The sequence below is a fragment of the Bos javanicus genome, chromosome 21, assembly GCF_032452875.1.
Source record: "Bos javanicus breed banteng chromosome 21, ARS-OSU_banteng_1.0, whole genome shotgun sequence".
Taxonomy (NCBI): domain Eukaryota; kingdom Metazoa; phylum Chordata; class Mammalia; order Artiodactyla; family Bovidae; genus Bos; species Bos javanicus.
This window is the reverse complement of record NC_083888.1, coordinates 57,281,016-57,424,784: the sequence shown is the minus strand read 5'-3', so window position 1 is coordinate 57,424,784 and position 143,769 is coordinate 57,281,016. Positions and strand designations below refer to the sequence as shown.

Sequence of the window (143,769 nt, the reverse complement as noted above, 5' to 3'; positions counted from 1 at the left end):
GAAGAAAAATAAATAAAAGGAATCCAGATCAGAAAAGAAGAAGTAAAGCTCTCACTGTTTGCAGATGACATGATACTCTACATAGAAAACCCTAAAGATAGTATCAGAAAATTACTAGAGCTAATCAGTGAATTTAGAAAAGTGGAGGATACAAAACCAATACTCATAAATCACTTGCATTTCTATATACTAACAATGAAAAATCAGAAAGAGAAATTAAAGAATCAATCCCATTCACCATTGCAACAAAAAGAATTAAATATCTAGGAATAAATTCACCTAAGGAGACAAAAGAACTGTACACAGAAAATTCTAAGACACTAATGAAAGAAATCAAAGATTATGTAAACAGATTGGAGAGATATTCCATGTTCCTGGGAAGGAAGAATCAATATTGTGAAAATGACTATAATAGCAAATGCAATCTACAGATTCGATGCAATCCCTACCAAATTACCAACTGCATTTTTCACAGAACTAGAACAAAAAATTTCACAATTCATATGGAAACACAAAAGACCCCTAATAGCCAAAGAAGTCTTGAGAAAGAAGAATGGAGCTGAAGGAATCAACCTTCCTGACTCCAGATTATACTACAAAGCTACAGTCATCAAGACAGTATGGTACTGGCACAAAAACAGAAATATAGACAGAAAGCTATCTGAAACAAGACAGACAGCTCAGAAATAAGCCCACGCACCTATGGGTACCTTATTTTTGACAAAAGAGGCAAGAATATACAATGGGGCAAGGACAGGCTCTTCAATAAATGGTACTGGGAAAACTGGACAGCTACATGTAAAAGAATGAAATTAGAACACTTCCTAACACCATACACAAAGATAAACTCAAAATGGATTAAAGACCGAAATTTAGGAAAACATAGGCAGAACACTCGATGAAATAAATCAAAATAAGATCCTCTATGACCCACCTTCTAGCGTAATGGAAATAAAAACAAAAGTGGGATCTGATTAAACTTAAAAGCTTTTGCACAGCAAAGGAAACTAGAAGGAAGGTGAAAAGACAACCCTCAGAATTGGAGAAAATAATAGCAAATGAAACAACTGACAAAGAATTAATTTTCAAAATATACAAGCAGTTCATAAAAGTCAATATCAGAAAAACAAGCAACCCAATCAAAAAGTGGGGGGAAGACCTAAACATTTTTCCAAAGAAGACATACAGATGGCTAACAAACACATGAAAAGATGCTCAACTTCGCTCATTATTAGAGAAATGCAAATCAAAACTACAATGAGATATCACCTCACACCAGTCAGAATGGCCATCATCAAAAAGTCTATGAACAATAAATGCTGGAGAGAGTGTGGAGAAAAGGGAATGCTCTTGCACTGTTGGTGGGAATGTAAATTGATACAGCCACTATGGAGTATGGAGACAGTATGGAGATTCCTTTAAAAACTAGGAATAAAACCACCATATGACCCAGCCATCCCACTCCTAGGCATATACCCTGAGGAAAACAAAATTGAAAAAGGCAGATGTATTCCAATGTTCATTGCAGCACTGTTTATAATAGCTAGAACATGGAAGCAACCTACATGTCCATTGATAGATGAATGGATAAAGAAGCTGTGGTACATATACACAATGGAATATTGCTCAGCCATAAAAAGGAATGCATCTGAGTCAGTCCTGATAAGGTGGATGAACCTAGAACACATTATAGAATGAACTGAGTCAGAAAGATAAATATTGTTGGAAGGACTGATGCTAAAGCTGAAATTCCAATACTTTGACCACCTCATGTGAAGAGTTGACTCATTGGAAAAGACTCTGGGAGGGATTGAGGGCAGGAGGAGAAGGGGACGACAGAGGATGAGATGGCTGGATGGCATCACCAACTCAATAGACATGAGTTTGGTGAGCTCCGAGGGTTGGTGATGGACAGGGAAGCCGGGCGTGCTGCAATTCATGGGGTCACAATGAATCAGACACGACTGAGTGACTGAACTGAACTGAACTGAACACATATATATGGAATCTAGAATGGTACTTAAGATCTTATTTACAGGGCAACAATGGAGAAACAGACATAGAGAATAGACTTATGGACATGGGGAGAGGGGAGCAGAGGGTGAGATGTATGGAAAGAGTAATCTGGAAACTTACATTACCATATGTAAAATAGATAGCCAACAGGAATTTTTTTTTTTTTTTTTTTGGTATGGCTCAGGAAACTTAATCAGGGGTTCTGTATCAACCTAGAGGGGTGGGATGGGGAAGGGGATGGGAGGGAGGTTCTAAAGGGAGGGGATATATGTATACCTATGGCTGATTCATGGAGAAGGCAATGGCACCCCACTCCAGTACTCTTGCCTGGAAAATCCCATGGACAGAGGAGCCTGGCGGGCTGCAGTCCATGGGGTCGCTAAGAGTCAGACACGACTGAGCGACTTCACTTTCACTTTTCACTTTCATGCATTGGAGAAGGAAATGGCAACCCACTCCAGTGTTCTTGCTTGGAGAATCCCAGGGACAGGGGAGCCTGGTGGGCTGCCGTCTATAGGGTCACATAGAGTCAGACACGACTGAAGCGACTTAGCAGCAGCATGGCTGATTCATGTTGAGGTTTGACAGAAAACAGCAAAATTCTGTAAAGCAATCATCCTTCAAAAAAATAAATAAACAGAGAAAAAAATTACAGAAAACCTGTTTCTTCATGGGAAAAAGAACCTATACAAGACTGTCCTCACTTCTGACACATTTGCAAGTTCAGAGGCCTCCCAAAACCACTTATAGCCCCAATGATTCATGAAGAAGGCTCACAGAACTCACCAAAAGCTACTATACTCATTGTTGTGGTTTACTAGTTAAGGGCTTCCCTGGTGGTTCAGACAGTAAAGAATCTGCCTGCAATGCAGGAGACCTGGGTTCAGGAAGATCCCCTGGAGAAGGGAATGGCTACCCACTCCAGTATTCTTGTCTGGAGAATTCCATGGACAGAGGAACCTGACAGGTTACAGTCCATGGGGTCACAAAGAGTCTGACGGGACTGAAGGACTAACACTTTTCACTTTTTCATTATAGCTAAAGGATACAGATTAAAATCAGTCGAGGGAAAAAGTGCACGAAACAGATGCCAGGAAGGCTCCAAATACAGACCTTCCAGTTGACCTTTACCCCATAGAGTTGGGACAGCATTACTCTCCTGGAATTGGTGTGTAACAATATACACAGAAGACTGCCAACCAGGAAAGTTCACGCAAGCCTCCATGTTCATAGTTTTTATTATGGTCCTATCACATAGGTATAATTGATTGCTCACATCTCAGTGTCCAGTCCCCAGCCTGAGAGGTGAGCATACTATATGAGCCAAAGCTCCTACCATAAATCACGTATTATCTAGTGTGTGGCCAGCCCCCACCCTAATCACATTAACTATCTAATGGGATCCAAGGGCACCATGTGAAAAGACATTCCTATTAGGCACAACTTTCTAAAGACTGAGATCTTTCTAAGCTGAGGACAAAGGTAAAGTTAAATTCTTTACTATACATCCTCCAATATATTTGAACATTTCTAAAAAGTCTTCATGCAGTGTAGCTTTTGAAACGGGCTAACATCCTTTGGGTTAAGGCATCTTGTGCTGTGATTTACTAATCACTTCTCCTCCTTCCTCCACTTCACCTCTAGCAATCTCCTCTTTACTAGGAGGTGAGATCATAGAAATAGCAAGTACACTAACAGTGCTATAGTAGGCAGTTCTCTAAACAGATATTTCCTACTTCTCTTGTGGCTGCATCTAAGCACCTCTAAACAAAGAATTGATGCATATACCTGTCAAAACTTTCAATGAGATCTTAATTCTGCTTAGAGGATAGACAGCTCCATTGAATCAGTCTTTGTTTCAGAATCCCTTGTTTACAGTATTCAGTAAGGTATGCTACTGTATAGTTTTGTCTTAAGCTTATGGATTTTATAATTTAATATGGCATTCTTTCTCTACATTTTCATGTTTATAATTTTCAGTGACTTGCAAAGAAGAGAGATTTTTTTTTTCCATCATCTTCTGCATGAGGTCCATCATTTGTTTTCAATTTGTGGGGGAGTGTATCTCCAGGAATATAGGTGAATTTAAAAACCTGAATACAAACGAGATGCCAGTCCAGGTTCAATGCACGATACTGGATGCTTGGGGCCAGTGCACTGGGACAACCCAGAGGGATGGTATGGGGAGGGAGGAGGGAGGAGGGTTCAGGATGGGGAACACATGTATACCTGTGGCGGATTCATTTTGATATTTGGCAAAACTAATACAATTATGTAAAGTTTAAAAATAAAATAAAATTTAAAAAAATAAAATAAAATAAAAACCTGAATACTCTAATAGAAGAATTTGATTCATTAAAATTCTGAATTGGTGAGTAAAATAAAATACAAATGTCTCAGTGTATCAGAAACATATATCCTTGAGCAAAATGCAGATATAAATTATAAATAAAGAGATATGTAGATATAATGAAAAGGTAATATCTAACCCATTTTATGATTTCAAAATGAGCAAAACTAGATGAAGGGGCCTAAAGTGGTTCCAGGGTGGGTGGTAGAGTAGAGTCACTCTGAGAACATATTAAACAAAAACAAAGGAAGCTGTTCGGATTTCACACAAAAACAGAAATCCAAACCTGTGTCACAGGAATGCTGTGTATCTATTGCTTTTCACATTGACTCCACTCAGGGTGTTAGGGGCCAGAGTGAGGCATTCGGCCCATGGCAAAGGTCATGAGGAAGGAGGCTCAACATACGCAAAGGTGGGATCGAGCCTCAGGAGTCCCCCTGGAAATCCTCGAGCATCTACCCCCACAACCAGAGCCTGCCTACTTTACTACTTTGTGCTCTCACCTACACCTCTGACTTTATGGGGGTCTGTCCCCTACCACCTCTTTGGGAGAAGGAGTTAACTTAGAGCTCCAGTTAATAAAAACTCCTGGGCGTGACAAGAGTATTTTAACCTACAAACTCTTCTGAAGGTTCTCTAGCCTGCCTGACAGGCTTGTCCGGCCACATGTGATTGCTCACAGCCTCCCAACCGTGAGAGGCACGAGATGATTTAAACCTTCTAAAAACAGGTTCCTTAGAAAAGTTAGAAAACCATTAGTATAAATATAATGGGCTGATTAGAAATTGTATTGGTGAAGGGTTTTTCATTTGTTGAGCCAATGTTTGTCGCTAAGTCTCCACATCCCCTGCCCTTACACATATTAATGAATATATAGAAGAAATAAGTATTAACCTTTGATATTAATCACGTTAGACCTTAGGCTAAGTAAATTCTTTCCTTAACTAAAACCCACTACACCCTCACCCTATAGGAATATAACTTTATTTGGGTGGCATCTGTTTTAAGAATAATCACCCCTGGAGAAATAAGTGTCCTGGTTGACTGACCACTGTCACAAGGAGAGGGTCATAAATTGTCAGCAGGCCCCCTGGCCAGAAGATGATGTAACACCCTTAAGACCTCTGTATACATTTGTATGAAGCACCTGACTTTTAAAGTCAGGACTGCTGACCCCACGTGACTTTTGCATAACATCTCAGTGTATAAAAGTAGACCATGAAAAATAAAGAATTGGGATCAGTTTCTCAAAATACTGGTCTCCCCATGTCGCTCTCTCTCTTACACTCTGGCTGAGTCTCCGTCTGGAACGCGGAACCCACCAAGCTTACTAATTTTGCCTGGGCTTCTAAGATCCAACCGGGGAGGCCTCAGTGTCTCCTCTCCTTCCGGAGAACGGAAGGACGCCTGCAGCCTATGTAAGTGGTGCAAGCTTCTTGTCTTGAAGTTTTATTGGTCTCCCGCGTAAACCAAGCTACTCAGCCTCTTTTCTCTACTGATTTTTCCTACTGAGCTATCCTCATTCTATTACTCTTTACATCTTTAATTAATATCTAATTGAAGCTATTGTATCCTGATCCTCGCCGACGCCGTCCCCGCTTCGAGCTCCCTGGATCAGCCGGGGCTGGACCCTGGCATCAGGGCATAGCAATCATGAAGCTACTGGGTTGGTATTAAGTTCTTTAGTTATTCCCATCTGTAGGATAAATCATGGACAAGAAAAAAGGCAAATGGTCACATTTCTGCTGCCCCAAGTAAGAGCTGACCAGGGCAAATTGTGCAGCCTGTTACTTAGATTGGTCTGCCTACCCTTCCCACTGCCCAGGACAGCCAAGTTTACCCAGACAAGGGACTAACACAGGGAGTCAACACATTTACTGTAATTAATAATATTTTTAAACTTATTTCTGCCCTCTTATGTCATGTTTCCAATTTGTCATTCTTAAGTGTTGTTTTCTCTTTCCTACCTTTGCTGTGATGTGCTTAGTCGCTCAGTCATGTTCAATTCTTTGCGACCCCATGGACTGTAGCCCTGACAGGCTCCTCTGTCCATGGGGATTCTCCAGGCAAGAATATTGGAGTGGGTTGCCATGCCCTCCTCCAGGGGATCTTCCCAACCCAGGGACTGAACCCAGGTCTCCTGCATTGCAGGCGGATTCTTTACCATCTGAGCCACCAGGGAAACCCATGAATACTGGAGTGGGTAGCCTATCCCTTCTCCAGGGGAACTTCCCAACCCAGGAATTGAACTGGGGTTTCCTACACTGCAAGCAGATTCTTTTCCAGCTGAGTTATCGGGGAATTCAGACACATTTGCTTTTCCATTTTATCCTCGAGAAGTTTGGAAAATATATAACCTATTCTTCTTACAATTACCCTTAAATTTTGAAAGAATAAACTTTCATTTAAATATTACCACCATGGCCAATAAAATTCTCCATCAGTTTCAGTATCCTGGGCCTTCCCTGCTGGTCACCATCCACCTAAGATACCGTAGCACCTGAGGCAGTCATCTGAGGGTCCAGTTCCAGATTATTAAATTGTTTTGTTTTACCCATTAAAAATTACATAGACTTAACTATTTTGTGTGGCCTTTTTCCTATTTCATTGACCCATCTCTTTCTTTTCCCTGGAATAAAGCTTCTAATAACTATTTACTAGGAGAAAGGTGAAGGAAATGGCAACCCACTCCAGTATTCTTGCCTGGAGAATCCCAGACAGAGGAGCCTGGCAGGTTATGGTCCGTTGGCTTGCAAGAGTCAGACATGACTTAGTGACTAAACCAGCACCAGGAGAAAGGTGGAGAAATGGATTTAAGATAGTGTTCGAACCACAATCAGTATGAAAGTCACCTAGTTAAGAATCAGGGATGAGGGCGATAAGAAAAAAGGAGATTTTTATGAAACAAGAGGCTCAGGAATTCTGGACACCAGCTGGAGAGAAGCCCAAACCAGGAGCAGCAAGATGGGGATCAGCCTTCCTGTCACTGTCCTCTCTTCCAAGGGCCTATGGGGACTACAGCGGGTAGGGGGCAGGTAGCAGAGTTTGGGGATGGAGGAAGACATTCAGCTTGGGTATTCCCCCTCCTCCGAATAAGCCTCTGATCACTCAAAAACAAAAACAAAAGTTGCTTTCTCTTCACAGAGGAAGATGCATCCTTGGTAATGCTGTCTTTTATGTAAGAATGAAAAGTGATGAGTATTTGTTTCCCCTATTGGAAGCACATACATAAGTTGTATCTGGTGATCTCAGTCCCAAGTATAAATGGACATAAGCAAAAGCAAGATTTGGGTTTTCCCAGATCCAAGAGTACCTTTTTTCTTCCTGGACATCATCTCCATCAGCTACACATTCCACTAAGAATCTGAGGGCCATGAAAAGATGCACTAAGATATGCTGCATCTGATGTGCTTTATGCCATCACTTCATTTCCCCTTCATGGAGCACAGCCTTGTGGTGACGGGGCTTGTGTACCTCAATGAAGCTATAAGCCATGCTGTGGAGGGCCACCCAAAACAGATGGGTGAAGAGTTCTGACAAAACATGAGCCACTGGAGAAGCAAATAGCAACCCACTCCACTACTCTTGCCTGGAGAACCCCATGGACAGTATGAAAAGGCAAAAAAAGATACGACATCGGAAGATGAGCCCCCTAGGTTGGAAAGTGTCCAATATGCTGCTGGGGAGAGGCAGAGGATAATTACTAATAGCTTAAGAAAGAATGAAATGGATAGGCCAAAGCAGAAATAATGCTCAGCTGTGGGTGCGTCTGGTGGGGAAAGTCCAATGCTGTAAAGAACAATATTGCATAGAATGTTAGGTCCATGAATCAAGGTACATTGGACATGGTCAAGCATGAGACGGCAAGAGTGAACATCGACATTTTAGGAACTGGTGAACTAAAATGGATAGGAATAGGTGAATTTAATTCAGATGAACATTATATCTACTACTGTGGGCAAGAATCCCTAGGAAGAAATGGAGTAACCCTCAAATTCAAAGAGAGTCTGAAATACAGTACCCAAGTACAATATCAAAAATGACAGAATGATCTCAGTTCGTTTCCAAGGCAAGCCACTCAACATCACAGTAATCCAAGTTTATGCCCTTACTATTGATATCAAAGAAGCTGAAGTTGACCAGTTCTATGAAGACATACAACACCTTCTAGAACTAACACCAAAAAGAAGATGTCCTTTTCATCACAGAGGATTGGAATGCAAAATATGAAGTCAAGAGATACCTGGAATAACAGGAAAGTTTTGCCTTGGAGTACAAAATGAAGCAGGGCAAAGGTTAACAGAGTTTTGTCAAGAGACACACTGGTCATAGCACACACCCTTTTCCAACAACCCAAGAGACAACTCTACACATAGACATCACCTGATGGTCATTATCCAATTCAGACTCATTATGTTCTTTGCAGCCAAAGATGGAAAATCTCTATACAGTCAGCAAAAACACAACCTGGAGCTGACTATGGCTCAGATTATGAGCTCCTTATTGCAAAATTCAGGCTTAAATGGAAAAAAAGTAGGGAAAACCACTAGGTCATTCAGGTATGACCTAAATCAAATCACTTATGATTATACAGTAGAAGTGACAAATAGATTCAAGGGATTAGATCTGGTAGACAGAGTGCTTGAAGAACTTTGGATGGAGATTCACAACATTGTACAGGAGGTAGTGACTAAAACCATCTCAAAGAAAAAGAAATGCAAGAAGGCAAAGTGGTTGTCTGTGGAGGCTTTGCAAATAACTGAGGAAAGAAAAGAAGCAAAAGGCAAGGGAGAAAGGGAAAGATATACCCAACTGAATGCAAAATTCCAGAGATCAGCAAAGAGAGACAAGAAGGTCTTCTTAAAAGAACAATGGAAAGAAATAAACAATAGAACAGGAAAGACTAGAGATCTCTTCAAAAAGACTGGAGATATAAAGGGAACATTTAATGCAAGGATGTGTAAGAAAAAGGCCAGAAATGGTAAGGACCTAAGAGAAACAGAAGAGATTAAGAAGAGGTGGTGGGACTTACCTGGCTCCAGTGGCTAAGTCTTGTGCTCCGAATCCAGGAGGACCAGGTTTGATCCCTGGTCCAGGAACTAGATCCCACATGCTGCAACTAAAGATCCTAGTGTAGCCAAATTAATTAATTAAAAAAATATATAAGAAGAGATGGAAAGAATACACAGAAGAACTATACAAAAAAGATCTTTATGACCTGGATAACCATTATGGTGTGGTTGCTTACCTAGAGCCAGACATCCAGGAACATGAAGTCAAGTGGGCTTTACCATTACTACAAACAAAGCTAGTGGAGGTGATGGAATTCCAGCTGAGCTATTTCAAATCCTGAAAGATGATGCTGTAAAAGTGCTGCACTCAATATGCCAGCAAATTTGGAAAACTCAGCAGTGGCCACAGGACCGGAAAAGATCAGTTTTCATTCCAATCTCAAAGAAAGAAAATGCCAAAGAATATTCAAACTACCGCAGAATTGCACTCATTTCACATGCTAGCAAGGTGATGTTCAAAATCCTTCAAGCTAGGTGTCAGCAGTATGTGAACCTAGAACTTCCAGATATACAAGCTGGACTTAGAAAAGGCAGAAGAACCACAGATCAAATTGCCAACATCTGCTGGATCACAGAGAAAACAAGGGAATTTCAGAAAAACATCTGCTTCATTGACTCTGCTAAAGCCTTTGACTGTGTGGATTACAACAAACTGTGGCAAATTCTTCAAGAGATGGGAATACCAGACCACCTTACCTGTCTCCTGAGAAATCTGTATGCAGGTCAAGAAAGCAACAGTTAGAACAGGACATGGAACAACCGACTGTTTCAAGACTGAGAAAGGAGAACATCAAAGCTGTACATTGGCACCCTGTTTATTTAACTTATATGCAGAGTACATCATGCAAAGTGCCTGGCTGGATGACTCAAAAGCTGGAATCAAGACTGCCAGAAGAAATATCAACAACTTCGGATATGCAGATTTCATCACTCTAATGGAAGAAAGTGAAGAGGACCTAAAGAGCCTCCTGATGAAGGTGAAAGCGCAGACTGAAAAAGCTGCCTTAAAATTCAACATTCAACTCAGATCATGGCATCCAGTCACATCACTTTATGTCAAATAGATGGGGGAAAAGTGCAAACAGTGACAGATTTATTTTTGGGGGCTCCAAAATCCAGTGGACAGTGACCGAAGCCATAAAATTAAAAGACACTTGCTCCTTGGAAGAAAAACTAAGACAAACTTGCTAAGTCACTTCAGTCATGTCCGACTCTTTGCCATCCTGTGGACTGTAGCCCTCCAGGCCCCTCTGCCCATGGGATTCTCCAGTCAAGAATATTGATGTGGGTTGCCATGCTCTTCTCCAGGGTATCTTTCCAACCCAGGGATCAAATCCATATCTCTATGTCTCCTCCATTGGCAGGCGGTTCCTTTACCACTAGCGCCACTTGGAAAGCCCATGACAAACCTCGACAGTGTATTAAAAAGCAGAGACATTACCTTGCGGACAAATGTCTGTCTAGTCAAAGCTATGGTTTCCAATAGTGATGTATACATGTGAGACTTGGACCATAATGAAGGCTGAGTGCCAATGAATTGATGCTTTCAAACTGCAGTGCTGGAGAAGACTCTTGAGAGTCCCTTGGACAGCGAGGAGATCAAGCCAGTCAATCCTAAAGGAAATCAACCCTGAATATTCACTGGAAGGACTGATGCTGAAGCTGAAGCTGCAATACTTTGGTCACCTGATGCAAAGAGCTGATTCACTGGGAAGACCCTGATGCTGGGAAAGACTGGGGACGAGAGGAGAAGGGGGCAATAGAGGATGAGGTGGTTAGATGACATCACAGGCTCAATGGACATGAGTCTGAGCAAACTCCAGGAGATAGTGAAGGACAGGGAAGCCTGGCACATTGCAATCCATGGGATTGCAAAGAGTTGGACATGACAGTGACTGAACAACAAAGAAAAACAAGGATTATTTCCCACAAACCACCTGAAATACCCCAAATGGTAAACTTCGAGGCCTTGTTCATCTAAAAATTATTTTTTTCACTTCCACTGAAATGCTTCTTTGGCTAGGTATAGTATTCTTATCAGTTAAAGAAAATCATTGTCCCTCCTATCTTTGAAAGTGTTGCTTCACTGCCTTTAAAATTGTATTACAGTGAGAGATCTGATTATTTCTTTGTAGATAACATTTTTTTTTTCTGTATGAAAGAAATTTCTCATTATCCTTTGTCTTCTCAGATTTCACCACAATGTATGTATGTATGAGTCAGTGAAGTCGCTCAGTCGTGTCCAACTCTTTGCGACCCCATGGACTGTAGCCCACCAGGCTTCTCTGTCCATGGGATCCTCCAGGCAAGAATCCTGGAGTGGGTTGCCATTTTCTTCTCCAGGGGATCTTCCTGACTCAGGGAATGAACCCGGGTCTCCTGTATTGAAGGCAGACACTTTAACCTCTGAGCCACCAGGGAAGCCCTATGTAGGTATAGGCCTTTTATAATTTATTCTGTTATTGATTTATTTAGTGTTTGAGTTTTTCTCTAGATTTACTTTCAAGTGTACTCGCCCACCTTCTTTATCTAATCTCATCCCACACACAATAAACCTATTCAGATAAATCCTAAGTTACAATATGGATATATCTCACACACATAACATCATTAAGACTGACGTAATAATACATCCTGTACTATTCTATTTGTGTAAAGTTTCAACATACAAAACTAATCTATGCTGTTAGAAGTCAGAATAGGGGTTATCTTTAGGGGTTAATGACTAGAAGCGGGTACAAGAAGGGCTTCTTGGATCTTGGTAATATTCTGTTTCTTGGTCTGGGTGTCGGTTACATAGTTGTATTAACTTTGTTTGTATTAACTTTGTGAAATTAATTTGTATTAACTTACACACCTTTATGTATGTGGTACTTCAATCAAAAGTTTTTTTAAGGGGCTTCCCTAGTGGTTAAGAGTTAAAGAGACCATCTTGCAATGCAGGGACACTGGTTCGATCCCTGCTTCAGGAAGATCCCACATGCCACACAGCAACTAAGCCTATGCGCCACAGGTACTGAACCTATGCTCTAGAGCCCCCAAGCCGCCACTACTGCAGCCTGAGTACCTACAACCCATGCTCCACAACAAAGAGGTCACAACAGTGAGAAGCTCACACACAGCAACTAGAGTAGCCCCAACTCCCCACAACTAGAGAAAGCCTGCACATAGCAACGAAGACCCAGCACAGCCAAAAATAACAAACTAAATAAATAATTTTTAAAGTTTTTTTTAAACAACTGGAGATTATTTTGAATTCTCTATTCTTCTTACATAGAGGTAACTTTTCATTTATTTTAATATAATTTAAAAACAGATTAGTATGTAAAAATCTGGAAAATTAGATTATATATTTATATACTGCAAAGTATACTCTAGGGACTTTCACCTCTAGAACCAGCAGAACAGCTAAGTCAGACTAGTATTTCTGACAAGCAACTAGACCAGTAGAACAAAATTAAAAAAAAAAAAAAAACTGTTTTAAGGTATAAACAGACATTGAAGAATTACCAGGCCAGAAACTGATAAATATAGAGATTAAGAGAGGTAAGTCCTGCATTTGCCAATTCTGGAAGAAGTGGTTGAGAAGTGATTTTGACAGCCTCTCAGAGGCAGGGGGATAGGGGCTGAAGTGCAGAGTCAACTAAGGTAGGGAATGCAGAGGGAGGAAAGCAATCAGACAAGTGGTTGAATCTCCCTTGACTTGCTTTGGGACCTCAAAAGACTGCAATCTAGAAGTAAGACCGAACCAGAAGTAGATAGGTTTATCAAGAGACCATATCTATTTTAAGAGTAAGCTGAGGAGGTCATAAGAACATGAAGGCTACACAGGTTTCCCAAAGGACACATTAAATCTGAGACTTGAGAAAGAAATAGAAGTGAGTAAAAATTTTCCAAGCCAAAATGGAAATTGGAGAAGCAAAGAGTACAAGAGGGAAAGCATTCCAGAGAGAGTCCATGCAAAGGCTGGAGGCATTCTGAAGATTCATATATTCATGTGATAGGGATATGAAAATATGAGCAGTTGAATATAACTAGAGCACAGCTAAGATAAGTTAAGAGGTGAAGCTGCAGTTGGTAAAATGTACAATCGGTAAGACTTTTTAAGATTAGAACTACAGTAAAGAAAAAGACTGTTAAGGAGGGTTCCTATGGTTATTTATGGTATAGGCAGCTGATACACCATGGTATCTTACTTTTCAGATTCAAGGCAAACATGATTCACTTGTTACATTTACTTTCGTAAGCCTAAATTACTTGCATTATCTTCCTAAAACCAGAGTCTATCACTTTCCTGTCCAAAACTCTTTAATAGCTTTCCTGTACATATAATGGACTTCCCAGGTGGTGCTAGTGGTAAAGAACCCGTCTGCCAATGCAGGAGACAAATGAGATGCAGGTTCGATCCCTGGGTCAGGAAGGTTACCTAGAGGAGGGCATGGCAACCCACTGCAGTATTCTTGCCTGGAGAATCCCATGGACATTAGAGCCTGGTGGGCTCCATAGCGCTGCACAGAGTTGGACACGACTGAGGGGACCTTAGGACGCACACATGTACGTATAATAAAAAAAATTTAATTCAAACATGGACTATATGCCATCTATGATTTGGTTCCCACCTACTCTCTCATCATCTTCACACAACACTTTGTCTCACTCCCAGCATTTTAAGCTACATAGTTTTCCTCAGTTCTATAAAATATTAAGATCTTGGTCTCCTGAGGGTCTCATACATGATGTTTCTTCTGATATTTTCATCCCCTTCCCCACTCTTCACTTCACCTTTTTGTCTTTAGGTCTCAACTTAAATATCATTCTAGCAAACATACCTTCAATTACTCCCCTCCCCCCAGCTTAAGTTAGGTTCCCTGGTTCATATCTCCCTCCCTTCGTATCTTATTTGTGATTATGTATTTCCTCCTCTAGACTGTTAGGACAGTGACTTCGTTTCTCTTGTATATATCCAGTACCTAACACAGTGTACTGTGATATACAGGAGGTGCTCAAACACTGAATGAATAAATGCACACAGGATGAATAGCAGATTTGAAAGGAGAAAGATTTCAGGATTGGGTATTTTTAATCTGAAGTGTCTACACATTATCAAAGAGGAAATACTAGGCAGACAAAAACAGCTACCTGAATTTTAGAAGAAAGATCTAGGACAAAAAGACAGATTTGGGAGTAATCAACAGGTACCTGAAGCCATCCAAAGATGAGAACACACAGAGAAGGAATTTTAAGCAGAAGGGGAAGGAGGCTAAGACTAAGAAAAAACAAACTGATGGGAGAAAAATAAGTCTGTGATAAGTGTAATACCACTGAAGAGATTATTTCAAAAACAGAGTAAATAAATGGCAAATACTCAAAGTTGAAAGGACTAAAATCTATCTACTAGATTTAGTGCCAAAGCTACTGATGACCTTGGGTAGCAATATCAATGGAATGATGAGTAGAAATAAATGTTCAGTTAATTGTTAACTCAATCAGTGGAGCAGAAGTTGAGAAAGCTACCAAAAACTTGGATGCTTATGTTAAAGAAGGTAGAAGGGCTTTTTCCCCTTCTTAAAGAATGAAAGTTGGGGATATTTAAATTACCATGAGATAGAATCAGTAAAGAGAAATCTAAGTTAGACAACTGCTAGAGCCTAATTATAGGGTAGGAAACATGTAGGACCCAGAGCAGAGGATAGCGAATCAGCCTTAGAATGGCAATTGTCCCACTGCAATTACAGGAAAGATGGGTTGGATTCAGTTACACTTGTAGAAAGGCAGGCAAAAACTGGGCTTCCCTGGTGACTCAGAGGATAAAGAATCTGCCTGCAATGCAGGAGCCCCGGGTTCAGTCCCTAGATTGGGAAAATCCCCTGGTGAAGGGAATGGCAATCCACTTCAGTATTCTTGCCTAGAGAATTCTATGGACAGAGGAGCTGGTGGTCTACAATCCATGAGATCACAAAGAGTCAGACAGGACTGAGCGATTACACTTTCACTTTCAGGCAAAAATTAAGGATTCATTTCAACTTCTCTGTGAAGCCGGCGATGAGGTAGTCCACTGAGATTAAGTAGGAGGCTAATGTGCTAAATGGAGATAACATGAGATTTAATTTTTTTAAAGGATACACATTTATTTAGGCTGTACCTAGTCTCAATTGCAGCATGTGAGATCTTTAGTTGCAGCATGCAAACTCTAAGCTTTGGCATGTGGGATCTAGTTCCCTGACCAGGGATGGAACCTGGGCCCCCTGCACTGGGAATGTGGAGTCTCAGCTACTAGACCAGGGAAGTAGGTGGTATAGCATCTCACCAACTTGAAGTTTAAAAATGGCCACTATCATAAAAAGTAAAGAAAAAGAGAAAGGAATTTCAAGAAGCACTGCAGGCTTTTAAGTCTGGAGACAGTGAATTTCTAATAGCAGTAATAGTGCAACTCTTTGATTCCCTTGCAGCTCTTGCCCAAGCCAAAATCAGGGAACTAAGACTGATACAGGATTTGTATTTTGGAGGGCAAAAGAACAAAAAGATAGAAGGGCAAAGTTAAAGGTATTGGCAATAGAACACTTAAATCAGAGTGGGTAAGGTAGAAAGGCTGGATAAGTAAAAAAGGAAAAACAGCAGGTTCCTCACAGAAGAGAATGGAGTAGAAATCCAAATGAGGCCAGGTAAAAGTGTGGTGAGAACAATGAAGTAAGAAAGCTGAGAAAAGTGTAGACTGACTAAATGAGTATGACATTATAGAAGTGATTTTCCCCATGATGGGCCTACTCAAGCATCGTATTGAATGTACATGTTTATGCATATGTGCATAAATTATACACAGGATAAATTTTAATCAATACTTGATTTATAAAGTTTAATTCTGAATAACCTTAGGTTACTGTTCAAAAAAAATTTTAACGCCTTGCTTACACAGCAGGCCAGAGAATCTTTCAATGACGACATATTAATTTGAATAAAGCAAAAAGTTAAAAATCACTGGTCTAGGTCAACCTGTTCATTCTTCAGAAAAGGAAACAGCCTTCCAGAAGTAAAACGATTTACCCAAATTCAGCAACTTGCCATAGCAACAGAACTTTAAAAATAAATGGAACTCTGCAGAAAATGGTTTTTCTGTATTGAAAAATGGCTTACCTCAATCTTTCAGAATAAAAGTATTTCATAATTATCAACCTTTCTTGTAAAAATCTTTGATACAAATATTTGCCACAAATATTGTATTTACCATGCTTACAAATATTGTGTTCATCATGCTTATAAACGTTACAAATGATTTATAAGTCCCTGTCTAAAGACCTGAACTTATAATTTCTATAAATTTGCCAAAACCTATCAAGGAAAAACTGACAAGCTTAGTCAATATAAATGCTACATTTTACTTATACTGTTGACTAAAATTATTCCATTTCTTCTATAATCTTCCTCAACACAGAATTACACACAGCCACTACTAGAAAAGGTTGAATTTGGCAAAAGAGATGAACCCTATTTGTCTTATCAGCAGTTTAACCATTCAACAGATACATTTAAAACAAAAAAAGAGCTCAGAACATGTGCCAGGCATTGAGCTGAATGTTAGAAAAACACTAAGAACTGCTTTCCTATCTACAGACCACATGCTCACCAAATGCTTGTGTATTGAAGGACCAATTTAAGTCTTTTGATCAAAGAGTAAATATTTTTATTTATCCACTATGCCACATCTAAGGATTAAAAAATTGTCATACCTCACACTTCCTCGAGAAATTTTAAATCTGGCTATGGAGATGAAATAGATAGGCATTGTATCTATATGCTGATGATTAGCTATTTTATCAAATACCAGAACTTTATACCTACTAGATGTTAGCCAATAAAGTACTCATCTAAGAAACAGTGAGAGTTCTATTGATATAGATAAAATTGTATTGATAAAGTTCAATGATATCACTGTCAAATATGTTACAACTAACTGGCTGTCTCACCAAGAAAATCATTCGTTTATCGGCAAATTTCACTTTTAAATCAAGTTGAACTACTTCATTTATTCCCCAAACTTACATTTTAAACTATTCCACAAAAATTTAATCTGAAGAAATGAAAAGCTTCTACACACTTCGTGCGTGCATGCGAAGTCACTTCAGTTGTGCCTATTTTCAACCCTATGGACCATAGCCTGCCAGGTTCCTCTGTCCATGGGATTCTCCAGGCAAGAATTGTGGAGTGGGTTGCCATTTCCTTCTCCAAGGGATCTTCCCAACCCAGATATTGAATCCACATCTCTTAAGTCTCCCACATGGGCAGGAAGGTTCTTTTATCACTAGCGCCACCTGGGAAGCCCATTCTACACACTAATCCTTCCCAAAAGAACGTACTGTAAATTCTTAAAATTTCAAAATAAAAATTCCTCAAACATTTCACAAATAGGAGCAAGACCTCCTCCAAGAAATTCCACTTGATTCACATTATCTGTAGAGTCCATATTTGCAAACCCTACTTTCTAAAATTGATTTGCAATCCCCAAATCAATACTCTTTCACACTTTCACAACATTTACAGACATGGCGGGGTGGTGAAAAATTTGAATTGCTCAATGCTAAGGTCAAACAAGGCTATGTTCTGCCTTCCTGTTTTGACTCATTATTGTAAACAAGCATCCTTGCCATGATCTACCTAGCATCACATTTTTTATATTTTTAATATTTTTATAAAAATATAGTGTATAGAGGGAGAAGGCAATGGCAACACACTCCAGTACTCTCGCCTGGAAAATCCCATGGTCAGAGGAGCCTGGTAGGCTGCAGTCCATGGGGTCTGAGGGACTTCCCTTTCACTTGTCACTTTCATGAATTGGAGGAGGAAATGGCAACCCACTTGTGTTCTTGCCTGGAGAATCCCAGGGACGGGGGAGCCCAGTGGGCTACTGTCTGTGGGGTCGCACAGAGTCGGACACGACTGAAGTGACTTAGCAGGAACAGCAACACTGTATATAACTGAAGCACTTTGCTGTACAGCAATGAACACACTATAAATCAACTATACTTGAAAAAAATTAATTTTAAAAAAATTAGATTAAAACTAAGGCATCCTTAAACAGAAAGACATAAAAGGTTATATGCTGACAAAGTGTTCAGTCGCTCAGTTGTGCCCCACTCTTTGCAGCCCCATGGACCAAAGCCAGCCAGGATCCTCTGCCATTTTCCAGCCAAGAACACTAAAGTGAGTTGCCATTCCCTACTCTAGGGAATCTGTCCTACCCAGAGATAGAACTCACATCTCTTGCACCTCCTGCATAGGGAGGCAGGTTCTTTAGCCCTAGTGCCACCTGGGAAGCCCAATATATATTGACAGGTGGCGAAATATTAATATATTGTGACCAGAGGCTCACAAGAACCTAAGCCTATATTTCCCCTAGGAGCAGTGCTTCAGTATTTGCTAATTGAGCATTCACAGTGACTACAGAATAAAACTACCCAAGTAACAAGAATCAACTATACTTTGAATGTGACACCTTTATGCATGTAAAATTAACTAAAAGACAGGGCAATAGTCCGTTCTCCAAAATGAGCTACCATTTCAGTCTGTTCACCAAAAGGAGCTACCATTTTCCTATAGCATTATTCCATGAGAATACTCAATAAATACGTGTGAAGTAAGTGGTTCATAAAATTAAGTGCTCCAGTTTTATGTTAAAGACTCCTATTTTCAATATTCTTTCCCAGCTAGCACAAAGGTAGGTCAGTCCTTTGCTATTATTTGGAGTATGTGGAGGCATACATTAGAAGCTAAAGCTCATAAAGCTCAAGTCAGAGAAGAAAAAAGTTCAGTAAGACTGATCATTCATTAACGTTCTCATTATTGTACAATTAGCCCCTGAACAATACAGGTCCACTTATATGGGTTTTTTTTTTTTTTTCCACATGTGGGATCCTAGTTCAGAGACCAGGGGTAAACTGCACCCCTGCATTGGAATTCCAGGAACCTTAAACACTGGACCACCATGGAAAGTGCAACATGTGAAGCTTTTTTTTCCCCCAGTAAATATGTACTACATACGGGATCCTATGTACTACAGGATCCAACGTTGGTCGACTCCTTGAATATGGAACCGCTGATACTGGAGGGCGGACTGTAAAGTTACCTCTGAAATTCCGACTGCATAAAGGATCAGCAGTCTAATTCCCCTGCTCCCCTCCACTCCTGCCTCCCCCCAACCCTTCCCTTCCCTTCCCACCTTTCAAAGGTCAACCGTATTTTAATTCAGTAGATTTCATCAGCTTTCACGATGTTTAGAAAAAACCTGTGATCACACATAATAGCAAGCATAAACAAGTATCTCAGTTTTATTTAACATTTTTAAATGACTGCACACTCTTTCTCTAATGCACCATATAAAAAAGTGCAAAATATTTACCATAAGCATATGGTCAGGAAAGTGAACACCCACAATGGCTGCACCATCAACTCAACTAAGCACTTTTACTCATTTAAAGAGTCCACAGCGTTTTCTGGAAGTTGCTGGACGTTAACAGCTGCTCCACATCTTCTTGAACTACTCTCTTCTGAACTGGTCCAGGTTGCTCAGCACGTACCCACGCGGCGTTAAGAAGGCGGTGAAAAACACCACGAGTGCAATAGCCACCTCCTGGAACAAGATATCAACAGCGCTGTTAGGAGGGCGGCTTCCGGAGTGGAGAACTGTTTCAAACGTTCTGAGGAGTTTGGCTGTGGTCCTCGATCTGGGGGCCCGGTGACACCTAAAAAGCAGAACTCCCTTCCTAAGTGACCCCGTAGAAATTTCTGAGGAAAACTCATTTTTCTCCTCATGGTGCCTCCGTTCTGACCTTTGAAATCTGGAAGCTAGACATTGCCCCGCGATTTCCCACATTTTAGGGAAATGCTAGGTCTCGGCAATTTAGGGCGCTATCAAAGTGAGAGATGTTCTGAGGTGCAACGACGGCTCTGCCCCTCGAACTTCGCGCCCAAAACGGTACCGACAACGAAGGTCCGGTTCTCTGAGGCCCTCGCGCTCCTCGAGGTCCCCGCTTCCTGGCGCCTCAAGCCCAACCCCAGAGCCCTCACCGCGACGGCGCCTCAGCTCCCCAGCGGCCTCCGAGCTCTCCGGACCACCCAAGCCTCCCACCCATATAGCGGCCGCGTCCTCCTCGCCTCCACCCGTCGGGGCGCTCCCGCCTAAGCCACGCGCTTCCGCCCGCCGCGTCCCGCCTTCGCCGCCCGGGAGAATGGGCCCCAACTCACGACGGTCGACACCGGGCGGTGGCGCGGAGGCTCCAAGTGGGCCATGCGCAGGCCAGGCATCAGGAGCAGCAGGGTCACACGGCGGCGGGGAAACACGCAGAGCACGGGCATGCGCGGCATGATTCGTCCGGTGCGGCGAAGCCAGGCGTAGACGCGAAGCGCGGTGAGGAGACGTGAGGTGAAGCGAGGCGACGCGCGGTCGGACCTCACGAGCCTCACAACACGACAGTAGAATCGTCTGCGCATGTTCTGGGGACACAGGAGGTGGGGGGGGCGTACTACTCCCCGCTCCCTGATAAGCCCCGCCCCTGACACGCCCCTTCCGCTCAGCGCCCTGCTGAGCCCAGACCTTACGCACGTACCCGCTGCCTCAGTCCACCTACGCTCCTCGCGTAGCACCATCCCTATGCTCCTAGGCCCTGCTTCCTACGCATGCCACACCGCCCTCTCCTCTACCCGCCCTGCCTAACTTCCTAACCCCACGGCCCACAGTATCTCGATTTCTGTTCGGTGGGGATCAGACGGTAAAGAATTCGCCTCCAATGCGGGATCAGTTCAGTGGATCAGTCGTGTCCGACTCTTTGCAACCCCATGAATCACAGCACGCCAGGCCTCCCTGTCCATCACCAACTCCCGGAGTTCACTCAAACTCATGTCCATCGAGTGGGTGATGCCATCCAGCCATCTCATCCTCTGTCCTCCCCTTCTCCTCCTGCCCTCAATCCCTCCCAGCCTCAGGGTCTTTTCCAATGAGTCAACTCTGTGCATAAGGTGGCCAAAGTATTGGAGTTTCAGCTTTAGCATCAGTCCCTCCAATGAACACCCAGGACTGATCTCCTTTAGGATGGACTGGTTGGATCTCCTTGCAGTCCAAGGGACTCTCAAGAGTCTTCTCCAACACCACAGTTCAAAAGCATCAATTCTTTAGTGCTCAGCTTTCTTCACAGTCCAACTCTCACATCCATACATGACCACTGGAAAAATCATAGCCTTGACTAGCCGGACCTATGTTGGCAAAGTAATATCTCTGCTCTTCAATATGCTATCTAGGTTGGTCATAACTTTCCTTCCAAGGTGTAAGCGTCTTTTAATTTCATGGCTGCAATCACCATCTGCAGTGATTTTGGAGCCCCCCCCAAAAAATAAAGTCTGACACTGTTTCCACTGTTTCCCCTTCTATCTGCCATGAAGTGATGGGACCAGATGCCATGATCTTCGTTTTCTGAATGTTGAGCTTTAAGCCAACTTTTTCACTCTCTTCTTTCACTTTCATCAAGAGGCTTTTGAGTTCCTCTTCACTTTCTTCCATAAGGGTGGTATCATCTACATATCTGAGGTTATTGATATTTCTCTCAGCAATCTTGATTCCAGCTTGTGCTTCTTCCAGTCCAGCGTTTCTCATGACGTACTCTGCATATAAGTTAAATAAGCAGAGTGACAATATACAGCCTTGACATACTCCTTTCCCAATTGAAACCAGTCTGTTGTTCCATGTCCAGTTCTAAGTGTTGCTTCCTGACCTGCATATAGGTTTCTCAAGAGGCAGATCAGGTGGTCTGGTATTCCCATCTCTTTCAGAATTTTCCACAGTTTATTGTGGTCCACACAGTCAAAGGCTTTGGCATAGTCAATAAAGCAGAAATAGATGTTTTTCTGGAACTCTCTTGCTTTTTCTATGATCCAGCAGATGTTGGCAATTTCATCTCTGGTTCCTCTGCGTTTTCTAAAACCAACTTGATCATCTGGAAGTTCACGATTCACGTACCACTAAAGCCTGGCTTGGAGAATTTTGAGCATTACTTTACTAGCGTGTGAGATGAGTGCAATTGTGCAGTAGTTTGAGCATTCTTTGGCATTGCCTTTCTTTGGGATTGGAATGAAAACTGCCCTTTTCCAGTCCTGTGGCCACTGCTGAGTTTTCCAAATTTGCTGGCATATTGAGTGCAGCACTTTCACAGCATCATCTTTCAGGATTTGGATCAACTGGAATTCCATCACCTCCACTAGCTTTGTTCATAGTGATGCTTTCTAAGGCCCACTTGACTTCACATTCCAGGATGTCTGGCTCTAGGTGAGTGATCACACCATGGTGATTATCCCAATGCAGGATACCTGGGTTCGATCCCTGGGTTGGGAAGATCCCCTGGAGGAGGGCATGGCAACCCACTCCAGTATTCTTGCCTGCAGAATCCCCATGGACAGAGGAGCCTGGTGGTCTACAGTCCATGGGGTCACAAAGAGTCGAACACAACTGAGCGACTATGCATACAAGATAAAGCATAGTGAACACAGCTAGACTTAACTTACCTTTATCTTTCATTCCTCCCTACCTGTATCTCTTTACGTGCCATCACTTCTCTTGGTGGAATTTATAACGTTTATACTCTGTTCTCTAATGTTAATTACATTTTCTATGCATTGTCGATAATTTAATTCCCCAAATTAAAATCAAGAACGAGTATCTAAAAATAATCATAGCAGGATCAAATTGAGTGTTTGGATCCAGTAAAGAAGGTGATGTAACTGTGGAAATTCTTGAAGGAAAAATGGTATATTGTGATTTTCAAATTTAATAATATAAGAACCCTTGCCTACTCCCTAAGATGATTTAGTTTCTTCACAGTATTTCATTTTTAGGCTTATTGTGAAACTAGCATTCTAGGGTTTCATTTGATATGCTCGTTTCTACTACCTGATTTCTTCCTCTTTTTGGATTCCTATTTCATTTTGCTTCCTATTTTTTTTTGTTTCATTCTTATTTCAATTCCTTAAGCAATTCTTTCAGGAAGGGTCTGTGAGTAATAAGTTTCTTCAATCCATAAAAGTCAAAGAAATATTTTGCTCTACACTTAATTGCTAATTTGGCTGGGTATACAATGCTAGACTCAAAATTATTTCCTTGTTTTCTAGCATTTTAAAGGAATTTTAAAGGCATTATTCCCTTGTTTTCTAGCAGCTAGTGTAACTGCTAAGTGTGATCTAATATAATTCTTATTCCTCTGACGTAGCCTCTTTTTTTTTTTTTTTCTTGGAATCTTTTTGTGTTTGGGCTTGTTAAGTGTCTCCACGTTATGGCTAGATAAGGTTCTTGCTTCATTCATACAAATCAGCAGTGGGTGAGACTTTTCAACTTGAAGACTTGGATCTTTCTTAACCTCTGGGAGGTCTACTTCTGTGTGTTATTTATGTCCTTCCCTCTATTTTTTCTAGTCTGTCTTCTCTTCACAAGAGGTGAAGGATCAAGAGAGCTGTCTGTGGTCTCTTTTATTATGTAAGACAGTAATCCCATTCACTAGTGTCTGAAAGCGAAAGTTAAGTAGCTCAGTAGTGTCCGACTCTTTGAGACCCCATGGACTGTAGCCCACCAGGCTCCTCCATCCATGGGATTCTCCAGGCAAGAATACTGGAGTGGGTTGCCATTTCCTTCTCCAGGGGATCTTCCTGACCCAGGGATCGAACCCAGGTCTCCCGCATTAGAGGCACACGCTTTAACCTCTGAGCCACCAGGGAAGGCCTGACCCCTGCTCTTAACCTAATCTTCTCGGAGAGGCTACACCTCATCACTTTGGAAATTAGGACTTCAACATATGAATGTGGAGGGAATGTAAACATTCAGTCTATTGCATTTAGTAAAAAAAAAAAAAAAAAAAAGAATGCAAAAAGATCTCATTAAAAATTTTTAGTTCTAAAAAAAATTTAGTTCTGAAAAATTATCACAATAAAAAATTTTGTAACTGTGTATGGTAACAGATGTTCATTGTATTTATTGTAGGAATCCTTTCTCAATATATAACCACACATCTCAGATGGGACTCAAACCCATAATCCTCCAACAGAAACCATACAACTCATCTCAGGACTTAATGAAGCTGAGGTTTTTTACATCTCAGCACAAAAGGAATTCTGCAAGAGGCAAAGTTATAAGAAGTAAATTTATTAATAATATTTGTAAGGAAGTTGCAGGAGCATGAGACATGAAAGGATGGGCATGTCCCAAGTCTTGGGCTAGTTCCTAGGATGGGCCACCAAATGCAGATCCTTGGCTTCTGGCAGGAAAGCATTCAAGAACAAGTCATAGTAAAGTGAAAGCAGAGATACACATTCCATAGACAGAATAAGATCTGTCTCGGAAGGTGAGAGCGGACCTTGTAGTTACTTTTTATGGACTGGGTAACTTCATAAACTAGTGAGTAGGAGGATTATCCCAACTATTTCAAAGAAGGGGTGGGGATTACCAGGAACTGGGTGAGCCACCATTCACTTTCTGGTCTTCTAGAACCTACCTCAGAACTGTCATGGTGCTTGTGGGTGTGTCATTTAGCATGCTAATGTATTACAATGAGCATTACAATTGTATTACAATATAATATCCATCCATGTTGCTGAAATGACAAAATTTCATTCTTCTTGGTGACTGAGCCAGCCACTTACCCATTTCCCATGGCTCTCTTTCCCCTTCTCTGCGTTATGTATGGCCCATAAGGACCATCTGAACATGGTAATTGTGTATCTCATTCACTAAGAGGTGAGCATTGTAAGAGTAGGCTTGTCTGACTTGCTCACCCCAAAGCACCCCAAGAAGCACCTCACACACAGTAAGTACCCAATAAATATTTGTTGAATGCACGAATAATGAATGCTCATATCTCCCTGTCTCTTTTCCTTCCCACCTAAAGACACTCTCTGGAGAGAACACCCTCTGCAACACAGTAGAAATGGACAACTAGGGAGACACTAGATTGTGAAGAGAGGGAATGAATGAACCATGGCACCTGTAAATATTGGTCACCTGTTTGTAGCCATGAGATTATGGGAGAGCACAGCTGGAGGAGGGGTGCTAATGTATAATTCTTCCCAGATATTTCTCTCCCTCTATGGGCCAAGGAGGATTTGAGTTTTGCCTACTCAGTTTTTTTTCTTCTCCTTCACCCTTCAAGATGGGGGAAGAGGAGGTGTCAGAACTATCCCTTTAAATTCTTGTAATGCAGAATCAGGAGGAAACAGAAGGGGCAAAAGACAGAAAGCTCAAGACACCACTGAATGCAATTTTCTGAAGAGCTGAAAAAAAAATTTGTACTATGTGATTAAGTAGAAAGAAAAATGAAAGGGAATTTTTAGAAGAATCGCGGTAGTCTGTGTATCCCAGTGGTAAACAGCCTGCCTGCCAGTGCAGGCTTAGAGACGCGGGTTCAGTCCCTGGGTCAGGAAGATCCCCGGGAGGAGGGCACAGCAACCTACTCCAGTATTCATACCTGGAGAATCCCATGGACAGAGGAGCCTGGCAGGCCACAGTCCATAGCATGGCACCGAGTTGGATATGACTGAAGAGACTTAGCACAGCACAGTATTATAAAATAAGTCACAATAGTTTGAAAGGATTGAACTCATACATGGTGAGTTAACAACAATGGGATTAAATTGGAAATCAAAACCAAAAGGGTATCTGAAAAAACTCCTAGAATATTTAGAAATTGAACAATACACTTCTGAGTGACCCATTAGTCAAAGAAGAAACCACAAGGGAAATTAGAAAAGATTTTCAACTGAATTAAAATTAAAACACAACGCATCAAATTTTGTGAAGAGCCAGGCTCTTCTCTCCATGGAATTTCCCAGGCAAGAATACTGGAGTGGGTTGCTATGCCCTACTTCCCAACCCAAGAATCAGTCCCAGGTCTCCAGCACTGTAGGCAGATTCTTTCCCATCTGAACCACTAGGGAAGCCTTCTTCTGTAGTACTTGCCTTAGCATAAAATCCCAGACATTTTCATACAATTTTCTCTGATACTTCTTATTTTGGGGTTCCAATGTTGTTGACATATGGCATAGTCTGTACACCTTTCTTTTCTGGGAACTGCCTCTCTCTCATAAAGTGATGATGATAGTAGTTATTATTACTGATATTATAATTAGTAGCAGTAGTAGTATTTAACCTTTCTAAAGCACCTGTTTATGTGCCTGGAACTTCCTCTAAACACTACACAAAGTATTAACTCTCTAAATCTTCCTATACACCTATAAGGTAAGCATTGTTATTATACTCATTTACAGATGAAGAAACTGAGGCAAGGAAAATTTAAGCAAATTGCTCATAGTTATATTAGTGGTTTAGAAAGTTTTTAATCTCAGGAACTCCTTAGAGATTAAGCTCCAAAGAGCTTTTGTTTATGTAGGTTATACTATGTTCAGTTCAGTTCAGTCACTCAGTCATGTCCGACTCTTTGCAACCCCATGAATTGCAGCACACCAGGCCTCCCTATTCATCACCAACTCCCGGAGTTCACTCAAATTCACGTCCGTCGAGTCAGTGATGCCAGCCAGCCATCTCATCCTCTGTCGTCCCCTTCTCCTCCTGCCCCCAATCCCTCCCAGCCTCAGGGTCCTTTCCAATGAGTCAACTCTGCGCATAAGGTGGCCAAACTACTGGAGTTTCAGCTTCAGCATCAGTCCCTCCAATGAACACCGAGGACTAATCTCCTTTAGGATGGACTGGTTGGATCTCCTTGCAGTCCAAGGGACTCTCAAGAGTCTTCTCCAACACCACAGTTCAAAAGCATCAATTCTTCGGCGCTCAGCTTTCTTCACAGTCCAACTCTCACATCCATACATGACCACAGGAAAAGCCATAGCCTTGACTAGTAGGGCCTTTGTTGGCAAAGTAATATCTCTGCTTTTCAATAACAGAAGCAGAAGATATCAAGAAGAGGTGGCAAGAATACACAGAAGAACTGTACAAAAAAGATCTTCATGTCCCAGATAATCACAATGGTGTGATCACTGACCTAGAGTCAGACATCCTGGAATGTGAAGTCAAGAAGGCCTTAGAAAGCATCACTATGAACAAAGCTAGTGGAGGTGATGGAATTCCAGTTGAGCTATTTCAAATCCTGAAAGATGATGCTGTGAAAGTGCTGCACTCAATATGCCAGCAAATTTGGAAAACTCAGCAGTGGCCACAGGACTGGAAAAGGGCAGTTTTCATTCCAATCCCAAAGAAAGGCAATGCCAAAGAATGCTCAAACTACTGCACAATTGCACTCATCTCACATGCTAGTAAATCAATGCTCAAAATTCTCCAAGCCAGGCTTCAGCAGTATGTGAACTGTGAACTTCCTGATGTTCAAGCTGGTTTTAGAAAAGGCAGAGGAACCAGAGATCAAATTGCCAACATCTGCTGGATCATGGAAAGCAAGAGAGTTCCAGAAAAACATCTATTTCTGCTTTACTGACTATGCCAAAGCCTTTGACTGTGTGGATCACAATCAACTGTGGGAAATTCTGAAAGAGATGGGAATACCAGACCACCTGACCTGCCTCTTGAGAAATCCGTATGCAGGTCAGGAAGCAACAGTTAGAACTGGACATGGAACAACAGACTGGTTCCAAACAGGAAAAGGAGTACGTCAAGGCTGTATATTGTCACCCTGCTTATTTAACTTATATGCAGAGTACATCATGAGAAACGCTGGACAGGAAGAAACACAAGCTGGAATCAAGATTGCCGGGAGAAAAATCAATAACCTCAGATATGCAGATGACACCACCCTTATGGCAGAAAGTGAAGAGGAACTCAAAAGCCTCTTGATGAAAGTGAAAGAGGAGAGTGAAAAAGTTGGCTTAAAGCTCAACATTCAGAAAACGAAGATCATGGCATCTGGTCTCATCACTTCATGGGAAATAGATGAGGAAACAATGGAAACAGTGTAAGACTTTATTTTGGGGGCTCCAAAATCACTGCAAATGGTGACTGCAGCCATGAAATTAAAAGACACTTATTCCTCGGAAGGAAACTTATGACCAACCTAGATAGCATATTCAAAAGCAGAAACATTACTTTGTCAACAAAGGTCCAGCTAGTCAAGGCTATGGTTTTTCCTGTGGTCATGTATGGATGTGAGAGTTGGACTGTGAAGAAGGCTGAGCGCAGAAGAGTTGGTGCTTTTGAACTGTGGTGTTGGAGAAGACTCTTGAGAGTCCCTTGGACTGCAAGGAGATTCAACCAGTCCATTCTAAAGGAGATCAGCCCTGGGATTTCTTTGGAAGGAATGATGCTAAAGCTGAAACTCCAGTAGTTTGGCCACCTCATGCTCAGAGTTGACTCATTGGAAAAGACTCTAATGCTGGGAGGGATTGAGGGCAGGAGGAGAAGGGGACGACAGAGGATGAGATGGATGGATCGAATCACTGACTCGATGGATGTGAGTCTGAGTGAACTCCGGGAGTTGGTGATGGACAGGGAGGCCCGTGTGCTGCAATTCATGAGGTCGCAAAGAGTCGGACACGACTGAGCGACTGAACTGAACTGATCTAGGTTGGTCATAGCTTACCTTCCAAGGAGTAAGCGTCTTTTAATTTCATGGCTGCAGTCACCATCTGCAGTGATTTTGGAGCCCCAAAAAATAAAGTCTGACACTAGAAACACTTAAATACTTTAAATATTTATTTATTAATTGACTTAAAAATAGAAGTAACAAATCCATCACATACATAATAACATTTAAATGAAATATAAATATATATATATAAAGCAGTGAAATGAGTAGTATTGTTTTACATTTTTGTTTCTCTTTACTGTCAGGTTTAATAGAAAATTGTGCTGTGTGTATGTTCAGTTACTCAGTCGTTGCCAACTCTTTGCAACCCCATGGACTGTAGCCTGCCAGGTTCCTTGGTGCATGGAATTGTCAGGCGAGTGTATGCTCCTCGGTTCTTTGTCTCGTCACCACAAAGATTTGGAGTGACAGACATTAAAGCCCCCTTGGCATGTCACAGCTCTCGGGTCTTAGACAGACCGTGTTATAGCTCTCAGATCTTGAAAGGACGATGTTATAACTCTTAGACAAATCAGTGTTACAGCTCTATTTTAAGTTAACAGAAAAATCCATCTTCGAGGTGTGAGGGCACGTCGATCCAAAGACGCGAAGAGAAGAGTGCCCCAGCGCACAGGAGAGGGAGAAAGAGAGAGAGAGAGCCCTTTGGCTCCTCTTTTTATACATTTTTTTCTTCCCCTTGGGCCTGCCCTATGCAAATTGGGCTTAGTCAGGAGTGCTATTCTACCTGAAGTCCTCACTCCGGTCCTCAGACCTTCCTTTGACCTTTCTCTTTTCTGCTTTCGCAGGCTTCTCCCTTCCTTGTCTTTTAGCCACCGCCATTTTGGACTCCTTTTCCCTATTCTAACTACCTAACAGAATTTTCTAGGCAAGTATACTGGAACAGGTTGTCATTCTTACTCCAGGGGATCTTCCTGACCGAGGGATCAAACCTGAGTTTGATTCCTGCATTGACACGAAGCTTCTTTACCATTGTACCACATGGCAAGCTCATAATAGAAGATTAGACTACCTGAAAAAAAAAATTAGAAATAAACTACCCAGATTCACATCTGCTTTTATATTCAACCTATTGTGATGTCCCATGTTATACAATCTCTGGAAAATTCCACCATACATTCTTCAGAGAATGAGTAAAAAAGTCAAATATCTTAGTGTTATTAGGAAAAGAATTTTTGTTTAATTGTTGTTTTTTAATGAAAATAACTGTGACATTGTGGGGCCTCAGAAAGGGTCTAGGGAACTCCTAAATTCATGGGCTACATGAATCCTGTAATAACTCTTTTTTTTTAATTAATATTTATTTATTTGACTGTACTGGCCATTCTCAAGATGGCGGAGTAGAAGGACGTGCGCTCATCTCCTGCTGCTGCTGCTGCTAAGTCGCTTCAGTCATGTCCTACTCTGTGCGACCCCATAGACGGCAGCCCACCAGGCTCCCCAGTCCCTGGGATTCTCCAGGCAAGAACACTGGAGTGGGTTGCCATTTGGATCCCACCAAAAAAAGATACCCCACCTCCAAGGGCAAAGGAGAAGCTGCAACAGGATGGTAGGAGGGGCACAATCGTGTTTAAAATCAAACCTCATACCCATCAGAGACACTCGAAGGTGCAAACAAAACCCAGGGAAAGGAGCAATGACTCCCCCACAAGAGACTGAGCCAGACATGCCTTTGAGTGTTTGAGTGTCTCCTGTGGAAGAATGAGTCAGCAGTGGCCTGCCATGGGCACAGAGGCTCTGGCAACAGCAGAACTGGGAGGTGCAGTATGTGGCATAAGTCCTCTTGGAGGAGGTCGTAATTAGCCCCACCGTGTGCGTGCCTGCTAAGTCGCTTCAGTCGTGTCCTACTCTTTGTGATTCCATGGACTGCAGCCAGCCAGGCTCCTCTATCCATGGGATTCTCCAGGCAAGAATACTGGAGTGGGTTGCCATTCCCTTCTCCAAGAGATCTTCCTGATGCAGAGGTCGAACATGTGTCACTTAATGTCTCCTGCATTGGCAGGCAGGAGTTTGATTAAATGGACCTAAGTTTGAGTAAAGTCCGGGAGTTGGTGATGGACAGGAAGGCCTGGCGTACTGCAGTCCATGAGGTCACAAAGAGTCAGACACGACTGAGCGACTGAACTGAGCTGAGCATTGCCAGGCAGGTTCTTTACCACTAGTGCCACCTGGGAAGCCCCACAATAAAACTGCTGAGCAGGTGACTCACAAACTGGAGAACAATTATACCAAAGAAATTCTCACACTGTTGTGAAAGTTCTAGGGTGAACAACAGATTTCCCAACCTGGCGATCCAGCAAAGAGACTGCAAACCCCCAGGGAATTTGACTTTGAAGGCCAGTAAAATTTGATTACAGAACTTCCACAGGACTGGGGAAACAGAGACTCTTGAAGGGCACAAACAAAAGCTTGTGAGCATCAGGACCAAGGAGAAAGGAACAGTGACCCCATAAAAGACTGAGCCAGACTTGCCTGTGAGTGTCCTGCAGTCTCCAACAGAGGCACAGGTTGACGGTGACCTGCCATGGAGCCAGAGGCACTGACTACAATTGTCCTGGGAGCTACAGCATGCTGGCATAAGTCCTTTTGGAAGAGAATCATTACCCCTACCATAGTTTGGCCTCAGGACTTCCCTGGTGGAACAAGGGAAGCAAACAGTAAACAAACAGTAAAGCAGCTGCCTACAATGTGGGAGACCCGGGTTCAATCCCTGGGTCGGGAAGACCTCCTGGAGAAGGAAATGGCAACCCACTCCAGTCCTCTTGCCTGGGATGGAGAAGCCTGGTAGGCTACAGCCCATGGGGTCACAAAGAATCTGATACGATTGAGCGACTTCACTTTCACTTTCAAACTACAGGAAGGGAACACAGCCCCACCCATCAGCAGAAAATTGGATTAAAGATTTACTGAGCATGGCCTTGTCCACCAGAGCAAGACCCAGTTTTACCCACAGCCAATCCCTCCCCCCTAGAAGCTTCCACAGCCTCTTATCCTCACCCATCAGAGGGGAAACAGACTGAAAACCACTATCCCAGAAGACAAACCATACTGTTCTCATGGATCACAGACTTGTCTAAGTCAATGAAACTATGAGACATATCCTGTAGGGCCACCTAAGTCTGATGGGTCATGTTGGAGAGTTCTGACAAAACGTGGTCCATTGGAGAAGAGAATAGCAAATTTCACTTTGCCACTTCAGCATTCTTACCTTGAGAACCCCATGAACAGTATAAAAAGGCAAAAAGATATGACACTGAAAGTCAAACTCCCCAGGTCAGTAGGTACCCAATATGCTACTGGAGAAGAGCAGATAAATGTCTCCGAAAGAATGAAAAGGCTAAGCCAAAGAAGAAACAACACCCAGTTGTGGCTGTGTCTGGTGGTGAAAGTAAAGTCCAATGCTAGAAAGAACAATACTACATAGGAACCTGGAATGTTAGGTCCATGAATCAGGGTAAATTGGAAGTGGTCAAACAGGAGATGGCAAGAGTGAACATCGACATTTTAGGAATCAGTGAACTAAAATGGATGGGAATTTAAATGGAAGAATTTAATTTAGATGACCATTATATATAGTACTGTGGGCAAGAATCCCATAGAAGAAATGGAGTAGACATCATAGTCATAAAAAGAGTCCAAAATGCAGTACTTGGGTGCAATCTCAAAATGACAGAATGATCTCTGTTTATTTCCAAGGCAAACCATTCAGTATCACAGTAATCCAAGTATATGCCCCAACCAGTAATGCTGAAGAAGCTGAAGTTGAACGGTTCTATGAAGACATACAAGATCTTCTAGACTAACACCTCTCAAAAAAGATATCCTTTTCATCATAAGGGATTGGAATGCAAAAGAAGCAAGTCAAGAGATAGTGGGAGTAACAGGCAATTTGGCCTTGGAGTACAAAGGGAAGCAGGGCAAAGGCTAACAGAGTTTTGCCAAGAGAATGCACTCATCATAGCAAAACACCCTCTTCTAACAACACAAGAGACGACTACACATGGACATCACCAGATGATCAATATTGAAATCAAACTGATTATATTCTTTGCAGCAGAAGATGGAGAAGCTCTATACAATCAGCAAAAAAAAAAAAAAAAAAAGACCAGGGGCTGACTGTGGCTAGGATCATGAATTCCTTATTGAAAAATTCAGATTTAAATTGAAGAAAGTAGGGAAAACCACTAGACCATTCAGGTATGACATAAATAAAATCCCTTATGATTATACAATGGAAATGACAAATAGATTCAAGGGATTAGATCTGATAGACAGAGTCCCTAAAGAACTATGGAAGGTGATTCGTAATATTGCACGAGGTGGTGATAAAAACCATCCACAAGAAAAAGAAATGCAAAAAGGCAAAATAGTTGTCATAGAAGGCCTTACAAATAGCTGAGTAAAGAAGAGAACCAAAAGACAAAGAAGGAAAAGAAAGATATACCCACCTGAATGCAGAGAATAGTAAGAAGAAATAAGTAAGCCTTCCTAAGTGAACAATGCAAAGAAATAGAGGGAAAAAAATAGAATGGGAAAGACTAGAGATCTCTTCAAGAATATTAAAGATACCAAGGGAACATTTCATGCAAACATAGGCACAATAAAGGACAGAAATGGTATGGACCTAATAGAAGCAGAAGATATTAAGAGGTGGCAAGAGTACACAGCAGAACTACCCAAAAAACATCTTAATGACCTGGATAACCATGATGATGTGATCACTCACCAAGAGCCAGACATCCTGGAGTGCAAAATCAAGTGGACCTTAGGAAGCATCACTACGAACAAAGCTACTGGAGGAGATGGAATTCCAGTTGAGCTATTTCAAATCCTAAAAGATGATGCTGTGAAAGTGCTTCACTTAATATGCCAGCAAATCTGGAAAACTCAGCAGTGGCCAAAGCACTGGAAAAGGTTAGTTTTCATTCCAATCCCAAAGAAGGGCAATGCCAAACAATGTTCAAACTACTGCAAAATTCACTCATTTCACATGCTAGCCAGGTCATGCTCAAAATCCTCCAAGCTAGTCTTCAATGGTACATGAACCAAGAACTTCCAGATGTTCAAGTTGGATTGAGAAAAGGCAGAGGAACCAAAGATCAAATTGCCAACATCCATTGGATCATAGAAAAAACAAGAGAGTTCCAGAAAAACATTTACTTCTGCTTCATTGACTAGACTGAAGCCTTTGATTACATGGATCACAACAAACTGTGGAAAATTCTGAAAGAAATGGGAATACCAGACCACCTGACCTGCCTACTGAGAAATCTGTATGCAGGTGAGGAAACAACAGTTAGAACTGGACATGGAACAATTGGTTCCAAATTGGGAAAGGAGTATGTCAAGGCTGTATATTGTTACCCTGCTTATTTAAATTATATGCAGAGTACATCTTGTGAGATGCTTGGCTGGAAGGAATACAAGCTAGAATCAAGATTGCCAGGAGAAATATTAAATAACCTCAGATATGCAGATGACACCACCCTTATGGCAGAAAGCAAAGAGGAACCAAAGAACCTCTTGATGAAAGTGAAAGAGGAGAGTGAAAAAGTTGGCTTAAAACTCAACATTCAGAAAACTAAGATCATGGCATCTGGTCCCATCACTTCATGGGAAATAGATGGGGAAACAGTGTAAGACTTTATTTTTTTGGGCTCCAAAATCACTGTAGATGGTGACTACAGCCATGAAATTAAAAGACGCTTACTCCTTGGAAGAAAAGCTATGACCAACTTAGACAGCGTGTTAAAAATCAGAGACGTTACTTTGCTGACAAAGGTCCATCTAATCAAAGCTATGGTTTTTCCAGTAGTCATGTATGGATGTGAGAGTTGGACCATAAAGAAAGCTGAATGCCGAAGAATTGATGCTTTTGAACTGTGGTGTTGGAGAAGACTCTTGAGAGTCCCTTGGACAGCAAGGAGATCCAATCAGTCAATCCTAAAGGAAATCAGTCCTGTCAATATTCATTGACAGGACTGATGCGGAAGTGGAAATTCCCATACTTTGGCCACCTGATTGAAGAACTGGCACTTTGGAAAAGACCCTGATGCTGGGAAAGATTGAAGGCAGGAGGAGAAGGGGACGACAGAGGATGAGATGGTTGGGTGGCATCACTGACTCGATGGACATGAGTTTGAGCAAGCTCCAGGAGTTGGTGATGGACAGGGAAACCTGACATGCTACAGTCCATGGGGTCGCAAAGAGACACGACTGAGTAAGTGAACTGAACTGAACTGAACGGGCCAAATCATCCCATTCCAGGGATGTTACACTTGGGATCAGCAGTCTGAAACTGTTTCTTTTATACGATGAGTGGTCTAACTTGGGAGCCATGTTTTTTTCTACCCACAGAGAAAGCCCTTCCGTGGTGAGTCAATAATGAAGCCAAGCTATTGAACGAAGCAGAGATAAGCGATGGAAGGAACATCCTGACCATGTTCAGATCCCTGTTTCTCACTGTTCTGAAGCCCTGGTACTTTCTGTCCTTGAGTTCTGGGCCACTTTTTATTTTCTTAATGATAGATCCTGCTTTTGACTTCAATGAGTCAAAACTGGATTTCTATCACTTGCAACCCAAAGGGTCTTAACAAAGACTCTGTTAGTCAAGTCTTTTTTTCCCTTAAGTTTTCCCTGCCCTTAAATTTAAAAAAGATATCAAAAATGCTGAAGTAAACTAAGAGCTCTGTGAGAGACAAGCTTGGTTGAACTAATTCAAATCACGAGGAGTTTAGACTGGTGTGCCACTGATGTGAGAATCAAGCATTTTAGGTCTTTCTCTGTGAAAAAACCCATAAATTACTTTTGACAGTGTCAGTAAATCTGACTCCAAATTCAGCCACAATACAATTAAGCTCCTGCCGCCCACATGTACCCCTGGAGGTGCCACTTTCAGCTTCTCAAATTGCAGGTACAAATAGCAGTAGCTCCTTTAATACTTCCAAGTTACAGAAGACTAGCACTGTTAACTCAAACCTCTCCAATTTTCAATAAAGGGCTTAGTGGGCCCCAGATTCAATATATTCTCAGTGAACTATAATGCAGAACCTTCCTGCTACAGTTATATAAAGGGCATAATTAGAGCTATAGCCTAGAGATCAGGTTTTTTGAGCTCTGTATATACAATGAAAAAGAAAGGCACACTCACCCACTTGCTTATTTTTAATGTGATTTTTATAAGTGTTCGTGCTCTAAATAAACTGGTGTTAGAGTTCTAGAAAATTGTATAATGTATTAAGACTGTGGTACCTCAGGCTCAAACATCTTCAATTCTCTCCTCTCTAGAAAACGCTTTTAATTTCTGTTCAAGGACCAAAGTTCTTTGAGGAATGCAGTGACTCTCTCTAGGTCTATTTATGTCTATCTTTACAGTTGCATGACCTCAGAGAAAGAAATTCAAGAAGGCAGCAACAGCAGAGAGTTGCAAAGGTTGGGAAAACATTCAGAGTTATGCAACTGGTACCATCAGTATCACACTCCTGAATCGAACACACATTGCTAATATGAGATCCAGCAAAAGCAGCCATCCATTATTTCAAAGTATCCTGAGAAAGAATTGCCCTTCTGCAGTTCACAAGATAATCTTGATGTTCCAAGTTTACTCTTTCAAATTTGTACTTTTTTTTAATAGAGTGTTTCTTCAAAAAACTGTAGACGATGAAAACAGTTTTAGTTTTCTTATATCACTTTTTCATTTTTAAATCTGAAATTCCTTTTCCTCTCCTAAACTGCAAGATATTTGCAGATGTATCTGTATCCAGATACTCTTCAGTGGATTTCTTTTATACTGGAGTGAAGAGAGATTGGCAGTTGGAGCCAATAGATCAAAGATCAGACCTCAATACTATCCTTTACTAGCTGTGGAGCTTTATTCAAATTAAGTATAATACTTCTCTTAGAATGCTGATGTAGAGGTTAAATGAGGTAGTGTGTATATATGTATTAACCTGTATGTGTGTATACACACATACAGGTTAAGATTGTTGTTTAGTCGCTAAGTCACGTCCTACTCTTTTGCAACCCCCTGGACTGTAGCCCACCAGGCTCCTCTGTTCATGGGACTTCCCAGGCAAGAATACTAGAGTGGGTTGCCATTTTCTTCTCCAGGGGATCTTCCCGACCCAGAGATAGAACCCACATCTCCTGCATTGGCAGTTGGATTCTTTATCACTGAACCACCTGGATAAATGTTCCTCATTCAGTGTTACAGATAACATAATAATAAATGAAATTGATTGGGTCACATAAGTGGAAAGGCCAGAAGTAGTTGATTTCAGGGAAAGCTTATTTAAGCATCTCTAATGGTGTCACCAGGGACTCGTTTTTCCTTAGGGCACAAGTTAGCCGTACCCTAAGTCAGGCTCCCCTCTGGTAGCAGGATGGTTGCCAAGAGCTTCTGGGGCTACATCCAGGTTCAATCATGTTTAATAGAAGAGGAGACTCTTCCAGCATCTTCTGCAGGAGACATTTTCTTTTCCAGAAGTCCTAGTCACATCCTGGCTCTTGAAGGGTTACATATTTTCCCCTGAATGCATCTCTTAAGCCAAAGGAGTGACATTTGGGCATCTGCTGAAAACCTTAATCAAATCAGGCAACCAGGTGTAAAATGTTGGATCATTCCCACCCAAACTCCTTGATTGGGAAAGTGAGAAATTATGAGAAAAAAAGGAAGGACCAAAATGGTTGAGGAACCATGACAGTGTGTAAGAATGTGTTTTGAAGAAGGATGCTGAGTAAACTGGGTTGAATTCCATCTCTAGGATTTGTGGAGGAAACAGATACTTCCAAAAGATCAAGGATTGACTGGTACCCTTGCCAATTAGACCTCCAGAACATTCCATAGCATCTTAAATACTTAAGAGATATCACCATCCTTAGTATCTTAAACACTTTAAATGATATTTTATACTAACTTTTCTATATAGTTTAGGGTTTATATATCTGTAAAGCAAATGGTTTAGCTTTGCCTGTTTTTGTATTCTATAGAATTTAAGATGTCATTATTTGATGTCTCACTAAGAAAGAAAAAAAATCTATTAACTAAATCATGACCCAGTGTTAAGAGGTCACCAACTGTAACACAACAAATTTCAGCATTCCTTTAAAAATTAAAAAAAAAAAATCTGTGTCTTAGAAAGGAAAAAATACAATACATGGAATTATCTTGTATGTTACTTTTGTGTTTTTAAGATCAATGTTTTTCATAGCTCAAATTCAGTTAAAGCATGAATATACCAGTTTTTATCCATTATATTATTGATATTTGGGTTGTTATGCTATGCTATGCTAAGTCACTTCAGTCGTGTCCGACTCTGTGCGACCCCATAGACGGCAGCCACCAGGCTCCCCCGTCCCTGGGATTCTCCAGGCAAGAACACTGGAGTGGGTTGCCATTTCCTTCTCCAATGCATGAAAGTGAAAAGTGAAAGTGAAGTCGCTCAGTCGTGTCCAACTCTTAGCGACCCCATGGACTGCAGCCTACCAGGCTCCTCCATCCATGGGATTTTCCAGGCAAAAGTACTGGCGTGGGGTGCCACTGCCTTCTCCAATTTGGATTGTTATCAGTTGACTAATATAAACTGCTGCTATGAACCTTTTTGTTCCTGTCTCCTGGCACACATGGGTATAAGTTTCTCTATATAACCAATAATGGATTTTTGCTGGATGCAGAACAAGCCAATTTTCTTCTTTCCTAGGTAATGTCAAACTGCTTTCCCAAATGGTTCTTCCTATTTCTACTCTCACCAATAGTATTTGTTGTTGTTCTTTAGTTGCTAAGTCAACTTGTGACTCCATGGACTGTAGCCACTGATACTCTTGCGACCCATGGACTGTAGCCCACCAGGCTCCTTCTGTCCATAGGATTTCCCAGGCAAGAATACTGGAGTGCCGAATTTCCTTCTTCAGGGGAATCTTCCTGACCAGGGATGAAACCTGTGTCTCCTGCATTGGCAGACAGGTACTATACCACTGAGTCACCAGGGAAACACCACCAGTAGTATAGTGAGTTCCTAATAACTCACATCTTCATCAACACTTGGACTTGTCCCTTTTTTAAAAAATTTTAACCAATGTTATGAGCCAGTATTATTATCTTATTGCAGCTCTATAATTTGTACTTCCATTATATTAACCCGGTTGAGCACCTTTTGATTTATTTTATTTTGATTTCTTCATTTGTTCAGGTTTTTTGAAAATTACTTCACAAATATTTTTTACCAATGTGTGACTTGTCTTTTCACTCTCCTTACTGTGTATTCTGATGAACTGAAGCTCATGTTTTAAATGTAGCTGAATCTATGTGTAGGGGAGGCAAAACTTTACTTCTACCCTCTTAAGGTCTCTGACAGGGACTGAGAAGTAAGTTGACACACACAGATTAACAAGGAGAGGCAAACAGATTTTTACATGTGCATGGGAACTTCTCAGTTCAGTTCAGTTCAGTCGCTCAGTTTTGTCCAACTCTTTGCCACCCCATGGACTGCAGCACGCCAGGCTTCCCTGTCCATTACCAACTCCTGGAGTTTACTCAAACTCATGCCCATTGAGTCGCTGATGCCATCCAACCACTTCATCCTGTCATCCCCTTCTCCTCCAGCCTTCAATCTTTCCCAGCATCAGGGTCTTTCCAATGAGTCAGCTCTTCGCATCAGGTGGCCTAAGAACTGGAGTTTCAGCTTCAACATCAGTCCTTCCAATGAATATTCAGGACTGATTTCCTTGAGGATGGACTGGTTGGATCTCCTTGCAGACCAAGGGACTCTCAAGAGTCTTCTCCAACACCACAGTTCAAAAGCATCAATTCTTCTGCACTCAGCTTTCTTTATAGTCCAACTCTCACATCCATACATGACCATTGGAAAAACCATAGCCTTGACTAGATGGAATTTTGTTGGCAAAGTAATGTTTCTGCTTTTCAATATGCTATCTAGGTTGGTCATAACTTTTCTTCCAAGGAGTTAGCGTCTTTTAATTTCATGGCTGCAGTCACCATCTGCAGTGATTTTGGAGCCCCCAAAAATAAAGTCTGACACTGTTTCCACTGTTTCCCCATCTATTTGCCATGAAGTGATGGGACTAGATGCCATGAACTTGGTTTTCTGAATATTGAGTTTTAAGCCAATTTTTTCACTCTCCTCTTTCACTTTTGTCAAGAGGCTCTTTAGTTCTTCTTCACTTTCTGCCATAAGGGTGGTGTCATCTGCATATCTGAGGTTATTGATATTTCTCCCGGCAGTCTTGATTCCAGCTTGTGCTTCATCCAGCCCAGCGTTTCTCATGATGTACTCTGTGTATAATAAGTTAAATAAGCAGGGTGACAAAATACAGCCTTGACATACTCCTTTTCCTATTTGGAACTAGGCTGTTGTTCCATGTCCAGTTCTAACTGTTGCTTCCTGACCTGCATACAGGTTTCTCAAGAGGCAGATCAGGTGGTCTGGTATTCCCATCTCTTGAAGATTTTTCCACAGTTTATTGGGATCCACACAGTCAAAGACTTTGGCATAGTCAATAAAGCAGAAATAGATGTTTTTCTGGAACTCTCTTGCTTTTTCTATGATCCAGCAGATGTTGGCAATTTGATCTCTAGTTCCTCTGCCTTTTCTAAAACCAGCTTGAACATCTGGAAGTTTATGTTTCACATACTGTTGAAGCCTGACTTGGAGAATTTTGAGCATTACTTTGCTAGCGTGTGAGATGAGTGCGATTGTGTGGTAGTTTGAGCATTCTTTGGCATTGCCTTTCTTTGGGGTTGGAATGAAAACTGCCCTTTTCCAGTCCTGTGGCCACTGCTGAGTTTTCCAAATTTGCTGGCATATTGAGTGCAGTACTTTCACAGCATCATCTTTCAGGATTTGAAATAGCTCAACTGGAATTCCATCACCTCCACTAGCTTTCTTCATAGTGATGCTTCCTAAGGCCCACTTGACTTCACATTCCAGGATGTCTGGTGACTGATCTACAGGAAAGCTAAGACCCAAAGAAACAGTTACAGCTGAATGTTTATACACTAAGCTTTGTGTTGTACAAAGAGTAATAAATTGTTGAAACTGACAAGACAAAAGGGCTTGGACCAGAGCAGTTAACAGTGGAGAAGTGAATAGGAAGATAAGGGCTAACAAGATATGTTTGTATAAATTTCCCTCATTCTTGATTACTGTCTCTGGGGATGAGAATATTTCTTTCCTCCTGGTATAGGCAAGAAATCTTTCACATCGTTCAAGATCACTGTCAGGGGCACTTTGACACATATGTTTCATTCCTCTTCATTTTTCAGACTCCAGCAGATTCAGAACAATGCTTGGAAATGGGGAACAGTATCATTATGGCAAAGCATAGGAGGAAACAGAATTTTCCTTTTCTTCATGATTATAAAACTCAGCTTCTATATTCTATTTCTAGAAAGATGAGCCAAGGGAGGGGCTGTGGTGGATGCTTACACTTGGTAGAAAAATGAAGTTTCAGATTGGAGTAACAGAATATGGTATACACAGTTAGAAAAAGAAGGATCTGGATTTTAGGCATACGTGACCAGGTGGATGGGGTGACACATTGATGGAGGGAGCACGGAGAGGAAGAACAGAACATTCAATTGCAAAAGACAGAAATGTACTGTTTTTATCCACCTCCAACCAGTTTAAGATGAAAAAAGGAGAGTTAGTGCAACCTCAGTTCAGTTCAGTTCAGTTCAGTCACTCAGTTGTGTCCGACTCTTTTCGACCCCATGAATCGCAGCACGCCAGGCCTCCCTGTCCATCACCAACTCCCGGAGTTCACTCAGACTCACGTCCATCTAGTCAGTGATGCCATCCAGCCATCTCATCCTCTGTCATCCCCTTCTCCTCCTGCCCCCAATCCCTCCCAGCATCAGAGTCTTTTCCAATGAGTCAACTCTTCACATGAGGTGGCCAAAGTACTGGAGTTTCAGCTTTAGCATCATTCCTTCCAAAGAAATCCCAGGGCTGATCTCCTTCAGAATGGACTGGTTGGATCTCCTTGCAGTCCAAGGGACTCTCAAGAGTCTTCTCCAACACCACAGTTCAAAAGCATCAATTCTCCGGTGCTCAGCCTTCTTCACAGTCCAACTCTCACATCCATACATGACCACAGGAAAAACCATAGCCTTGACTAGCTGGACCTTTGTTGGCAAAGTAATGTCTCTGCTTTTGAATATGCTATCTAGGTTGGTCATAACTTTTCTTCCAAGGAGTAAGCGTCTTTTAATTTCTTGGCTGCAGTCATCATCTGCAGTGATTTTGGAGCCCCCAAAAATAAAGTCTGACACTGTTTCCACTGTTTCCCCATCCATTTCCCATGAAGTGGTGGGACCGGATGCCATGATCTTCGTTTTCTGAATGTTGAGCTTTAAGCCAACTTTTCACTCTCCATTTTCACTTTCATCAAGAGGCTTTTGAGTTCCTCTTCACTTTCTGCCATAAGGGTGGTGTCATCTGCATATCTGAGGTTATTGATATTTCTCCCAGCAATCTTGATTCCAGCTTGTGTTTCTTCCAGTCCAGCGTTTCTCATGATGTACTCTGCATAGAAGTTAAATAAGCAGGGTGACAAAATACAGCTTTGACTTACTCCTTTTCCTATTTGGAACCAGTCTGTTGTTCCATGTCCAGTTCTAACTGTTGCTTCCTGACCTGCATACAAATTCCTCAAGAGGCAGATCAGGTGGTCTGGTATTCCCATCTCTTTCAGAATTTTCCACAGTTTATTGTGATCCACACAGTCAAAGGCTTTGGCATAGTCAATAAAGCAGAAATAGATGTTTTTCTGGAACGCTCTTGCTTTTTTGATGATCCAGTGGATGTTGGCAATTTCATCTCTGGTTCCTCTGCCTTTTCTAAAACCAGCTTGAACATCAGGAAGTTCACAGTTCACATATTGTTGAAGCCTGGCTTGGAGAATTTTGAGCATTACTTTACTAGCGTGTGAGATGAGTGCAATTGTGAGGTAGTTTGAGCATTCTTTGGCATTGCCTTTCTTTGGGATTGGAATGAAAACTGCCCTTTTCCAGTCCTGTGGCCACTGCTGAGTTTTCCAAATTTGCTGGTATATTGAGTACAGCACTTTCACAGCATCATCTTTCAGGATTTGGAATAGCTCAACTGGAATTCCATCACCTCCACTAGCTTTGTTCATAGTGATGCTTTCTAAGGCCCACTTGACTTCACATTCCAGGATGTCTGACTCTAGGTCAGTGATCACACCATTGTGATTATCTGGGTTGTGAAGATCTTTTTGTACAGTTCTTCTGTGTATTCTTGCCACCTCTTCTTAATATCTTCTGCTTCTGTTAGGTCCATACCATTTCTGTCCTTTATCGAGCCCATCTTTGCATGAAATGTTCCTTGGTATCTCTGATTTTCTTGAAGAGATCTCTAGTCTTTCCCATTCTGTTGTTTTCCTCTATTTCTTTGCAGCTCATAAAAACTGAAGACTAGGAATGGATTGGTTTAGGGTAAGCTATGCCCAGGAGTTCAAATGATGTCAGGGCTTCCCTTTCTCAGTTTCTCTGATTCTTTCTGCTTGTGGTCTCCATTCTCTCCTACTGCTCATGTCTTTCTCCTCATAGCTAAGGAAGATAATTTACATTGTCTGTTAAGGTCAAAATTCCAGAGAAATAGATTTTTTAAAAAAATCTCCTAGGATAACTTCATAGAAATTTCCAGAATAGATGCTGATTTGCTGACTTGTGTCACAGGCCCACTAGGTCTGTCTGACTCTAGAGTGCATACTCTTCACCACTGAATACTATCTTAGCACTTAAAAAAAAAAATATATATATATATATATATATATTTTTTTTTTAGTCTGCCTTCTTATTAGAGTCTAAGCTCCTCAAGGACAAAGACTCATTTATTTCTTACCTGGTGCATCTATCACTGTGCTTGGCATATGGCATTGGATGCATTTTTTTTTTTTTTAAGTGTGTAGGAGTGAACTGAAATAGATAAATCTAAACTCTAACGGATGATGTGTAAACCAAGTATATTCAGTATCTTGTAAGTGCAACTAAATAGTTTAATAAGAAAACACAAGATAGATGAATTAAAGGGTGGAAAAAAATCATGGAGCACTTACACATGGTTTCTGTAAAGGTAAATCACACCCAACTAGTCTACTAGAGTTCTTCAAATATGCAGATAGAGAAAAGGACAAGGTGAAACCAGCAGACTTTATTTGGCTTTTCAAAAAGCCTTTTGATAGATTTCCACGTCAAAAGCGTTTAGAGAAATGGTGACACCCTCAGATTTTAGAATGCTGTTGTTGTGTTGTTCAGTTACTCAGTCATGTCCAACTCTTTGCCATCCCATGGACTGCAGCATACCAGGCTTCCTGGTCCTTCACCATCTCCTGGAGTTTGGTCAAACTCATTTTCACTGAGTTGACGATGCCATCTAACCATCTCATCCTCTGTCCCCTTCTCCCCTGCATTCAATCTTTCCCAACATCGGGATCTTTTCTAATGAGTTGGCTCTTTTCTAATGAGTTGCCAAAGTATTGGAGCTTCAGTTTCAGCATCAGTCCTTCCAATGAATATTCAGGGTTGATTTTCTATAGGATTGACTGGATTGATCTTCTTGCAGTCCAAAGGACTCTCAGGAGTCTTCTCCAGAACCACAGTTCAAAAGCAACACTTCTTCAGCACTGAGCCTTCTTTATGGTCCAACTCTCACATCCATACATGACTATTGGAAAAACCATAGCTTTGATTATACAGTCTTTTGTTGGCAAAGTAATGTCTCTGCTATTGTTGGTATTGTTTTACTTTTGCTTGTTAAATTGTGTCTAGAAAGCAGAATCTAAGTCAAGCAATGAAGATTTGGAATAAATGGGAAACTGTAAATATGTGCATGCTAAAGTCACGTCCAACTCTGTGCAACCCTACGGACTGCAGCCTGCCAGGCTCCTCTGTTCATGGAATTCTCCAGGCAAGTATACTAGAGTGGATTGTCATGCCCTCCTCCAGGGGATTCACACCCAGGGATTGAACTCTTACATCTCCTGCACTGGCAGGTGGATTCTTCACCACTAGTGCCACCTGGGAAGCCCGAAAGTGTAATAGTGGGGACCGATCTTATGTAATGTTTTGTGAATTATCAAAAGGTGGTTAGGACAATGAAATTTTTAGTTTGCATATAGTAGATCTTCCAGTTAGTGTAATATTTAGCTAAAGACAAAGGCAAAAGAATAGAAAATAATGGTAGGCGTCTTGAACTTAGATAAGATTCATTTATGCATTTTCAGGAAGTAGACCCTGATGCTGGGAAAGATTGAGGGCAGGAGGAGAAGGGGACGACAGAAGATGAGATGGCCGGATGGCATCACCGACTCAATGGACATGGGTTTGGGTGGACTTCGGGAGTTGATGATGGACAGGGAGGCCTGGTGTGCTGCAGTTCATGGGTCACAAAGAGTCAGACAGGACTGAGCGATTGAACTGAACTGATAACAGTACAGGGGAACAGGATGTGGGCACCCAGAGACAAACCTTTGCTCCAACTAGATGGGCCTATTTCCCTTGTATTTTCTCACTTTTCCATGTACTTATCTCCTGTCACCACACACACACACACACACACACACACACACACACACACACACACGCTCAGTTGAAGAAACCCCTACCAGTTAGAAGCGATATTTTTTCCTGACAATGGAATGCTACAATCTTTGAGGACTGGGGTTGAGGAAAGATGCATGGGTTGAAAGGTTGGGGGAGGGGAAAATGAACTAATATCAATTGGAAAGAAGTATCTTTGCAAGGCAGTAAGGCGGTGATGAATGAGGACAAGAAAGATACATCTAATCTGAAGAAAGTCCAGAGAAAAGCAATGATCACATTCATAAAGTCCTTTCCTTGTTAAAAAAAAAAAAAAAGAAACCTAAATCTTCCAACCAAATGTGAAATGTATAAAATAATAAAGGACCAAGAAATGGTTAAAAACACATCGTAAAATTTGAAAGTGCTCTTAGTGTTTTAAGCTTAGAGATGGTTTGAGAACAAGAAGACTTGGAGGCATGACTTAGAAAACTTGTTTCTCAAAGGATGGGTAGAGATTGACAAAGCAAGTACTTTCAAGAGGGATTTAAATAAATTCCCAGAGGACAAATACACGATGTATTGAAAAGCCTGTCGGAGAACTGTGAGGGGTAATTTGTCTGATGACCAGGGTGAAAATGTCTGGGTTCTAGTCTTGGCTTGTCCACTTACTAATGCAGCATGTACGCCCGGGGGGGCAAACGACTTAGTATTTTCGAGTCTATTTCCTTAGTCGTAAAAGGATACTTGTCCTTTTTCTTGTAAAAGTAAGCTTGTAAAGGATACTTGTAATACTTGTCCCCACTACCTCAAAGGGTGGGGTTTTGGTGTTCAAAGGAAGCCATGCATTTAACAGTGTTTTTGCAAACTGTAAGGTGTTCCATAAATATGTGTTTCGTTAATGCATCGCTGAAACTCCCAGACGAGGGGCATCTGGGGAGAGCGATTTGGCTCTCCCACGTGGCGACTGTGAGCTTTCATCAGTTCTTATCCCAGGTTTATGGGCGTATCTTGCTGAGGAAAACTTTTCAGTGTCTGACTTAAAAAAAAAAAAAAGTCCTCTATACAACTAGCAAGATGGTGTTTGTAAAAGTATCATACAGACAGGGCTTAAGATAAACTGTCAAGAAGTCACCCAAGCGCCAAGACTGTAAAAAAAAAAAAAAGATATTTCCGCGGACGTAGCCTTCGTTTTGAGAAAGATGCAAGGTGAGTTCTAGATCAGGATGCCAGCCGCCGAATGGAAACAAAAATTGGTAGAATCGGTCGTCCGGTAACGTTGTTATTATAGTTCCATTCTGACAGATTTAAACGATTTGCCACAGTTCCCCAGAATAAGCAGGATACAAGCAACCAACTCCGAGGAGAGAGCGGGAATAATGCGCGCGCACTCGACTCCGACCGCTCCCGGGTCCCGTGAGCGCGCCTCCCGGGCCAGCCCCGGCGCGCGCGCTGCCGGTGGTCCACGTGACCCCGGGCGCGGCGACGGCGAGGACGGGCGGGGGCTCGGGCCGGCTCCGCAGCGCCGCGCAAGCGCGCCAGGTCCGCGCTGAGCCGAGCCCCTCCTGCCCGCTCCAGGCGTCAAAATGGCGGCGAGGGGAACCTGGAGAAGCCTCGGAGCCTGAGCTACTGACAGGAGCGGAGAGGGGGGCGGCGGCGGCGACGGCAGGAGGAGGATGGCCCGGGGCGCTGGCGCCGGTGCGGACGGCGGTGCTGGTGGTGGCGGCGGCGGGGGCGACGGCCGCGGTCCCAGCGGCGGCAGCAGCAGCGGCAGGAGGAGCCTCCGGGGTGAGTGTCCCCCTCGATGTCTCCGAGGCTGTGAGGCGAGGCTGTGCCCGGCGCGGCGCGGCGCGGCGCTGGGCGTCCCGGCGGGGAAGGGTCTGTGCGTGAGCGGCGGGGGCTCAGGGCTGGGGCCGGGCCGCCGCGCGGCGCCGCGGGGCGGAGGGAGGCAGTGGTCCGTCTGGGGCTAAGGCGGCAGCGGCAGACTGACCGGTCCTGGTGCGCTCCGAGGGGCGGGCTGCGCTGTGCGCCGCCGTTCCGGGGGCTGGAGCCGCGAGGTGTGGCGCTCCCGAGCTGGGATAGCGGCCGGGCCGGCTCCCGACTCAGGGCTCCGAGGGGCGGGACCCGCCGCTCCCTGGACGCCGGGAAACCGCTCCCGAGACTCGGGCGCGCGTTTACCCGGGCTGCCGGGCTGGACCGCCTGGGGGTGGGCGTGAGAGCGGCCGGCCGGCTTCGGGGGTCGGGGAGAGCAGGCCTGGGGACCGCTGCTCCCCGGGAGAAGTTGGATTGTCCGGGTAAGTTACTGTTTCGGGATCGAACTGGAATTGGCTCTTTGGTAGGTTGGGAGAGGGACGAGACAATACAGAGTGTTTGATAAAGAAGTCTGTGCTTGGAGTACTTGAAAGGCTAAAAGCGTGCATTCAGCATCTCGTCATTTGCACAGATGTTTATTTACTAGCCTTGCCCCGAAGATGAGAACTTTCTCTCTCAGTTTTCGAGGGGGAAGCTCTGAGCAGTGTTGCTCCTCTTTTGAAATACAATAGCACCTCTTCATATACCAGCACAGATAATAAGTACTCTGGATTAGGCCTAATTTGCAGAAGCAGCCTTGGTTTTTACCAGAAATCTGTTCCCTCTGCTAAAATATCTTACCGTGATAAAGAAGTAGACATTTTTACAATCTTTTGTCTCTCAATGGCATCCATTTCTTTTAGATTGCTGAAATCTATTACTTTCTTCCCGGAGATGTGGAAGAAAGATTTGAAACTGCAAGAATCATACGCGTTAATGGCAGCTGTGACGAAACTTGTCCTAGAATTTTGAAGTCAGAAAAACCTTGAGTGATCTGGTGTGACTTGTTTTAGAGCCGGGAAACTAGGCTCAGGGAGATGAGCTACTCGCTGTGGGTCCTGCAGCTGGCCAGGGATTGGACCAAAACGGGGATCTAGGCCTCTCTCCGCCCCATTTAGAGAGCACTTTTCACTCACTGCTGAACCCCCTGTTCTTCATTGATTGCATTCCTCACCACCATCCTCCCTGGGTCTTTGTGCAATAGAGTTGAAAGGAGAAGTCAGAGAGTGCGCCTCACGCTGATTCTTGACAGTTGCTGTCAGTTACCACAAGTAACTGATGAAGATTTTTTTCCTGACCTGAATTTAATAAAAACCAACTGACATTTCATTTAGAGTTTTCATAGGCCTGTGACTGTATTTCTCTCCAGTTATAGCATTGCTCGTGTTTGCATGCATTCAGTAAAACCATAGGTTCATATTCTGTCCCGCAAAACCTAACTACTATATCGTTTGATTCAGCAATACCAGGTTTTAAACAGGTTCTTTGTATCAGACTCTCATTTTAGGCTTTAAAATACCTGTGTTATACCACGTGGTTTCCACATAATCGCAGCAATTTCTGTGTTGTGTGTCACAGATTAACCTTCAGAGACAGTCATGTCACATGATTCTGATTTCGTATTCTAGTCATTGAAACACACACACCAAAGTTGTGCCTTTTGTTCAGTTACACAGGTGATTATTGAAGATCTGTTCTGTATTTTGCAATATTAGGTGCTGCAGAAGAAAGAAACAAGTGTAATATATAGACTTTGCCCTCAGAAAAGATGAGATGTACCCCTCTGAGCCTAGAAAACAATCTAGTTAAAGTTCTCTCAGTACAAAGAATGCTGTACGTTTCCTGGTTAAAGGGAGATGAGTGAGGGCTCAGGAGTCTAAATAACTTCCTGGAACACTTGAGACTTGAGCTGGCTTCTGTGAGGGTTTAGATTTACAGAGAGATTGGAGCAGTTACTTTGTGGGGGAAAAGCAAGAGTATAAGGTGGAGATTAGTTTTAAGGGAGGGGAAAAGAGGAAAACTTGGATGAGCTGACCACTGAAGTTCCTTGGGAAGACATTAGACTATTGAAAGCGTATCTGTTTGTAGAAGGGTTTGAGTGCCAGATTGAGGAGATTTGGATTTTTATCCTCTTGTGCAAGATATGGGGAGTCTTTTAAACTTTGGAGGCCAAACATTAGTTTGATAAAACTGCCAAGATGCACCTGTCAGTGATCCATTGATTGAGTTAGAATAAGGTTGAGTGGAATGAACCAGGGAAAATAGTAGCTGTTGCAGTACTTGGGTAGGAAGAGATTGGATCCTAACACTAAGATAGAGTCCCTAGAAAAGATGCACAGCAAGTATAATTTTGTTGTTGTTTTTATCATGGTAAAATACACATAACATAAAGGTTGCCATCTTTACCAGTTTTAATTGTGCATTAAGTACATCCACTTTGTATCGCAACCACTACCACCACCCATCTCCAGAACTCTGTTCATCTTTCTCAACTGAAACTCTGTTCCCAGTAAACACTTAACTCCCACTTCCTTTTATGCCCAGCCCATGACAACCACTTTTCTGCTTTCCTTCTCTATGAATTTGATTACTGTATGTATTTAATATAAGTAGACTCATACAATATTTGTCCTGGCTTATTTCACTTAGTTAGCATAATGTTCATCCAAGTTGTAGCATTTGTTAGAATTTCCTTCCTATTTAAGGCTGAATAATATTCCATTGTATGTAATCTGTTAGTTGATACTTTGTATGCTTCCACTTTTTGGCTCTTGGACTAATGTTACCATGTACATAGATGTGCAGGTATCCGAGTCCTTGCTTTCATTTCATTTGGGTATGCTGCTAAGTCGCTTCAGTCATGTCCGACTCTGTGCGACCCCATAGACGGCAGCTCACCAGGCTCCCCTGTCCCTGGGATTCTCCAGGCAAGAATACTGGAGTAGGGTGCCATTTCCTTCTCCATCATTTGGGTATATATCCAGAAAATTTTACATTCCCACCAGCATGGGTCAGAATTCAGTTTCTTCACATCTTCATCAATACTTGTTCATTTCATTATTTTGATAACATCCATCCTAATGGGTATGAAGTGATATCTTATTGTGGTTTTCACTTGCATTTCTCTATGATATTTGCATCTCTTGTGCTTATCAGCCTTTTGAACTGGAGAAATAATCTATTTAAGTTCTTTGCCTATTTTTTAAATTAAGTTGTTTTTCTGTTGAGTTGTAGGAGCTGTTTGTATTTTCTGGATGCCAATCCCTTATCAGATATATGATTTTCAAATATTTTTGCCATTCCATGCATTACCTTTTCACTCTGTGGTGTGTATTTTGATGCACAAAAGTTTTTAATTTTAATGAAGTCCAACTGATCTAGTTTTTTCTTTTATTTTGTTTATACTTTTGGTGTTAAATCTGTGAAATTACTGCCAAATCCAGTGACATGAAGCTTTCCCCTTTTAAAACCCTTCTAAGAGTTTTGCCCTCAAAAAAACTCTTATAGTTAGCTCTTTACATGTGAATATCCAGTTTTTCCAATACCATTTGCTGAAAAGACTGTCTTTTTTCCATTGAATAGTCTTGGCATCTTTGTCAAAAATTACTTGATCATACATTCAGGGATTTATTTTTGAAATCTTCTATTCCATTTTTCTGTATGTCTGTCTTTATGCTGGTACCAAACTCTTTTGATTACTCTAGCTTTATAGTAATTTTGAAATCAGAAGTATGAGGCCACCAACATTATTCTTTTTTGAAATTGTTTTGGCTATTTAGGGTCCCTTAAGACTGTTCCATATAAACTTTAGGATAGATTTTTCTATATCTGCAAAAAATATGTCATTGGGATTTTTTTGATAGGGATTGGATTGAGTCTTTGGAGTGGTGTTGACATCTTTTCCAGTCTTCCAATCTATGAACAACAGATGTCTTTCATTTATTTGTATTTAATTTCTTCCCACAACATTTCGTAGTTTTCAGTATAAAAGTCATCTCTTTGGTTAGGTTTACTCCTAAATACTCTTTTTTGGTGCTTGTAAATGTGATTTCTTTTTTGGATTGTTCATTGTTACAGAACACAACTCATTTTTATGTGTTGATTTTGTATCCTTCAACCTTTCTGAATTCATTTATCCTAAATAGGTTGTGTGTGTGTGTGTGTGTGATCTTTAGAATTTTTTATATATAAGATAATGTTATCATCAAACAATAATAATTTTACTTCTTTCCAATTTGAATACCTTTTCTTTCTTTTTCTTGCCTAATTGCTCTGGCTAGGAGTTCCAGTATTATATTGAATAGAAATGATGAAAATGAATATCCTTGTCTTGTTCCTCATCTTAGCGAGAAAGCTTTATATAATTTCCTTATATTCCTGGTTTGTTGAGTGTGTTCACAGGTATGTTTTAAGAAAAGAAAATTCAGTTTCAGGTGCTGAGTTTCTGCCTGGTGAAAGTTTTGTGGTCATAAGCCATCCATTTTACCTGTCTGAGGCCTGATTTCCTCATCTGTAATACGAAAGAAGTACAGACACAGGCAGTGTTTACACAGCAACTTTGCCGCCTTATTTTTTATTCCATTCTTTCCCTCCCTATTACCACTTCCTTACGAGTCTGAGTCTGGACTGTTTATCGAATGGCCTACCAGCTGAATCGCTGCTGTTTGTTCTCCCACTTTCCCTCTCCTTCTCTGCAGTTCTCTATATTGCTACCACACTTTACCAAAAAAAAAAAACCCAGTTGAAGGATGTTTCTTTTCCACCTAAAAAACTTGTGTTGAGTTCCCATTGTCTATTGGATAAAGTCCAAACTCACAGAAGTTTCATAAACTGTGTCCAACCGTAGATTTCCCATCACTCCAGCCATGCTAAACTGTTTCTCTTGTTCCCTGTTCTGTTTTTAGTGTGTTTATCCCAGTGTTTGGAGTTCTTTTTCATTGCCATCCAGGAGACTCTTAGAAGATGACTCATCACCCATTTCAGCGGTAGATTTTGATTACACCAAGCCAATCAGCCCGAGGCATTCCCCCGTAAATTATTGTTTGTCCAAGTTAAACTGGACAAGGAAAGAGAGATTCTATTTTGGGGGAAGAAGGTTTTTTTCCCCTGTTGTATGTGAACAAGAGAACAGTGCTAGTGGCCACTGGCAGCTGTTTTGTGACCACAGGGAGTGATGAAGCAAGCCCTGAGGATGGCAGAACTGAGAGGTAGAAAGAATGTAGGTCCATGATAATACAATTTTAGACTCCTGTTGTGCTGGGCCTGGGGCTTTCCCTATGGTGGGATTTCTATTCATGAATAAATCCCTATTGTGTAAGCCAGTTTGGGGTTATTTGCAATTAAAAGTCTACCGTTTCTTAGAGCCATCTTTATTCTTCAAGACCCAGTTCAAAAGTTGCTTTTACCCGTAATCATATACTCACTCCCTTAGTACTTTGGACCTTTCTTCCAGTTCTTATTGTACTACATTATCACCAGTTGCTTGTACGTTTGACTCCTCCACATAACTCTCTGTACTTGGAACAGAAGCCTACAGAATGTGGCATCATAGTGTCTGGTAAATTGTAGAGAGTGAGTTGTTGGGATGAAATAATAGCATGAGAAAGTGCTTTGTAAACAATCTTTTAGTAAATTTGAGATATATTATTGTATTTAAAACTAAAGTGAGATGGAAAAATCAATTAGGCCAGGCATGCAAGGTGTTCTTTGCTTGCCCTTGTTTTCTAAAAATAGTGACAAAGATTAAAAGTTTGACAATCTCCTCTGGCTACAATTCCTTAAATTTTATGAAAATCTTACTTACTAAAGCAGAAATCATGGAATGAGCAATAATGAATTGTGTTGTTAGTGTGTAATTTCCTTTCTTCTTTAGGGGGAGACTTAATGCCAAAACAACTTCAAGTATAGTGTATTTTTTCCTCTGAATTCTGAAATTGTGCTGTGAGCTAAGTCTCTCCGGTCGTGTCCAACTCTTTGCGATCCCATGGATTGTAGCCTGCCAGGCTCCTCTGTCCATGGGATTCTCCAGGCAAAAATACTAGAGTGTGTTGCCTTGCCCTTTTCCAGGGGATCTTCCCAACCCAGAGATCGAACCCAAGTCTCCTGCATTGCAGGCAGATTCTTTACCTCTGAGCCACCAGGGAAGCCCATTCTGAAATTATACTTACTTTCTGTTTTATCTAGAGTTTACTTCAGAGAAAAATTCTATAATATTCTTCTTAAGACTTAATTATTCTTGTCTTCAGACTTTTCCCAAAATATTTCTTGCTTGCTTGAGACAAGACATGAGAATTTTCTGGTTAGCAAAAAAGCTTTGTGGCAGAACTAGGTGAGTTTGTAGTGAATGTTAGTAATAGCTTATGACAGATAAATCTCATTATAGCCTTGATTACAGAGTCATAGTTCTGTCACATGCTTCAACAGTAAAGTCTGAGAAAGGAGGAAGGATGGGGAAGTAGAGTTAAAATTCCCAACTTGGTATACTTCTCCATCTGTTGGCTTCAGTCAGACAAAAGTCTGACATGGTGATTTGTAGTTATTTTTGAAACAAGGTAAAGGAGAATACAGTGTACATGAGAAATTGTAGTGTCGTGTGTTGGGGTAGGCAGGTTTGTGAGCAGCCTTCACGTTTTGATGTCTAGTTGTTTGTTTCCTCTGTACCTTAGTTTCTGCATCTGTAAAATGAATAGTATCACCTTCCTTAGAGTTATTCTTTGATTAATTAAAAGAGTCTATGTGAAAACACAACATAGTGTTCTGAACAGAGATGTTCAGGCATCTCTCTTTTTCTCTATCAACTTTTCCACATTAAGTGAATGTCTTTAATGCTGTTTGGATTTCAACTTTTGAGAGTTGAAGCCAAGAACTCTCTTCTTTATGTGTGCATTCTTTCTATCCTGTGGGCTTATTAACTCTTGAATGAGACCAAGTTTAAGCAAAAGTGTGTGTGTATGTTTAGCAAAACTCTAAAATAAGGTTCAAACTCCCTTTCATAGGTCAAGTGGCTTTTTGTTATCCAGCCTCTGCCACCTCTCTGGGCTCGTATCTTTACTACTGCCAAACCCCTTCCCTTTCGCACTCTTCGTATAGAATTGCTTTAAGTTCCTTAGTGAACCGAGTTTCGTTCTTTCCTTGGGCCTTCACATAGTCAGTTTCCTTTGCTGTTTAGAGCTTTATTGTGGTATCCCAACCCCTCCCCCCATTACCTTCACCAAGAAAAAAGTTCACACTTATAGTCTTAGATCTTATCTCAGATGTTACTTTCTCAACAAGCCCATAAGGTGAATACTTCATCATTAGACACAGAGAAGATAAACAGTTTGCCCAAGATCACAAACTTTTTAAATGGATCTGGATCCAAACCTAGATAGTTCAGCCCTAGAGTTCATCTTCACTAATTTGTGCTTCCTCTACATTGTAATTACCTATTTACCAGCTTATGTGTGTATGTGCTAAGTTGCTTCAGTGATGTCTGACTCTGTGTGACCCCATGGACTGTAGCCTGCCAGGCTTCTCTGTCCATGGGTTTCTCCAGGCAAGAAGACTGGAGTGGGTTGCCATTTCCTTCTCCAGGGGATCTTCCCCACCCAGGGGTCAAACTGGCATCTCTTACATCATCTCCTGCTTTGGCAGGCAGGTTCTTTACCACTAGCACCACCTGGGGTCGTTTACCAGCTTGTCCTTATATAATTTAAAAAAAATATTTGACTGCACCCAGTCTTAGTTGTAGCGTGCGGTATCTAGTTCCCTGACCAACGATCAAATTGGCCCCCCATATTGGGAGTGTGGGGTCTTCGCCACTGGGCCACCAGGGAAGTCCTATCCCTAAATAATTTTGAAGCAGAAATTACGTCTATCTTTTTCATTGTTATATCCTTGTAAGCCTATTATTAGCACATAGTTCATGCTTGGGAAACATATAAATGAATGAAAATTCTCTTGAGAGCAGAATTTTTTTATTAAATTTCTCTTAGTACTTTTCACATAATGCATGTCAGTAAATAGTCTTTTCATGCTTATGATACAAAGTGAAAAGTATATGATCAAGTTCATTGTGTCTTTGAAATATTTTGCACTTTGTACCAAAGGTAGTTCAAGCTCCATTTTTATAGTCACTGTTAACTCCTCCTGCCCTTTTATAGCAGTGTTACTTGGCTTCTTAAACTGGTGCTTTCTTTTGTAGGCCTCCATGTCACATGGTATTCCAATGAACTATTAAAATTTAGATTATTTGTAACTCCTTTCTAAATGGTACCTAAGAGATTTTATAAATTATAAATTTTATAACTAGTACATGGACTCTAATCATTTATATCTATTAACTTTTTAATGGGTGTGATTGCTGTACATATTTGGAACTTAGAAAAAAATAGAAGTACCCACATTTTAAACCTTGGTGGTATCCCAAAAGATAAATGGTTTATCTGTTCACAGGGTAAATAATGATTTAAGGCATACACATTGTCATTCGTGTATATGGGGAAAATTGGAATGTTGTATTTCATTATGCTTTTTCAAATAAGTAATATCTTGAAGCTATCCAGCTTCGTGCTGTAATCAGGGTCACTAGGATAGAGAACCAGAAAAGTTCTTTCTCCCTGAATGTTCTCACTTTACCAAAGACTTTGCCTCTTTGGTTAGTCATTCTCTCTTTTGTATCCACTGTGCTTTAGTACAAGGTTTCTCAGCTTTGGCACCGCTGACGTGTTGGATCAGATCATTCTTTATTGTGGGGCACGGTCGTGTGCGTTGCAGAATGTTTAGCAGCATCCTCAGCCTCTACCCACTAGGCTGCAGCAGTGCCCTTTCTCATCCCTAGCTGTGACAACCAAAAGTGTCTCCTCAGCCTCTACCCCCTAGGCTGCAGCAGTGCCCTTTCTCATCCCTAGCTGTGACAACCAAAAGTGTCTCCAAGCATGCTAGACGTCTCTGGGGGAGCAGAGTCACCCAGTTGAAAACTGATGCTTTACTGCATCTTCCCTCCTCATTTGTTGTGATTCCCCCTCTTTTTCATACACACACCTTTCCATACTTTCACATCCTCTCTACCACTGCCTCACTTCTTGGCACCTTTTTACAGTCTTTCTTTGAAAAGAGTTATAAAACATCTGCTCACTCCAAGTTTTTGCTTCCGCTTCAGTTTCGTCTCTTCAGTTGTATGAAACGACATTTTTCTGGTTTTCCTTTACATCTCTGGCAGCTCCATTTTGGTCTCCTTTATCAGCCCTACTCACTTGGACAATGACGTAATTTTTGCTTCTTTCTTACTTTTTCTGATCTGGTCTACTCGTGCCTTTCTTGCTTCATTTCTTTGTATGTTGTCTCTCGTATACCCATTAATTCTTAAGCTGTTCTTTCTGTTGAAACACCCTTACCTGTTCTTCTTTCCATTTAAATTCTAACAGTCTTCAAGAACCAAAGCAGATGTCATCTTCCCATGAAAGCTATTTCTAATCACCCTCCTCTAACTTCATGCCATGATCCTGTTCTTTCTCTCGTATTCCGCTTACAGCTTTGTGTTATTCACGTCCTGGAATATGTCCTGCACTCGACAGCAGGCTCGTTTTTGTATCTCTGACGGTACCTGGCTAAGTGCCCTGCACATAGTCGGTGCTCAGACAATTGTTAAAGCAACGCTGAGGAGGTAGCAGTAGAGTGGAAAGGATTTAGTAAAAACGGTAATGACCTGAAAGGTTGCCAAAAGTAGGAGAAAAAGAAGAAAAATGAAGAAAATTTAAAACTGATCATAGAATACTTTACATTCTCTCCTTTCGTGGTTTCTGTGATACGGGCCTGATTTTATTCTCCATTCTAAGCACCTGATTTATTAAGGACCCGTTATGAGCCAGGCTGTCTTCAAGGTAATTGGAATACAAAGTTATTTGAAAAGGACACAGTGCCAGTACCGTAGGAACTTAATCTCTTTGAGGATGTAGAAATCGTAGCAATTATTTGCCCCTACAGAGTGGTAAGTACTGAAACTGAAGTGTATCCAAAACTTTCTGGTCACACAGAGGAAGGGGGCGACTTCTCATTTCAAAGTAAACCTCACTCATAGACCACTTCTTAACACGCAGCCTATTCTGGTCACTGCCCAGCTGATTAGGGTTTTCCATGGTTTCCTTAACTGTGTTCTTTCCCAGCTCCCCAATCATAGGCATTTCCTGTGCCTCAGAACTTAGCCTTCCGTTCATTCTTTTGTATCCTTTTCTTCAGGAAATGGATATATTGATAGCTTTAAGACTTCAGCTGACAACTTCCAAATCCATACCAGCTACAACAGAACATTTTCTGTTGTGAAATAATAGACAAGCATATAAACAATTTTAACTTACCTTTTTACTAAGTTATTTTGAATCTGACACTGCCATAGTCATGAAATAGAACAGTGTAAGCATGAGCAAGCTTCCCTGGTGGCACACCTGGTAAAGAATCCGCCTGCAATGTAGGAGACCTGGGTTCTATCCCTGGGTTGGGAAGAGCCCCTGGAAAAGGGAATGGCTACCCACTCCAAGTATACTTGGGCTTCCCCTGTGGCTCAGCTGGTAAAGAATCCATCTTCAGTGCAGGAGACCTGGGTTGGAAAGATCCCCTGGAGGAGCGCATGGCAACCCTCTCCAGTATTCTTGCCTGGAGAATCTTCATGGACAGGAGCCTGGCGGGCTACAGTCCATGTGTTCGCAAAGAGACACGACTGAGCACCTAAGCACAGCACAAACATGAGCAAAGCCTCACTCAGTGCCTTGTCTCAATCACAATCACTTTAAAGTTAGCTGTCATTCTGCTTTTTATGGTAATTGCTTCTATTAAAAAAAAAAAAAAGAAAAGATTCTCTATACCTGAATACCAACTATATATTTTTCCAAAACAGTATAGTTTCATTTTGAAAGACTGGAAAACAGTGGTGGAGGGAGCCATCTCTCTGTATTCCATTTTGTTCTTGCATTGAAATCTGTAAGAACATCCCTGGGTTCACTAGGAGGACTGAGTATATAGTGATACTCATGGATATCATTTATTGCAGCACAGGATACAAAACAAAATCAGCAAAGAAAAAGGGCCCATGAGGCGAAGTCCAAAGGGAAGCAGGCACAAGTTTCCAGGAGCTCTCTTTTGCTAGAGTCACAGAGGTCACACTTAGTACTTCCAGGATCGACTTGTGACAGCACAAGTGACATATTGTCTACTAGGGGAGCTCATTAGAGTCTCACTGGAGTGCCTAGGGTTTTTATTGACGGCTGGTCAAGTAGGCATCCACTATCTAACATGTATCAAAATTCTAGGCTCCCAGAAGGAAAGCGGATATTGAGCATAAACCATACTGTTGGCACAAACAGTTTACGTATACAGAGCTGTCCTTATCTGTTAAGGAATGGTAGAAACACAGAAAGTCCGAGGTCTTGAAGACCAGCCAGGGCCAGCCTTTCAAGCAGTTTTTAAGCCTGTTGTGCTTTTTTCTGCCTGATACTTTTTAATTCAAAATTTAAATAAATGAAAACTCAGTTTTCGTATTGTATCATTTTCTCTTAAAATGTATCTGCACTAGCAGAGTGCAAGCCTTTACTTCATACTCCCCTGCTGTCATATGATTGAACGTATGTTCTATGGAACACTGTACATGGCCTGTTACCGGGTTTTCTTAGAAAGGTTTTCATGATTGATTAAGGTTCAGGAAGACTGAATTAAGCAATTAAACAGACAACTTTCACAGGTCTCTTGGCCTTTTGGAGTGATGTGTGTGGCCTGGCCTCCTCCTACCTGTCTTCCCTCATCTTACAGTATCTTGCTTCCGCACTTCCCCTGCATCAGCTACCTTGGCCTTCTTGCTCTTCCTGGAATTTGCTAAACTGTTGACTCTGCCTTAACTATCCAGTATCACATCACTACTACCTCTGTCAATAAATAATGTCAAGTGTTATTTGTGTTTCTATATTATTTATATTTATGTGTTTAAGATCTCTCTTCTGTATGCTATGTGTGTTCTTTTTATGTCTTATGGGCTTATTCATGTCAATAAATCAACTTATTCTCTCTCATAGCAGCCATGCCTTTCATGGCATTTATCCCAGGGTATAATTTTATTTTTGTAATTATTTCCAAACTTGGAAAACTCAGCAGTGGCCACAGGACTGGAAAAGGTCAGTTTTCATTCCAGCCCCAAAGAAGGGCAATGCCAAAGAATATTCAAACTACCACACAGTTGCACTCATTTCACATGCTAGCAGGGCTTGCCTCGTGGCTAGGCTGGTAAAGAATCTGCCTGCAATGAAGGAGACCTGGTTTCGATCCCTGGGTTAGGAAGATCCCCTGGAGAAGGGAAAAGCTACCCACTCCAGTATCCCTGCCTAGAGAATTCCATGGACTACAGTCCATGGGGTTGCAAAGAGTCGGACACAACTGAGTGACATTCACTCATGCTAGCAAGGTAATGCTCAAAATTCTTCAAGCTGGGCTTTGGCAGTATGTGAACCAAGAACATCCAGATGTACAGACTGCATTTAGAAAAGGCAGAAGAACCAGAGATCAAATTGCCAACATTTGTTGGATCATAGGGAAAGCAAGGGAATTCCAGAAAAACACCTACTTCGGTTTCATTGACTTTGCTAAAGCCTTTGACTATGTGGAACACAACAAACTGTGGAAAGTTCTTAAAGAGGTGGGAATGCCAGATGACCGTATTTATCTCCTGAGAAACTGTATGCCGGTCAAGAAGCAACAGTTACAGCCTTACATGGAACAGGCTAGTTCAAAACTGGGAAAGGAGTATGACAAGGCTGTATATTGTCACTCTGCTTATTTAATTTACATGCAGAGTACATTATGCAAGGTGCCCAGCTGGATGAAGCACAAGCTGGAGTCAGGATTGCTGGGAGAAATATCAACAACCATTTAGAAAGATGGTAACAATGACCCTATATGCGAGACAGCAAAAGAGACACAGGTGTAAAGAGCAGTCTTTTGGACTCTGTGGGAGAAGGCGAGGATGGGATGATTTGAGAGGGTAGCATTGAAACGTATATATTATCATATGTGAAGCGGATCGCCGGTCCAGGTCCAGATTCAACACGTGAGACAGGGTGCTCAGGGCTTGTGCACTGGGATGACCCTGGGGGATGGGATGGGGAGGGAGGTGGGAGGGGGTTTCTGGATAGGGAACACATGTGCACCCGTGGCTGATTCATGTTGATGTTTGGCAAAAACCACTACAATATTGTAAAGCAATTAGCCTCCAATTTAAATAAATTAATTTTTTAAAGTAGAAAAAAAATATCAACAACCTCAGATATACAGATGATATCACCCTAATGGCAGAAAAAAAGAGCCTCTTGATGACACTGAAAGAGGAAAGTGAAAAAACTGGCTTAAAACTCTGCATTCAAAAATCTAAGATCATGTCATCCAGTCCCATCACTTCATGGCAAATAGAAGGGGAAAAAGTGGCAACAGTGACAGATTTTATTTTCTTGGGCTCAAAAATCACGGCCAATAGTGACTACAGCCATGAAATTAAAAGATGTTTGCTCCTTGGAAGGAAAGTTACGCCAAACCTAGACAGCATATTAAAAAGCAGAGACATCGTTTTGCTAAAAAAGGTCTGTATAGCCAAAGGTACGGTTTTTCCAGTAGTCATGTACAGAAGTGAGAGTTGGACCATAAAGAAGGCTGAGTGCTGAAGAATAGACGCTTTCAGATTGCGCTGGAGAAGACTCTTGAGAGTCCCTTGGACTGCAAGGAGATCAAACCAGTCAATCCTAAAGAAAGTCAGCCCTGAATGTTCATTGGAAGGACTGATGCTGAAGCTTCAATACTTTGGCTGCCTGGTGCAAAGAGTCAACTCATTTGAAAAGACCCTGATGCTGGGAAAGATTGAGGGTAGGAGGAGAAGGGGGGCGACAGAGAATGAGAGGGGTGGATGGCATCACCAACTCAGTGAACATGAGTTTGAGCAAACTGTGGGAGATAGTGAAGGAACAGGGAAGCCTAGCATGCTACAGTCCGTGGGGTGGCAAAGAGTTGGACATCGCTTATGGACTAAACAGCAACAACAGATTGTTTAAATGTCCATTTTTATCACTTGATTGTAAGCAATATGAGAACCAAGATATTTTGTTCATAACTATAACCATCAATACTTAGCATAGGGCACATAGTTGGCACTTTTAAGTGTAAAATACTTTACATAGTTAGGATTTGCGGCCAGGAGTTCGTACTTATTGTATATGTTTGATTGAACCTCTGTTAGATTAATTCATTGTTGGTGTGCTGGAATTAATTCATTGTTGGTTAGACTGGAAGCAGAGACCAAGATTGATTTGTGACAATCCAAGGAAGATACTAAACTGTGAGTTAGTCTGAGTGGTTTGCAGTGGGATTGGTGAACCACCTTGTTACAGTGGAGAAAGATGAGGGAAGATGCGACGCTGGGTGTCCAGATGTCTTTAGCAAACAGCATATGAGTAGATAGGACTAATTAGGTTTCTTCTCCCCAAAAGCATCCTCCTGTTAATCTGAATAGCCTCTAATTAAAATAAATAAGTTACATTAAAAATAAAATAGCTATATAACTCATAGGATCAATACAGATGTAAAACTCTGACAATAAAAAATAAAATAAAATACTGAAAAAAATATCCATTTTGTTTCCAGGCAACACCAATTAATTTAATTATCTTCATATTAGGAATTAATTTCTTAAAATTAGCACACTGAATTACTTAATAATAGCTGTGCTGTAAAACTCTTTATCTAATGTCAGCTTTCTGCTGTGTTTGAGGAGTGTTTACCTATATAATCTAATTTGGAGAAGACAACAAAAATTAAGAGAACTTTTTTGTATGTGATGTAAAAACATTTACAGCAGGGAATGTGAAACCCAGATGTTACAAAAAGAAAAGTTTGAAAAAAGTGACTGTATAAAAAGTTTAAACACTTATGATAAAAGCCATCATAGTTTTAAAAGGCTAATATAAATATTCTGCCTTGATATTTTAATATTAAAAAGTGTCACAAATTAATAAAAAGAACAGCTACATAGAATAATACCCAAAGATTATAAAGAGACTAATAAATACACTGAAATTCAGTTTCTCATATAATTTTTAATATGAAGATTAAAATAATGAGATCATTTTTCCCCCATCAGATTGACAAACATTAATAATGACCAGAGTTTTGATGTTCTAACACAGAGTTGGTAGGAATGTAAATTTGCAACTTTCTGACCAATCTCCACATCAGAAATATATATACCCTTTTATCCAGTATGCTATTTCCTGATACTTATTCTAATGGCATAAGTTACAGTGGTTAAAGATAGAGGTAAAAGGATTACAGGACTGTTTATAATATTGAAAAGTTAGAAATGATTCTCAATATGTTTTGGTAAAATAAATTATGGCATATGTACACAATATTTGCTGCTGCTGCTGCTAAGTCGCTTCAGTTGTGTCCAACTCTGTGCGACCCAATAAAAGGCAGCCCACCTGGCTCCACCATCCCTGGGATTCTCCAGGCAAGAACACTGGAGTGGGTTGCCATTTCCTTCTCCAACGCATGAAAGTGAAAAGTCAAAGTGAAGTCGCTCAGTCGTGTCTGACTCTAGCAACCCCATGGACTGCAGCCTTCCAGGCTTCTCCATCCATGGGATTTTCCAGGCAAGAGTACTGGAGTAGGGTGCCATTGCCTTCTCTGACACAATATTTTCAGTTCAATTCAGTTCAGTCGCTCAGTCGTGTCCAACTCTTTGCGACCCCATGAATCGCAGCACGCCAGGCCTCCCTGTCCATCACCAACTCCCGGAGTTCACTCAGACTCACATCCATTGAGTCAGTGATGCCATTCAGCCATCTCATCCTCTGTCATTCCCTTTTCCTCCTGCCCCCAATCCCTCCCAGCATCAGAGTCTTTTCCAGTGAGTCAACTCTTCGCATGAGGTGGCCAAAGTACTGGAGTTTCAGCTTCAACATCATTCCCTCCAAAGAAATCCCAGGGCTGATCTCCTTCAGAATGGACTGGTTGGCTCTCCTTGCAGTCCAAGGGACTCTCAAGAGTCTTCTCCAACACCACAGTTCAAAAGCATCAATTCTTCGGCGCTCAGGCTTCTTCACAGTCCAGCTCTCACATCCATACATGACCACAGGAAAAAACCATAGCCTTGACTAGCCGGACCTTTGTTGGCAGAGTAATGTCTCTGCTTTTGAACATGCTATCTAGGTTGGTCATAACTTTTCTTCCAAGGAGTAAGCGTCTTTTAATTTCATGGCTGCAGTCACCATCTGCAGTGATTTTGGAGCCCCAAAAAATAAAGTCTGACACTGTTTCCACTGTTTCCCCATCTATTTCCCATAAAATGATGGGACTGGATGCCATGATCTTAGTTTACAATATTTAGGGGGTTTTAAAAGATAAAGTAAAATTTATATTGGTCTGTGTTTCTCTATCCCTGATATATTATGAAATGAAAATAACTTTTTATAGAACTCTTTGTAAAATATCCCTACCTAAAACTATTTAAAGTTGATTTATGTAAAAAATGCTATAAAGTCAAAATAGCTATCAGCTGTCTTTGTGAGGCAGATTTTAGGAAATTGCCGTTTGTTACACTCTCCTGTTTTTCTTTTTTTTCCAATTTAAACAACAAATGTGTAATTCTCATACATGAATGGGGAAACATAAGTTTTGGAGTGGGTAGGCCTGAGAAGATTTAGCATGTATTTTATTTGTATATTATGATCTATAACCTTTAAAATGCAGGGTCAAAAGTATAAATCTCAACTTTTCAAACTCTAGTAATAGAAGGCAAAAACCCTTTTGGGGAGGGAAAGAAATAGACAACTAAAAATCAGATGCTAAAAATTACTGTTTCCATATTTTCAATAAAGAAAATAAAATTATATTTTAACCTTGTAAAATAACAAAACTAAGAGGGGAGTGGGTGTACACTGTTTGATGGCAGTGCCTATGTGCTGTCACCAAATAGCATGATTAGTTTTATATTCAAATTAGATTGTTGTTTAGTTGCTCAGTCATGAGTGACTCTTTGCAGCTCCGTGGGCTACAGCACGCCAGGATTCCCTGTCCTTCACCATCTCCCGCAGCTTGCTCAAACTCATGTCCAGTGAGTTGGTGATGCTATCCAACCATCTCGTCCTCTGCGTCCTCTTCTCCTGCCTTCAATCTTTCCCAGCATCAGGATCTTTTCAAATGAGTCAGATCTTCGCATCAGGTGGCCAAAGTATTGGGGCTTCAGCATCAGTCCTTCCAGTGAATATTCAGGACCGATTTCCTTTAGGATTGACTGGTTTGATCTCCTTGCAGTCCAAGGGACTTTGAAGAGTCTTCTCCAACTCCACAATTCAAAAACATCAGTTCTTCGGCACGCAGCTTTCTTTATAGTCCAACTCTCACATCCATTCATGACTACTGGAAAAACCATGGCTTTGACTAGACGGATCTTTGTTGGCAGAATAATGTCTCTGCTTTTTAATATGCTGTCCAGGTTGGTCAGCAGGAAGGACTGTAAGTCAGAATGATTAGCCAAAGACAACGTGGAATTAATCCCATCACCATAAAACCCCAAGACTGGGAGGCACATGGCAGAGCAGTTCTCCTTGATTCTCTTACGCTACTGCTCTCTGCCCGGGTGCCCCTTCCCAATAAAATCTCTTGCTCAACACATGTGTCTCCTCGGACAGTTCATTTCCGAGCCCACTTTCTTGCCCTGGAAGGGATCCCCCTTTCTGCAACAGTTAAACAGAAGCATTGAATAACTGTTTAGGGATTTAAAATTCAGCAAAACTAATTGTTCTTTATGCAAAGGAAATGTGTGGGTATAGAGATAAATAATTAGGTTAATAATATGGAAGTCCTGTAGCTAATGGTCAAATTTGGAAACAGCCCCCTAAAATATTGTGCTTAAATTCAGAATAATTCACATGCTTGATGTCTAGGAGTAAAATATTTGTAACATGGTTCACTTCAACTTTTTGTTTTTTATTGACTATTTTCACTAAATGTTTGCCATTTTCTATTCTTGGCTAACCTACTTAAATATTGATATTAATTTTACATTTTAATGCACATCTGAATGCATAATTTCAAAGATTAAGTATACATTTAATTTTCATAAATGAGAAAATTGCTACATTTAACATTATTTCTAATAACTTAGTATCTCATTGAATCATTCTCTCACTGGTTTTGGTTTTCTTAACCTATTTAGAATGATGATCAGTAGTTTCCCTTGTGATTACTCCTACGGTCATGATTCCTTGAAGATTATCTTTTTAAAATCATTTGAAAAACTACAGCTTAACATATTTCAGACAATGCTGAATATGCATTAAAAAGCAGACATTTTATTTAAGAAATGATTTATAACGAGAAATATCAAGAATACCAAGAATATATAGTATGAATCTGCACTATAGTGAGAGTTCTAAGAACCAGACTCACCTCGTTTATCAGCATTTTCCCCCTCATTTTCTAGTTTTAAAAATTCTAATTGTTATCCTTAAAAGAATGTTGCATAGACTGGTGGAATGGGATGTACTTTTAAAAATATCCTTTTTAAGAATTCATTTTTAATAGGAAAAAAGAGTAGCAGCAGGAGACTAACAAGCTGTTTTAAATTATAATAGGTTGTATTATAAAAAGGCCACATGGGCTTAGTAAGATGCTCCTAAGCCAGACTCGAACAAATAATCTCTATTTGCAGTAACACAATTTAATTTTATAATAAAATGCAATTTAACAGATATCTTTATTTAAAGTGAGTAAAAATGTTTTCTGACTTGTCTTTTTATTGGTGGTACTGTTTTTAGACATGATCTTAAGCTACTAACCACAGGTCCACAATGTCTTATTTATAATTTGAAATTCTAAAAGTACTGAAAGCCTTTTTTTTTTTTAGGGACACTCATTTAATGGCAAACACTGATGATATGACCTGAATACATTTGACAACAAAACCTAACCTGAAGTAACATAGCTTAGTCTAAATATTTAATGTGAAAGTGAAGTAGCTCAGTCGTGTCCGACTCTTTGCGACCTCATGGGCAGTAGCCTGCACCAGGCTCCTCCGTCCATGGGATTTTCTAGGCAAGAGTACTGGAGTGGGTTGCCATTTCCTTCTCCAGGGAATCTTCCCGACCCAGGGATCGAACCCAGGTCTCCTGCATTGTAGACAGACGCTTTACCATCTGAGCCACCAGGGAATATTTTATTGCAAAATAGGGGATGATAATTTTGCAAAATACGGGATAATATGACAAACTTCTCTGGGGTGTTTCCATAGTATACAGTAAATATTTCATATACCATATTATTTTCTTTTAAAAGAGGGAGAAAGAGAAGGAAAGGAGTCTGAATTTTAGAATATATTTAGCTCCAAAGGTTTCTACCTGATAAAGGATTATGGACTTGTGTTCTGAATAACACTCTTAAACTAGTATTTTGAATTGGTGGTGAACATTAAAATTTTATTGGTAAAGTAAAATTGAGAGACAATATAGTATGTAGTACTTTATTGTTAAATTCTATAGATAGAGCTTAATTATCAAATATGTGGAAAGACTATATGAAAAGTAGAAAAGTTCACTGATTACTTTGTAGATACCAACTGTAAATAAATATGTTACTTAAAATTAGATACTGGAGGATTGAGATAGGAGGAAGAGGATACTAGCAATTTCAGTATTGCTTATAGTAGGGAGCCAGTGGATAGTAGCCAAAAAAGAGGGAATTTAGGGTATTATGTAAAAATATTATTAAAGTTACCTGTGGGATAGGGAGAGACTAGGTTAAAGTAGACAGGGAGAGCAACTAGTCTTTGAGGATGTCTTTTTTTATGGTTTTGACTTTAGATTCATCTAAACATTTTGCAGACATATATAACAACATTAATTAAAAACATAGTGCCTAAAAGTCAAAAGTGAAATAAAAGTGTACTTCCGGTTAGTGATGTAATCACCCAAAGCAGACTGTTGCAAGTGACTTACGTACAGCATAATGTATAGGTATCTTGAGTTGGGTAATTCTGAGGGTAAAAAAGAATTGCCCCTCAGAAAGATTTTTGTTTATCATATTGCTGGTGATAGTGTTAACATTTTAAGTCTTGGCTATTGTGTGTATATTGTGAGATAAAAGAACAGTTACGAAGGCAGCTTTGAAAATAGGGTTTTGGCATGCGAGAAAGGAGAAACAGATGTACAACTAATAAAATTTAAGTGAAAACTCTCTAAACCTGAGTTTGGATTAGAATCATCAGTATATACTCATGTATGTATGTGTATGTATATACACGTGTATATGACATTTCCTAGCTCTGTGTACTAAAAAGGCAGTCAGCACCACTTAGCACCCAGATTGTGGTTTCTAAATACCATTTCCCACTGAAAGGAAAGGAATTAGGGCTCCTTTAAATAGATGGCTGATTACAGGTCTAAGACAAGAAAAAGATAAGATATGCCTAGAATAAGGTATAACCCTAGAAAGCAAAGAAGCTCTCTGAGACAACTAACTATGGTTACAAAGTCTTGGGAGCTAATTTGAATAAGCTTCCACTGTCCACATACGGTACAATCTGAGTGTCAGTAGGGATAACTACAAATAATTGAAATCTACCAAATATGTCTAAATCTGTGAACACATAATTGTTTTTAACTTGCTGATCATCTTTAGAGAAATGCTGGGATGTTAATTGTTTTGAAAAGCAGTTGTTCAGTTGCTAAGTCATGTCTGACACTTTGCCGCCCCGTGGACTGCAGCACTCCTAGGCTCCCCTCTCCTTCACTGTCTCCCGGAGTTTGCTCAGATTCATGTCCGTTGAGTTGGTGATGCTATCTAACCACCTTGCTGCCCACTTTTTCTTTTGCCTTCAGTCTTCCCCAGCATCAAGATCTTTTCCAATGAGTTGACGCTTCGCGTCAGGTGGCCGAAGTATGCTTCAACGATGGTCCTTCCAACGAATATTCAGGGTTGATTTCCTTAGGATTGACTGGTTTGATCTTCTTGCAGTTCAAGGGACTCTGAAGAGTCTTCTCCAGCACATTTCAAAAGCATCAATTCTTTGGCACTCAACCTTCTTTATGATCCGACTCTCACATCTGTACATGACTGCTGGAAAAACTATAACTTTGACTATGCAGACCTTTGTTGGAAAAGTGATATCTTTGCTTTTTAATATGCTGTTTAGGTTTGTCGTAGCTTTCCTTGAAAGAAGCAAGAGTCTTTTTATTTCATGGCTGCAGTCACTGTAGTGATTTTGAAGCCAAAGAAAATTAATAAATAAAGGTAAAGGATCATTTATTCTGACTTTTCTGTGCAAACAACTGAATTGTCGATGGAGGAGTTTCTCTTACAAAAGTGTTTTAGCCAATGAATAAAGAAGGAGTGATAGAATATTACTATGTTGCAACCCCTAATGAATTAATAACTCTAGTTGGTGATTACTGAGAATGAGAACTAGACATTTGATACCTATGTTGGAAATAAACATCACCACCTGTGAAGCAATCTTGACAAACTTTACAAGTACCAAAATGACCCTAAATCTGATTAAGTCATTGCTGGTAAGTCGCTTCAGTCGTGTCCGACTCTGTGCGACCCCACAGACGGCAGCCTAGCAGGCTCCCCTGTCCCTGGGATTCTCCAGGCAAGAACACTGGAGTGGGTTGCCATTTCCTTCTCCAATGCATGAAAGTGAAAAGTGAAAGTGAAGTCACTCAGTCATGTCCAACTCTTCATGACCCCATGGACTGCAGCCCACCAGGCTCCTCCATCCACAGGATTTTCCAGGCAAGAGTACTGGAGTAGGGTGCCATCGCCTTCTCTGTGACTAAGTTATTAGATCTGTCAATTACTATAATTACAAGGATCAGAAAAACATGTTAAGGTACACCATAGTGATACATTTGGCAAATTCAGACTATGGGAAACAACCAAATAACCTGATTTCTTCAATAATAAAAATAAAACTGCAAGGGGGAAGGGCTGTGGAGGGACCTTTTAAAGGAAATTTAAGAGACATAGTCATTCAGTCACAATGCATGGGCCTTATTTGGATCCTGATTCAAACAAACTTAAGGAAAAATAAACCAGTGATGGAAATGTCAGCACTGTCCTGGGAAGTTCGTACTGAGGAATTATTGTTCATGATTTTAGATGTGATCATAGTACTACAGTTGCTCTCTTGTATCCTTTCTTCTAGAGATTCATAAGGAAGTATTTATAGATGAAATAATATGCTGTCTGGAATTTGCTTCTAAATAATCCAGAGAGATTAGGTAGAAAGAGGGTTGGGATATAGTGATAGAAGACTGCTACAAATTGGTAACTGTTGAGCTTTGTCTTCCTAGTCTCTCTACTTTTGTTGTTTTTCTTTCCTTTATTACAGAAACTGCAAAAGTAACTGCTGCGCAGGAGGAAAAAACAAGTGATAAGAAGTGAAAATAGAAAACCATAGTTGTAATTGTCTTTGGTGTTTGCATGCTAAAGGGTTTGATATTCATGGAGTGTAATCCACAATCAGGAAACTTTTTTATTGTTCACCAACAATGCAAAGCACTAGAGATTAATTTAAGATCTGTCCTTTAACCATAGTTGGGTGATAAAGTAGGAAATTTAACAGTTTAAGAACCGTAACAAAATCAACAGTGCAGTTAGATGTAAAGAAGCATAAGGAAGACATGGCTGTTCCCATCAGAAAGGTTGATACAGGACCGAGGACTTTTGAGATGCTTCCTTGTTGAGGGGAAAAACACTAGATTAGGGATCAGAATGACTGGTATCTAGTTTTGGCTTTGCCATTTTACTATATGGATAAAATTTTGGGGCCAACCCAGTATTTTACTTTAGATAAGTCGCTTTGTGTTTCTACCTTAACTGCCTCATTCAGAGATGAGAGGATGAAACCTGTCCTCTCGACATTGAAGACTTGATATGAGAATAAAATGACTTCATGTGTGGAAAAGTGTTTTGTGAACTATTTATCCCTGTTAGAAGATACTTCTGCTACAGTCATTAGAGAATGTAAAAAGGGGGAACTCATGTCATTGCTTTCCTGTCTTAGTGGGTCTTTTTTCCAGTTACTTTTCAAAAGTTATGATTAAAGATACAGGTAACAGAGCATTTACCGTTTTAACCAGTTGTGAGTGTACATTCACACTGTTGTGCAGCCGCCACCATCCATCTCCAGACCTTTTCATTTTCACCAGTGGCTCCCCAGCCCCTGGCAACCCCCATTATTCTTTCTGTCTCTGTGACTTTAACTACTTTACATACCTCATATAAGTAGCATCACATAATATTAGTCCTTCTGTTGTTCTAAGACTCTGTTATCTTTTGCAAACATTGACAGGACGTTTATAAATGATACCTTCCATCAGAAGTAGATGAATTATATTGAGATAATGCTGTATTGTATGTTCAAGTGTTAAGCCTCTGCTGCTGCTGCTAAGTCACTTCAGTCGTGTCCGACTCTGTGTGACCCCATAGACGGCAGCCCACCAGGCTCCCCCGTCCCTGGGATTCTCCAGGCAAGAATACTGGAGTGGGTTGCCATTTCCTTCTCCAGATTAATGTGCTAGATAACCACAAATCAAACAAATATATATGATAATAAGCATAAATACTTAAATCCAGTTTACATCAACCCAAACAGAAACGAGACACTTTCTGCCCCTACAGTAACTTCCATGTTAGGTGGGGAAGTACTGAGGTGAGAGCAGTACTGAGGCAGAATTAAGTGCTAAATACAGGTAGAAGTGATACGGTTACCTGTTTTTCCAGAGCAGCCTTTCCTACTTCTTTAGTAGACGATGTGAGTGTTTCATTCAAGCACTGTAAACTTGCTAATTCAAGCCGCTAGAGCAGTGAAAATATCATAGTCATCCCTCAGTATCCAGGGGGGTGGGTTACAGGATCCTCACACATACAGAAATCCGTGGATGCTCAAGTCCCGTACATAAAATAGCATAGGACTTGCATATAACATGTACGTATCCCCCATATACTTGAGACCATCTCTGGATTACTTACAATAACTAATACAGTATAAATGCCATGTAAATAGTTGAGAACATGTGTACAATTCAAGTTTTGCTTTTTGGAACTTTCTGGAATTTTTTTTTCTGAACAGTTTCTATCTACAGTTGGGTCAATCTGCAGATGCAGAACCTGTGGATACAGAAGGTCAACTGTATTAGGAAACTCTTGTTTATAGATTTCTCCTTTAATGTATTCTCTGTTTGCATTATGTCTTCCCTGGTATGTCTTTCTGGGACCTCAAGCCCATTATCCTTATTACTCCCAGGTCACCCACAAATCGCTTGTCCTGTGTTTCTTCTTGGTTCACAGCATTGCCAACCACATTGCAAAGTAGACTTTATCATCTTCCCACTTCTTCCTTTCCACCACCTCCCTCACCAATTAGGTACGCGTTTACTATGTGTTCTGTGATAAAGGCTTCATCTGGGTTGTCTTAGTGTTTTGTTATAGATGCCCTAAACAAATGCAAAATAGTGTTTTTAAGATGCAGACTTGTATTACATAAACAGGACCTAGAATATGTGTTCTGGTCTAATTTGTTTGGACTGTAATATTCTCGTCTAGCATTTCAGCTACAAGTAGCACAGGATAAGCAGTGGGGTTGAGGAAAGAAAGGGGAAAATAGTTTATCATTTATCCAAGAAAGGCCTCATAAAATCCTTAGGAAGGGAAGAGTTTTGTCTGACTTTCTACTTCTCACTTTACCTACGAGGTGTTGTTGTCTCTGTAAGAGGGGTCTTTCATAATGGAGGTGTCTTAAAACTTGTTCATCCTCAGACCTACAGTTTGAGAAGTTCCTACTTCTTTACTAGGACTTATGTCTGCAAGATTGTTTCTAACTATGAACTTCAGGAGACTTTTAGGAGAAATACCTCTTCATTTGACATCCTAACAAAGAGTCTGTGAGTATCAGAGGTATTATGGGCAGAAGCCTATCAGAATGGCATGAGTGATCATTATTAAGGCGAGGGCAACATTGTATATACCTTACTCTTGGCTGAAAATATAAACTAGTGGGTTTTCCCTCATATCTGTTCAGACTCTTCTACTCTGGGTGATGGGAGGAAAAATAGAATTTTAGTACAAAATTAACTCCAGCCCCTAAACCATTATTATCCTCCTATTTATAAGAACTTGAATAATTCCTAGGACCATTCACATGCTGATTCTCCTGATAATCAGAAGTTACAGTTAAGCACTTGATGTCCTCATGGAGACTGCCCTGGATGAGGGGGCCTTTGAGGGTTGTGTTCCTGTTTCTGGTTTGTTCTTATTCTTTTCTTCTCCGTGTGTAGCCATAGTGTCAGGCTCACTGTCAGCTTCACCAGGACGTTTTCTTTCTTCTCCAGATTTTCCAGGGGAGCCCCGAGAAACTCATCAACAAGAAATATGCCCTTGTATTTTGCTTTTTAACATTCACTGAGTTGGTGTCAGAAAATCTAAACTGTCTTTGAGTGAAGTTTATGAGAAATTCCATGTTTTTTCTTCAAATTCAGTTGCTTTGAACATGTTCTCTGATTTCAGCTATAGTTCTCTACTGATCCTCTGTAGGTTCCTATCTAGACTCAGACTTGTCATTGCCTTCTCCGTATCATCCAGAGCTGCTTCTCTGTACAGCACTAAGTGCTAGTTGCTCAGTCATGTCCTACTCTTGCGACCCCATGGACTGGAGCCGCCAGGCTCCTCTGTCCATGGGGTTCTCCAGACGAGAATACTGGCGTGGGTTGCCATTTCCTTCTCCAGGGGATCTTCCGAATCCAGGAATCAAACCCAGATCGCCTGCCTTGCAGGCAGATTCTTTACCATCTGAGCCACCAGGGAAGCCCACTAAACCAGCAGTGAAAACGGTTGTCCCCAGTTAGAAAAGTGATTTCACTCATTCACTCAAATACTGTGTGCCTGGCTCAAAACTAGTCTTCCTACTGTGAACACAAAAGTTCCAAACAGCACCATTTACCATAAAAGTTGATTGAGCAAGTTCTTGGAGGGCTTCATAATCATTTCCAAACTCTGTTTATATGCCCTTATTCCTACCTGCTAGAGAAAATTTATCCTGCTGCTTCTAGAGCTGCCTTAGTTAGGGGGAGTACAGTTTATTGCTAAGAAGAAGACAACAGAAGCTTTGGTGTTGGGGATAGCTGAGCCAAGCTGCTCTGGTCCAGCTTGCCCTGTTGGGTCTCACTTAACCTCTGCTAGAGACCCAGACAAGGGTCTAAACCCCCTTCCACTTTGATCTTATCTATTTAAAGATGCCTTCAAAAGGCAACAGAGAAGGCAATGGCACCCCACTCCAGTACTCTAGCCTGGAAAATCCCACAGACGGAGGAGCCTGGTAGGCTGCAGTCCATGGGGTCGCACAGGGTCGGACACAACTGAGTGACTTCACTTTCACTTTGCACTTTCATGCATTGGAGAAGGAGGTGGCAACCCACTCCAGTGTTCTTGCCTGGAGAATCCCAGGGACGGGGAGCCTGGTGGGCTGCCATCTGTGGGGTTGCACAGAGTCGGACACGACTGAAGCGACTTAGCAGCAGCAAAAGGCAAAGGTCTTGCTGACTGCTTCTGACGTACTGTTCAGAGTCTTTTTGCTTTGTTGTTCTTATGTGTCCGAGGATAGAACTGAAGGTTCTATCTAAGAGGTATTTGGAGAACCAAGTGGGTTTAATACATATAAATGCTCTAAACAGAGTTTGGTATATAAATGATAGCTGTTATTTTGGGTAAAACATGCTTGGGAATGAGAATGGACATAGGAAATCGTATTCTTTTAACTTTTAGGTTTTGTTTTTTTCTTTTTAAACTTTTTTTCTAGCTGCTCTACAAATGTGAGATTTGACTATAGAAGCTATCATTCATCCAGCTTTGCCTCCTTAGGCCTGGGTGGTACCCTTTTTCACTCTCACGTATCCTGATTTGAATGATGTAGTCCTCTTAGATCTGACAGAAGTGAAATATTACTATAGTTTTGCATTTCTTCTTAATTATGAATTGTTTTTCACAGTCACATGTGTCCCACGTTCCTGTTCTTCTATAATTATACCTAATAATCAGACTAAGTGGAAAACATGTTTAAAATTCAAAATTCAGTTGCCCTTTTTTTTTCATTGAAACAATAACATTTAATATAGAAATAACTCCCTTCCCCATCCTCATTTTACAAATCAATAAGTCTTACACTTCAGTGAATTTTAGGAACCCTGTTTTGACTTATTTTATACATCTGGCCCATACATCTCAACTTTGGTTTATAAAAACTGAGATTCATAGACGTTAAATGTACTTATCCCATGTAAGTGATAAATTAGTTATGAGAGAGAACTATCTCAGATGCAGTAAAAGCACCTTTGTAAGTCCGGTTTGTTCATTAAGTCCAACAAAGTTAACCTAGGTACCCAACTGACACAATCAGCTATATAGTACTGTACTGGAATATGGAATAGGTTTATAATACTTTTCAGACAGATACTACATAGAAAACAAACACAAAAATAAAGCATTTTTAATCTTAAAGTATAGTACCTTGAAAAGCACAATGGCACAGTACAACAGCTGGCATACAGAGGCTGGCATCAAGTGAACAGGCAAGAAGAGTCCCGACTGGTGGAGGGACAGGAGGCGGGAGACGGTAGAGCCCAAGGATAGATGGCAATAGGAAATGGGAGGCAAGGCACAGTTTCACTCGTGCCTAGTGGTGATGGAACACATATTTGCATCTTTGAAAGTTCACAAACTTGAAAGCTTTCAGGTACAAGACTTACTGTACCTGACACTCATTGTTCTGTCTGCAGTCTAAAAGGTAAAAACATATTTTTATGGCAAAGGTCAGAGTTTTCCAAGTGTGTTATGCAAGTCTGTTTTACTGCTTTGTGGGGCAAAAGGGCTCCTTTAGATTAAGCTGAATACTTCCTTTTGGAGGTTCACAGTGCACCTTCGCACTTCAAAGATTCTAAAAAAAGTTCTGAAGTAGGGAAAAGTAAAGCTTTGTTTAACTCTGCATTTTCTAAAACATTGGGAAAACTCTTTGGAAATGCTGGCCTAGGGATTTTGCGGGGAGGGGGGTTTTAGGGGAGAGGTTGATTTTCGTTTTCAATTCTTTTTCATTGGGTTGTAAATTTTCTCTGTTGCATTCAGCATGACTTTTTTCTCCCATAGTTGGATATGCTACAATCACGGAAGCTTATTTTAAGCCAGTTGGATCCTCTGATTGAGATTGGTCATGTCAACTATTAGCAGGAGCTCTCCCAGAAAGGTGATTCTGGGAAAATGATTTATCAGCTTTCTAGGACCATTTGCATCCTGTGGGCCTCTCCCAGTCCCTGAGGCCCTCCCTTTCCCTTTCCTGTCTATCATCCAAAGGTTACGTTTCATCCTGTTTTATGTAGGAGACAATCAAAGCTTGCCCAGAATGAAAATATCCCTGAAGAGTTTTAAGACTGTGACTAACTCTCACTTCCAGCGTAAAGGCAGCAGATTCAATTAAGAAATAAATAACAAGATACTGTGTTCCATTTGGCATGAGTTTTTGGTTACCTAAGAAATTGTTTCCTGAGAATTTCGAGAAATATGGCTTTAGTAACTTTAGTGACTCCTGGGATTTGGGATTGGGGACGCAGGAGGGATTTAAGGATTATATCTGATCCAGAAAAAGTCTCTCCCATCAAGTCTTTCCAAGGCCTATGTACTTTAGTATCAGAGCTCTAATAGGAGATATGAATGTCACCCAAAGCAGTTCATCTTGAAGGGGATTTCCATTGACTTGGAGCTGCCAGGAAGAGACACTGTCCCTAAGTCCTGAAGACTTTTTTATCTCAAGTCACTTCATCAGAGACCCCAGCTGTCCTTCTGGTGCTAATTATAGTGGCAAATGGCCAAGCATCAGTATCTCAGCTATGACTTCTCTGGTGTTTGCGGGGTGTTCTTTTGTCTTCATTGGGGCTGGTGAGGTTTTCTAACCTTTCTGGGGATACCTTATAGAGTATCTAATTGTGCTAATCATAAAATTGAGCTTTTTTTTTTTTTTTTAATCATTTTTGGCCTGGTTTAAATCTCAGACCAGTGCAAAAATGTTTTCTGTCCCTGCAAACTTTGCAAAATTCTCTGATGAAGATACTTTTCGTGTGTGTGCACATGTGTGCACATGCACACGCAGATGAGAGAATAGTCAACTTCATCTTATTTATGAGATGGAGTGAGAGCAGGTTACCTTTGTCCATTTCTGTAGACACTCCGGCTTTTCTTCATCTGGACCCAAGTCTCCGCTCTTGGTTTGCTTCTTCAGCATACTTTGTTCTGTGTTAGTGAGTTTACTCTGCAGTCATCAGAAATCAAAAGCAAAACAACAAAATGAAGCAACGTGGAACTTCAAGAATGAGTAAAGATGGAAGTGAGAGGGCTACTGTAGGAGTGACGCTTTACCAGCACTTTCCATCATCCACCAGTACGTCCATATTCAGAGCTCGTCTTTTTAATCTTTTTTTTTCTCGTTTTGATAAAGGCTTTTATTTTGCATATTTTTACTCTGGATTTTTTTCTTAGTATATTTCAGACTTCTTTGTTTGCATAGGATTGCTGATGCTGTTTCTATGTTTTAAATAAAAATTTTTAGTGACTGAGAATAGGACTTGACTTGAAAATAAGACCACAAACTTGGCTTCCGGGATCCTGTTTTTTCTTTTTTGTTGTAATATTTATAGTTGATTGACAGCATTGTGCCAGTTCCAGGTGTACACCTTCAGATTCCTTTCCATTATAGGTTGTTACAAGATACTGAATATAGTTCCCTGTGCTACAGAATAAATCCATGTTGTTTATCTATTTTGTATATAGTAGTGTGTATCTGTTAAGCCTTTATCCCTCCCCTTCCCCTTTGATAACCATAATTTGTTTTCTATGTCTGTGAATCTGTTTTGTAAACAAGTTGATTTGTATTATTTTTTTAAGAAAGCCTGTTTTCTCCTAAAGAACCAGTAAAAATGCAATAGAATCTTGAAGCTTTTAAGGAATTCAAAAATTAAGATTTATTAATCAGACTTTGGTAGTGGTGGTAGTTTAGTTGCTAAGTCGTTTCTGACTCTTGCGACCGCATGGACTGTAGCCCACCAGGCTCCTTTCTCCATGGTATTTCCCAGGCAGAAATACTGGAGTGACTTGCCATTTCCTTCCCCAAGGGATCTTCCTGACCCAGGGATTGAATCCCGGTCTTCTGCATTGCAGGTGATCTCCTGCATTGCGGATGGATTCTTTACTGACTGAGCCATGAGGGAAGCCCGTTATTTAAACTTACGGTTTTTTGAAGTTTGAACTGAAATTAACACAAGCAGATTTAGTTTCTATTTTATAAAAATTGACAGCATTCAAAATGAATCACAAAAAATTGCCTTTTCTACATTATATATATAATATATATGTTATATATATACATATATATTTCTACATTATATATAATATATATAATGTATATATACAAAAAGTCTAATGTGCTGTGTTCTATGGTAGGTAAATTTCAAATAGGAAATTAAATTTACATGTGAGCATATGATTTGATTGAAGTTACTGCTACTTCTCATAGTATCTAGTTAGCAGAGTTTCCCAGTCTCCTCTTGAACACTGTAGGCAGGTAATTCTATGCTTATTAGATAAATGAACTTCCATATGATTATAGTGGGAAAAGATTGAAGGAAAGCACAGATGTTAAGTGATTTTCTTAAATTTGATTTCCTAAGGTTACACTATGTAGCAGAAATGAAAATAAATGCCAAGAATCTTGACATAGTTCTATTTTCCATCAGGGTTTTTGTGATATTTGTGTTTAACTCTTAACTGTTAAAAAATTTCATCCTTCATTATGAGGCCATATTAACTGCCTACTGACTGGTTTCCTAACAGTTCCAATAATAGATTTTAAATTGTGTTTTCTCTTAAACCATTATTGCTTTTGGTCAAATAAATTTTATATATCTGGATGGTATAAAGATTTAGAAGTATCCTGTGAACACTCTGCTCTCTTAGAATTTCTTCTTTTTGTGCTTATATCTTCAGCTTGCAGCTCTGAGAGTTAAGGTTCTGTAATGTGGAATTTATCCTATAATTGTTAAAATTATCTGTTACTGGTACTGCCCTATCCTTTCTAAGCCATAATATCAGGTAAAAGAAAGTAGTGTTTCTATTTCAGGACTTTTATGAGGAGGAAAGATGAAAGTTTTTGTTTTTCCTTGTGTCTTCTCACTGTATTTATTATAATTTCCTCAAAATTGTTACAGAACAAGTAGCCTAGAGATAATTTAGTTTGAACTATCTTTCCTTCCCCCTCTTTCAGCAAAATGCCTGAATAAATCTGATATGGTACTTTTTGCTTTCTTAGAATGTATATAATTGGTACATTTTCTGGCACAAAATTGCAGGTAGCACTGATACATAAGTCAAATTTAGCTGTTTAATTACATTTTCTGAAATTTTTACATGTGAATTTGACAGTATATTATTATTTGCAAATAAAAGCCAAGTTTTCAATAACTTTCTTTTTTAGCTGTGCAATTTGAGATACATTTGAAACAGTAAAATTATTTTTGTTTCATATCAAGAAATGGATGAAAAGAGGCTCCTGGATCCAGGGTTGAAAGTCCGTAAAGGCCTCTGGGATCATACTCTGAAGAACCAGCAGATGGAATGCCTGAGTGACTGAAGAAAATGGGTGCTAATGCATCTAGCTATCCTCATTCATGCTCCCCGAGAGTAGGGGGGAATCCTCAAGCCCAGCAGACTTTCATAGGTAACCAGTTCAGTTTTTCTAACCTCATTTTCTTTTGTGGATATAAATAGGATTGTGTTTTCAGTGGTCTTTTTGGATGAAAAGAGGGTTGAGCTATGGAAAAAGTTAATATATATAATAATTCTGCAGCATCCATGTTTTTTCCTACCAGGTGTAAATCTGGCTTATATGATTCTTATCCTAACCAAGCTGCTGTAGCACAGTTGATCTTTGATTGTTTTCTTATTTCATTTATTGTGCCCATAGAAATTTAGCATTTTTTTACAATGAATAATCTGCTCTGTTTTTCCCTATTCCTTATTTAATATAAAAATGAGTTACTTGAACTTTTTAACCTTCCTTTATAGAAACAAAAATCAGTTTTACTTGAATGGTTCAGAAATGTCTGTAAAAATTTTAGCACAAAATGTATGTTAAATTGAATGTTGAAAATGACTGCTAAGAAAAAAGAAATAAATTTTCACTTGTTTAATTTCCTTCTTAGGGACATCATCCTATTCTCAGCAAGGCTATGGTTGTGAATCAAAATTATATAGTCTTGACCATGGCCATGAGAAACCACAAGACAAAAAAAAGAGAACCTCTGGCCTTGCCACCCTCAAAAAGAAGTTTATCAAGCGTCGAAAATCTAATCGGTCTGCTGATCACGCCAAGCAGATGCGAGAACTCCTCTCTGGGTGGGATGTTCGAGATGTCAATGCATTAGTGGAGGAATATGAGGGAACTTCAGCCTTAAAGGAGCTTTCTTTACAAGCCAGTGTGGCTAGACCAGAAGCCCGGACACTGCAGAAAGATATGGCCGATCTTTATGAGTACAAGTATTGTACTGATGTAGACTTAATATTTCAAGAAACTTGCTTTCCTGTTCATCGTGCCATTTTGGCGGCAAGATGTCCATTTTTTAAAACACTACTTTCTTCCTCACCTGAATATGGGGCAGAGATCATCATGGACATCAATACAGCTGGTATAGATATGCCCATGTTTTCTGCTTTGCTCCACTACCTTTACACGGGAGAGTTTGGAATGGAGGACTCAAGGTTTCAAAATGTTGATATCCTCGTTCAGCTTAGGGAAGAATTTGGAACACCAAATTCCCTTGATGTAGATATGCGTGGACTCTTTGATTACATGTGCTATTATGATGTCGTCCTTAGTTTTTCTTCAGACTCTGAACTGGTTGAAGCTTTTGGTGGAAATCAGAACTGTTTAGATGAAGAGCTCAAAGCTCACAAGGCTATTATTTCAGCACGGTCCCCATTTTTTCGAAATTTATTACAAAGAAGGATACGGACTGGTGAAGAAATCACAGACCGAACTTTGAGGACTCCCACAAGAATTATATTAGATGAGTCCATTATACCAAAAAAATATGCAAAAGTGATATTACACTGTATGTATACTGACATGGTGGACCTGGCCGTTTTGCACTGTAGCCCCTCTGTGGGGAGTCTCAGTGAAGTTCAGGCTCTCGTCGCAGGGAAGCCAAACATGACCAGGGCAGAAGAAGCCATGGAGCTTTACCACATAGCACTGTTCTTGGAATTTAACATGCTTGCACAAGGTAATGAAATTCTGATTTTTAATTTTAATCTTGATCTCTTGAATTGCACGTTTGTCTTCCAGATTGAAAGCACGACCAGTATGTTCCATGATTTCAGTGTTTGGGATGTGACAGAGTCAGTTTTTTCAAATCTGTAGTTACGACATCTGAGACAGAATGGGGGTTAATGTTAATGTAGCTCTTCATTTGGTATTAACACCAAGCATTCACAACTAATGATTAAGAATAAATGAGGGACTTCCCTGCTGGTCCAGTGGTTAACTCTCTCAGCTCCCAAAGCAGGGGGCCCAGGTTTGATCCCTGGTCAGGGAACTAGATCCCACATGCTGCAACTAAGACCTGGTGCAGCCAAATAAATGAAAAAAATATTAAAAAAAAAAAAAAAAAGAATAAATGAGACTTGAGGCTCTTTCTTCCCTAATGTAAGATGATAGATGTGAGAATATGTAATGACCCAGCTACCACCCTGTCTGCTCTTGAGCTTTGAGCTAGTCCTATTTGCCAGATTTCAAGGTTATTCTTGGTCTGAGACTCGTTGGGTAACTTAGATTCTCATATAGATACTCGGTGCCTTATTGATACTTAAATATTTAGAATAAGAATGAAAGTTCATTACAAAAATGAAGATAGTCTCATTTAGATACAGATTTATTTGAATCAAAGAATTGGGCAAGGTTTCTGACTTAAATTTTTAAAATATTCTCTTATCTTTTCAAGTTCAGCTGTGCATCAAGCAATAGCTTATGGAGTATAAAGCACAGTTTGTTCTTAAACTCATGTGCCGCCTTCATTTAATTTAAACTAAAATTAGTAAGTTGGAATGACACATTTTTTGTGTTACAGGCAAATAATTGCACTACAGCTACACTAGAAGAATATATCTTTTAGTGTATATTTGTGGTAAACATTAGAATCATAACATTTCAGAGCTGGAAAGTGACCTTCCGTGGGAGAGAAAGGGAATTTGCTGTCTTCACAGAATGTACTCTTAGCTTTCTATGATCGTATATTAAAAGAAAACAAGCTATATGACATGAAGGTACTTCAGAAATTTAGCTGATGAGTGTTTGCTAAAAGAACACTAGAAGTTGCAAATTAGCAGAGAATTCATGATTTGGGTAAAAGATATATATTTAAATAAGGAAAACTAAGCACATTTTTCTGGAGAGGGCAGTGTCACCCCACTCTCCACTACTCTTGCCTGGAAAATCCCATGGACAGAGGAGCCTGGTAGGCTGCAGTCCATGGGATTGCTAAGAGTCAGACACGACTGAGCGACTTCTCTTTCACTTTTCACTTTCATGCATTGGAGAAGGAAATGGCAACCTACTCCAGTGTTCTTGCCTGGAGAATCCCAGGGACGGGGGAGCCTGGTGGGCTGCCGTCTATGGGGTCGCACAGAGTCAGACATGACTGAAGTGACTTAGCAGCAGCAGCAGCAAGCACATTTTTCTAGTTTGGAAAAAAATCTGTATTGTGTGGGTGAATCAACAAGTCAGTAGAACTTTGAAAAAAATAAAAGCCCCAGTTAAATAACAATGTCAGTAATAAAATGGAAGAGATTATTGGAAGACAATGATAAGCATGAGTGAAAAAAGTTGAGATTTCTATTACATAAAGAATCTTAAAATCTTATTTTACTATTTCCTGTGTAGTAATATTACTAATTTTGTTTTATTGCCAAATCAAAATGTCATTAAAATATTTTCTTGCTAGTTCAAAACAAAAACTATGAGTAATAGACCATTAGATATCAGACTATAGGAAAATATGTTATTAAAAATAACCTAGCAGCTTGCCCTACCATTCTTTGACTCTGTAAAACCAAATTTGTCAGAAAATGCCTCTACAGAAAAACAGTTTGCAGCACTACCATAAAGGTGTAATATCACTCTTTTCTCAAAATGGTTTTATTTTTGAAACATTTAATAAGAAACCAAAGTGTATTGTGTATACTTTACTGTTTTTAAAACTGGGAAAGCATCCCTTGGTATAGTTTTTTTTGTTTTGTTGTTAAGTTTTTAACAAAGTAAAATGGTGAACTAGCTCTTGGGATCTTGGATAATATTTGATCTAGAGTGGTTTTTTTTTTTATGTTGAGTTAAATTTTTATACGTATAATTTATCAGTAGCTAGAAATTTTATTTTTTGGAGCACATTTAGGGCTATAAAACAACACTCCTTATAGAACTTTAATTTTGGCTACTTAAAACAAGCAAGCAAATATTCCCTTAAATTTGGATATACATGACTCTGTATTATTCAAATTCAAATTTTTCATTTTTCAAACTACAGAGTTTGAGTTACTTGATGTTTTGCTTTTTGTACACCATGTAGGCATTACCTTTCTCCCATACCCATTAGGCTGTTCATACTAGGGTTTATATATAACCAACCATAACCAACCATATAACCAACCAACCAGCATAGTTTTGCCCCATTCCCACGGGAAGGAGACTAGTCACTTGAAGAAGGATTTTATACCATAAAGCTTAAGATCTCAGGCTCTGAAACCAGACAAACTGGATTTGAATTCTTTACTATCATGTTTTAACTTGTTTAACCTTAAAGTAAGTCATCTCTAAGCCCCTGTTTTCCCATTTGTGAAATAAGAATAGTAACACTATGAGGTAGGATTATGAGGATTAAAGGAAGTAATACATATCAACTGATCTGAACAGTGCCCAGGACATAGTAAGCATTCAATAAATGTTAAATGCTAAATGAAAATCATCACAGCATATATTATTCACTACCACAGTCTCTTCTAAAACTAACTTTTTACATTTTAAAAAATAATTTTTTATTATATTGACTAAACCCCATATTGAGACTAGTTTGCAAAATTTTTTTTAAGTAACTTGTTTTTAAGATTTTACTGTAATTTTATCCCTAGCAAACTGGTGCATACTATTTATCAGACTGTTGTATCTGGCCATTTGTCACTCAGGTTTCAACTAGAGTTATGCAAGCAGACTAAACCTATAATACTCTGAGGCATCTATTACGTGTAATGAATTAGCATCTCTCCACTGCATTTAGTGTGGTACTAGTTACATACCATTTTGGAGAGAATTAAGAAAATAGTCCCCAAAATAATTTTCTGTCTTCTTTGATTCAGTTGAAGACTCCTGGTTAAGAAAGCCTGTGAGACTAGACTGGCAGCTTGAGTATAAGATCATATTGTTCTCATCCTTGTATCCCCAGTGCCTGGGGCATAATAGGCACTGAAGTAAATGTTTATGAACTAATGACAGTTAACCTTTTTATTCCAAATTAGGTTTGACTTTAAAAATTAAAGCCCAGTTTTAAAAGGAGACAAATTCTATCAAGGGAAGCTAGGACATTGAGACAACATATGCTCTTCAAGGTGGAGAGGTGATTTAATAGTTTTAAGAACATCATAAAAAGAGGCAGTATAGGCAGACAGCCAGAGTAATTTGGCAAGTGGATAAAAGGGAGGATTCTTGGCTTACACTGAGAATGTATTTTATTCAGAGAAGTAGGCAATCACTATTAGGGAGGTGAATTAACAGGTAATGAGGCTTCAGCTTACTCATGTGTGCTATCCTTTATTAAGCTCCCGTGAATACATGGTTTAGCACTTTTCATTCTGCTTAAGTGATCCACCTGTCTGTTCTTGCATTGACGTCGTTTGCAGCTAGGTGGCAAATCCTGACCTGCCTCCTCAATTCCCTTCTAAACACGAGAGTCCTGAGATTTATTTTCAAAGAAAGGAAAATAGATTCCACATCTGGAAATAGCTATAAAGAAGGGTGGGGATAAGGCACAGGATTGAGATGTGGAATTATGTGAAAGCCTACACACTCTACCTTTCCCTGCTCTGGTCCAAACTGGACAGATAGCAGACAATAAACTGGTGCTGCCGAAGTGGTCTATATGAAGAGCATATATAGACCTGCTTTGGGGTTTCATGATGAAATGATGCTCAGGAGTTATACAGTGAAAAAGCCGGTTTGCCTTCCAGATGTCCTACAGGGAAGACAGCAGTCAGCAAGCTTGCTTGTGCAACAGACCTTCCAAATAGCTGTTAAACTGCCTTAGTCTTCCACTGGATGTTTGAGAAAAGCTTGCAGATTGAGACAGAAATAAGAACACATGCTAGAGGAAACAGACAATGAAGGGAGAGAAGAAAACGTCAATAGAATCAAAATATCCTTACATAAAAGAATATTGAACAACGAGACATACATAGGATGCTATAAAAGTGAAAAGAGGAGCTTTTAGAAATGAAAATTGTAGGAGGATTAGAAGGGAAAATTGAAGGAATCTGGAAAGTAGAACAGATTAGCAAAGAGATGGACAACAGTGGAGACAAATAAGAAAACGAGTATTCATCCAGAAACTGTAGCGTCTTAAATAACAGCTGTAGAATATATACTAGAGAAAATGGAAGAGAAGACAGTATCTAAGGAGTAATGTAATAAATATTGCCAAAGCTAAAGGGATTTCTATATTTTAAAAATTTCATCCCTGTCACTAGAAAACACCAGAGAAAAAGAGAAGATTGTAAAATCATTGGGAGGTGAAAGGGTAAGTTCCATACAAGAAATAGGAAACAATGATAGTGAACTTTCCAGTAGCAACAACTGAATGTACCTTTAAAAAGATGATGGAAAATTGTTTTAAACACAAAGCCAGTCAGTCAAATGTCAGGCTAAATAAATGCATTTTCCAGTCATGCCTCAAAAATTTTAACTCCCCTGTACCCCTACTTAGGAAGCAACTAAGGATGTATTCCACTAAATGATGAAGTAAACGAAGAACCAGCAAGTGTTGGACCCAAAAAATGGGGTCTAACACCAGAAAGAAGAAAAGGAAATCCTAGATACTAGCTGTGCATTAGATGTAGTGGATATCTAGTCTAGACTGGACGAGGAGGAGGAGAGTGTCCAAGAAGTAGATATCTCGGAAGAGACCAATTACCTGAATGTTTGAAAATTAAGTGACAAGTGACATTGAAAGAAGTATTACAGATCTTTTGGTACACTTGTGAAAAATTAGCTGTTGCTAATTTATTAAAAGTGAAGCAAGTGAGAAAAGAGGAAATTAATAATTTCCAAGAAAATTTAAAGTTAAATATGGAAGAAAATATAATTCTAGTATACAGTTTGGTTCAGCAGTAAGTAGTATTTAAGTAGTCATAATTTGAACACTGAGTGTTGGTTTAATAAAATTTATAAAATTATAATTATGAAGAGATAAATATCAGAAGATAGATACTAAAAAATTGAGCATAGTTGCCTCTGGGAAGCAAGACTGAGTGAAGGAGAGATAAGGGCAGAAGGTTTTGCTTTTAGGGTACACTTTTTATTGCTACTAAGTATAAGACTTTGTAAATTATGAGCCTATATTGCTTTGATTACAAAATTAATTTTTTATAATAAAGATGTGACATCAGTACCCAGAAGAACCAGAGAGATCTGGATTGGCCACGGTCCTGAAGAACTAGGGAATTTATCATACCTATCAGGGCTGTTAATTAATGAGATCATGCTTATAATTTTGGTCTACATGGAGCCTTTACTTTCCTCTCATTTGATTATCTTGACAACCTATGAGTATGGCAGGGCTCAGAAATGAATAACTAGCATTTTCCCAGTCTTGTAAGGGATGAAGCTGTGAGCCACACCAGCTCTTCCAACCTGAAGCCCAGGAATCAGCATGGTGAGACAGGGGAGCAGTGTGAAAAACAACATCTAAGAATGATAGTGAGAGGCCACTGTGGCCTAGTTGTAGGAGCCAACCAGACTGGTGTAGGAACAACTCAGAGCAATCTCAGCTGTGAGCCTGTTGGGACTGAACTGCTTGGGGGTGGGGGAATTGTGGGCTAGCTGGGTAGGTCACCACTCAGACTGCTTCTGAGTACTTAGCCAGAGAACAGAGGGCTTTGTGCTGAGCAGGCCATTCTTTCCTGGATAGACAAGTATTTCCAGGTCAGTTATTTGACTTTTTCAGCAGCCCTGAGTGAGGAACTCTTTCTTTGCGTTGGGCAGTTCCATACCACGTAGGTCTTGATAGAAGACAGAGCCCCCCTCCCAGTGTTTTCTCAGTCTTCTCTGTGGTCAGGGCTCCCCCACGTGACCTAGACTTTTTGAATCTAGAGCATTGATGGCACAGAGATTTGGGGACTGTAGAGAATTCTTTCTGGAAGCATGGGGGGAACAGCAACACCTAGTGGAAAAGCAGAGGAATCAGTGTCAGTGGCGCCAGTGATGGCGTTCACTGTCCAGGGGCAGTTTTGGCCTGGGTCCCAGGCCACGAGGGGCCCTCGCTGGGCTGTTCTGTGCTGTAGTACTCAACTCGCAGTCTTCCTTTGTTGTTTGTACTCTGAGCCCGCTCTCCAACTTTCCCAGCAACTCTGGGCTCGCAGTATCCTTTCAGATAAATTCCTTTTCTGTTTAAGCCAACTGAAGTTGTTTTCTGTGGTTGCAGCTTAGAAGCCTAGTTCATAACAGTAACTATATTGAAAGACTAGTGTATAAAATTCCAAAATAAATGACTAGATTGGAAGAGCTTCAGATGAAGGACCAGGTGTTTAATCACTGACTTTACACAATGACCTTAGAATACACTGCATAAACAGCTCTGAAAACGTGAGAACAGTGAGAATGTATTATTTATTGATTTGTAATTCTTTTAGTAAATACCGACTCTTTAGGGGAACTATAGATTTTCTCATGAACTTTAACAACCCACAGGCCAGTAGAGCTTCTGTTTCCTTTTCATAAATACTGTTGAGTTAGCACCAGCATCTGCATGCGTATTCCAGTCAGGGGTGTCTTACAGTTGTGTGCTCTAAAATACAGATTTGTTTTTTTTATATTGATCAAAAATGTATTTTTCAGTCTTTGGAATATGAAGTTTATTTATAGCTTTAGTTCCAAAATAGCTTCTGAAATGCATTGCCCCTGTTTTTAGTTGTAATGCATGTGATTATACTTTATTGAATTAAAACTCTTAACAGAGAAACAACTGAAAGCAATGACCTAATTTTTTCTCTTAGCAACTTGGTCAGATTCCAGGAGTATGTGACTTGATACAAATACAGAATAACAAAAACTGGCCCCACTCTAATCCATTCCTCCCTCTTCCCATCCTCTCCATTGTCCCCATGTTAACACGCTCCCTTCTGTCTCCATTTGGTTGCTCTGGTAGTTCATTTTGCTTCTCCCTCTAATTGTTTCCTCTTCGGCAGCTTAGTCTGGATATACTTGCTAGAGAACAGTGGAGCTAAGTTAAATACCATCATCAACAGATCAAAGTAGTAAATACAGGTTTCAGTTAAACATGGGATATGGTTGAAGAATTCCTGTTTCAGGAATGGCAGTTCAAATGACTCAAGTTATACATCTTTAATCATAATGAAATTTAGCACTTAACTCAAAATTGTGAATAAGGTTCCAATGTGTAATATTTAAAATATTTAATTCCACATTTTATTTTATAACTCAAACTTGTTCATGCTGCTGCTACTGCTGCTGCTGCTGCTGCTGCTAAGTCGCTTCAGTCATGTCCAACTCTGTGCAACCCCATAGAAGGCAGCCTACCAGGCTCCCCCGTCCCTGGGATTCTCCAGGCAAGAACACTGGGTTGCCATTTCCTTCTCCAAAAACTTGTTCATATAAACTCTTCACCTCTGACCCTCTGCGCACACTGTTCTTTGGTTTTATAATATCTTTGACTTTGTTCCCTAAATGTCTAAATTCTACCCTTGCCTTTAAGACCAAACTCATATTCTACTTCCCGTGTTTTGTCTTAGGCATTGCAAATTAAGTGTTCCTGCTTCTTGCAAACCTCTAAAACACTTCTTTTATCATTCTTTTAGGTTTTTACATCTTCTGACTTGTTTTGAAATTAACCTGTGTAACTTTCCTCTACCAACTTGTACCAACTATATTTTCTAAAGACAAGTCCCAAATCTGAGTCATCTTTGAATCACCCAAAGAACCTAACACAGGCCTTTGCTCTTAATAGACTCTCAGTTATATATTTTGAATTATCTTTAGTACCCATGCAGACTGCATAACTTTTTCTTTTAAAAAAGGGGAGAGTGTAATCAATGTTTAACCCTAGTTGTAAAAAAGAGAGAACAGTGAGCCTAAATCAAGGAGATAAATATCAAGTATTATTATAAAAATAAATTTATATGTGGTCTAAATGATGTATACTTCTGTACTGTTAAACTCAGTTTTAAGTTAAATTTCTAATAAAATTGTCTCATCAGCTCTTTACTTTCTTGGTCCATGCTGCTGCTGCTGCTAAGTCGCAGCAGTCGTGTCCAACCCTGTGCGAGCTTTCCAGGGACTGAAGAGCAATCCCAAAGGTCAATGCCAAAGAACATTAGAACTACCATACAACTGTACTTATTTCACATTTAGTTCAGTCAGTCCCTGCTGCTGCTGCTGGTGCTGCTGCTGCGTTGCTTCAGTCATGTCCGACTCTGCGTGACCCCGTAGACGGCAGCCCACCAGGCTCCCCCGTCCCTGGGATTCTCCAGTCAAGAACACTGGAGTGGGTTGCCATTTCCTTCTCCAATGCATAAAAGTGAAAGTGAAGTCGCTCAGTCGAGTCCGACTCTTAGCAACCCCATGGACTGCAGCCCACCAGGCTCCTCCGTCCATGGGATTTTCCAGTCAAGAGTACTGGAGTGGGGTGCCATTGCCTTCTCCGGTCAGTCCCTGGAAAGCCTTTAATCAAATCCCTCTGGCCCTCAGGGCCAAATTCCCTTGGGATTCCCAGTTCCTTTGTCGGATCCCCAGGCTGGGAATCCTGACTTAGGTTCAGAATGTAACCTTCAACAATAGTGTGACAACTTCATTGGTATTATTGTTGTTTAGTCTGTGGGCCACCTACCCAGCGGGTATGGGATTTGATTATATCATGATTACGCCTCTCCTACCATCTCACTGCAGCTTCTTCTTTGTCTTTGGATGTGGGGTATCTTTATTAGTGGGTTCCAGTGTCCTCCTGTGGATGGTTGTTCAACAGCTAGTTGAAATTTTGGTGCTCTCGCAAGAGGAGATGAGCATAGATCCTTCTACTCCACCATCTTGAACTGCAAGCATATGCTGCTTAATGTCATTTTTACAGCAGCCCCATGAAGCTTGCAGAATGGGTCTTCCATTTGCCCAGAGAGATTCAGAGATACATAACAATGCCCAAATTTAATGGTATTAATATTTTATAAATATGAAGTCTGGAGTTAGATCTGTGTTCTCATACTGCCTCTGCCACATACTAACCATGTAAATTCTGTCTAGATTCCTCAGCCTGAGCTCATTTATTCCTCTTCATAGAAGTGCAGGCACCAAACACTGTGCCTGGCTCACAGTTGGGCTTTAACAAATGGTTTTTAAATTTATTTACATTAACTCTTAGTAGACAATTTCTGAAGAGAAGCATTGAGTTATTTTCCGTACACATCATTTGACAGCACAGTTTCAAGTTTCCAAAGTCTAAAAAGTTTACCAGATTAATTAAGACTTTTTAAAAAACAATGATACAATTGCAAGAAATATCCAATGTTAGATGGCAAAACAGAGCCATTAAAAAAAAATGGTACATACAGTGTTCCCTGCGGTGGTGGGCTTTTTAGTGTAAACTCCCATTTTGCTTTGATTCGGTTATAGTCCCTTTTTCTCTTAGAAGCACTGAGAAAACGGCCTGAATGGGCCATTTCCTAAAGCCGCAAGTTATTTTTATTTTTCTAACTCTGCCATTGTCAGATTTTGACTACTCCTCTTATGCTTTCTGTTGCCAAGAAGTGCAGAAACTAATGCAGTCTAAGATGCATCTTAGACTGATACATGGAAAACAGGATTGGGAGAGGGTATTAGTAAGTGAGGAAGGAAAATGACAGAAGGAAGAGCCTCTGTATTCAACAAGTCTCCTGCCTTTTCAAACTCAGTTTTGAGATACAAAGTTGCCATTTCTGCCTTTAAACCAAATATTGCACTTAACTCCTAAAAAATCCAAAGTAGAAGAACTCTGACCAGACACAAGCATTTTGTCCACTTCTGGTTTTGGAAGTGGCTGGAGAAAACTGTTCTAGAAATTCAGATAGATTAGAATATTTAGCTGTTACTGTGTGCAAAACATTGGGCTAAATTCGTGATGTGTAAGACCTCCCTTAAGCTTTACAGTAGCTTGTGTGGTAACTGCTATCATCCTGCTTGTTTTAGAGATGAGGTGAGTAACTTGTTACTTCTCCAAGGCCACATCTACTGATCAAAAAATGGACTGCAAAACAAACATTTACTGAGCACCAACTCTGTATGAAGTAGTGAAGCTTCTATTATATTTTTTTCCTTTTTTGGGGTGGTGGGGATGGAGGATGGGATCTTAGTTCCACAACCAGGGATCAGATCTGTGCCGCCTGCAGTGGAAAGACAGAGTCCTAACCACTGGAGCGCCAGGGAAGTCCCTTTACTTTACACTTGAAGAAACTTTAGACAGTGTGTTCAGTAACACTCATCGAGAAACCGTATTTTCATCTACTACCACTCCTTTCCCCAAATGCATATTGATGACAGACTTTAAACAGTTTTGAGTTTTCTTACAAACCTCTGAATATTTTTGAATGTGTTTGTATATTTCAGTGCATCTCTTGTTCTGTTGTGATATAATAGTACCACACTATACATGTTATCCTGTGTCTTGCTTTTTACATACTTAATAAACTTTGGGGAAATGATGTCAGTAAAGAATAGCTACCCAGGCTTCCCCAGTGCTCAGAGGGTAAAGAATCTGCCTGCAAAGTGGGAGAGCCAGGTTCAGTCCCTGAGTTGGGAAGATGCCCTGGAGAAGGGAATGGCAATCCACTCCAGTACTCTTGCCTGGAGAATTCCATGGAGAGAGGAGCATGGTGGGCTGTCGTCCATGAGGTCGCAAAGATTGAGTGACTAACACTTTATTTTAATAACTATATTTTTGTTTCTAAAAATATAAAGGATGCCCTGATTGGATATTCAGATAATTCAAATAATACAAAAGTTGTTTTAAAAACCCTTTAGACTCACTCCTCAGTGAAAAACACTGTTGACGAATAGTACCTTTTAATAAATATCTCCTCTTAGAGTGTTAATTTATGGACCGGCTAAAATATTCAGTGAATATAAACTGACTAGAAAGTTCTTGCCTCACAACTATTTTTTCTCATATTTAGATGAAGAGGAGTATCAATTTCTATTATAAGTTAACATGAGCTAGCCTCACTAAGTATGTCTCCATGAAGCGGGTAGCTTTGATAAATTACAAGGCTTTGAGCTCTGTTTTTGTTCTCTTCACTAAAACATTTTTATGTTTCATGCTTAGCGTGGACATGTCCATAAGACTTCCAGTAAATGTTTTTACATGTCAAGGCACTTGAAGGTGAAACATCCACACATCTGAAAGTTGTGCCAGAAAACTGAAAACACTGTTTGCACACTTACATGTCTTTGTTTTTAACCAAGTTCCTCTTCAACCGTAATAGGCCCCTGAACTGGGTTTGATTTAACACTGTTTTCACTGTCAGAGTTATGTCCTATTAATGTTTGCATTGAAGAACAATGCTGGTACTTCCACGGCAGTCCAGTGGTTAAGACTCTGTGATTCCACTGCACGGCGGTGCTGGTTCTTTCCCTGGTTGGGAAATCAAGATCCCACATGCCACATGGCTCGGCCCCCAAAAAAGACAGTACTGAATTTTGGAACCTGATTCACTAAACTATTTGTAGAAAATAGATGGGCGTCATATTGGTTTTCTAAACCTTGATATCTTTCTGAGCTTATATCTAATGAGCTTGTATCTAATTGTGAAAGGTTCAGAAATGTATGATTAATTGCTTTTTTTATGCCTCATCTCAAATTCTGGATTGATAGTTTTTGTTTGTAAATGTAAGTAAAAGTATTAGGTATCTGAAGTCTTCAGTGGTGTGAACCCCGTCCTAACCTACCTTTTAATTATCAGATTTCTAGAAGTACTAAGTGAAATAGAAGTAGACAGAATGTTGTAAACCTGGTCATCACAATAGGTCTGTAAACCTGAGAGAGTAACAGCTGCCTGAGCTTTCAGAGGTAAAAATGGAACATTGTTGAGGGAGGGAGGAATAGAACCTTGATTCCAGTGGATCTTTCTGTAGAATTAGCACTGTGATTCCTAGACTTACTCATTTAGCAAACACTTAACTGAGCTCTTACTGTATGCCAGACTCTGAGAGTAAGTAATGAATTAGATAGTCTGGTGGTGGGTGCCAGTAGGCAGTTCCGATGTATAAATGCCCCAATAGAGTAAAGCCCTGACCAGTAGGGAGCACATAGGAAGAGAGAAGTCCTAACCTCAATATATGGAGTTAGGGAAGGAGGGACGGTATCTAGAAGAACTGTACAGAGAAGTTGTGACCTGGAAAATGAATAGGAGTTAAGTAAATAAAGATTGGAGATAAAGAGGCCCATATGAAGCAGAAGGAACTTCAGGTGGCAAGGTCTAGAGATAAGGGAGAGCACTTCTGGTTTTGGTGGGGAGGTTGTAGGGGTTGCAGAGATGAGAGAGAGGTATGATGTAGCAAGAAATGAGGCTGTAGCAACCAGCACGGCTAGGTAATAAAGAACTTGGTATGCCACGCTGAGACGTTTGGTTTTATCCTGAGCATGTGACCTGATTAAATTTATATTTTCTGAAAGATCGCTTTGGTTGAAGCATGCAGGTGGAAACCATCAGAATTTTTCCAGAAATACTGTTTTTATTTTAAATGTATACTTTCTTTAAGCAGATAAAATCTGTATAAGATCAGATCAGTCACTCAGTCGGGTCCGACTCTTTGCGACCCCATGAATCGCAGCACGCCAGGCCTCCCTGTCCATCACCAACTCCCGGAGTTCACTCAGGCTCACGTCCATCGAGTCAGTGATGCCATCCAGCCATCTCATCCTCTGTCGTCCCCTTCTCCTCCTGCCCCCAATCCCTCCCAGCATCAGAGTCTTTTCCAATGAGTCAACTCTTCGCATGAGGTGGCCAAGGTACTGGAGTTTCAGCTTTAGCATCATTCCTTCCAAAGAAATCCCAGGGCTGATCACCTTCAGAATGGACTGGTTGGATCTCCTTGCAGTCCATGGGACTCTTCAAGAGTCTTCTCCAACACCACAGTTCAAAAGCATCAATTCTTCGGCACTCAGCCTTCTTCACAGTCCAACTCTCACATCCATACATGACCACTGGAAAAACCATAGCCTTGACTAGCCGGACCTTTGATGACAAAGTAATGTCTCTGCTTTTGAATATGCTATCTAGGTTGGTCATAACTTTCCTTCCAAGGAGTAAGCGTCTTTTAATTTCATGGCTGCAGTCACCATCTGCAGTGATTTTGGAGCCCAGAAAAATAAAGTCTGACACTGTTTCCACTGTTTCCCCATCCATTTCCCATGAAGTGATGGGACTGGATGCCATGATCTTTGTTTTCTGAATGCTGAGCTTTAAGCCAACTTTTTCGCTCTCCACTTTCACTTTCATCAAGAGGCTTTTGAGTTCCTCTTCACTTTCTGCCATAAGGGTGGTGTCATCTGCATATCTGAGGTTATTGATATTTCTCCCAGCAATCTTGATTCCAGCTTGTGTTTCTTCCAGTCCAGCGTTTCTCATGATGTACTCTGCATGTAAGTTAAATAAACAGGGTGACAATATACAGCCTTGACGAACTCCTTTTCCTATTTGGAACCAGTCTGTTGTTCCATGTCCAGTTCTAAGTGTTGCTTCCTGACCTGCATACAAATTTCTCAAGAGGCAGATCAGGTGTTCTGGTATTCCCATTTCTTTCAGAATTTTCTACAGTTTATTGTGATCCACACAGTCAAAGGCTTTGGCATAGTCAATAAAGCAGAAATAGATGCTTTTCTGGAACTCTCTTGCTTTTTCCATGATCCAGCGGATGTTGGCAATTTGATCTCTGGTTCCTCTGCCTTTTCTAAAACCAGCTTGAACATCAGGAAGTTCATGGTTCACATATTGTTGAAGCCTGGCTTGGAGAATTTTGAGCATGACTTTACTAGCGTGTGAGATGAGTGCAATTGTGTAGTAGTTTGAGCATTCTTTGGCATTGCCTTTCTTTGGGATTGGAATGAAAACTGCCCTTTTCCAGTCCTGTGGCCACTGCTGAGTTTTCCAAATTTGCTGGCATATTGAGTGCAACACTTTCACAGCATCATCTTTCAGGATTTGGAATAGCTCAACTGGAATTCCATCACCTCCACTAGCTTTGTTCGTAGTGATGCTTTCTAAGGCCCACTTGACTTCACATTCCAGGATGTCTGGCTCTAGGTCAGTGATCACACCATCGTGATTATCTGGGTCGTGAAGATCTTTTTTGTACAGTTCTTCTATGTATTCTTGCCACCTCTTCTTAATATCTTCTGCTTCTGTTAGGTCCATACCATTTCTGTCCTTTATCTAGCTCATCTTTGCATGAAATGTTCCTTTGGTATCTCTGATTTTCTTGAAGAGATCCCTAGTCTTTCCCATTCTGTTGTTTTCCTCTATTTCTTTGCATTGATCACTGAGGAAGGCTTTCTTATCTCTTCTTGCTATTCTTTGGAACTCTGCATTCAGATGTTTATATCTTTCCTTTTCTCCTTCGCTTTTCACTTCTCTTCTTTTCACAGCTATTTCTAAGTCCTCCCCAGACAGCCATTTTGCTTTTTTGCATTTCTTTTCCATGGGGATGGTCTTGATCCCTGTCTCCTGTACAATGCCACGAACCTCCTTCCATAGTTCATCAGGCACTCTATCTATCAGACCTAGGCCCTTAAATCTATTTCTCACTTCCACTGTATAATCATAAGGGATTTGATTTAGGTCATACCTGAATGGTCTAGTGATTTTCCCTACTTTCTTTAATTTACGTCTGAATTTGGCAATAAGGAGTTCATGATCTGAGCCACAGTCAGCTCCTGGTCTTGTTTTTGCTGACTGTATAGAGCTTCTCCATCTTTGGCTGCAAAGAATATAATCAATCTGATTTCGGTGTTGACCATCTGGTGATGTCCATGTATAGAGTCTTCTCTTGTGTTGTCGGAAGAGGGTGTTTGCTATGACCAGTGCATTTTCTTGGCAAAACTCTATTAGTCTTTGCCCTGCTTCATTCCGTATTCCAAGGCCAAATTTGCCTGTTACTCCAGGTGTTTCTTGACTTCCTACTTTTGCATTCTAGACCCCTATAATGAAAAGGACATCTTTTTGGGGTATTAGTTCTAAAAGGTCTTGTAGGTCTTCATAGAACCATTCAGCTTCAGCTTCTTCAGCGTTACTGGTTGGGGCATAGACTTGGATTACTGTGATATTGAATGGTTTGCCTTGGAAACGAAGAGAGATCATTCTGTCGTTTTTGAGATTGCATCCAAGTACTGCATTTTGGACTCTTTTGTTGACCATGATGGCCACTCCATTTCTTCTGAGGGATTCCTGCCTGCAGTAGTAGATATAATGGTCATCTGAGTTAAATTCACCCATTCCAGTGCATTTCAGTTCGTTGATTCCTAGAATGTCGACATTCACTCTTGCCATCTCTTGTTTGACCACTTCCAATTTGCCTTGATTCATGGACCTGACATTCCAGGTTCCTATGCATTATTGCTCTTTACAGCATCGGACCTTGCTTCTATCACTAGTCACATCCACAGCTGGGTATTGTTTTTGCTTTGTCTCCATCCCTTCATTCTTTCTGGAGTTATTTCAACACTGATCTCCAGTAGCATACTGGGCACCTACTGACCTGGAGAGTTCCTCTTTCAGTATCCTATCATTTTGCCTTTTCATACTGTTCATGGGGTTCTCAAGGCAAGAATACTGTATAAATTACACATCAAAAGTCACTATTCTTTTTAAAAATTCCATACTCTATTTAATGTGTTTATTCAGTAGAATTTTTTTGAACACCTGTTTTTTTGCCAGGTATTGTGTAAGCTTTCAGTTCACATTGTCCTCTGTGGTAGGTGTTATCTCTATTTTACAGATAAACTGAGGCTTGAAAATACTGTCACTGGAGGTTACAACTAGAAAGTGTTAAGGCCAAGATTTGAATCCTGGGTTTTCAACTCTAGACCTATTGTTTTCTATTTAAAGGAGAAAGAGAATAAGATTTCTGTAAGTGGAAGTCATCTGTGAGGTGCATTGTTTCAAATGGAGCATGTGATTATACTGAGGAGATAACTAAACCAGTAGATATCAAAAACTTTTCTAAAAATCATTAATTACATGTCTCTCCCTCAAACGCTTTGGATTTTTCCCTTATTATGATGATAGAATTAAGGACACTAAATTTTGTTACTAGTGGGAAAATGGTTTAAGAATAATAAACCAGTTCAGTTCATTCGCTCAGCCCTGTCCGACTCTGCAACCCCATGGACTGCAGCACGCCAGGCTTCCCTGTTCATCACCAACTCCCAGAGCGTACTCAAACTCATGTCTATCGAGTCGGTGATGCCATCCAAACATCTCATCCTCTGTCGTCCCCTTCTCCTCCTGCCTTCAATCTTTCCCTGCATCAGGGTCTTTTCCAAGGAGTTAGTTCTTCGCATCAAGTGGCCAAAGTATTGGAGTTTCAGCTTCAGCATCAGTCCTTCCAGTGAATATTCAGGACTGATTTCCTTTAGGATGGACTGGCTAGATCTCCTTGTAGTCCAAGAGACTCTCACGAGTCTTCTCCAATATTAGTTCTTCATTGCTCACCTTTCTTCATAGTCCAACTCTCACATCCGTACATAACTACTGGAAAAACCATAGCTTTGACTAGATGGACTTTTGTTGGCAAAATAATGTCTCTGCTATTTAATATGCTGTCTATGTTGGTCATCGCTTTTCTCCCAAGGAGTAAGCATCTTTTAATTTCATGGCTGCAGTCACCATCTGCAGTGATTTTGGAGCCCACTGTTTCCATCATTTCCCCATCTATTTGCTGTGAAGTGATGGGTATAAACAATGTATTTGCCATGAAGTGATGGGGTAATAAACAAGGTATAGGTATAAAGGGGTATTTTTTGTTTTTAGATAAAAAGGAATGAACCTCTGAGTTTTTCACATATCGAGTACTAGGGTTGATTTTATGTAGCATTTTAACAAGTGTGATCTTGTTAAAATCTGTGAGATCTGTGAGAGATCTGTGAGAGACCCCAATACATTTTGGTTGTCACTGGCCATTTCTGTTCCCTTTATGATCTTTGCTCTGCTCTCTTAAGATTGTGCTCGTTTCCTACCCTCTCTCACCCCCACAGATCCCTGTACTTGCTTTTGAATTAGAATACCCCAGTACAGTGGATGCCCTCTTCAAGAAAACCTAATTACAGTAACTGTTGTTAAGTCGTGTCCAACTCTGCGAACCATGGACTGCAATGCACCAATTATAGTAATAGCTGCTACTTATTAATGTGTATCATAAGTTAATGTGCTAAGTGCTCTGTGTGTATTATTTAATCCTCAAAATAACCAGATGAGGTAGAATTAAGAAACATTTTTTCAGATGAGGAATCAGGCAGAATTTCACACATCACACAGCTATAGGGAGTTGGGATTGGGTCTCAGATCATGGTGTTGGGTCTCGTATCAGTCTGACTCTAGTGGTGTGTCTTGACATCTCTCTTCCAGATAGATGCCTGAACAAAAGAACATATGTCAATTTCAAGGAATTCAGGCATCCTGTAGATCCCAGAATTAGATCTCCTTGCATTTTAATTTAGCAGAGGCTTATATACAGTATCTGTGTCAAGAGAACGGACATCCCCATGACTGCTTTTCCCTTTCATTATGCTATTTTCACCCCCCAAAATACCAAAGAACAAATAATTTTAAATGTCATATTAGAATTAATAGTATAAACATTAGAGAAATACAAATCTGTATTTAACTACATATCTTAGAGATTCTTGGTCTTTTTTGTTTGTTTCCTTTCGTGGTAAAAAGAGAACCCTTCAGTCTTTTATCACTTGCTGCCTGTGTGCTTTAGCCTCCTCCTCTAGTTACCAAAGTTGTTGTGTAGATATTTTCAGCTTCTTTCACATCTTTGTCTGTTTTTCCCTCTCCCATAGCTTGGCAGAGCTGTGAGAGTGAAGAGTACCAGCACTATTTGTATATTTTCACACAAGCAACGTGAATCTCAGTGATATGTGTCTTCCGCATCAAAAGGGAGTCATGTTCTCAGAGCAGAGAACCTTCTGATATCCCTCCCACTATTTGCTTGCATTTTGTGGACAGTGATTGATTTTATGTTGAGCCCTGAGGGAAGGGACTCCTGGCACCTTCCCTAGCCTGGTGTGGTTTTTTTTTTGTTTTTTTGTTTTATTTTTTGAGTAGATAATACATTCAAATGGAGCAGAATTCAAAAGGGGACTCATCAGAACGTCTCCTGCCCTCTCAACTTTCTGTTCCCCAGAGACTAGAGACTTTTTACCCTGCCAGCTTTGAAGAAGTCAGCTTTTGTGTTGTATGATGGCCTGTTGAGTGGACTGCATGGAAAGAACTGCAGGCAGCCTCTTGGAGGAGATTGTGAACCCTCAGCTAATAACCAGCAAGAAGCTGGGCCTTTAGTTATACGGCGGCAAGGAAACGATTTTTGCCAGCAACCTGAATGAACTTGGAAGCAAATTCTTCCCTAATTGAGAATGTGAACCTAGTTGACACCTTGATTGCAGCCTTAGGAAACCCTGAGGACCCAGGTGACCTGTGCCCAGAAAATATGAGATGATTTGTTTGTTGATTTAACCTACTATGTTTGTAATCATTTGTTGTATAGCAACAGAAAACAAATAGATTAATCTTCTGACTTTCATAGGGTAGAATGGTTTAATAGCAACAGTTGCATGTGATTTAACTTAATTAGAGGAGAGCAGTAATTTAAATCCAGTTTACCACAGAGCCTTCAAGGTGCTAACCAGCCGCACCTCTATAAAAGACTCAGTTCAGGAAAGATGATACAATTAGCCACAATCCCAGCTGCTGCAGTTGGGTAGAGGCTTTCATTGATATTCTCATCATAACTGTATCACTCGGGTTTCAGTCAGGGAAGCTGAGCAACAGTGACTTATGGGGTAAGGGAATCATTGTAGGAATTGGTCCTTACACAGTTGTGGGAGAAGCTGGGGCAGTGAAGGTCTGCTGCGGTGGAGGGGTTGGACCCAAAGGAGTTAACAACCAGTCAACCTGGGAAGCCAAGGATGTTGAGGCAGTGAAGTGGGGCCGCACAGGGGACAGTGGCCTATCTGTGGGTCTGCAGCCAAGCGCCTGGTGGTGGCCTGGGGCCAGCGTTGTCACCAGAGCTGCAGTTGGGAGGGAGAGCTGGATGCGGATTGCAGAGAGCAAGGAAAGCTAGGCTCCACGGGCACCTCCGTGTCTGCCTTTCACCACATCTAGCTTCAGTGATTTTTAGAGAGTGATGGCTGCTGCTGCTTCCTTTCACATCACACATTTCTGTTTTGGCCAACTTTGGGGATGATTGTGCAAAAGAGTTTTAGCTTAGAGAAGTGTAAACAGTACAGATCAGCACAGTCTCCGTCTTTCATCACTGCACCTAGATTTTCTTCCTGCTTTGCCAACATTTCACCAGGTCTAGATAGCCTACCAGGTGAGAGGACCCAGACCTTCATCCCAGAAACATCTGCAATTGCCCAGGTTCCGTTATCCCCGAGCAGAGAAGCACCAAAAGGTGCTGCAGTTGAGTCCCTTGGGTTCTGGAAGCGCACCTTCCTGCTCCTATTGTCCTGCCCCACACCTCACAGCCTGGCCCAGGACTCTCAGTAAGCACTCCCGCAGTATTTACATCCAGGTCGTGCAGTTCTTTGGGTGTATGTGCTCTTTCTTCCCAGAACAGGGACTGTACTTTCTCCCTCAAACTGTGATTATGCTTGAACAGATCCTGATTTTTGGTCTGGAGCTAGCGAGAGGAGGCTGGGGCAGATACTGAAGAGGACAGCATTGTCTTTTCAGGCACCTTCAGGATCTTCTGGCAAGAGAAGGCTGCTGTCCTCCAGCAGGGAGTTGGGAGCAGGGTGCTGCTTCTCCCACCCTGTAAAGTCCAGGTGAATCTTGGGGCTTAGCATTCCTCATCCACCACATAGCCCCTTTCAAGGTTTCTGTGTCCAGCTCTTCCTCTCAGGATCCACATTTTGTCATAGGTTTGTCAAGATTTTGTTCCGATCTTCTTCATAGATCTGATAAAATTAAATCTTGAGCCTAAGTTTTGGCAGTCTTTTCTGTAGCTCTAGGAAGTAAGGGTATCTTTGAACACCAATCTAGAAGTTTCCTTGTTTGGACAGAATTCTTAGGCTTAAAGAGTGACTGTCATTTTCTTTTTTCATGACTTCTAAGCCAGCCAGCACCAGGTCTTAGAATCACTCATGTTTCTGTTCAAGTGCAGCCACAACCACTGCTGCTAAACTAACACTTCCCTTAGTGAAAAACCTTAGTACTGTCACTGCAACAGGCAGGGGTTGTCACCATCCCACTTGCCATTAGGATGGGGTCCTCTTGGCCATCTTACCAGGGAATGATCTAGTTCCAGAATCTTTCTCAAGAATTTTATTTCCTGGAGCCACTTGCCTTACTATCATAGTGTGGGTGTCCCCTCCCATTTCCCCATAGCCTGTGCTGAAACAGCCTAAAAGGCTTGCTTGCAGTTATTTGGTAAGGAATCCCATGAACAGGGGAGAATTGGGGGGAATGAAACCAGGGAGGAGGAGAAGCAGCAGAAGAGTGGCCCGTAGTGTTGGTCACCAGTGGAGGTTATGGGGCTTCAAGCCTGCCAGGAGCTTCGAGGAATTTTGTACAGTCTTCTTTAGAATGGTCCTCCTGAAAGATGGCAGAGAGGAGCATTTATCTAACCAGCTGTCAGGTGTTGCAGAGTCCCGGGAGTAGCGGTGAAAAGCACCATGACGTAGATCGTCTTGTCTTCTCACCCACGTGTCTGATGCTCATTTCTGCCTTGGATCTGGAATTCTGGTTGCCTTTTTAAAACAGATGTACAGGGATGATGTGTTGATAGTGGTGTCTTAGAAAGCAAACCTTTCAACAGTGTGATCATTGTGGATTAGAATACTGAAGGCATGGAGACAGTCGGAAGCTTTTCTATAATTAAGGTGTGAAGTATGGAGTATTTGAACCAAGGTGGTGTTGATAGAAAACAAAACTAATCAAATTGTGTTTTTGAAGGAAGAATCAGAAACATTAGTTTCATGTGTGTATATGAGGGAGAGAGAGAAAGGAGGGTGAATTGGTGCACCGGACTGAAGATTTCTTGCCTAGGAGAAGCATAGTGCTCATGGACAGGTTGAAAGTGAAAGTGTCAGTTGCTCAGAGTCATGCCCGACTGTTTGCAGCCCCACAGACTGTAGCCCAGTAGGCTTCTCTGTCCATGAAATTCTCCAGGCAAGAATACTGGCGTGGGTTACCATTTCCTACTCCAGGGGATCTTCCCAACCCAAGGATTGAACCCAGGTCTCCTGCATTGCAGGCAGATTCTTCATTGACTGAGCCACTAGGGACGCCCCATGGACACATGGGCTCCTGAGTATTTTTAACATGATCCTCAGAACTCTGATGGCATCATTTCATCCTGGGTATAAGGAAATGAGACTAACAGAGTGTGGGATGCTTTGATCCAGCACTTATCACTGGATGATAAGTGAGAGCCAAGAGTTAGTGATATAATTACCTGAATTCAGAACCTTCAGTGCTCTATCTACTACTTCATGCTGCTGTCACTTCCCACTTGTTTCATAATTCCTTTCCTTAGGATTTGGAATCAGTCCCATACAGTTTAGTAGGAAAGAATTGAAGCAGCTTTTTTCTTGAGCCTATTTGCACTTGAAGTCTTAATTCTAACTCTGGTGCCACTGAAGAGTCACCACTGAAGTGCCTACTCTAAGGCCAGCCTTCCTCTAACCTTACCATATTGCTTTATGTTGTGGGGCAAGCCATAATCTCCTCCATAATTCCTCTTCTTTCTTCCCCCTTGTCTATTTCTTTCTTCCTCTTCCCACCTCTAACCCAATATGAAATTCTAAATCTGGAAGCCACTTATATATTTTCTGATGGCTATAAGCCAATGAAAGGTTCCCCACTGATAATTGGTGAAACATGTATGACGATGTACCTGGGAGTAATGAAGAGTATGAGAGCAGCAGTAAAGACAGATCCTGGCAGCATATTCAGAAAATCTGTCAACATCGACGTATATTTTGGTTATCAGAGGTACATGGAGAGGAGAAAAACAAAAATGTTCATAATAAAAACAGAAAATGGCCCTATTTATCATGCAGAGTAACACTCATTGGTATCACTAAATGTCTAATTGTTTTACTTCTTTGTATTTCTGCCTTGATCATTCATGTTATGTAGCTCAAATTTTTGAAAAGAAGCATTTCTGCCATCATTAAGGATTAGAAAGAAAATATTCTGGTGAAAGAGAGTAGAAGAAAAGGATTAAAAAAATAGGAGATGGATCTATAAAATGGAGTTATCACAGAAGCACAAAAGAACTGTAAAATGTTTACTTCATACTCTCTGCCAACCTCACATCAACATCATTGAAGATCTCCTACCTGAGCAGAATACATGGGCATCTTTGAGATGTTAAATGTCTAGGCTCCAGATGAGTTTTTCTGTTATGAGGACATTGTTAAAAGCTTTTGATTCATCCAAAAAGTTCTCTGGTTTATTAGTCAGCCATTGCTATATAACAACAACCAGAGAATTTCAGTGGCATTTAACAAAAAACGTTTCTCACAAATTTCCAGGTGAGCTTAAATCAGAGATTTAGGTTTGCAGCAGCTGGGGTCACTCTGACGGCCACCATGGTTGAATAGGACTGGCAGTTCTGTTCCCACTGCTGCTCACTTTCCTCCTGGGACCAACAGACTAGCTCTGTGTGTTCTTACCATAGCGGTGGCAGAAGACAAGTGGGCAAGCCCAGTTCCCAAAAGTACTTTTGAAGCCTTTGGTCATATCGCATTCACTAACATTTAATTGGGCTTCCATGATAGCTCAGTTGATAAAGAATCTGCCTGCAACACAGGAAACCCCGGTTCAATTCCTGGGTCAGAAAGATCCGCTGGATAAGGGATAGGCTATCCACTCCAGTATTCTTGGGCTTCCCTTGTGGCTCAACTGGTAAAGAATCCGCCTGCAGTGTAGACCAGGGTTTGATCCCTGGGTTGGGGAGATTTCCCTGGAGAAGGGAAAAGCTACCCACTCCAGTATTCTGGCCTGGAGAATTCCAAATATTTAATTGGTCAAACCTGATCTCACAGCCAGTTCCAAAGTCTTGTTGCAGGGAAGTAACACTCTGCCCATTGAGGGGTGGTGGGGATCAGAAGGCTGGCAGTAGGGACTGTGTCTAAACAGTAATCTAGCATGTGTGGACAATAGACTCATAAGCTCTAAACTTCTAGTTTAAGAAGATAAAGTAATCATTCTGTGTTGTTGAGTTTTATTTAAAGAAATATATGTAATATTTTGTCTGTAGTGAGGCAGTGTAGTCAGTGAGTTCTGTAGGGAAGAAGAGCAAGCATGCCCTCTGGAAGTTAATTAGGACCAAATGAGAAGAAACAGTCCTGACTTCCCTATATCCTGAAACTGACAGAGGGGAAAGGATTTTAGACAGAATGGTGCTACTCCCTGTTCAGCACTGTTCTAAGTGGTGTGTGGCTCACAACAAACTGTGGAAAATTCTTCAAGACATGGGAATACTAGACCACCTGACCTGCCTCCTGAGAAATCTGTATGCAGGTCAAGAAGCAACAATTAAAACCGGACATGGAACTATGGACTGGTTCCAAATTGGGAAAGGAGTATGTCAAGGCTGTATATTGTCACCCTGTGTAAGTTATTTAACTTATATGCAGAATACATCATATGAAATGCCAGACTGTATGAAGAACAAGCTGGAATCTGATTGCTGGGAGAAGTATCAATAACCTCAGATATGAAGATGACACCACCCTTATGGCAGAAAACAAAGAAGAACTAAAGAGCCTCTTGATGAAGGTGAAAGAGGAGAGTGAAAAAGCTGGCTTAAAACTCAACATTCAGAAAACTAAGACCATGGCATCCAATCCCATCACTTGATGGCAAATAGATGGGGAAACAGTGAGAGACTTTATTTTTTGGGGGGAAGGGGGCTCCAAAATCACTGCAGATGGTGACTGCAGCCATGAAATTCAAAGACGCTTCCTCCTTGGAAGAAAAACTATGACCAACCTAGACAGCATATTGAAAAGCAGAGACATTGCTTTGCCAACAAAGGTCCATCTAGTCAAAGCTTGAAGAAGGCAATGGCACCCCACTCCAGTACTCTTGCCTGGGAAATCCCATGGATGGAAGAGCCTGGTAGGCTACAGTTCATGGGGTCGTGAAGAGTCAGACACGACTAAGGGACTTCAGTTTCACTTTTCACTTTCATGCATTGGAGAAGGAAATGGCAACCCACTCCAGTGTTCTTGCCTGAAGAATCCCAGGGACAGAGGAGCCTGGTAGGCTGCCGTCTATGGGGTCGCACAGAGTCGGACACGACTGAAGCGACTTAGCAGCAGCAGCAGTCAAAGCTATGGTTTTTCCAGTAATCATGTGTGGATGTGAGAGTTGGACTATAAAGAAAGCTGAGCGTCGAAAAATTGATGCTTTTGAACTGTAGTGCTGGAGAAGAGTCTTGAGTGTCCCTTGGACTGCAAGGAGATCCAACCAGTCCATCCTAAAGGAAATCAGTCCTGAATATTCATTGGAAGAACAGATGCTGAAGCTGAAACTCCAGTTCTTTGGCCACCTAATGTGAAGAACTGACTCATTGGAAAAGACCCTGATGCTGGGAAAGATTGAAGGCGGGAGGAGAAGGAGACGACAGAGGATGAGATGTTTGGATGGCATCACTGACTCTATGGCCTTGAGCTTGAGCAAGCTCCTGGAGTTGGTGATGGCCAGGGGGGCCTGGCGTGCTGCAGTCCATGGGGTTGCAAAGAGTTGGGCACAACTTAGTGACTGAACTGAACTGATTCAAAGTGGATCTACAGTGAGATAATAAGGAAACTGAGAGTATGCATTTTAAAACTTTTGTAGCAATTTGACATTGACACAGTATTCAAGCAGTGTTTTTACTGAATTTTACTAAGATATTGGTTTGTGTTAGATTGGAAACTTAAAAAGAAGCAAACTTAAAAATCTGTTCCCTGATGCAAGATAGTTTGAGAAGAGCTCAGATAGACTTTCCACTGACTAGAAATGAATACTTCCACTGTACATAAATGGACCTTCTGATTTATCCATTAGTCTTTTGGGATTTGGGTTATCAACACTTCATCATCAAGAATCTGACCATCTTTGAGTGTGCAGTAGTGTTTTACAAGACTGGTCCAGATTTTTCCAAGGAAATGTCTTTGTGTGAAGCCTCTTTGTATCTCATTTCCTAGCCTTTCCCCTGCCAGCATCCATTTGACCTTGCTGCTATAGTATTTACATTTTCATTCCATTATTGACAAACTTAACAAAAGATAAATTACCACTAACTGAAATTGTTTACTATAACATGAAAATACTAATTTTGACAATACTAGATAAATCTCTTTAAAGTGTCCCTTCCACCTTTTTAAAAATTTTGGCCCAATTTTCTTTTACATTTCTGAGTTAACATCACCATGTTTGAAGGTGCTTTTCTGTTCATGAGAGAGGCAGTTCTAAGTGAAGAAGTTATATTGAGCGTTGATTAGTAGAAGACCTAAGTTAAGAGGCATGACAAGGAAAGAGATTTTTAGGATGGAAGGAAAGGATGTTTCATTAAGTATGACTTTCTTTCTTCCTGGCTGTATGACCTTGGGCAAGTTAATTCATCTTTGTGAGTCTTAGTTTTCTCATCTGTAAAATGGGAATTATAATATTACCTTCTTCAAGAATATTATCAAAATTAAGCACAGAGCTTGGTACATAATAAATTTCAAAAATGTTAGCATTATGTTTTGTTTTTAATTATCTACCAGGTGTCAGGTGCTATAGCATCAGAGATAAAGGGAGGTCACTACCCCAGAGAAGCGCTCAGTCTGACAGAGGAGTCAGACAAGTATGTCAGAAATGTAAACTAAATTAGTATGAGAATTTAATGCTATTACAGAGAGAAACACAGGACATTGTGGAAAATTTCAGGTAGGAGGAACACCTAACTTTTGACTTAGGCTTTGGGGAATGGGCTCAAGGTAGGCTTTTGAAAGAGGCAATATCTCAGCTGATTCTAAAAGAATGTGGAGGACTTAGGAAGGAAAAATTCAGAGACTCAGGGTGGTTAAGTGGTTTGCCCAAAGTGACTTTTCTGCTTAAATGCCCAAGTTGCAGTCTCAAGCCAATCTGATTTCAAAGTCTGTTTTTCATATCTTTGTAAACTTGAAAAGTTTAAACATATGATGTTATCTTTCTCTTTCTTTCCTCTGCCAATATCCTGGTTTTAGTAGGACTGTGACACATTCTTTTAAATAACCACTTTTTCTCTTAATTTGCCACCAAGCACATCTACCAGATTGCCTTTGCTGTCATGTTGACTCATACTACTCAACTCTACTCCACTGCCTGCTTTAAAACAGCAGAAGTCCTCCATTGGCTACTGGGCGAGGCCTGTCCTCCTCAGCTTGGCATTCAAGACACTGTAAAATGAGAACTGTCCAGGACTTCCATATTTCCCACTTTTCATGAGCTCATATTCATGCCTCTGGTGTCATTTACATGCAGATATCACTTTATAAGGATGCCATTTTAAGGTTTAGATTAAATAAATTAATCTTCAGTCTTTAGATTTAATTACTCTCTTACAACTGAGTGCTCATGCACGTGGGCCACACACACACTTACTCTGTTATTTCTAAAAATGATTTTATCATTATGACCAAAGAGCTTGGATGTCATCCTTCTTTAGTTCCATACCCAGCATAAGGGTTCTTGGTTATTGTTGTTTAGTTGCTAAGTCATGTCTGACTCTTGTGACCCCATGAACTGTGGCCCACCAGGCTCCTCTGTGCACAAGATTTCCCAAGCAAGAACACTGGAGTAGGTTGCCATTTCCTTCTCCAGGGGATCTTCCTGACCCAGGGATCGAACCCATGTCTCCTGAACTGGCAGGTGGATTTTTACCGCTGAGCCACCAGGGAAGTCCAAGGGTTCTTGGTACTCTACCCATAATGTGATGAGCTAACCTCTGCTCCTACATTTTTCTGGAGGGATCTTTTTTCTAGAGGGATCCTTTTTTTTGAGGAGAGGTAAGGAGAACAGTTCTGATTGTTAGAAATTTCTTAATAGTGAGTCAGAATCTCTTCTTTTACCATCCATTTGTTTCCCAGGACTTGCCCTTGGAACCACAGGTAATTGGTCTTTTTTTTTTTTTTCTGCCTCATGAGGTTCAAGATTCTATCAGACGTTGAAAGATAGCTCTTACATCTCTCCTTGGGTTTCTCTTACATAAATCAATAATAATATTGTTTGTTTAGACCTTTTTTCATTAACAGGTCTCAAACTCTTCACTGTACTTTTGCCCGCCTCTGAGAATCCTAGAGTTTTGCCATTGCCGGTCTAAAACCACAGAGCTTAGAACAGAACACAGCACCCGACAGGACAGCAGTGCAGCATTGTTCCTTCATTATGACTCTTTGCTTGTGTCTTAAAAGCCTGTGATTGGTTTAGCTTTATAGTAACCATTTCACATTTTGCATTCATTCAGTTAATATACCCAGATACTATCTTTACATAATGGTTGTAGTTAAGCTAGCTCTTCTTGTCATCTACTCTGTAGTTGACTCTCTTTAAATACAGAACTTAAGATTTTGTTAGTTAGATTTCACCTTCATTTTGATCCATCTTTTTTAGCTAATTTTGACCATTTTATCCAGTGTATTTTAAACTGTGTTTCCCAGCTTTAGGTTATCTCAAGACTTTGAAGCCTACTTTCCAGCTTGATGAACATCAGAGAAGTAGAGACTTTCCACTCCATCTCAGGAGTTGACCAGTGCTTCTTACACATGGTTCTGTTAGCCACTGGTCTGTCACCCCTCCACATCTTTTTGTCTTACCTTCAAAGATCTCATTTGTACATTCAGCAAATTTTTATTCAGTGCCTACCATGTGGAAGAAGATACCAGTGATAAAGTGAAGACAGCGGTCCCCATCTTCTGAGCTAACAATCTAGAGACATCATGAAGTGTTCTGTTAAATGCTTTACAGAGATTAGGTTACACAGTTCTCTATGATACTCGGTTTCTCTGTTGTCATATCAAAAGGGAAGGATGCATTACTTTTTACAAACTCTATATTGGCTCCTAATGATCATACATCACCTGAAAATGGGAATCATTATCTTTCTCTTTTCACAGGTTCACAAGAACCTTGAGCTTGGAAAGTCTGCAGAGTTCATTGCTGACCTTTCTACCTTTTATTGTATCTTTTAAACCTCCGAGCTCATTAGAGAGCAGCCTGTTTAGCCACATTTGTGGTGGTGGCAGTGGCATCTAATCCCCCCATTATTGGGATTCTTTTTGTATTTTAAACTTAGCTGTGAAGAATGTCTGTCCAACTTTAGCCATTTTCCCTTACAGTCTTTGTCACTCCAGTTCTCTTTGTGTTTCATCTTTGTATTTTGAAACTATTTTTTCTAAGGAATATAGCTGACTATCCTCAGATGTTTTTCTTCTCTTCTTAAAGCACTTAAAGTGCCATAGTCACTTTCTCCAGGATCCTGGTCCTTTTCACTTAAACCATGTATTTCTTTTTAGTTCAACAAATGAACAAAAAACTGCAGTACTCTAAGGGATGAAACTATCAACGATGCAATGTGTTGGTTTTTTACTAGAATAATACCAAGAACAGATATCCTCATAGTCCCTAGAAGACAGCCCACCCATACCCCTAAGTGTGGGTTCACTTATCCGTCAGGTGTCATCCAAACCTCAACTTGCCAGTTCCCACAGCTGGATCATCCGTGCCTATTCTTCCTTCTTTCCCCGCTGGTCTAGTGCTCTCTGCTGTGTCCTGTACAGATTTTGAGTTGCACATAGATGTTTATTTTCTTAAACAATTATGAGGATTCCTGCCTTTTTATGTAGATCTTTGTGGAACAGCAGATTCCCTGCAGTTGTCAAAATCTATTATGGTTACCAGTTGCTACCCCATCCCATCAAGTCTTGGTGACTTCCATGAGATTTTATTATCTCTGTCTTCTTTTTTCCTATTGCTACTTTTAAGATTGGTGTCTAACACACTAATGTTCAATAATATTTATGATTAATCTCAAGAAGTATTTGCCTTCTCTTTTAGGCTGTGAGGATATCATTGCTGAAAGCATCTCATTAGATACCTTAATTGCCATCCTCAAGTGGAGCTCTCATCCATATGGCTCTAAGTGGGTGCACCGACAAGCTTTACATTTCCTCTGTGAGGAATTTTCCCAGGTCATGACTTCGGATGTTTTTTATGAACTCAGCAAAGACCATCTGCTTACTGCTATCCAGTCTGACTACCTGCAGGTAATCATGTATACGCTCTCGAATTCACTGTCGTTCGTATGTGCACCAGGAAGCCCGTCTGTCCTCCGTTACTCCCCCACCCAGGGAGGTCAGCCCACCCAGGAATGCCTGCTTCATATTTGTGCAGCCCGAGGTGTCTAGGGCTCTGGGCCCTTTGTGCTCACTGCCACCATCACTGAGCAGTGTGAACCAGCCCCAGTCCTAACCAGCGATTCCCCAAAGGGGTTGTGGCAGTAGGCAAGGTCAGAAGCATATCCCAATGGTGATTCTCTTGGCTTCTGTTAATAGTAGATTCACTACAACAGTTTCTTTTATTTTTGGTAAAGTATCAGAAGATATTTAGACTTAAGCAGCACAAAATAAGAACAACATTCAATTTCTGACCTATTCGGACATTTCTTAAAACTCAGTGTATGAGTCCTCCTGAAGTATAATAATGTTTTCAAGTACTTATTTTTAGTCAGAAGTATGTTTAAACAAATTCTTGTATTCTTATATATCATTTATAATTAAGTAATTTAAACTAACAGTATATTTAAAATAAGTTAAAAAAATACTTTGAGGTAGAGTTTATTCGATTTTTTTTTTCTTTCTTTTTTGCATTGGCTGTATGACTTTTATACTGGTAACTATACAGCAGTTTTAATGTTAAGAAGTTATAAACTTATTAAACCATATCTTATTTCTTTGTATTTGTACTAGAAGAATTATGAAATGCTTTCATCTCAGTCAGCAGTGCAGTGAAGAGTTAAATAATCCACTTAGCATCTGTATTTTTCCTTCATATGTTGCTTTGATTGTAGTACATATGTTGTCATAATTGGCTTTGATCTGTTTAGGATTTGTTTTCATTAACCTTATTATTTCACTGTCCTGTTGCAGACCTGATAGGAGTTAGGATTTGTCAGTTCAGTTTCCACCTCAGTCCGTCTCTGCCATTATGAAGCTTCCGTAAGCCTCTTATCCTTATCCATCAGAGGGCAGACAGAATGAAAACCACAATCACAGAAAACTAACCAATCTGATCACATGAACCACAGCCACAGCCTTGTATAATTCAGTGAAACTATGAGCCATGCCGTGTAGGGCCACCCAAGATGGTCATGGTGGAGAGTTCTGACAAAACAAGGTCCCCTAGAGAAGGGAATGGCAAACCACTTCAGTAGTCTTGCCTTGAGAACCCCATGAACAGTATGAAAAGGCAAAAAGATAGGATACTGAAAGATGAACTCTCCTGGTTGGTAGGTACCCAGTATGCTACTGGAGATCAGTGGAGAAATAACTCCAGAAAGAATGAAGAGACAGAGCCAAAGCAAAAACAACACCCAGTTGTGGATGTGACGGGTGATGGAAGTAAAGTCCAATGCTGTAAAGAACAATATTGCATAGGAACCTGAAATGTTCATCAATCAAGGTCCATCAATCAAGGCAAATTGGAAGTGGTGAAACAGGAGATGGCAAGAGTGAACATTGACATTTTAGGAATCAGCAAACTAAAATGGACTGGAATGGGTGAACTTAACTCAGAATATCATTGTATCTACTACTGTGGGCAAGAATCCCTTAGAAGAAATGGAGTAGCCATCATGGTCAACAAAAGAGTCTGAAATGCAGTGTTTCGATGCAATCTCAAAAATGACAGAATGATCTCTCTTCGTTTTCAAGGCAAACCTTTCAATATCACAGTAATCCAAGTCTATGCCCCGACCAGTAATGCTGAAAAAGCTGAAGTTGAACGGTTCTATGAAGACCTACAAGACCTTTTAGAACTAACACCCAAAAAAGATGTCCTTTTCATTATAGGGGACTGGAATGCAAAAGTAGGAAGTCAAGAAACACCTGGAGTAACAGGTAAATTTGGCTTTGGAGTACAAAATGAAGCAGGTCAAAGGCTAACAGAGTTTTGCCGAGAGAATGCACTGGTCATAGCAAACACCTTTTTCCAGCAACACAAGAGAAGACTGTGCACATGGACATCACCAGATGGTCAACACCAAAATCAGATTGATTATATTCTTTGCAGCCAAAGATGGAGAAGCTCTATGCAGTCAGCAAAAACAAGACCGGGAGCTGATTATGGCTGAGATCCTGAACTCCTTATTGCCAAATTCAGACTTAAATTGAAGAAAGTAGGGAAAACCACTGGACCATTCAGGTATGACCTAAATCAAATCCCTTACAGTTATACAGTGGAAGTGACAAATAGATTCAAGAGATTACACCTGATAAAGTGCCTGAAGAAGTATGGACGGAGGTTTGTGACATTGTACAGGAGGCAGTGATCAAGACCATCCCCAAGAAAAAGAAATGCAAAAAGGCAAAATGGCTGTTTGAGGAGGTATTACAAATAGCTGAGAAAAGAAAAGATCCAAAAGGCAAAGGAGAAAAGGAAAGATGTACCCATTTGAATGCAGAGTTCTAAAGAATAGCAAGGAGAAATAAGAAAGCCTTCTTCAGTGATCAGTGTAAAGAAATAGAGGAAAACACTAGAATAGGAAAGACCAGAGATCTCTTCAAGAGAATTAGAGATTCTTCAAGGGAATATTTCATGTAAAGATGGGCACAATTAAGGACAGAAAAGGTATGGACCTAACAGAAGCAGAAGATATTAAGAAGAGGTGGCTAGAATACACAGAAGAACAACACAAAAAAGATCTTCATGACCCAGATAACCATGATGGTGTAATCACTCACCTAGAGCCAGACATCCTGGAATGCAAAGTCAAGTGGGCCTTAGGAAGCATCACTATGAACAAAGCTAGTGGAGGTGATGGAATTCCAGTTGAGCTTTTTAAATCCTAAAAGACGATGCTGTGAAAGTGCTTCACTCAGTATGCCAGCAAATTTGGAAAACTCAGCAGTGGCCACAGAACTGGAAAAGGTCTGTTTTCATTCCAATCCCAAAGAAAAGCAATGCCAAAGAATGTTCAGACTACCGCACAATTGCACTCAGCTCACATGCTAGCAAAGTAATGCTCAAAATTCTCCAAGCCAGGCTTCAACAGTATGTGAACCGTGAACTTCCAGATGTTCAAGCTGGATTTAGAAAAGGCAGAGGAACCAGGGATCAAATTGTCGACATCTGTTGGACCATCAAAAAAGCAAGAGAGTTCCAGAAAACATCTATTTCTTCTTTATTGCCTATGCCAAATCTCTTGACTGTGTGGATCACAACAAACTGTGGAAAATTCTGAAAGAGATGGGAATACCAGACCACCTTACTTGCCTCCTGAGAAATCTGTATGCAGGTCAAGAAGCAACAGTTACAACTGGACATGGAACAATGGACTGATTCCAAATTGGGTAAGGAGCACGTCAAGGCTGTTTGTTGTCATTCTGCTTATTTAACTTGTATGCAGAGTACATCATGAGAAATGCTGGGCTGGATGAAGCACAAGCTGGAATCAAGACTGCCAGGAGAAATATCAATAACCTCAGATATGTAGATGACACCACCCTTATGGGAGAAAGCAAAGAGAAACTAAAGAGCTTTTTGATTAAGCTGAAAGACGAGAATGAAAAAGCTGGCTTAAAACTCAACATTCAGAAAACTAAGATCATGACATCCAGTCCCATCACTGTATGGCAAATAGATGGGGAAACAGTGAGAGACTTTATTTTTGGGTGGGGAGGGGGCTCCAAAATGACTGCAGCTGGTGATTGCAGGCATGAAATTAAAAGACTCTTGCTCCTTGGAAGAGAAGTTATAACCAACCTAGATAGCATATTAAAAAGCAGAGACATTACTTTGCCAACAGAGGTCCATCTAATCAAGCTATGGTTTTTCCAGTAGTCATGTATGGATGCGAGAATTGGACTATAAAGAAAGCTTAGTGCCGAAGAATTGATGCTTTTGAACTATGGTGTTGGGGAGAAGACTCTTGAGAGTTCTTTGGACTGCAAGGAGATCCAGCCAATCCATCCTAAAGGAAATCAGTCCGAATATTCATTGAAAGGACTGATGCTGATGCTGGGGAAATATTGAAGGCGGGAGAAGGGCACAACAGAGGATGAGTTGGCCCATGGGATCGCAAAGAGTCAGACGCAACTGAGGGACTGAACTGAACTGGATGATTGTTTAGAATCTTTGCATTTCTTCTTGGAATGTAAAAAACTTGGAGAGCAACCTGGATTATGCCCTAAGATTTTAAATGCAGTACAAAGAAATGAGAAGCACATTGCCATTTCACAGACTATGCCTGAGGGGTCCTTCACCAATCAGTAGCATACTTCGTGGAGATCATAGTGTCTTCTGCCAAGACAAGTTGCCATACTTGTTTTTTTCTGCTCCTCCAGGAGACAGCAGTCACACTGTATCTTTACACTTTTACTTTCATATATTTATCTCCATCTTGTCCCCAAAAGAATTTAAGGCAGCTGTATAGAAACCATATAGTAAGGTAAATTTAAAACAGGGAAAGAAAACAGTTTAAAAAACAAATAAAGATGAAAATAAGAGTAAAAATTTAATTTGAGCCAAGAGTGAGGTTACTGGACCAAATGTATATAATTGGGTCTGTGTATTTGCTTCCTGGTATACCACAGGTTTAGGTCAGACATTTGAAACAGCCAGTGTAAAGAGTGAAACGTGGCATGTTGCACATTGTATGTACTTTATGACATAAGAAGAGTCTTTAATGAGATTAATGTCTATCTGTTTGCACTAAAATAAATATAAACTTTTTTATTATAGGCAAGTGAACAAGATATCCTTAAATATCTGATTAAATGGGGTGAGCATCAGTTAATGAAGAGAATAGCAGACAGAGGTAAGCTCAGAAAACTAGCTTGAAACTGTAAGTTTTTCCCAAAAGTTACTAAAGTGTATGCTGCACATCAGTCTTGACAGTTACCACTGTTGCCTGGTGAAAATAGAAATATTTAAATCAGTAAAATCCTTTAGGGGAAAGGGTATACTTGGTTAGAAATAAACATATCAGAAAGTTTAATTTTGCACTTTAAACTGTAACTCTTAGTATTCTCTTTCTGTGTGTTTAATAATGTATGTTGAATCATTTATAAAAGTATTAAAGTGTAGTTTTTCAATTAATGAGTAAAGTGTTACAAAGGCATGTTGTTGATGAAAATATTTTAGAATTAGGTGGTAGTGATAAGTGCATAGCATTCTAAATGTACTAAAAACCACTACATTGTACACTATAAAATGGTTAAAATGGTAAATTTTATGTTATGTGAATGTTGCTCGAGAAAAAAAAATATATGACTACCAAAGGGAAGCATGTTTGCTGTTTATTTGAATTTTTTGTGAAAGGTAAAGGAGAAATGATACTTTTGCATGGCCTCCAAGTAGGGGATACTGCAGAAGAGACGCAAGCACCACGTGTCGCTCGTGGTCTTAACTGTGGGAGCTTGTGCTTATGTAGCAATCTTACATCTATGTCTAGGGTGAGCCCACCCACCTGTGTGACTTCATATAATTTTGTGTTTGTCTATATAGTGAACCCAAATCAAAATATTTTAATTAAAAAAATTAAATGCAGGTTTCCCTTTCCTCTCATTTTTGACAGCTTTATATAGATAAATTTACATACCATAAAGTTTATGTTTGAAGTGTTCAAGTCAGTGTTTTTTAGTATACTTAGAGTTGTTCTTCTCACATTTTAAAATATTTTTAAAAAGTAAAGCTGAACCTGCCTTCAAATCATTTTATAGTGTGCCTTTAATATACTGCTGCCAGACTCTAGGAAACAAAAGCAGTCCTCCTATCTTAATTCTGATTTAATCTGTGGCCTGCAGTTTCAGGCCTTTAATCGAAGCCTTTCACAGTTTCAGATTTGAAATTTTTTAAATATAAAAACCACTACCGTTAATTTGGGACATTTTTGAAATGCCAGTATGCAGCCTATGCTGCTGTTTTACAGATTCTAAATTTGCAAATTCACCTACTTGCTAAAATTTATTTATGATCCCCAAATCAGTACTCATGACACTTTTAATCATTTGCAGAGATGCACAGAATGCCATACGTTTCCAGCTTATGGTAGAGCAAAGTGATACTCTGCCATCTTCAATGTTCAAACAAGTGTCCTTTTCATAGTCTTTTTAGTGCTGTGTTTTTTACATCTGAATGGGATTTTCTGGTAAACCCACTGTCTAAGATAGCCTCCAAATGTAATACTATTAATACTGTCTAGTGTTCCTAAGTCCAAGAGGGCTATGATGTGCCTTACAGAGAAAATATGTGTTAGATAAGCATTGTTCAGGTGCATGAGTTACAGTGCTGTTGGCTGTGAGCTCATTGTTAAAGAATCAACAATATATACTAACAAGGTGTCCCTAAACAGAAACATACATAAAACAAGGCTTTGTCCTCATTGGCTGACAAAAGTATTGTGACCAGAGGCTCAAAGGAACCTAACTGTGTGTTTCCTTTAGAAGCAGTGGTTCAGTATTCACTAATTGTTGTGGTGGCTTTATAGAACAATACCACCCCAGTGCATATAGTGCTCCATAATCATCAAAGGCTTGTTTATTGATGTAAAGCTGGTGATGATATGCCATATTTATTTTGGGCACATAATGAACATCCTTGATAAAATTTCCATTGTTTCATGGTTTTCTGGCTGGGTTAGAATGGGAGGCTCTTCCACAGAGATGAGAAGGACACTGCACAAACCAGACTGCACCTTTGTCTCAGTCACTTTCACGGATAAGGTTTCTGCTCTTACCTGGTACATATCTGGGGGTTTCATGTAATATTACGTTTGAAAACAGGACACCACTACTTTGAGAAAAAATTTCTTTTGAAAAGCAGTGCCTTATATACATATTGAATCCAAAGCATAACAAGGCAAGAACAAAAACCCTTTTCCACACACTGGCAACAATTTTAATAAGCCTCTCAAAAAACAATATCTCTTTATCACATTATTTAAGGGAAAATATCAGTTTACCTGTAGTGTTTGTGGGGAAAATCCAGCATTTGTATTTTGAATGATAAAGATCTTATTTTTAAGCAAAAAAAAATATATATATATAGCCCCCTAGTTTAAAGATATGATTAAAAATTCCTCAAATATGTTGTTTTCCTTCCCACCTCACTTTCAAAAACCATATATATACTTCAGATCTTCCTCTTCCGCTAAAACCCCATGAAAAAAACATTATTCTCTGCTCTGGACAGTGGAATATATTACACATGAACTTTTATGCATTAATATTTCTGTTGAAATTTAGGAGACTCATAAAATTCTTAAAGTTAAATAGAGTGTACATTAGGTTTTGCTGCTTTAAGGTATCAGGTGATATAATTTTAGATACTCATTAAATTCCTATTAAATCTATATAGTAGCCTAATGAGCATACTCATAACTTACAGTTACCAGAAATAACATTTGTTCTGTATTACCCTTATTGTAAGTTGTATTAAGATAAAAAAAACTAGCCCCAAAAGTGAGGAACATTAAGAAAAAGACTTTGATCAAACTAGATTTTAATAGATTGTTTTTCTCCTTTGAGTTAGTATGCAGAAAAGAATTCTGTCTTCTTTAATGCAGAACAATTGTAAAGAATGTTACCGTACTATTGACACTATGCTTTTTCTTTGTCCAAGAATATCTATTAGGGAAACTTCTTAAGCCATAAAAGTAATTTATGTATAGCACTTTTTAGAGCAGGTAAATTTAGTATAGAAGATTACTGAAAGTATACTTAGAGAAAAAAGAGAGCCTTTCTCTGGAAATTTGAATTTGGGTGGAGACTTCTCATTTTCCGTTTCTGTCATAGAGCCAAACTTACTGAGTGGCACCGCTCACAGTGTGAACAAGAGAGGTGTGAAAAGACGGGACCTGGACATCGAAGAGCTTAGAGAGATCCTTTCCTCTCTCTTACCTTTTGTGCGAATTGAACACATCTTGCCTATAAACAGTGAAGTCCTAAGTGATGCAGTAAGTATCTTTCTTCATTTATCCCTTTCATGAAAATAATATGTCTTTTTTTTTAATCCTTGTAAATAATTTCTCCTAATGGAGTATCGTGAGACTAAACTCCATGAAGACACAGATGTCTGTTTTGTACTGTGTTAGGTCCCCAGTATCTGGCACATGGCACAAATAAATATTTGGTGGATGAGACTTGAGTTGGGTGTATCAGTCTTACTTTTGCAAAAATATAGTCTCTAAATGGAGTTAATCCAGCAATTGATCAGTGTAGATCAAGTAGTCCTTATTTTAAATGGAAAGAGTAGAAGTTACTTTGGAGACTTTCTTAAGAATAGCAGTAAATCAGAGAGCAAGAGAGGAAGAGATTGGTTCAGTGTAAAAGGGGTAAATGAATCCTGTAATTGTGTTTCAGGTAAAAATTAATGGAGCTGATTGATCATGTTACTTTCACAGTTTTTATGTGAATTTTTTAGACTATAAGAATTGCTCCAATTAATGGTTGACAGCCTGGAGGAGGAAATGGCAACCCACTCCAGTATTCTTGCTTGGAGAATTCCATGGATGGTGAAGCCTGGTGGGCTGCAGTCCATGGGGTCGCAAAGAGTCAAACACAACTGAGCGACTTTCACTACTACTATGGTTGGGAAAAATACTCTTCACAGATTGGTTTATAACTTTAATAAGATACTGTAAACGTAATAGTTTTTTCCAACTGCACAGAAACATTGTAAAAGTCATCTAGAAAAAAACTGATAAGAATTTTTTTAGTTCTAAAAGAAAAAAGAAAAATAAGGAGTGATAATAAAGGGCCAGCTTAAAACAAAATATTAAAAAAACTAAGATCATGGCATCTGCCCCCATTACTTCATGGCAAATAGAAGGGGAAAAGGTGGAAGTAGTGACAGATTTCCTCTTCTTGGGCTCCAAAATCACTGCTGATGGTGACTGCAGCCATGAAATCAGAAGACAGTTGCTTCTTGACAGTAAAACTATGAAAAACCTAGACAGTATATTGAAAAGCAGAGATATTACTGTGCTGGGAAAGGTCTGTATAGTCAAGGCTATGATCTTCCCAGTGGTCACATACACTTGTGAGAGCTGGACAGTAAAGAAGGCTGAGCGCCAAAGAATTGATGCCTTTGAACTGTGGTGCTGGAGAAGACTCCTGAGAGTCCCTTGGATAGCAAGGAAATCAAACCAGTCAATCTTAAGGGAAATCAACCCTGAATACTCATGGGAAGGACTGATACTGAAGCTGAAGCTCCAGTATTTTGGTCATCTGATGCAAACAGCTGACTCATTGTAAAAGTCCCTGATGCTGGGAAAGATTGTGGGCAGAGGAAGAAGAGGGTGTCAGAGGATGAGATGGCTGGATAGCATCACCAATGCAATGAAGATGAACTTGGGCAAACTTCAGGAGATGATGAGGGACAGGGAAGCCTGGCATTTTGCAGTCCATGGGGGTCACAAAAATGTCAGACATGATTGGGTAACCGAACAACAACTCTTCCATAATGTAAAATATATTTTAAAACTCTTTTAAGAGTCAGTCTGTGATGCTAGCATAATAGAGAAGACAAAACAGCCCAGAAGAAGAGGCTAATTAATATAAGAATTAAACATATAATAAGCAAGCTATCACAAACCGTGCTAAAGTAAGCCATCAATTGGGGAGGGAAGAAATGTGCTTTAAGTTAAATCCTCATTTCACTTGCACACAAAATTAATCCCTGTTAGATCAAAGAATTAAATATTAAGTTGAAACATGGAAAAACTAGAAGAAAACAAATATTTATGGAACCTCTGATTAAAAGGATGTTCAGTGTCGCTAGTAAGCACACATAAAGTAAAGAAAGCAAAATAAGACAAAAAGTTACCACTTTTTTACCTATTAGGTCACTAATTTTTGAAATAATATTACTGGTCTGATGGGGAAGTGTACCTGGTACATTGGTAGCATTATCGTTAAGTATATTTGGAAATAACCTAAATGTCCAATAACAGGGGAAGTAAGTTATAGCATAACTATTTGACAGAGTATTTTGCTGTCCTAAAAAAAATATGTACTTTTATATATTCTAAAATTTATTTAGGTAAAAATTTATCTAAAAAAGATTGGGAGGAAATACATCTACAGTACTACACTTACAACAAATTAGAGTTAGGATTTTTTTTGCCTATTTTCAAAATATGTCTAATGCTATATTTTATTAGTTAAACATAATTTTAATGCACCAATGAGATGTTTATTATATTTAACAAGAATAATACTAGAAACAGTATTTGGTTTCATTTAAAATCTGGGACTAAAACCAGATACAGTTTGGTTCAGAAAAATACTTTAGAACTTTTGTTTAATAGATTTAGAAAATATATAGCTCTGTTGTTAATATCCCATGCTTAACACATAATAAATAAAGTGAAACTTGCTCAGTCACATCTGACTCTTTGCGAGCCCATGGACTATACAGTCCATGAAATTCTCTAGGCCAGAATACTGGAGTGGGGAGCCTTTCCCTTCGCCAGGGGATCTTCCCAACTCAGGAACTGAAGCCAGGTCTCCCATATTGCCAGGCAGATTCTTTACCAGCTGAGCCACAAGGGAAGCCCAAGAATACTGGAGTGGGCTATCCCTTATCCAGCGGATCTTCCCGACCCAGGTATCGAACTGGGGTCTCCTGCATTGCTGGCAGATTCTTTACCAACTGAGTTATCAGGGAATCCCAACACATAATAAGTCCCCAGTAAAAGTTTACTAATATTGGTTGTTAGCCATAGTGCTCGTGTAGTATATGTTAAGCACTGTGCCAGGTGCCTTTTATCTTCCTCACCGTCATTTCCTCCTCACAGCCACCTCATGGGCTAAAGTACTTGATTTATATTCTCCTGGCATAGATGTTGGAGAAGGCAATGGCACCCCACTCCAGTACTCTTGCCTGGAAAATCCCATGGATGGAGGAGCCTGGTAGGCTGCAGTCCATGGGGTCGTGAAGAGTTGGACACGACTGAGCGACTTCAATTTCAGTTTTCACTTTGATGCATTGGAGAAGGAAATGGCAACCCACTCCAGTGTTCTTGCCTGGAAAATCCCAGGGAAAGTGGAGACTGGTAGGCTGCTGTCTATGGGGTCACACAGAGTTGGACATGACTGAAGCGACTTAGCAGCAGCAGCAGCAGCAGCATAGATGTGGAAGCAACAGGACCACCGCATTTAGTTAGTCCTGCAGTGTCCCATCTCCAGGGCTAATTCAGGGTCCTTAAGGTGAGGCCCAGGTAAGAGAAGATGTCCATGGCCACCTGGCTGTCGAATGGAGAGTTAAGGTTTGAGCCAAGTTCTTTCCTTAGAGCCCCTGCCCCTATCACTGTGCAGACTGGCTATCTTCGTACTGTAGATACAGGCCCAAGAATGTGCTTGTTTGTCTTGTGGAGGATAGATTGGGGGAGGAATCAATTCCTAGATGAGTAAGGAAAAAAATCGGTTCTATTTTAGAGTTCTGAAAGTTAGCCTGACTCATATTTTTAATTAATATAACTCTTGTTTTTAAAATATCATTTCTCTATTTAAAGAAAAATGGAAAGTTGTACCTTTTTATGGCTTTCTGAATCCTTTAAACACTTTTAAACATTCAAAGTATGTGTAAGTTTCATGTGCATTCCTAAGTTCATATTTAAATGGTGAAGTTTGAACATGTTGACTTATAGGTATAATTATTTTTATCTTAGTAATATTGTGCTACACAAATGTCTGTTTCTCTAAAACATAATTTATTTTTCAAGATGAAAAGAGGCTTGATTAGTACTCCTCCATCAGATATGCTTCCTACAACAGAAGGTGGAAAGTCAAATGCCTGGTTACGGCAAAAAAATGCTGGAATCTATGTTCGTCCTCGGCTGTTCTCTCCCTACGTAGAAGAAGCGAAGGTAAGATATTAAACTACTTTATTATGAACTATAAACACAAAGATATCTATTGTAGTATCATTTAAATATTTGGAAATAGCCTAATAAGGAAAGTGAAAGTAAATTCTGCTTTGACTTCTCACCAGAGTAGTTTAACTATGTTTAATGTTTAATTATCAAGCATGTTTTTATATTTATAACTTAAATCATATTAAGTTGTATTTTACATTTTTCTCACCTTAGTTTTTCTTGCAAACTGTTAGCTTGGAAAAAACTTCTTCATTTTACTGAAATGGTCATCAGTATGTTGCTATCTTCAGGGTGGGAAAAATGTTTGAAAGAAGACTGCAAACATATTTTCTTCCTTTTGTAAACTAAAGAAATGCCATGACTTCCTATAACATATTTCTGTAGTGGGTGACTGTTGGAAATTGTATTTAGCGTTCAAAAAAGTGTACAAGCTAAAACAAAATTTCAGGCCTATTAAATTAAAAGTTGGCATTATATTGTATTGCCATTTATAACATAACTCTCCAAGTAAATATGATAAATACTGCAGTATAAAATACTGCAGTTTTATTAGACGTGTTCAGCCGAGGCGCTTCGGTGTGACCTTTTGAGAAACTGACAGTCTTTGAAAGTCAGAAATCACCTTTAAGCTTAATGAAATGAATTAACAGGCAAAATAATGTGTTTGGATATAGAAGCATAGTTACCTTAAAAGTTTTCTCCCTTTTATTTGTTGGAGTCAGTTCACTTCAGTTCAGTCGCTCAGTCGTGTCTGACTCTTTGCCACCCCATGAACTGCAGCACGCCAGGCCACCCTGTCCATCACCAACTCCCGGAGTTCACTCAGACTCACATCCATCGAGTCAGTGATGCCATCCAGCCATCTCATCCTCTGTCGTCCCCTTCTCTTCCTGCCCCCAATCCCTCCCAGCATCAGAGTCTTTTCCAATGAGTCAACTGTTTGCATGAGGTGGCCAAAGTACTGGAGTTTCAGCTTCAGCATCATTCCCTCCAAAGAAATCCCAGGGCTGATCTCCTTCAGAATGGATTTGTTGGAGTATCCCTAGTTTAAAATACATATATGAAAGGATTTGTGAGAGATTTATTGATGAGGTTGATAATCTACCCCTTATTGAGTAATTCACACTTTGAAAGTGAAAGTTGCTCAGTGTCCGACTCGGTAGCCTGCCTGACTTCTCTGTCCATGAAATTGTCCAGGCAAGAATACTGGAATGGGTGGCGAGGATCTTCCTAACCCAGGAATCAACCGGGGTCTCCTGCATTGCAGGCAGATTCTTTACCACCTGGGAAGCAATTGACACTTTAAATAATTGTGAAACGGTGAGGTGGGCAGGGGAGGCAGAATGGTTGGGTCAGGTCTTTCTGAAATAAGTCCAGTGCCTAAAGTCACTCGAGCAGGTGAGGCCTCTGTGGAAGGTTGAGTCTAGTGCTAAAAGGTCCATAATAAACTAGATCTCCCCTCCTTTGTGCTGTCTCAAAGTACAGCAGCCGCAAGCTGACCAGACAGCCCTCCTGTACCCGTGCATACGTGGGTAAATGCCCACAGTAAATGCAGAGAATGGTTTTACATTATGCCATTTTGACCGTTCTGCGGTTTGCTGAAGTGGATTCATCTGAAGCTTATTTAACAAGTGTTTATGTGTAGGTCTGTTGAATTTAATATCAGTCTTTAATATTTTATATTTTGAGCATTTCTTATTGGCTAGGATATTTAGTCCATATTTACATTGTTTTCTTTACTGTGACTTTATGTATAATTTCACTTCTGATTAATTTTATATCCCTTCTTCAAATTTCAAATACTCCTGTTAAAAGCATACTTTTCAGAAAATGATTATTTCTTTTCAAAGATGCTCCAGAAAACTCCTTTAAACATTGAAGAGGTAGGGAAAAAATTAAAGAGGTTAGAGTACTGTCTCCGTTTACCACTAATTTTAGGCTGTATACACTGCAAACAGTAAATTAATTCCCTTTTTATGTGATGATGGCAGTAATCTTTCTCTAAATGTGATGTAACAAAGGTGTAAGGTTGACTAACTCTGTTAATACTGAATTGTTTTCAGTCAGTTCTAGACGAGATGATGGTGGAACAAACAGACCTTGTGCGTTTGCGAATGGTTAGAATGTCCAACGTGCCAGACACGCTTTACATGGTCAGCAATGCCGTGCCTCAGTGCTGCCACATGATCAGCCACCAGCAGATCAGCAGCAACCAGTCGAGCCCTCCTTCAGTGGTAGCAAACGAAATCCCAGGTAAGGCGGTTAACCTTGTGAATAGTCTGATCATATTCTGTAACCCCTCTATGCATGCTTATTCTTTCCACCTTCCAATACCCTTTATGCATTGTTCTCATTAAAGAAGAAATTCTTATAAGCTAAGTTTTTTGTTTTGTATTTTGTTTTACAGTAACAAATGTGTGCAGTTTTTCAGTTTAGCTCAGGGTTTCTCAGCCTTGGCCCTGTTGAGCGTTAGGGTTGGATAGTTCTGTTATGGAGGCTGTCCTTTGCATTGTAGGGTGTTGAGCAGCATCCCTGGCCTGTACTCACTAGATGCCAGTTGCACATGTGTTTACACGCACGTGCACCCACACACACCTTGTGACAGCCTCACGGAAGCATTTTCATGTCTCTGCACACTGCCGAATGTGCCTGTGGGGCAGTATTACTGCCTGTTGAGAACCACTGGTTTAGAGGAATTCAGACTTTTCATCACCATAGGGTGTTTCTCATAAGACTCTTTGGGGAGAGTACTATCAACTTAGATTTTCGAGTCTATATATGCCCTCTCAAAATGTGATTACCATTGGTTTCTGGGAGATCCAGTTTCCCAAGGTCTGCTTTGTGAATGTTATATGCTTTGTAATTCAGGCTTCCATCTTATTGTCTATTGATCGAGGTATAATTGTCATGTCCGAAAACATCTGAGTGTCAGTGCTGACGTTAACCAAAGGGCTGTCATGTTAGTTTCTAAAACAAGAAAATCCACAGAGATCTCGGGGGTCAGAAATGTATAGCTCTTGCCCGTTACCATTGCAGGAGTCCAAAAAATCAGCAAACTATAGCACTACTGGAAATGATGCTGTGCGTTTTTTTTGCTGAGAAGTCTCCGTTTCAGTTAAGGATAGTAAAAGACATAACGACGGAACTTTTAATTGAACACATTCGTTTTATTCCAGAACTAACCTCTGATCGGTTGTTGCCTTACCAGATTTGACCGCTGTGTATCTATTTAATAAAGTGTACATTGAATGAACAGTATGAAGAGAAGTATTTCTGTAGCTGGTTTGTGCAGCTTTTGAACCTTTGGTAATTATCATGGACTTTATCAACTTCAGTTAATACGACTGAGTAGCAGTATAATTTAACCTTAGAACTCACTCTCAAAAGCCCAAAGAGATCTACAATTAAGTATGCTCAGAAAAATAGGACTTGTCTTTCTGTTGTTTAATGAGACGTGGCCCTATGCTTGTACCATCAAAATTCTCCCTTCCTCGCTTACCATGCTAATGTAAGGTGTCTAGCTTTTGGAGAAGACTCCTGGGCACATGTTCTGGCTCTGCCACTTTGTATGACTTTGGACAAGACATTTACTTCCCTGAGCATTAATTTCCTCATCTGTGAAATGGGGATATCTCCTTTCTAGGGTTCTTGTGAAGATTTAAGGAAGCTCTGTGAGGAATATGGAGTTTGCATGGCACAAAGTAAGCACTCAGTAAACAGTAGCTCCCTTTTCCCAGAATTAATAATCAGTGACCACTCAAGTCAGTTTGTCTCATAGATACTTACAGATGGTCCCCTCTTCCCCAGCCCTCTGCTGCATCCTTAGTCCAGGTTCCTAACCTGTGAACCTGTCTAACCTTACTCCCACTCTAGCCTTTATACCAGGGTGTGGCAGACATCTTCTGTGAAGGGCTAGGTAGTCAATATTTTGGGCTTTGTGGGATATGCAGTCTCTACTGGACTATGCTCAGCTCTGCCGTCATAGGCCAAAGGCAGCCATACGCAGTACCTAAACGGATGAGTGTGTCTGTGAGCCAGTAGAACTTTATTTACAAAAACAGGTGGCAGAGTGGTTTTAGCCTACAGGCGATAGTTTGCCAACCCTTGCTTTCCACTCCTCTCAGAATGCACTTACCTCAACACAACTCGGATCCTCTCATTCCCCCACACAAGCAACTGCCCGTTGTTCCCCAGATACAAATTAAATTCCTTACCATGACACAGAGGGTCATTTATGGTCTGCCACTACCCTTCTTTCTAGCCTTCTCTACTGTTACCCTTCCTGCTTGAACCGTCTACTGGCTGTGCCATCTGATTGTGCCTTGCTGTCTCTCACTTGCATGTTTCACACGTGCCTGGTCCTTCTGCAGAAAAGGACCAGAAAACCTTGGCTCCACGTTATTTGCCAGCCTGGTTTTCTCTCATTCTTCAAGTCTCCATTCAGAGCTCACCTGGTCCAGGAAGCCTCCCCTGCCTGCTTCCAGTCTGGACTGGGGTCCTTCCTCCAGTTCCTTCAGCGTCCTTTGCACATCTTTCTCTACGATCACTGGCGGCCCTCTGCTGTGCTGGTGTACTTTGTTTACTTCATTAAAACCAGAGCTCTGTAAGGATAGGGATCACGTCTTTTGTTCTGTGCACCCTAATACCTGAGTCGAAGCCCTGGTGCATAGTCAGGACTCAAAAATTATTTGAATAAAAGAGTGAATATATTTAAAAGACTTTTGAAATATCCTGAGATTCAGCAGAGAATATATGCAAGTAAAATTGTATTTAGTCTGTGAACTCATAATGCAGTTCAAGGGCTCTGGTATGACTAAGAGCCTTTGGGGCACTGTGAAATTTTAAAACCCTAAAAAATAATTAGATGTGTATAAATTACTATCTTTCCTGGAAATTAAAATACTATCAAAAGTTGATGAGGATGCAAAACACATGCTTTTCTTTTTTGCACTCAGTAGGTGGTCTTGTGCAGCTCAGGCATTGTGCCTACAGACTGTCTCTCTTCTTGCAGTTCCTCGCCTCCTCATTATGAAGGACATGGTCAGACGTCTGCAGGAGCTACGGCACACTGAGCAGGTGCAGAGGGCCTACGCGCTCAACTGTGGGGAAGGCGCCACGGTCAGCTATGAAATTCAGATCCGCGTGTTAAGGGAGTTTGGGCTTGCCGATGCTGCAGCAGAACTCTTGCAGGTGGGAAGCAGCCCTCCACTACCTAAAACAGGGAATCTTGAGTTAGATTGTCAGCTATTATTAATAATGAAAATATTGTGGTATTCTTTTGGATTTTGCAACGTTTGTGTTATTTGTCATATTTTGAAATTTGCGATTTGTGATTTCTAAGTCTAGATAGTCAGCTTTGTACCTGAAAAAAATAAAATACAAGGAGCCCTGACTGTAACTCAGACAGTATTTTCAGACATCCCAGGGAGCCCTCATACCTTGTCCTTTTCTTTTGTACGTGCTTTTTCAACTGTCCTGGTGTCTTGGGTGACCTGAAAGCCCTCAGTAAGAGGCAGTATGGTAGAGTGGATGGGGCACAGGCTCTGGAGTGAGAACTGGTTTTATATCCTGCAATGGTGCTTACCAGTTAGTTAACTTAGAGCGAGTTATATAACCTCTCTGAGCATCAGTTTCTTTACCTGTAAAGTGAATTGTGAAGGTAAGAGTGGCTGTATGTAAAGCAGCTGTGTCTCTTGCACATAATAAGCACATAAATGGTGACCCCTAAAAGCTCATGGTGTGTACACCCAACAGAGTGAGAAAGAGAAAGAGAGAACATTCTGCTGCTTTTCTCTCCCTGGTTTGGTCACTAGATTTCAGGTTGTGACCTACTACATCCTTAACAGACCTTCCAGATGCCCCCCCTTTCCTCCTCTCTCCTCCCTTTTACAAGAAGTTTTTTTGCACGATAGTTCAAACCACATAAGCATGAGAATCAAAGAATGAGTAGAGTGCTTTTTTTTTTTTTTTACTAGCAGGAAGAAACCCAATTCTAGTAATTATTTAGTACAAAAAATAGTAGTATTTTTGTATAAAATGTGTAATCTTCACAACTAAAGCAGAGACTAAAATAAAATTTAATTTCATCTGGTGAAGTGATTGCATTGTTTTCATGCCACTGACTGCAAACCATTTTAGCCTGAGTTTTCAAAGGGGAACGTGGTATGGTAGCCCTAGGCAAGGAGCAGACCATTTGTAGATTCTTGATTTTCAATTTTTACTGTAGTTTCCATCCCTAAAATAGTCTTGTTTTCTGTTCATTTCTGTTCTCTGTGCCATTCTAAATTGTATCTTAATTTGGTCTCTTAAATGTATAAGTTGTATAATTTAAGTATCCCCATGTTTATCAAAATATTAATCAAACTTATTTCTACATAGTAGTATTTTGTAGTTTTTATTTCAGACTGAATGCGTACAGATGTTTTATCAGAAAGTTCTAGGAGGATCTTCACTCGTATGCCTTTTCTTCTTCTGGTTTTTAATGGTACTTTTATTTTCTTAGGAAAGACATATTTGAATTAGGTTTTATTTCCTGTTTTTTATCATCACATAATTTGCAAGAGATTACTGACCTGCTTTCTGGGGCATTCAGCTAAGCAGCTCTCCTTGATAGCTGTACTTTAAGCTACGGAGGCTGCACTCTACTGTTTTACACCATTTTTAAGGTAATTTTTCCTTGAGCTTCAAGCCTAGAAAAATATGTTGTGCTTTTTACTGAATGTGGTTTTCTTAGGTACTCACTTAATTCTCTCAGCCTGCAAATTTCTGTCCAGGAAATCTGCTAACAAATATCTTAACTTTTTCCCCCTCCATTCTTTCTTAGAATCCTCACAAATTCTTTCCTGATGAACGATTTGGAGATGAAAGTCCACTCTTGACAATGAGACAGTCTGGGAGATGTCGAGTTAACAGCACCCCCACTGCAGAAACCATGTTTACAGATCTGGACTCTTTCGTGGCCTTCCATCCACCCTTACCCCCTCCACCGCCTCCCTACCACCCGCCAGCAACCCCAATCCATAACCAGCTCAAAGCAGGCTGGAAGCAAAGACCTCCCAGTCAGCATCCTTCACGTTCGTTTTCTTATCCCTGTAATCACTCACTGTTTCACTCCAGAACAGCCCCTAAAGCTGGCCCCCCTCCAGTCTACTTGCCAGGTGTGAAAGCGGCAGCCCCTGATTGTACCAACACCACAGGACTGGGGAGACAGACGGTGGCTGCTGCTGCCGCTGCCGCCTCAGCAACAATAGCATCTGAAAAACAAGTGGTAAGTTCGCACTTCAGTGACTTACCTGAAGTTAAAAGTCTCTGGAATGTTAAAAGCAATTTCCTAGGCCCCAGGACCCCTACCTGGGACTCAGCAGTGCACAGAGTGTTACTGACAAGCTGAAAGCATAGACTTAAGGAGTGTGGAAGTTGGAGAGAAAAAGAGAGTGTAGGTGGATGAGAAAGTCCAGAGAAAAGAGACAAGATGTGTATGGTGGGAAGAAGCGAGTGCCTTCCCTTATGTTCGTGTGCAGGTGTCTGGACAGGGTGGAGTTACTGGGCAACACAGGTAATGTTGTTACTGGTTTCATAGTGCACTCTTCAAGCACATGTCTAGAGTCTGTTCTTGGCCTCTATTCTGTAGAGTCTGCTATTCTCCCAAAGGCTTTGGTGGGGCCGGAAAGGGAAGCTACTTGTAGCTGAGCATACCATCAGGAACAGTGTGGCAGGAGACTCCCCATTCATAAAATAGGCAGAATATTAACCCTCATGAGTGTCTCTGCCTCCAGCAAGCTGTTTGATCAGAGCACTCATTTAATTGGAAATCACAGTTGCCAGCGCTAGTTGCTAGTAAATTAAGCAAGACTTCCTTGCTTGATCTTGCACTGCATTGAAGGTTGAATTTCTGTTGTATATAATACATTTGAAAAAAAACAGTATTGATTTTTAAGTCTTCCTGCTTAGTCACACTTTATCAGTAGCATTCAACATAAGAGATAAAAGATACATATATTAGTTCAGGGAGTCTTCATTGAAAGATGACTGGACTAGTGTACAGCTTGAGTCAAATTATGGTCCTTCCTCACCTTTTACCCTTTTGCCTATTCTCCCTGCTATCCACTCCAACCCCTCAAAAAAGAAGAAATAACAAAGGTTAATAGTGTTGGATAAACCCAATTTCCATCTTATCGGCCTGGCCCTCAGTGCCACAGTTACAAAAGTTCTACTACTTTATAATTAAATAAAACTCCCTTTGAAGGTAATTTATCTGTATGTTCCTTGCACTCCCGATTATAATAATGAAAAACTGGAAACTGCCTTAAGGTCTCACAGTGGAAGAATAGTTAAGCGGTCATGCCTCATCAATACAGTGAAATAGTATCCAGTAATTTAAATAGAAATCTCAAAATTTAGTGACAGTATTATATATGCATTAAATTTTATGAAAATTAATATTTGTGCAAAATAAAAAGGTGCGAGAACTGCTTCAAAATGTTAATAACGGTTATCTCAGTCCGGAAGGTTTGGGGTTTTGTGGGGGGGGTTTTGCCTTACAGTTTTCTATATTTTTATTATTCTTAAAATTAAGCATATATTTTTATAATGAGGAAACAAAATCAGTGAACATCATTTGAAAAAGAGGGAGTCACAGGCCTTTTTCTTTTTAACCTTCCCCCTGTTTGTTTCTGTTTGCAGTGCACACAACCTGTGCTAAACGATCTAATGCCAGATATTGCCATGGGTGTATCCACGCTGTCACTCAAGGACAGGAGGCTTCCAGAACTTGCTGTGGACACAGAATTAAGCCAGGCAGTTTCTGAAGTAGGACCAGGGCCTCCCCAGCATCTATCGTGTATTCCACAGAGGCATACACACACATCTCGAAAGAAACACACACTAGAGCAAAAAACAGATGCTCGAGAAAATCAGCAGGAATATCCGGATTTCTACGACTTCTCAAATGCTGCTTGCAGACCATCTGCTCCTGCCCCTGGCAGACGTACCCCCTCCCCTTCACAAGGTGGATATTTTGGTCCCGATTTGTATAGCCACAATAAGGCATCACCAAGTGGCTTAAAGTCAGCCTACCTACCAGGCCAGACCTCGCCTAAAAAGCAGGAAGAAACTAGGAAAGAATATCCACTTCCCCCCGACGGGCATCCACACAGACAGAAGAGTGAGCCGATACACCTCGATGTTGTTGAGCAGCCTCCCCAGCGGCCAGATTTTCCCTTGGCAGCCCCAGAAAATGCCGGCAGTGGTTCAGCCCATGTCAGGGGGCGAGCAGCAGTGGAAACTGACTTGACTTTTGGGCTGACTCCTAACAGACCTTCACATTCTGCATGTAGCTCTGAAGCTCCAGAAGAGAGATCCGGCAGAAGACTGGCAGATGAGTCCCTGGGCCATGGAGCTCAGCGAAATACAGATTTGGAAAGGGAAGATTCAGTCAGCAGAGGAAGGAGGTCCCCGAGCAAGCCAGACTTCCTCTACAAAAAGTCTGCCCTTTGAGAGCAACCTCCAAGTCGTCCGTGCCTGAGATGTGAAACATCCCATTTTATGATGTAACCCAACAACTTAGAGACCAGTTTATTGATGCCAGCTGATAACTCAGTTTCACGTTATTTTATTCTAGTTTTTGTATATACATGTTTAGTAGACATGGCATGCTAAGAGGGTTATTTTGAATGCTGCATCTGCTGTCTGTTTTGTGTTTGAACAATTGTGTGGGGAAGCATTTTTAAGAACAAACAAGCTGGCACTTTTTTTTTTTTTCCCCTCTCTTTACAAACAATGGAATTTTTTTGCACTTGTACCTTTGTTTTATCTGTATTGGTTTTATATCAGTATGTTAAACTTTATTGCCACATTTAAAGGACTGTATTTTCATACTTTTTTGCATTTTACCTTTCATCTACCTATTTCCACGTGCATTGGATTGCACACTAAGATGTATTTTCTTATGAAATAGTTCTGTGTTTATTTTTTAATTATAGAAATTCCAAAGAACAGCACATCAAAAATGCTCCTCTCTTTTCTGTAGTTGTTTCAGTTCAGAAACCTTCCTGCTCAGTCTTCATAAATCTTATGTCATCCTGTTTAAATAAGTCCTGGGAGCTGGTCTGCATTCCTCCAGCAGGAGTCCAATCAGGAATCCTGAAGTTTTCCTGGTTCAGGAAAGAACAAGAAGGAGAAAAGCCTTCTGCATCCAGGCAAAAGCTTGTTGTTTTATCCACACTACAGACTCTGTTAGAATCACTGCAGGTTCTGGTCATGTGGATTAGAGTTTCACTAGATGAGGTTTGAAAGAGATCAGCTTTCTTGGAATCCTAAAGCAGTGGAATTAGTAACTTAAGCTTGCACTACGGGATCGCTGCTTCTGAGCATCGACTCAGCAGCTGAGTGGGGAGTGACTGCTTGCTGCCTTCAGTTGTCCTGCTCTCTTGTGGGGGGGAAAAAAAACAAAAGGGCTTCAGTCTTACGGATGTCATTTGTTGTTTGTAAGTAGATGTTTTAAGTGTTTTTCAAAGTGTGTCTGAATTTTGGTGTCCTTTAAAAAGTTATTGTATAATGCATAATGCTTTGTCACCAAAAAAGAAAAACCATTTTTTTTTCCAGTGAAACACTACATGTCCTACTTGAACTCCACTGGGGACGCTGGTTTGGGATTTTACTGAACCACTGAGCACATGGGGTCTTTTAAGATCCTTTCCCTTAGAAGGGCAATGTGTGAGCTAAGGACTGTTTTTTTCTTACTCTCCAATGTAAATATATTAGCATTTGAGTTTTTAAATCACTTCAACATTATTTGAGCATTCACTTTGTATTTTTACACATAACACACATACAGCCGTAGCACTTAGATTAAAAGAGACTTTTCTGAGCACTCCCCTCACTTGAGGGATGTTCGGGAGCCTCCTCTCTGTGTATGTGTATATACATATATACAACTCTGAATCACTCACACTCACTCTAAAACTATGCAGGGCTAGGGAGCCTTTACAAGCTACCATATAAATGAATTACATGCACTTTTAAGTAAATAGGTTTCTATTGGATGTCAGCAGCTCTGATTTTTCCCGAAACTGTAGTTTCTCTTACAGTCTCTTCCTACTTTACCCTGTGGATACACACTCAGGAATAATCTGACATTTTAAAAAATCCTAACAGTAGATAGTCTCAAAGATGGGAACGCGTCAGTTGATCTGTCTACACCGGCAAACCGCCGCCACTCGCTCTGCTGCCTGGCTAGTTAGCTGCTGCCCACGCGTCCGTCCATGTTGGCCACGCTGCACACCAAGCCCTGGGTCTCCCAGAGTCAGCACCAGGCTGCTGCGAGGTTGGCTGCATATCATCGCCTCTGAGGCTCCTTTTTGTTTTGTTTTAAGATGAAAAACTTTAGGACTCTGTTCTCATTTTTAGGAGGTTTCACCTTTTGTAATAAGATGACAGTGTCTTTTGAAACTAATCTCGGTCTGTCTCCCCTCAGAAACAAAAAATATTCATTCCATCACATTCCTTAAGGTGTATTTATGTACATGTGTTGACATGAATTCTCTTGATACAGTTTTAAACTTCTCTTCTGAATTCAGACTGTGCTGTGCTGGTACTGCAATTAAGAGTGAGTAGATAGAGTTGGTGGGGAAGTCTTTCTGATCTCCAACCTGTTTTTTTTTTTAAAGACATAAGAGCTATTGATGCCCCACATGGCGTATTTCTGAAAATTTATTAAATATTCTTTCGAGTCCCCAAAATATAAAAGAAGTGACCCACTGTTTGTAGTTTTATTTAATTTATGAAGTTTGTTTTTAATAATTTGGTAGCATACCTGGCTGAACTGTGTATAGAGAGAAATGTGCTGTGGGACTGTGGACTGCTGTGACTTGCAGAAGGTGAACAGATGTGGGTTTTGTGTTGGGTAGGGTTAATGGATTTTTAATGTGTCTCGTGAAGTATGGTCAGTAGGGTAGGTTGAATAGCTATGTGCCTCTGGCTTTTGACCCCATCTCTTCAATCTTTTTTAATGCTTCTTAAGCATTAAAATCTTTCAGTGCTGTACTAAGATAAATGTGAAGTCTGAGTAAGATTGCTCTGAGAAATTAACGTGTATAATATGAAACTTAGGCCCTAGGACCTAGTGTTTTACTCAGTGTAGAAACTTCCTGAGAACCAAATCTCAACACACCAGATCTCCTCTTGAGGCCGTGGACAATCAGGCCATTAGACAATCGCCACTTCTGGTGCCCGCCATGTTGAGGTTGGCGAATGCCAGTTAGATCCTGGAGCGGAAGCAGAGGACCCACGTTTCTTCAAGATGCTGTTGGTCTTGTTCTTATATTTTTGTTTTAATTCTGTGATCTTGATTAATAATTTCAGCTCAGAGTCATAGGTATGACTCCTAAGGGGAAAAGATAGCAGCAAGAAAGGCAAAACTTACTCATGAAAAAATAATCATTGGCCTTGTCCACGTACCATGCATAACCCTTCTCAGTGCCCCTGTAGCTTTTTCTAGGCACATCCCTAGACCTAAGCTCTCCTGACATTTCGGTAACCAGGTAGATTTTAAGGATTTTAAATGACTTCTTTTTATTTGAGTTTTTTTGTTATTGTTGAACTCTCTGTGAAACTTTACCTAATTCTTGTTTATGCTTCCTTAAAAAAAAAACTTGTTCATTGGGTTTTCTTTGGATTTGTTCTTCAAACTTGAGTAGCAGTGGACAGCACTAGTCCACTGATGGAGGGAAACCAGCACATACGGCCTCAGCAGGGGCACAAAGCTGACCCCTCCCCGTGTGTCGGTCTCTGGAAGTCTCAGTAACGACTTGGCAAAATATGTATTTTCATGTTTAAATCTACCTTTTAGGGAAAATAAGTTTCATGAAACACTTATAAGATACTTGTTTGCAATTCTAAAGCATTTATGTTTTTATCTTAGGACTGAACTCAAAGGGAAATGTTTGACTTTTCATTTTTAATTATTTGGTTGACCTTTAACTTCCTGTTGAAAGTTCCTATTAAAGCAGCAGTGATGGGTGCTACTCCCCGTTCTGCAGTGGTTTACTTTGTCTACTAAGGAGTTTACTTTCAAACCTCATTACAGATAACCTTACTAAAAGAGTTACCGTCACACACTAAAGGGTATCGTGCTGTTTTTCCATTAACACTATTGTATAAACAATGTTCTATGAAATGTTAAGTTGTTTCTTTGTCCTATTGATTGCAATAGCTGTTATGTAATTGTATTGGCAAGTCTGATTTTTTTTTTTCCCTCTAGAAAACCCTCAGACCATGAATCAATCTTCCATATTCTGAATATTATAATGCTGTGGCCATTTCTGTAGAAAGATGACTCGCAAGTGTGTATCTTGAAAGTGACCTCTTGTGTTTGCGTGTTTACGTGGGTTCTGTCTTAAGAGCTGAGAGGAGCTCTGGAAGCTTCATGGTGAACCTGCACATGACTGTGTGGGTTCCACGGGCAAGTGGGACGGAACCTCGCTCTTAGGTGGGGTGGCTGAGAGGGAGACTCCTGAACTCCACTTGCTGTTGATGCGCCACGTCTGCACTCGAGAGAGGTGGTGTCTTCTGCAACACTGCATTGCTTGTGGTTGTGCTGTTACTGGTATAAAGTCAAGTGCCTTCAATGCTAAAGGCTCAGAAATTTTTCTTAAAACTGATTTCATGTCCTATGCAAGTGTTTTCTACAACCTGCATAACCAGTACTTTGTAAAACTTGTTTACGCTTCGACTGTACATAGTGTTTTTTAAAGAAATACATAGTATTTTTATTTAGGTACCTCCGAACTTGAACTCGTCTGTGGGAAGCATTGTAAAACGATCGATCCATTTCTCTTTTGAGTACCATTACGGTTGTACAAAGGTTTTCACTGGTTCTATTTTTCTACTGTTACTGACAAGCATGTAACACTGACTTTATCCTACATATAGTTGGCGTTTCAAATAAATGGCTTGGATAGAACTCGCTGAGTTGGATACAGTCTGTTTTAGCAGGTAGCACACAGTCCTCAGTTACAGAAGTGATTTTGTCCCCACCACTAGAGTAGAAAGTGGGAGGTTTTCTAGATGGACTTCTCCTCTGTCTCTTGGCCTTCAGGTATTCAGAGACGTGTTAAGTATTAACGGATTTCTTGGAAATAACCACCTTCTCATTTGATTCAAATTCAGAATTTCCTGTGATGTCATTGGGGGCATTCCTGAGAGATTTCATTTTACACTTTGAACAAAAATAACTTGCACAGGGGCCTCCAGAGGGATTTCAGCATTCAAACCACACGAACCCAGCACCTGGAATGAGCGCCTGGAAGGGCTGTGGTGAGAGACACAGATAGACCCCAAGATTCACAGGCCTCCAAGTGTCAGACACCTGGCTTAGATTCAAACTCTGAGCATTAATTAGTATTTTTCAGTTTGAAAGGGAAATGATGTCATGATCTAGAGCCTAGTTTTCGGGGGGGGTGGGGGGAACATGTCAAATAGAAATCTTTCCAATTTGCATATTTTGTTAAATCACTGTTTAAAACTTTATTCATTTCACTAATAAGTTCCATCCTAGCGTTTCACCCTTTGTTCCTCACTATGGCAATTCTCACAATGTTTTATAACCATCTTAGGTTTAACTGTGGGGTATCAAGATAAAACCTCAAGTTTCTGGAGGTGAGCTTCTTCAAATTCTCAAACAGGAAATCGAATAAGTCAGCTTTCACTTCTGTTCTTGTGATTCCCCTGGAAAAGTGCGTCCAGGCCAGCTTCCCTAGCCACTTTGAGCCTTAACCTCTGTTCAGTGCAGCAAGTGTTGAGTCCACTTTTCCCAGGGGCCTGGGGAGCAGCAGGCAGCAGACAGGATGCCTGTTCTCAGAAGCCTTAAAGCAGCTAGAGAGACAGCCAGAGCAGCACATAGTGACTGAGGGGAAAGCTGGCTTACCAGAGGCTGGGAATGAAAGGGAGGAGAAGCACACTGGATTCAGTGCAAAGCACTTGATGATTTTTTTCCTGTAATCAACGATTTAGGTATTACTTTATTTAACCCTCTGAATCACACACTATTATTAGTGCCTAGGAGTAGAAGGCAAGAGAGGATGAGATGGTTGAATAGCATCACCGACTCAAGGGACATGAATTTGAGCAAACTCTAGCACAGGGAAGCCTGGTGTGCAGCAGTCCATGGGGTCGCAGAGAGGCGGACACGACTTGGCGACTGAACAACAACACAAATGAGAAAACCAAAGCACAGAGATCCTGAATGCTTTATCCAAGGTCACACAGCTAGTTAGTTGGCAGAGCCTGAGTTCAAACCCCAGGCATTCTGGCACCAGAGCCCAAGTTCTCAACCACGGTATTATACTGACACCAGAAAGCATGGTGCCCAGGTAAAGGGCCACAGCATGCAGGGGGTGGAGATAGGCACAAGCGTGGCATTTGTGTCTTCAAACATTCACCCAGTGAGCATCTTCTACCTGCCAGGCTCTGCTAGGCCCTGAGGTCACAGCAATAAGCAAGACAGTCACAGTCCCAGCCATGAGAATGCTAGGGTCTCAAAGGAAAAAAAAGACTCAGTATTATAGAGGTAAGCTGGGGTTCTGACTGGTGCCAGGACTGGGAAGCCTTCCAGGTGGAATAAAGTGCAGGTGAAGGAAGAGTCCCAGGACGAGGAGGAGCTGGTTTCCAGTAGTTTCCAGGGCTAAGCACTGGGGAAGCCAGGGTTGGCAGAGAGGTGGGTTGGCCCATCTTTCCAGCCCTTCCAGGACAGGCGGAGGATTTTGAAACTGATCCTCAAAGCAACAGGAAGTGCTGCCGGGTTTTCAAGAGGAACATAAATGTAAGCAGATTTGTATGTTCCACATCACAGGACTGAGGAGCAGGTGTGGATCAGGAAACGAGGCAGGAGGCTGGCGCAGCTTCCAGGGGAGAGCTTGGATAGCCAACAGAGCAGAGAGGAATTTGGTTAGGGAGTAGTATCTCCAGGACTTGGGAGTTGCTTAGGCACGGGGAGAGAGTGGGAGGAGTCAGGTCAAGGGGAAAAACCATGAGTTTAATGTTGATCGTGTTCACTTGGTGATTCCATGTGAGCCGGGAACTCAGAAGCAAGGGCCAAGCTGGAGGTGCCAGTGGGAGTTGTCCACATGTATGCATGCGTGCGTGCCAAGTCGCTTTTTTCTGTGACCCTATAGACCATAGCCCACCACATACTGGGTGGCAGTGAAAGCCTCGGGAGTAGATGGGGTGATGTAGGGAGACAGTTTAAATGAAAAGAAGGCCAAGGGGGAACTTTGAGGAATTCCCACCTTTCAGGTCCAACAGCTTGAGGGAGTTGCTGACCAAGGGCCGCCTACCAGGTAGAGAAAAAACCAGTGTGGTTCTCAGAAGGGCAGGAGGGACTGTTCAAAACGGGTGAAATATGATCTTCAGAATGAATGAAGTGAAAAGCCAAATGCAAAACAGGGCATATGGACACCCCCAGTTGAGAAGATGAGAAAAAGAAGCTACATGATAAATTTTATATTCATAAAAACATCTGCAAAAACCTAGCATTTGCAAGAGCTATCCTCTGGAGAGAGGCACTGTAATCAGGTGGGGGGAAGTTAATTGTATACTTTCTGTACTGGTTGAATTTTTAAAATTGCCTGCATGTGTTTTTTCAAGTTAAAGGTTAAGAGATGAAGGATCAATTCCACCCCTCTCCCAAAGTTAACTCAGTGGTGGCTGCTGCTCAGAGATTTTTGGAAAATCAGGCTCAAAAGATGATTGGGGTCAGCACCATGGAGAAGGTGAGTGAGCTTGGCAAGAGCAGTTTGGTGGCGGATAGAGAAGCCAGGTGAGGTGGGTGGGAGTCCACGTGGAATATGTGGAGATGGCCTGGGGGAGGAGCTGGGGCAGAGAAGAGTGCAGAGAGCACAGAGGCTGCAGCAGTGGTGAGGTGTCAGGGGCCACAGCCAACCCCTACGTGTCCGTCATGAGAGGCAGCCCAAAGGGGGGTCTATCCCTCATGGAAGAGGAGGAGGCCAGCTCAGTGTCGTGTGTGTTCTTAAAAGACTCTTAGTTCTGGGACTTTCCTGGTGGTCCAGTGGTTAGGATTCTGCAGTCTCACTGCCAGGGGCTGGGGTTCAAGCCCTGGTCAGGGAACTAATCCCACAAGCTATGTAGCCAAAAAACAAAAACAAAAAACTCTTAGTTTCTAATCATAGCTGCCTTCTCCAAGTATCAGCAATCATTCAGCAGTAGCAAAAGTTCATTTTCAAATCCCCTAGAGAACCCTGTGAAAGTCCTTGTCCTTAGTTACCAGAACCTGCCATCCCCCACGTAACAGGACCAAAGCAGATGAGTTGAGACCTTTGGTCGTTTCTAGTACTGGTCTAGTACTGATGCTGAAGCTTAAGCTCCAATACTTTGGCTACCTGATTCGAACAGCCAGCTCATTGGAAAAGACCCTAATGCTGGGAAAGATTGAGGTCAAGAGAAGAGGGCGGCAGAGAATAAAATGGTTGGATAGCATCACCAACTCACTGGACATGAACTTGGGCAAATTCCAGGAGATAGTGAGGGACAGGGAGGCCTGGCGTGATGCAGTCAATGGGGTTGCAAAGCGTCAGACACGACTTAACGACTGAACAACAAGTATTGGTCATCTGTCCTAATGCCAGGAACACGCAAATTCCCCAGAAGGGACCGTCCTGCTCCCTGGACCCTCCCAGACCCTTGTCTCCACGTTTGCTCACCTGTCTGGGTTTGAGGGATGCTCCCTGCAAAGAAGGAGAAGGCAATGGCACCCCACTCCAGTACTCTTGCCTGGAAAATCCCATGGACGGAGGAGCCTGGTAGGCTGCAGTCCATGGAGTCGCGACTGAGCGACTTCACTGTCACTTTTCACTTTCATGTATTGGAGAAGGAAATGGCAACCCACTCCAGTGTTCTTGCCTGGAGAATCCCAGGGACGGCGGAGCCTGGTGGGCTGCCGTCTATGGGGTCGCACAGAGTCAGACACGACTGAAGCGACTTAGCAGCAGCAGCAGCAGCCCTGCAAAGAAAGGATGGCAGTGACTTTGTGGGTCTGCTCTCCGTCCCCCACTAAGCCTGCATGAAATGTCCCAGCTCCAAACGCAGCTTACACTTGACAGGGAGAACAACACTGGCATCACGGGCCTCACCTCAGTCTTCGCCTCAACGACTCATCAGTGTGTCCCTCATCTGCACAACTCTGGCCCCTTTTTATTTGGCCTCTAAAACCCCCAGAGCTCACCATGCTGAATAGCCCAGATGCGGCCCCGAGGCTTTGTGTCGGCAGCAGGGCTAAGACGTCCTCCTCTGAGGACTGCCCCAGGGTAAGCCTCACATCTTTCAGAGCCTCGGATTTGGGGGCGTCACTTGTCTGTAACCTTGGGTGGGCATCTGCTGCCACAAAGTGTGCTAGTCCAAACATGCTTTTGACCACCCTGGCCGGTGGGAGAATGAGGAAGCCAAGGCCAGAAATCCTGAGGGAGGAAGGGCTCACGTAGCAGAGGGGGGCTTGTCTGGTGGGGACCGTTGCCGGGGTGCCACCTCATCCATCTCAGCCTGTGTGTCCTCATCCTTAAATGGGGCGGCAGCAGTTCACTGTCTGAGCTCTGTGTGGACTTCTCACATTTTGCCTCTTAATCCTTGAGTCACACTACATTGTCTTCCTGTTCTCAGGTGAAGAAGCTCCTCAATACCCCGGCAGGCCTGCTGTGAGGGTCTGTGGGCAGGTCTTGCCTTTTGCACTCTCCCGCTGAAATCCCTCACCTTAAACGTTCTCCATTTCTGGAAACTTCCATCAGATGAACCAAATACCTCTCCACACTCTGTGACTGAACTACAACCATTTGTTCTTATTTCTCCACATCTACACAGATTCACCTGCCCTCTGGTCAGTCCAGGTGTGGGGCACCCCAAGAGGCCCAAGTGTCCTGACTTCCCCCCCTGCCCAAGGGGTTGTCAGTACTGTGCTCTTTGTAGCGCTGGGGTCAGCTGTCCCCCTGGACCTGCTGTTTCCCCTCTCCCAAGTCACTTGCACAGACCCCTGGACTCCTCCCATGATCCAGCTCCACTCCCGGATTCCCACGGCCATCCCCTGACCCCGTCTCCTGCCCTTCCTCTGCAGTGGCCTCCTCCTTCCCGCCGTCTCCTCCTCACCGGCCTTTTCCTCAGCTGAGGCCCATCCCTTCTCCCACCCTGCAGGCCTCTCCTGGGAACACTTCCCACACCTAAGGGTCAGGGTGAGAGGTGTGTGGCCGCCCCCCAGTGTGGCACCCTAGCATCCCTGCAGCTCCCTCATCTGCCTGTCCCACCCTCAGCCTTGTGACTGTCACCCCGCCCCTCTTGTCACACCCTGGGGCCTCGGCTCAGCCTCACTGTTGGCCTCTCTGCGCAGGCCTGGCCATCAGCCTGGGGAGCAGCCTGTTGGGGATTTTCTCCCCGGGACTTGGAAATGACGAACCTGAAAGAACAACACTTGGACAGTCTCTCGCAAGGACTGACAAGTTTATTTCTGCAGTCGAGCCTTTTTTATAGAAGCAGGAACAAAGAGCTTAGAGTATACGGCCAGCAGAGCACGTACAGGGTTAAGACATAATCAGTAAAAGATATTTCAAGGACAGCGCGTTCTAAATGACCCATGTGTTTATCCCAATGACCCTTTTTCTCAAGCAACATCCTTAATGTTTAGTTATTAAATCTTCGCGCCAAGCATAGCTAAAGGCAGGAGATGTTTTTCAGCTTCAGTACGCAAAGCCTGGGTACTTCTGGCCTTCCGCCATTTTCCCAAGGACCTTCTCCTTCAAGGCTATTTTGCACTGTGCTTCCCAACACAGCCGGACCACCCCCAGCCACCTGCTCCGCCACCCCGCCCTTGTCCCCAGAAAGGCTCCACCTTTGAAACCCTAACTCACTTCCTGCTCTCAGGCCACCGCATCCCAGATGCCCACCCCCCCACCTCCCGCTTCCTCTGGGTCCTCTTTACTCCCCTCTCTCCTGAACAGCCCAGCCTCCCTAGGCATCGGCCTCCTCAACCTGCTCACCTTGCCACCAATTTTCTGGCCAGATTCAACCCATAAATAATAGACATGTCCATCTCCTGGATCTGGAGCCAGCTCTGGGGGACAGCTGAAGACAGTCATACGGCCACGGTCCCCACAGTCCCCAGGATCCCGGCCACTTTCCGTCCTGGCCTCCTCTCACGGGTGCTGCCCTCCAGCTTGCTGCTCAACCTCAGGGGCAAAACAGGCTGCCCCCAGGTCCCTCATTCTCTCTCCTCTGTGACACTTCGGGTGAGCAGAGGCACCTCTTTCTCCCTCTAGGGTCACCATCCGTCCCCAGCCTCTTGCTTGGGCACTCTGCGCTGGAGTTGTGTTTGTGTTTCTTGGAAGGTGTAGGAACCCCTGGAGTGGTTTAGATGCTGGAAGACAGTCCAGTCCTGTCGTGTAGTGAATTTACCAAAAGAAAACCCAGAGAAAGAGTCAGGGTACTTCCTACCCCAGGGCCAACCACAATATACCATGATTTAGGTAAAAGCTGTCAACATCTTCCATCATTTCTGCCCCGAGATGCTTAACTGTTTCCAGTGCCCCCAAGTGAACAAGGCTGGACTGTGGAATGAAATGAGCTGGGAGTCACCACTGATGAGCTGTGGATCCCCGGCTTCTCATCGCCTCAGTTTCCACATCTGTAATATGGGGACAGGCAATCCTACTCTGTGGGCCACTGTGGGTAGGAGAAGGAGATCACATGCACAAGCGCATGCAGCCCACGGCCGCGCACCCAACAGTGGGACAGGCGGCCCCACATTCCAGCCCTTTAACCATAAGTTGGAAGGACGGACCCTGACCTTGAGAAATTTACCGTTTAGTGGGGAGAACAGATACCAAGCAAATAAACCCACAAATATATCATTACTGACCGGGGTGTGTGCTGTTACAAATTAAACAACAATTTGAATATTAGCCACACTGTGGGGTCTCTCCATTTACTATAAAGAGGTCTCGGAGGGGAGGGAAGGCCGGGCAGGAAAGAGAGAGCCCAGGGCCTCCGTCATGGCAGCTAGGTGACCTGCTGATGCACCGAGAACAGAACCTGGGGGATGAAATCCGTGGCTGACTCTGCAGCTTTGCAAAGAAACTGGTGGGGAAGGTGTGTCTGTCATTCTCATCAGGGTCTCTGTCCTCAGCTGCCACCCCTGCTGTTTTATTCACAGCTCCAGGCCCGCCAGCTGGGGTGGGCTTTCTTGATGGGGTGGAGAGCCCCGTTCCCCTGTGAGTCGGGTGCTGAGATCCCAACGTGGTCACCGCCGGCTGTGCGCCTCCGCGGGCCTCTTATCCCCGGAACGGCCTGAGTGGCACCTGCAGCCCCGAGGACATAAGGAAAGCCAGCACACAGGCTCATCCCTCCAGACCCCCGCGGCCTTCCTTACTCCACAAGCACTGCTCAGGGTGGAAGGAGACAAAGAGGCGGGTCAGTTGTTGTGATGGCTGATTTTCTGTGTCAACTTGACTGGGCCGTGGGGTGCCCAGACATCTGGCTAAACATTATCCTGGCGCATCTAGGAGAGCATTTAGCATCTGTACCTGTAGACTGAGTAAAGCAGATGCCCCTCCCGGAGTGGTGGCATCATTCAATCC

The 143,769-nt window shown here is 41.1% G+C and overlaps 2 protein-coding genes across 3 annotated transcripts; one reads left to right on the top strand and one right to left on the bottom strand.

Annotated features, from left to right (window-relative positions):
- Nucleotides 1–19,732: 19,732 nt before the first annotated feature.
- LOC133233990 (uncharacterized) lies at nt 19,733–21,090 on the bottom strand. The gene is made up of 2 exons (XM_061394157.1): nt 20,674–21,090; nt 19,733–20,059 (listed from the first exon to the last, which is right to left on the bottom strand). Exons 1-2 carry the CDS (start codon nt 21,073–21,075, stop codon nt 19,967–19,969), a joined length of 495 nt encoding a protein of 164 aa, XP_061250141.1. The 5' UTR covers nt 21,076–21,090; the 3' UTR covers nt 19,733–19,966.
- A 25,840-nt stretch (nt 21,091–46,930) lies between these two features.
- BTBD7 (BTB domain containing 7) lies at nt 46,931–136,103 on the top strand. Of its 2 annotated transcripts, XM_061395145.1 has the most exons (11): nt 47,263–47,349; nt 79,038–79,225; nt 79,710–80,789; nt 110,104–110,312; nt 115,006–115,081; nt 118,059–118,219; nt 121,991–122,134; nt 124,207–124,396; nt 127,155–127,333; nt 128,967–129,410; nt 130,826–136,103. In XM_061395145.1, the coding sequence occupies exons 2-11, from the start codon at nt 79,144–79,146 to the stop codon at nt 131,636–131,638; spliced, it is 3,378 nt and encodes a 1,125-aa protein (XP_061251129.1). In that variant the 5' UTR covers nt 47,263–47,349; nt 79,038–79,143; the 3' UTR covers nt 131,639–136,103. The 2 variants fall into 2 exon arrangements, with proteins under 2 accessions (XP_061251130.1, XP_061251129.1); XM_061395146.1 differs by lacking the exons at nt 79,038–79,225; nt 79,710–80,789 and having other exon boundaries at nt 46,931–47,349.
- The last annotated feature ends 7,666 nt before the right edge of the window (nt 136,104–143,769 follow it).

Bases quoted from the DNA above. Each gene is read 5' to 3' on its own strand.
- LOC133233990 (XM_061394157.1), bottom strand. From the start codon at position 21,075: ATGGTGCTACGCGAGGAGCGTAGGTGGACTGAGGCAGCGGGTACGTGC. The intron at 20,060-20,673 runs GTGAGTTGGGGC...ATCTTGTTCCAG, and splicing joins ACCGCCCGGTGTCGACCGTC to GAGGTGGCTATTGCACTCGT.
- BTBD7 (XM_061395145.1), top strand. From the start codon at position 79,144: ATGGGTGCTAATGCATCTAGCTATCCTCATTCATGCTCCCCGAGAGTA. The intron at 80,790-110,103 runs GTAATGAAATTC...CTTCTCTTTTAG, and splicing joins ATTTAACATGCTTGCACAAG to GCTGTGAGGATATCATTGCT. The intron at 129,411-130,825 runs GTAAGTTCGCAC...TTCTGTTTGCAG, and splicing joins TAGCATCTGAAAAACAAGTG to TGCACACAACCTGTGCTAAA.